The sequence below is a fragment of the Erinaceus europaeus genome, chromosome 18, assembly GCF_950295315.1.
Source record: "Erinaceus europaeus chromosome 18, mEriEur2.1, whole genome shotgun sequence".
NCBI lineage: Eukaryota > Metazoa > Chordata > Mammalia > Eulipotyphla > Erinaceidae > Erinaceus > Erinaceus europaeus.
Window position 1 is genome coordinate 18,755,951 of NC_080179.1, and position 144,179 is coordinate 18,900,129.

The 144,179-nt window shown below is 42.3% G+C and overlaps 1 protein-coding gene across 3 annotated transcripts; it reads right to left on the minus strand.

Moving 5' to 3' along the window:
• Positions 1–13,270: 13,270 nt before the first annotated feature.
• On the minus strand, positions 13,271–111,273 carry ITGA6 (integrin subunit alpha 6). Of its 3 annotated transcripts, none has more exons than XM_016190054.2 (26): positions 110,774–111,273; positions 65,500–65,624; positions 63,578–63,657; positions 61,379–61,634; positions 59,049–59,180; positions 55,803–55,919; positions 54,495–54,705; positions 53,239–53,432; positions 52,819–52,907; positions 50,596–50,714; positions 43,017–43,115; positions 42,687–42,748; positions 36,319–36,479; positions 36,054–36,197; positions 30,983–31,098; positions 30,656–30,845; positions 30,484–30,567; positions 30,311–30,390; positions 30,084–30,161; positions 29,894–29,996; positions 27,884–28,057; positions 24,840–24,938; positions 24,630–24,740; positions 24,429–24,527; positions 21,071–21,196; positions 13,271–15,434 (listed from the first exon to the last, which is right to left on the minus strand). In XM_016190054.2, exons 1-26 carry the CDS (start codon positions 110,953–110,955, stop codon positions 15,276–15,278), a joined length of 3,390 nt encoding a protein of 1,129 aa, XP_016045540.2. In that variant the 5' UTR covers positions 110,956–111,273; the 3' UTR covers positions 13,271–15,275. The 3 variants fall into 3 exon arrangements, with proteins under 3 accessions (XP_016045540.2, XP_007527270.1, XP_016045541.1); XM_016190055.2 differs by lacking the exon at positions 55,803–55,919 and adding an exon at positions 17,544–17,673 and having other exon boundaries at positions 15,348–15,434; positions 110,774–111,257; XM_007527208.3 differs by lacking the exon at positions 55,803–55,919 and having other exon boundaries at positions 110,774–111,261.
• Between the last annotated feature and the right edge of the window lie 32,906 nt (positions 111,274–144,179).

Here is a 144,179-nt window from a genome sequence, read left to right on the forward strand (position 1 = left end):
CAGCCTTAAAGTAGGAAAAGAGTTGTGTCATTGATACTGAGTCAGAATCCAGACCATTTATAAGGATGGCGTGGGGAAGATGGAGGAGGGAGGTGCAGTGTAATGAAAAAAGCCTAGGTTCAGGTTTAAAATTCAAGCTCTGCCATGTACTGGTCATGAGTCATCCTCATTCTCCTCATTGGGCCTGTTTCCACACCTAAAATGAGAGAATAAAGTCTGTCTGTAAGGGTGACTGTGACATAGTCCAGCTATGTAAGTACAATGCTTGCAACATACTACACACTCAATAAATGACTTTGAGTTTTATCACTATTGCTATTTGAATTTTTTTCTCATCAGGAATTTACTTGCCTGATGAGAATATATTGTGGCTTTTTCTTTCTAATGATTTATTTTTGATAGAGACAAAGGAACCGAGAAGGAAGGAGGAGATAAAGAAGGAAAGAATAACACCTACAGCATTGCTTCACTGCTCATGAAGCTTCCCTGGGTCCTTCTGACTGTAATATGTGCACTTAACACATGACCCCTTGTTTAATGATTTCAGTGTAATTCATCATAGCAACAAAAGGAAATATAAAAAAATACATAGTGATATCAATTGATGGAGAAGAGGCATTTGACAAGATCCAACAGCTATTTATGGTAAAGACCCTCCAGAAACAGGGAATAGAAGGACAATTACTCAACACATTAAAGACCATTTACAGCAAACTAACAGCTAACATTATTCTCTATTTATTTATTTATTTGCTTCCAGGATTATCATTGGGGCTAGATGCCTGCACTATGAACCCACTGCTCTTGGCGGCCATTTTTTTTCCATTGTTGTTGTTGGATAGAACAGAGAGAAATTGAGAGAGGAGGGGAAGATAGAGAACGGGGAGAGAAAGACAAATGTAGGGAAGTTGGGTGGTAGCACAGCGGGTTAAGTGCACATGGTGCAAAGCGCAAGGACCAGCATGAGGATCCCTGTGCTCCCCACCTGCAGGGGAGTCGCTTCACAGGCAGTGAAGCAGATCAGTGGGTGTCTATCTTTCTCTCACTCTCTCTGTCTTCCCCTCCTCTCTCCATTTCTCTCTGTCCTATCCAACAGTGACGACATCAATAACAATAACTACAACAACAATAAAAAACAAGGGCAACAAAAAGGAAATAAATATTTAAAAAAAGAAAGACAAATGCATATCTGCTTCACCACCTGTGAAGTGATCCCCCTGCAGGTGGGGATCTGGGGGCTCCAACCAGGATCCTTGCCTAGGTCCTTCAACTTCATACTCTGTGCGCTTAACCCTGTGCACCACTGCCTGTCCCCCACTAATATCATTCTCAGTGGAGAAAAGCTGAAAGCTCTCCCTCTAAATTCGGGAAGCAGATAAGGATGTCCACTATCATTCAGCATAGTCCTTGAGGTACTCGCCATTGAAATCAGATTAGAGATATCAAAGGAATACAGATGGAAAGGAAGAAAGCAAACTGTCACTATTTGCAAATGACATGGCAATGTACCTAGAGAATCCCAAAGACAAAAAAAAAAAAAAAAAACCTACTGGAAATAATAAATTCTATAAAGTAGGATACAAATTCAATACACATAAGTCTGTCATTTCTGTATACAAATAAAGAATCAGAGGAAAGAGTCAGTCCCATTTAAGGTTGAACCCAAAAAGATAAAATACCTTGTGGTGACCTCACGATGGATGTGAGGATGTTTACAATGGAAACTATCAGACATTGTTAAAATAAGCAGAGAAGAAAACTATAAGGGCAACAAAAGGGGGAAAAATAGCCTCCAGGAGCGGTGGATTCGTGCTACAGACACTGAGCCCAGCAATAACCCTGGAGGCAATAAAATAAAATAAGTAGAGAAGAACACACAGAAGTGGAATAACATTCCATGTTCCTGGATTGGAAAAATAATCATCACTATAACGGCCATTCTGCCAAAGGCAAACTACAATTTCAATGCAATCCCTATCAAAATCCCCAAAATGGCATTTTTCTTTTCTTTTTTTTTTTATATATTTATTTATTTTCTCTTTTGTTGTCCTTGTTGTTTTTCGTTGTTGTTGTAGTTATTACTGTTATTGATGTTGTCATTGTTAGATAGGACAGAGAGAAATGGAGAGAGGAAGGGAAGACAGAGAGAGGCAGAGAAAGATAGATACCTGCAGACCTGCTTCACCGCTTGTGAATCGACTCCCCTGCAGGTGGGGAGCCGGGGGCTCGAACCGGGATCCTTATGCAGACCTTGTGCTTTGCTTCACCTGCGCTTAACCCGACTCCCAAAATGGCATTTTTCAAGCAAATTGAGCAACTCAACCAAAAATGTATGTGGAACCATAGAAAAGTCACAAATAGCCAAAGCACTTCTGAGAAAATAAGAAAAGTCTGGAGATGTCACACTCCCCAACTTCAGTTTATATTACAAAACTATAGTGATCAAAACAGCACAGTACTGGAATAAAAATGGACACTTGCACCAATAACGCAATATCAAGAGCCCCAAAATGAGCCCATACATAATACAACCATCTATTACAAGACAAAGTGGCCAAAACCATTCAGTAGGGGTAAAGAAGGTCTCTTCAACAAATGGTGCTGGGAAAATTAGCCACATGTAGAAAAGCGAAATGAGACCACCATCTAACACCATACACCGAGGTCGAATCAAAATGTATCAAAGATCTGGGTATTAGATCAGAAACTCAAATTTATAGAAGAAAATGTTGGTGAAACTTTGTAGAATTTTCACATCATAGACGCATTTGGAAACTCAACCCCATGGGCATGGGAAATGAAAACAAGTGTAAATAAATGGGATCACATGAAACTAAAGAGCTTCTGTACATCAAAAGCAAACTGCATGAGGCTAATCAAGCAACCCAGTAAAGGGGAGAAAATATCTGCATATTACACATCCAGTAAGCTATTCTATCAAACCTCTATACAGAATTGGTATAGCTCTGTGGAAAAAGAAGCGAAAATGACCAAATAGAAAAGTGGGTCAAGGCGGGGCCAGGCAGTAGCACACCTGGTTAAGCACTTGTATTACAGTGTGCAAGGACCCAGGTTCAAGCCCCCAGCTGCACAGGGGGAAAGCTTCATGAGTGGGGAGGCAGGGCTGCAGGTTTCTTCCTCTCTCTATCCCTATCTTCACTCAATTTCTCTTTGTCTCTATCCAATAGTAAATAAATAAAAATATTTTTTAAAAAGGTGGTCCAAAGAACAAAACATTTTTTTCTAAAGAAGAGATAACAATGGCCCACAGATACATTCAGAAATGCTCCACTTCACTCATCATTACAGAAATGCAAATTAAAACTACACTGACATGCCATCTCAAACCTGAGAGAGTGGCTGCCACCACCAAGTCAGAAAATGGCAGGTTGAGGTTGTGAAGAAAAAGAACTCAGCTACAGTACTGTTGGGAATGCAAACTGGTGCAGCCCCTTTGGCAGACTGCATGGACAGTCCTTAAATAAACACGCAATTACCTTAAGATCCAGCTATACTACTCTTAGGCATTTATGTCCAAAAGACACTGAAACACTAACTTAAAGAGATATATGCACCCCTAAGTTTACAGCTGCATTATTCACAATAGCCAAAGAGTAGAAGCAGCCTAAATGCCCATCAACAGATGACTAGCTGAAGGAGTTAAGTTATGGAATATATGTTCCATGAATTTTACTCTGCTGCCAAAAAAGATGATATGTGTCCTTTGGACAAAATGGATGGAACTGGAGGTGAGTATGCTTAGCGAAATAAGTAGAGATGAAAGACAACTACCAGATGGTTTCACTCACGTATGGAATCTAGAGATCTGATACACATGCAAAAAAAAAAAAAAAAAAAGCGGAAACCAAACTGTTTCTAAGACTTCTGAGAAGTATAGTGATTATCTTTGGGAGGTGGGAGGTGGGAATACAGAACTATGGTGGTGGGTGTGGGTGTAGTGTGAAACTATACACTGTGATCTTACAATCTTGTAACCTACTATTAACCACAAAAAAAAAAGTGTTTAAGAATTTAAAAAAATATTCCCTTATTAATATTTTATCAGAACCATTCACATGTATGTTTTGAAGTGACCTGAAAACCAGAGGTTGAAGGTTTATCCTTAAAATGATCCCTCACCGATATTCATGATTCTATTCCAGCCTTCCCTCCCATCGCCCACTTTCTTTCTCTGTCTCTTTTTCTTTTAATATTTATTTATTTACTTAGTCCCTTTTATTGCCCTTGTTTTATTGTTGTAGTTATTGATGTTGTCGTTGTTGGACAGGACAGAGAGAAATGGAGAGAGGAAGGAGAGGCAGAGGGGGGAGAGAAAGACACTGCAGACCTGCGTCACCGCCTGTGAAGCGACTCCCCTGCAGGTGGGGAGCTGGGGACTTGAACCAGGGACTCAAACTGGGATCCTTATCCCAGTCCTTACGCCTTGCGCCATGTGCACTTAATCCGACGCGCTACCACCCGACTCCATCACTGTCTTTTTCCGTTTCACTCCCTAGGCTCCAGATTCTTCTCAGACTGTCTTCTTCTTCTTCTTTTTTTAATTTTAATGTTTATTTATTTATTTATTTACTTACTTACTATTGTACAGAGATAGAGAGAAATTGAGAGGGAAAGATAGGGAGAGAAACAGAGAGACACCTGCAGCCCTGCTTCACCACTCGTGAAGCTTTCCCCCTGTAGGTGGGGACCAGGGGCTTGAACCTGGATCCTTGCACACTGTAATGTGTGCACTTAACCAAGTGCGCCACCGCCTGGCCCCCCCAGACTGTCTTCTAAGGGATTATTCAGTTTCCACAACCTCTATTTGCAACTCTACTATTTTCTATCTGAACATGTCAAGGTGTTTAGTTGAATATTAACTTGTGTGGAAGCACAAAGGCTCAGCAGAAACTTGAGATTTATTTTAGCAAGTTGTACTTTACTAGAAGCCAGTAACATATTTGACAGCATTTCTCCTTGTCAAACAAAATTGTTTTCAATTATTTCTAAGTGAGAGAGGGAGACAGACCAGAGCACCATTGCCACATGTTGCTGGGGATCAAACTCTGGTGTACCCAGCAGGTGCCCTTCTTGCTGAGCCACTTCCATAGTTGTCAAACAAAATATTGAGCCTAGTCACATGGCAGAACAAGCATCTGATTATAGAGCAATTTGCTGTTTATTATGTGAGCGACTATCTCTCTTTATGTGTTTGCCCTCTTCTCTCCTTGAAGTTCTGGGAAGCTATGCCTGTTTGCCTTTCTTTTTTCTTTCTGACACAGAGGCAAGAGACAGAGTGAAAAAGATAATAGTACCAAAGCTTCCTTCAGTGTGGTGACCAGGTTCAAACATGGCAGAGTAGCACACTATCCTAGCAAGTTATTTTGCTGACTCTCAAACCGTTTTTTAACTCAGGGTATATAGCCCAATTTTGCCTTGCTATCGTTGGAATCCTCATCGAGTCTAATTTATAATCCTAATTATTCAATAATAATAATTGTATTTATTATTATTATTGCCTCCAGGGTTATCACTGTGGCTCCATGCTGCCACTATGAATCCACCTAGTAGCCATTTATTTTCTTTTTTGTTTTATTTGACAAGACAGAAATTGAGAGGGGATGATAGAGACAGAGACACACCTGCAGACCTGCTTCACCATTTAAGAAGTGTCCCCCTTGTAGAGGGGAGCAGGGGCTTGAACCAGGGTCCTGTGCATGGTGATATGTGCACTCCACCAGGTGCCTCACTCAACCCATACACCTTTTTATAGATGAGGAAACTAAATAAGTTTGAATTGGTTAACATTCCAAACATCACACAAACTGGAAGTGACAGAACAGAATTTAAGGAAGATAAGCTCCAGAGACACATGCTATCCCAGTGTAATCAATCGGCCAACAGTCCTGTAGCACCTAAAACTTGTTGAAAATGCAGTGTGTGGGCGGGGGGGAGGGGAGGGCGGGGCAAGCGGTAGTGCAGCGGGTTAAGCGCAGTTGGTGGGATGCATTGGATGGGTGCATCCCGTGAGTACCCATTCATTGGGGAAACTGACGATCCTTCCTAGCCGACTGAATCCACATGGATCCCAGTCACTTTCAAAGCCAGCAACAAGCAGCTCCTGACAGCTTTCAACCTGATGCTGTTGACTGGCTACGGAAGAAGGGCAAACGCTAGAAGAAGAAGCGCAGTTGGTGCAAAGCAGAAGGACCAGCAGAAGGATCCCGGTCTGGTGCCCCCTACTCCCCGCTCCCCACCTGCAGGGGAGTCGCTTCACAAGCGGTGAAGCAGGTCTGCAGGTGTCTGTCTTTCTCTCCCCCTCTGTCTTTCCGTCCTCTCTCAATTTCTCTCTGTTCTATCCAACAACATCAATGGCAACTAACAATAACGACAACAAGGGCAACAAAATGGGAAAAAATGGCCTCCAGAAGCAGTGATTTGTGATGCAGGCACCAAGTCCCAGTGATAACCCTGGAGGCAAAAAAAAAAAAAAAAAAAAAAAAGATTCAGACAGGCTCTATCCCAGGCTGCCTGGATCAGCACCTGCATTCTTTTTTTTTTTTTTTTTTTAATTTTCCCGTTTGTTGCCCTTGTTTTTTTTATTGTTATTGTAGTTATTGATGTCGTTGTTAGATAGGACAGAGAGAAATGGAGAGAGGAGGGGAAGACAGAGAGGACGAGAGAAAGATAGACACCTGTAGACCTGCTTCACTTTTTGTGAAGCGACTCCCCTGCAGGTGGAGAGTGGGCGGCTAGAATCCCGATCATTAGGCCAGTCGGTGCACTTCGCTACGTGCGCTACCACCGGACTCCCAGCATTCTAACAAGATCACTAGGCGATTTGTAGGCTCTTAACCACTCTGCTAAGATACACTAACCTAAGGGTGGCTTCCTCAAATAGGCTAGCACTTTAGCAACTTGGCGATAACCTTGGACTCAAGAAAATGACTTTTATGGGATCAGCAAGATAGCTGACCTAAGCCAGCTGCTTTGCCAGAACAAGACCTGGGCTCAGGCCCCACCCCCGCTGCACTGGGGGAAACTGTTGTGTTGTCCTTCCCCTCTCTCTCTCTGGGCTCTCGGCTCTCCCTCTCTGAGGTCTCGCTCCCTGCTCTCCCCCGTGGTCGGCCATTGCCGGCTGGCTCCACGTGGTCTGAACCAAACCTCCCCCCCATCCTATAATAAAGAATTGTGTACCCCTTTGCTCTGGACGTCCGCTCTCTTCTCCGCGGTGCAGCCCGACACCAGACCTCCGCAACAACACTTCCCTTTCTTCCTCTCTCTCTTTCTGATAAAGTTGGCTTGGAGCAGTGAATATCTGATACTGATCAAAAACAAGCTATAGCCTAGTAGGTATGATCTAATGTAAGTTCAAGGTGGACTTCCTGAGCACTTTCTCTTCTGTATAGTCGTAAAGGAGCAGAGCTGAGGCTTGCCTTCCTTTTAAAGGAAACCAAAAATGAAAGTATGTAAGAACTGAGATAAGGTCTTAAAAGTCTCTTGTCAGAAACCACCACGCAAACAAGAGAGACTCCTTACAGAATGGGAGACTAAAAAAAAAAAATTATTAGATAGGACAGAGAGAAATTTAAAGGGGAGGGGACACAGGAAGTGGGAGACGATAGACACCTGTGGACCTGCTTCACTGCTGGTGAATCAGAACCCCTGCAGGTAGGGAGTAGGGGCTCAACTTTCGTCCTTGTGCCTAACCAGGTTCACCACCGCCTAGCCCCCAAGAAGATCTTTACATGCCATACACTGGGCAAAAGACTAATAACCAAAATATACAAAGAGCTCACAAAACTCAGCAACAACAACAAATGACCTCATCCAAAAAATGAGGAAAGGATATGAATAGAACATTTACCAAAGAGATCCAAAGGCCAGCAGACATATGAAAAAAATGCTTCAAATCATTGTCAGAGAAATGCAAATAAGGACAATGAAATATCACTTCACCCCTGTATGTCATGCATCAGAAATGCCAGCAACAACAAAGGCTAAAGTGGTTGTGGGGACAAAACAACCCTCTTTCACTGCTGGTGGGAATGTAAATTGGTCTAACCCATATGGAGAGCAGTCTGGAAGCAGGCTAGAAATGGACCTCCCCTATGATCCTGCAATTCCTCTTCTAGGGATATATGCCCAAAAGATCTAAAAAGATCTGTGTATACTTATGTTCATAGCAGCACAATTTGTAATAGTCAAAACCTAGGTATCCAACAACAGATGAGTGGCTAAGAAAGTTATGGTATACACAACAGAATTCTACCAAGTTACTAAGGGTAATGAATTCACATTCTTCACTTCATCTTAGATGGAAGTTGAAGGAGTCATGTGAAGTAAGATAAGCCAGAAAAAAATATGAATATGGGATGACCTCACTCATAGGCAGAATTTAAGAAACAGAAACAGGAGAAACACAAAGCAGAACCTGAATTGGGTTTGGTGTATAGCACCAAAGTTAAGGACTGGGCATGGGGTGGGCTTTTAGGCACGATTGTGGACACTCTGGTGGGGGGGTTAGAATGTCTTGTAGAGGTTGGGGGGGGTGGAAATAGCATAATGCTTAGGCAAAGACTTTCATGCCTGAGGCTCTGAAGTCCCAGGTTCAATCCCCACCATTACTATAAGCCAAAGGGGAATAGTGCTCTAGTAAAAAAAAAAAAAGTGGTGGGGTGCAGGCAGTGGGGTAAGAGTACATAAGGACCTGCACAAGGATCCATGTTCAAGCCCCCAGCTCCTAACCTGTTGGGGAAGGCGGGGTCGCTTCACAAGTGGTGAAGCAGGTATGCAGGTGTCTTATCTTTCTCCCTATCTTCCCTCCCCTCTCAATTTATGTTCTATCAAAATTACTAAATTAATTAATTAAATAAATAAATAAATAGAAAAAATGGTCACAGGAGTAGTGGATTCATAGTGCAGGCACTAAACCCCAGTGATAACCCTGGAGGCAAAAAAAAAAAAAAAAAAAAAGAATTGCAGAAAACAGAAATTTTATACATGTACCAACAACTATACTTACTGTTTTAAAAATCATCAACCCCTCAATGAAAAGATTCTCTTTTTCTTTTTTGCACTGTTCAGCTCTGGCTTATGGTGGTTGGGGGATTGAACCTGGTACTTTGGAGCCTCAGGCATGAGAGTCTGTTTGCATAACCAATATGCTATCTACCTTCCACCCAGCTTTTTTTTTTCTTTTTTTTTTTTTTTTAATAAACCTCATTAGGAGAGTAGGGGAAAACATAAGATGAAACTTGGATTTGGTGTAATGTATGGCACCAAAGCAAAGGACTGGAAAAGAATGGGAAGGAGTGGTCCGGGAGGTGGCACAGTGGATAAAGCATCAGACTATCAAACATGAGGTCTTGAGTTCAATCCCCAGCAACACATGTACCAAAGTGGTCTGGTTCTTTCCTCCTATTTTTCTCATAAATAAATTAATTAATTAAGCAAAAAAGAATGGGAAGGGATGGGATGAAGGGACAGTGGGGTCCTGGTGTATCATGAGGAAGAGGACCTGAGGTTAAGGGAGCAAGTCTTCCAGACACCAATCAAGGGAAGATCAGAGGTTGTGCCTATGTGTCAAAGAATGTACTGTAAACCGTAATTTTCCAATTAAAAAATATTACAATCTTCCACTCCAGGGAAAAAGAAATAATTATATAATGATTTCAAGATGAGGGTTGAACCTATGTATCTGTACTATAAAAATCAATCCCTAATAAAGTATAAGTTCATAATTTCAAGATCCTTACACCTTGACTCTATGTTCCCTGCCCATACATATATTATAGTTAGACTGTAAGGTCTGAAATGGAATTTAACATAGAAACAAGTTCAGTCTAACTTGCACAACATGTTTGTTGACAAGCAGCTGTAACTTAAGAGTTAGATCTGCAGCACTTTTTAGTTACTTCTGGGTATTTTGACTTGCATATTATAGCTGTGATCACCAGTGAAACATGGGTACGATAGACATCGAAACGTAAGGAGACAAAAGGTTCTGTAACAACTGAAATAAATTATTTCCCCATCTGTGAAATGAAGAAGTGGGACTAACTTCCCATGTTCCCTTCCTATTTTAACATTGTCATTCTACATGAATAAGCACAATTATAAAAAATAACATTTAGTAAGTAATTCATGATAATCTCACTCCTTACAAGAAACTATGAGGTGAGTACTAGTATCGACCATTTGACAGACAAAAGACATTGGGCCACATACCTATCATTGACTCACCAGGGTTATGTCCCAGCAACCTGACCCAAGCCTTTTCTTACATGCCCTGCTCGAATGCCTCCTCCTTTATGGCAAATATATTACTTACTACCTTTTCAGCTCTTGCAACTGGTGCAGAGAAAACACAAGTAGAAATGAGGCAGTGGGCATAGCCCTTTCCATGAAGACTCTAGAAATGACTCAGGCCATTCAACCACCTGTAAGGCAGGTCTCAACCGTGACTCTACTTCCAGTGTAATCTTGAAAGCATTTACCAATTACATTCCTGATGCCTGGCTCCCACCCAAGATATTCTAGTGTCAACCTGGGCGTTGGGTTTTTTGTTTTGCTTCAAATCTTCCCAGGAGTTTGTTATTTATTTAATGAGAAAACCATAGTAACATTCTGGCATATTCAATGCTAGAGGTTGAATTTAGGACCTCATGCTCCTATGTCCAGAGTTCTACCACATTGCCACTTACCTCCCAAGATGAATTTCCCAGGAATTCAAATATGTAACCAGATTGAGACTGTCTAGTTCAAATTTTCTGGGACTAAAACTGATTTCAGAGAAACATTCCAACCATATAGGATTGTGTCAGCTGCTGATATGGCAAGGTCTGTGGTCTGTTCACTTAGCCTCCTCCCTGGCCATATAAAGCCATTTAAAAAAAATATTTTATTTATGTATTCCCTTTTGTTGCCCTTGTTGTTTTATTGTTGTAGTTATTATTGTTGTCGTCGTCGTTGTTGGATAGGACAGAGAGAAATGGAGAGAGGAGGGGAAGACAGAGAGGAGGAGAGAAAGATAAGAGACACCTGCAGACCTGCTTCACCACCTGTGAAGCGACTCCCCTGCAGGTGGGGAGCCGGGGTTCGAACTGGGATCCTTATGCCAGTCATTGTGCTTTGCGCCACCTGCGCTTAACCCGCTGTGCTACAGCCAGACTCCCATAAAGCCAAATTTTGAATTCTATTTACATAACATGGATTCACCTTTGCTAGCACTGTTGCCTTACATGTTTAGCTTCCCATGAAAGGCTTGACCCAGTGTTATTTGTATGTTTATTCCCATAACTCAGTAACACCCTTGAACCTTAAGGGACAATTATTAATCATATGTTTCTCCATCTCAAAATAACAGGACCTTGAATGAACTCTTGCTACCGTTTACGGTGGACTGAATACCCATCTTCTTTGCTGTCTCTAAAGCAGCACCCTCTTTCCCAAGTTTCTTGAGACATTGTAATAGCTGTTCCACAAGGAGGAAGATTGTTTGAACAATTTTATCTGATATTTGCCAACACAGGTGTGTTGCTTCCATGACCTTGGCACAGGCAGCCTGAGAGATGGCTCCAGGCCAAGGGCAAAGAAAAGATTGGGGTAAGTAAGCTTTGCTGCTACAGAAATCGGACTTGACTCCTGCAGAGCAATCACCAGCCATTCGCTGGCTAGTTTTGCCCTTGTCATTCAATGCCTGACTAGTTTATTCACTGTCACTGTGTTTTACAGTTCACTTATCTTTAGAGGATATAACCAGGAATCCCTTTATAGCTTTCCCTGTAGATGTGCCTATTGCTGGCACCTGTGCAGACCTGCCCTTAGCCATTTCTTTCCAATACTCCCCCATTCTAATACTTGAATTAGAGTCCTTTCAGAATCAGCAATACCTGTTTTTTTGCTTTTTTAAAAAAATTTATTTTCTTTTTTGTTGCCCTTTTTTTTTGTTGTTGTAGTTATTATTGTTGTTGTTGCTGATGTCATCATTGTTGGATAGGACAGAGAGAAAATGGAGAGAGGAGGGGAAGAGAGAGGGTTGGAAAGATAAACACCTGCAGACCTGCTTCACTGCCTGTGAAGCGACTCACCTGCAGGTGGGGAGCCGGGGGCTCGAACCAGGACCCTTTCACTGGTCACTACTCTTTGCGCCACCTGCGCTTAACCTTCTGCACCACTGGCCAGTGCCCTATTATAGGTATTTAAATGTATTCATGGGGCTTTGTCTTTAAAGTGTTCACAATGGTCAGTCATGAGGTATCTATCACATACTTCCTGGAGTGGTAATACCTGTCTGATTTTCAGTTCTAAGAAGACTATGGGGATACAGAACTGCTAGTACAGTAGAAAACTATCAATATCACCTAACATATAGGTAATAAGATCTTAGTGTGAAAATATACTCAACCCAGGACATGGTACACTGTGTGGCTGTATCTGTATCTTAGTTCACTAAATTGTAATAATCCAGTTAAAATCCTTTGGTGAAGAAATTACGAATTCATTCAGTTCTATTGTAACAGTTCTGGTGACTGGTGGGAGTCACAGTTGGACTGCGCTTATATATAAAAGTTTAAAAAGAAAACAACTTAGCCATAAGAACTTTTGTTCTTTATGCATGGTGTCACTGCTAAGTAATACCTTATCCTTCATGGGAATAAACCTTTATTTTTTTTAAATATTTTTTTTATTTTTCTTTTGTTGCCCTTGTTGGTTTTTATTGTTGTTGTTATTGATGTCGTCGTCATTGTTGGATAGGTCAGAGAGAAATGGAGAGAGGAGGGGAACACAGAGAGGGCGAGAGAAAGATAGACACCTGCAGACCTGCTTCACCTCCTGTGAAGCCACTCCCCTGCAGGTGGGGAACTGGGGGCTTGAATAGGGATCCTTAGGCGGGTCCTTGCGCATTGCGCCATGTGCGTTTAGCCCACTGTGCTACTGCCCGACTTCAAGGAATAAACTTTTAAAGCAGATATGCAAACAGACAATTCTTAATGTACAGGTGTCTTGAATAAGTCATCTCTGAGATCACTTTCTTTTGAGCATCAACTGTGCTGTGGGAAAGAAAGGGGGAGGATAAAAAGAAACCCGTTTTAAGTACACTGCATTTGTGGGTCACTAATACCTTTGGGTGATCTGAGATATTAGATACTAATAATAGTAAAAAAAGAAAAAAATTGGAAACGGTTTTATAAAATGGAATAGCAGCTCAGGCTACTGCTTATAATAGTTTGCTTTGCAGTTTTACTAAGCAATGAACACTTTCATAAAAAAATTTATTTCACACTTTTTATACAAATATCCACAGGCATTTTCTAATGATGGAATCATTTTACAATGCTAGTTAGTATAAAAATGTATCAAATGCAAACAGACCAGTGACTTGACTTGAGATGACATTTTTAACAACTATAAATTTAAACATTACATTCTTGCTTCTTGTTGGTAATTACTTTGTAGCCCACCCTCCCTTCCCTTTTCAGGACATTCGTTTTTTAATAACCAAGGTCTAGAAACACTTTCAAAATATCAGTTTCTTAGCAAACTATAAAGCCAATGCATAAGGTTCCAAGCTACCTAAGCAAGAAACTGAGATTTTTAAAGTTACGACCAATTTCAGCCAAGTTTTTGTAAACAAAATATCATTTGCAAAACTTTTTGGGAATGAAAATTCCAAAGTACATCTTGAATAGTGTCCTTAGTATCTTAAGGGCATGTGATTTCTGTAAGGAAAAAGAACAACCCAAACTTCAATGCAACAATGGTACACGAAGCTCTGTGATTTCCTTTTAAAAGATTGAGACACTGCTTGCACTGAATCCAAACAAATTAGCACCTGGTTTGCTATTGTCCCCATATAAGTTAACATTCTGAAGCACAATAATTAAAAACTTAGCTCTCTTATCTTCTCAGGCTCCACTGAATGGACAGAAACAATGTCTCTCTCTCCCAGCCATTTTTACAATTAAAACCACTGTAAATAAAATTCCTGTTAAGAGTAGTCTCAAAATAAGTCTGAGAATATAGAGATGGGAGGAAGCAAAGCTAAAAAACTAGGACACTGATGAAATGGTTCCAAAAAAAGTCAGAAGCTGTGATATTCGACTTATCTGACATTTGGTGTCAGCTATTCAGTAGTCTTACACTGGATCAGTTTGGAGTCACTGCAGAAACTCACTATTTCTTTAAAGTCCTGAATATACAGTATTTGCAGCAGTGACAAAACTCTATTTATGTTCAATATACAAACCCATTATTTCCAAGAGTTCCTGAAAGTTAGAGCATGAAAGTCAGAAATACCACACAGGGCTCTCAACTAAAAATATTCAGTATCTGGTCAACAGTTAAGTCTCTTTAACATTCCTATTTCTTAAACAAACCACTTGGGTTTGAAGAGAGGGGGTAAAGATGTGATAAAGGTAGATATTTCAATAACTTAAATCTATCTGTCAGTGATAATTCTCTGGTATATTTATAAAGAGTTATTTTCTTTATTTTTTTTTCAGTAACTTTGGTCAAATCAATGACCTCCCATGTTCTGATTGTTTAATCCAGCCTGGAGGGTAAAGGAGAGTCTTTGGTTTGTTAGTAACAAAACGGTTTGTAGAAAGAAAAAAAATAAATATCATACACAAATAAGTATATCATTCAAGTCTGTTGTGCCTGTGTGTATTAGTGAAAACGGACAATGAAACCTTTGTGTATCTGGTGTGAGCATGTTTCACCCATTCAGCAGATGGAGAAAGATGGCAGCATGGCAATATTACCTCCTATTGCACATTTAATTTCAGATAGCACTTTAAGTGGACACACAACTACCCGGCTGGCAAAGTCTTGTCACTTGAGACAACAAAGTGGTGTGTTCTCCGGTCCTATGGGAAGAATGTCTCCAGAGGCAGTCACGGGGTTAGGATGGTGACGGCCGGTGCCTTCTTCCAGCTATACTAGTGTAGCTGCAGGCTCGACTGGGCGGGCCCTCTGCTAGCACATGTAAGTCAGCCACACCAAAATCAAAGGCAGTTCAAGAAAAAAAAAAATCCATTTCAACAATCTTTAAATTTGGTCGTGCAAAACAGGAGCCCTAGCCTTAGGACATTTAACTATGTCCAGAGGTGAAACTGTAGGTTCGGACTATTATGTCGTTTTTCTGAAATCAACAGCCAGGTATTGAATAGGGTTTTTTTTTTTTTTTTTTTTTTAAGCCACTCGAATCTCTGAGTTAGATTTTTTTTTAAAAAAGGCAGTCTGGGTGCTGTGAAGTCTGTTCGGCTTCTCTAGGAGTAGCTTTCATTCTCATTCCACCTTGTGATCCACTGTTTTTTTTCAAGGCTATCGTATTTTTCATCTTTGATCTCTCGTTCTTCTTTCCGGATTCTGACAGCATGGTATCGGGGAACGCTGTCATCGTACCTAGAGCGTTTAAAGAATCCACACTGGGGGGGGGGTGGGGGGGAAGAGGAACAGAAACAAATTAAGTCACTGTAAGAAGAGCAAGAGCAAAATGGGAATATCTGTGCTTTGTGTTTCAGCTATGCCTACATATGGACCACGGGGAAAAAGAGTTTTAAGAAAGAACAAGTTGAGAGAAATAATAATACTCAGGAGGAACAAATGGAAGAGGAGAACAACTGTAAAACCAGAAGAAATGTACATTTTCATTCTTTTTTTTTAAATATTTTGACAGTAAAAGTGTTTGCGCTTTTAATAATCACTATACTGAGTGTAAAAGATCTGATTCTCACCTTATTGGACGATCATGTTAATGTAAAGAAAACCTATTTAAAATATCATAAACAGTTTATTTCCTGCCCCTTTCCACTAATAAAATGGAAATCAAGTCACAGCGGCTTACAAATTGCTATATAAAAATGCCAGTGTTCAAATGGTCGATTTAAGAATCTTCCATCCTCCTAAGTTCTAATACACGTATCACTTTAGCTAGAAGATAATTAAAAATGCCTGGATTTGCTGTTGTTTCCAAATCAAGCTGTCTCATTAATAAATCACATAGTAACTATGTTGTGCAATAAAATCAATCATGCGCTACATAAAGCTTGAGGAAAATACCATTAGACTTTATTTTAGAGCACCCCCCTTTCTTTTTGCAAAAGACATAAACATCTAAATGACTGACATATATATTTCAGTTTAGAAAATATTCAATCTGACTCAAAGGACATGTCTGGAAAACTTTTAAATCAGATTGCACACTTTAAATCAACGAAATACATGCACTTTGTAAAAAGAGTGCTTTCAATTTAAAGATACAGCTAGCTAGCTAGATAGATGAGGTTGAGATTTAGAATGACTGATTAATGATTTATTTTGTGACACCAGTAGGAACAAAAATATTTATGTTAAATTATCTGCTGTTGTAATAGTCATGGGCCAAAACAAACTTTTGGATGTATTTATTGCTACATCAGTAAGAAAAATGGACAGAGTGGTAGTTTTGTTTCAGGGTCATTACTACCTCATTTAATTTTTTGTGCAAAAGAAACTAAGTCAGATACCTATCCACGACAAGATGTAGCTCTTGCTTCATTTAAGCAAGGAAGCAAATCAAGGTTGTTATGTAATACTGAGATGGGAATGATGGGATTCATCCTGACAGAGCCATGAAAGGGATTATAAGAGTAATCCTCTCATGCCCACAGAAATGGAAAAAGGAATTGTAGCCAAATTCCTGTTTCCATGGATGTGCAAATAAAAGAAGCAAAACATGAATTTAAATCAACTGAGGTTGAATAAAATTTCTAGGCACATGAAACAGGTCAAATCCCATTATAACATGCTGAAATTAGAACACTCCAGAGCATTTCTGTACTAGAAATTCATAAATTAAAATTACTTTGGTAATGAACCACCTTCTGAATTTGGTCATAATATCTATGCAGTCACAGTTTGTTGTAATGGTCTTTGACCTGTAGTAGACATGCAGACATGCTTAGCTATCATGAAACAGTTTCTGAGCAACATGTAAAGCATTCCAAGCCTTCCCCATCATTTCATAGCAGAGATTAAAAAAAAAAAATGACAGTAAGAAAGCCCTCTCATGAAAAAGAAATGTTTCCAACATGCAACAGGTTAATTAGGCAGTCAACACAAGCTTCCATCTGTGGGAAATTTCAAAATGGACAAGAAATCTAGGATGGTTTCTTATGCATTTCTGAAATTCCAAGTGGGATGCTACATCCTGGATCAACAACACCTGGAAAATTGGGCTACTCCGGAGGTCTAAAGCCTCCTTGTGTGTGTATGTAGACGGAAATCTTCTTCATTGCTGTGGGTAATGTTTAAACAACAACACAGAATAACTCACCTGCATCAAAAGATTCTTTGTGTATTAAAAAAAAAAAAAAAAAAACCAGAACAAAACTGTGTTTTCAAGTGAATAAAATAAATCCAAGCAAGGCAAGCCAGTGTGGACATTTGGAAACATCTGTTAATGAGACACACACAGCAAGCTGTTGCTTTTAAAGTTAGCCACCACAACCATAGCAGGTCCCACAGCTAGCAATTAAAAAACACTGATCAATTACCAATTACAGAAGTAGATCAATATTATGCATCAGAAGTAAGCCTCTCTTTATCAGATGGCTGAGCATGGATCTCAGCCTTGTGATAGGTGGCATCATAATGATCTTTCTTATTTCTCTTGAAGAAACCACACTACAAGGAAGCAAGGTATTTAGTCAGTTTTACAGTCCTGTGTATAAGAATGAAACAAAAGAAAACCTCAGATATCAATCTGTTTTCTCCTTATAGCTTTGTGTGCAGAGAGACTGTTAATAGAACAACCAAAAATGAAGTCACTGCACTACAGTAAATTGTGTCAATAATCAACACAACTTTTATCATTGTGGGCCTCTGGCCAAATGCTTATATGGGTGACAGCTAGCTGATTTTTCTAAGAGGAATCCAGAAATCAAAATTATTCAAAGGAAAGATTCTTTAAATTGATTCTATAAGGAGGAAATTTGACTAGACATTTGATTATAACTTGGGGTATCTTCTTAGTGCATACAAATACGGATCCTGAAAGTCAAACAACTGACACCTGCAGTTGACTGAAACCTGGGTTAGAGAATAACTTCTCTAAGTAATATTTAGCATACATCCAGATAAAGTAAACAGATACAGTACTGTTGTGTCTTTCACAGTAAATTTTATGGAACAAATGCCGACTGCTTAAGGCCTTTAGGTTTATGGGGTTAATCACAATATAAACTGGAAGACTCCATCATGAAAGACTGATTGCTGTCATTCTCACAAACACTGACCCACCTTGTAACCTGGAAGTAATAGGAATCTATATGCCCTTCAGGTTAGGTCACTCTAAATGAGTATAAAAATATAATTCCACTTTCTACTATCATCTCCTCTATTTGAGGAAAACGTTTTCTATTTACTTTTGTCTGATTCATAAGGTCATGAGACTGCCCTTTGAAAAGCAACTTGATTGAATAAATCTCTACCCTCTAGAATATCCTGCTTTCTGGTATGGCAACTCAAGAAAATAAAATACCGAGTCTGCTTTGCATTGTATGATAGTCACTAACTACATATAACTTCATATTTTAAATTATTATTAATTTCAACACCTGCTAGAGCTCAACAGCCACCTGTGAACACTCACTACCGTGCTAGACAATAAAGCTTCCGAACATTTCCAATATGGCAGAAAGTCTGTGACTCTCAATTCAGTTTACAGTGAACAGACCCAGTTATCTTTCCATAATGCATGCTAGTAAAAGGGATGAACCAGGAACCAGAATCCTGGCCCATCCTCCAATGTGGAAGTATTTCATATATAAAAAATGTATAGGCATCTCTGTCTGCAAAATGAAGCTGACTAAACCAGACCGGAGATTCTTCTCCTTGATCTCCAAACAGAATTCAGTGCAAAAATTCCAAATTTTTTAAAATTTTATTTATTTATTCCCTTTTGTTGCCCTTGTTGTTTTATTGTTGTAGTTATTGTTGTTGTCGTTGTTGGATAGGACAGAGAGAAATGGAGAGAGGAGGGGAAGACAGAGAGGAGGAGAGAAAGAAAGACACCTGCAGACCTGCTTCACCGCCTGTGAAGTGACTCCCCTGCAGGTGGGGAGCCGGGGTTCGAACCGGGATCCTTATGCCAGTCCTTGTGCTTTGCACCACCTGCGCTTAACCCGCTGCGCTACAGCCCGACTCCCAAAAATCCCAAAATTTAAGACGCATAAAATGAGAAGTTCTGTGGCTGGAGTGATAATATACACTTTAACTCCACTGGCTCACCTTATTCTTGACATATACAAGGACACACAACACCCATTTAAAAGCCTCTAAGCCAGACTCCTTTCTGACCTTAAAACTCTAACTCTAACAACATATTTTTCAAAATGCAGTTTCAGAAAGAGAAATATCTAAAAATAAAAAGGATTTTCATGTGGGGATTGTAGAAGTTGTCTGATTACTTGAGAGTCCTTCTGTGTCTGGATATTTTAGAGTTTCTAAAGTAAAACGAACTAATGAAATTGTCTAATCAATTCATTAAACAGTCAAAGCAAGCTTATGGCACAGGCAATTAAAGTGGCTTGCCCAAGACTGGACACCTTATAGACTGCGCCTGCCTCCCATAAATACTGCCAATAAAGAAAGCTTTGAAAAATATGTGTATTTGTGATCAACTCCAGAAAATATAATAATACTGTTCTCAAAGGTAAAGCCTCAAAATCAGTTTTGATATTTTCAGGACATTTATACTGACTGTGCCTGCCAGAGAAACCTACTAGCTGAGGGTTTACTTCAGAAGTAAAATTGATTAATGTTCCACGAGAGGCGAATCTTGGCATGAGCAAAATAACTAACTTCCAACACATTTGGAAGGCAGAAACAATTTTTTTTTAATTTAAAAATACAAAAAAAAAAAAAGTTGGAAAAGAAAATTTCTTGGCAAAATAAAGAAAAAAGAGGTGCCCAATATGTGAAAGTAAGAACATCCCGGATCCTTGTACTATCCATTATACTCTTGGATTCAAGGGAAGATTAAGAATGTTTTCATTCTAGATACTGTTGGCTCAGGTTCCTAATTCTTTCCTGAAACCCTCTGGATCAGACATGTCTAGAGATTCAGGATTTTGGACATTTTAGAAAAATAATGCACTATAAACATAATACCATTGTAATCAAAACATTAATGTTTCTTCAGTGGAACTGGTGAAGACAAGAGATACTCTGAATAACCTTTCACCATCATCCTGAATTCTGCTGCCTAAAGAAAAAAATCACCACAAACTTTCAGTTTTTAGAATTGTTTGGGATTTGTAATTGCAGACAGAGGACAATGCTCACTTGAGAAAAATTCAAAATCTGTAGGTTCTAATCTTTGGCAACAAAAGAAAACACACTTTTTGTAAATTGGACTATTTACTGGTAATAAGCAGAGGGGGAGAGATTACATTTTATGTGAAGGCAGAGTGTTCAATTCTAACAAACATGATACTGAACCTTAAATTTGATCTCTATGATCAATTCACTGTGCTTAATTTTTTCATCATTTCATAGTTTTCTATCCCTACTCAAGCTGCAAATACAACAAACCTCAGAGTCTGAAATGAGCAGTTATTTAGCAGGGATACAGATTTAGATTAATGTGATAACCAACAATTCTGGATCCAACAATAGACCCAAAACTGAATCCTAAATGAGGAAAATGCCATTGATCTTAGATAAAGAAAATACTGAAGTAGTAAAAAATTTTTTAAAATGACTATTTGCCAAACATACTAAGCTAAAAGAAAACTACCAAACTTGAACATTTAAGAAACTTAAACAACTAATATGCCTTTAAATAAAAAGCATTAAGTTAGTATCAAGTATTCATTATAAAACTCTCAAAGTTTGCTATATATTGGAAAATTTTCATGATGGAGAAAATGAAGCAAGATATACACATTATCAGTGTTAAAAACATCAAAATATTAATTTACATTAAAATACTAATTTATATTAAAATACATTAAAATATTAATTTACATTAAAACTGGAAATATTGTGTTACAAATCTCAAATGCTAGGTGTGACTTACCTTCCATAGTAAAAACACTAATAAAGCAAGCATCAATATTCCAGCAATAACAGCCACTAAGATGATCCACCAGGGAACTCCTGAATATTGAGCTGCAGTTTTTGAAGGAAACACAGTCACACGAACCTATGTGGAAAAAGGAATTATTATCAGCTAGGGTGAGAGTTTACAGTTAAGCCAAGATTTCATAGTTCTTGGGAATGGGTGGTAATTCATCCAGTAGATGGTATAAATTACTATGCATGTGGACCTAGGCTCAAGCCCCTGGCCCCCACCTGTAACAGAGAAGCTTCACAAGTGATGAATAGTGCTCCAAGTGTCTCTCTTTTTCTTTCCCTCCCTGTCTTTGACCCTCTATAAAGAGTCCATAGTTCTAACTCAAGCTGCTGGACATAGTTTGGATAATGCAACTTATAGATTAAATGTGATGCCTTTTTGATGCAAGATTCTGTTTATTATAAAACATCATTTTCAGAGACCTTCCTTAGTGATCATTTACCAGAACCTGGAAAACGCTGGAATGAATATATATATATATCATCAACAATATATATTGTTGTTGATGTCGTCATTGCTGGATAGGACAGAGAGAAATGGAGAGAGAAGACAGAGAGGGGAAGAGAATGATAAGACACCTGCAGACCTACTTCACCGCTGTGAAGTGACTCTCCTGCAGGTGGGAAGCTGGGGACCTGAACCGGGACCCCTATGCTGGTCCTTGCACTTGGCGCCACATGCACTTAACCCGCTGTGCTACCGCCTGACTCCGAGAATCAGGTATTTTTTAAATTAGCTTCCAACAATGGAAATGAAGGGGTCAGTTTGCTCACAATTCATCTCTATTCCTCACTCAAATTTTAAAGATGTGAAATATAAAATCTGGATTGGAGCTGCAGTGACTTGCACACCATATTAATACTTATTTATTTATTTATTTATGAGATAGAGAAAAATCGGGAGGGGAAGATGGAAAGGAGAGAGAAACTCGCAGCACTGCTCCACCACTTGAGAAGCTTCCTTCTTGCAGTTGGGGGATTGAGGGATTGAACCCATGTCCTTGTGCATTGTAACATGTGCTTAAACAGGTGCACCACCGCCCAGTCCCCTTATACCATTTTTTTTTTCCCTCCTCCAGGGTTATTGCTGGGCTCAGTGCCTGCACCATGAATCCACCGCTCCTGGAGGCTATTTCCCCCCCCCCCCCTTTTGTTGCCCTTGTTGTAGCTTCGTTGTGGTTATTATTATTGCCCTTGTTGACGCAATTCGTTGTTGGATAGGATAGAGAGAAATGGAGAGAGGAGGGGAAGACAGAGAAGGGAAGAGAAAGATAGACACCTGCAGACCTGCTTCACCGCCTGTGAAGCGACTCCCCTGCAGGTGGGGAGCCGGGGGCTCGAACCGGGATCCTTACGCCGGTCCCTGAGCTTTGCGCCATATGCGCTTAACCCACTGCGCCACCGCCCGACCCCCCCCTTATACCATTTTTATCTTTTCCTTAGGATATCAAAATAAAGATCCTCATCAACAATAAAATTTCTTAAAATGACTGAGTGCTAGCTTCTGCAATGTATGGACAGACTAGAACCTCAGTTCATTCAGAAGCAATTTAGAGCTTCAAGTTACAGCTGAAGGAAATTTTAGGCTCTAAACATTTGACAGTTGGCAAATACCAATTAAGTAGAAATAGTGTTGCTTCAGAAACTTTAAAAATTCCTTATGACAATTCACAGCAACTTTATTAAGGTGGGTTTAGAAATCAGGTGGATTTCTGTGATGCCAAGAGACTGTTTTTCAAAGCACATAAAAGAATAGATGATTAATTATGATCTTATAAACTATCCTGATTAGAGATAAGCCAATTTGAAGTTTAATATTTCTGAATTAAGGAACTGTAAAGGGTGGTGGAAGGTAGATAGCATAACGGTTATGCAAAGAAGACTCTCATGCCTGAGACTCCAAAGTCCCAGGTTCAATCTCTCACACCACCATAAACTAGAGCTGAGGCGCCCTCTGGTGGAAAAAAGAAAAGGAAGAAAGAAAGAGGAATTGTAAAGGGCAAACAAAACCATTTAACTTCCAAGAAATGCTTTTAGTCAAGAACTCTAAATAGAACTGCATTTTGGAAAATTCCTAAAAATGCTTCCTTTTTTTTTTAATAAAAGAATTTTATTATTTTATTAACAAGATAGATAGAAGGAGAGAAAGAGAAGCAGAATCATTCTGGTACATGCGTTGCCAGAGACTGAACTCAGGAACTCATGTTTAGAGTCCAACAACTTTATCTACTACACCAACTCCTGGAACACTAAAAATGCTTATGTGCCCACACTGTGACATAATACTTCCCAAACTCTTTACCATGTCATTAAAGTGTCTCTTGAGTTAAATTCTAGAGAACAGCTTATCAAACTCATTAGTTGACGGTTCCATGTGATCCCCTAAGATACCATATCAAATAATGAGCTGGAATAATATGCTGAGACAATACCTTGAGGCCAAGGTAACCACAAATCCTGGTGAGTCTGGGGTACTCTGGGTTTACACCACTTGTAGCATTCTGTGAAAGTGAAGTCCCTGACTTACCCTGTCAAGTCCCCTACAAATCCCTGACACTGAAGAGGGAAAGAAGCAAAATGAACGAATACAAGACTTATTCCAGGAATCCCTGACTAAAGGTATACTACAATCTCTATTCCTTGCCCTGTTCATTTGCTTTCTTTTTCTGATTTCTAAATGAAAATCTAGACTCTCCCTCCTGCCAACATATCTTTGGTAAACAGGTTGATTCCATAGGATTTGTAAAAAAAAAAAAAAAAAAAAAAAAAAAACACTTTACTTTTTGCCTCATGTCCTTTTTGGGCTAAACTCCCCTCCATTCTGCTTTCTAAACTCCTCTGCATTAATGAAGTTACTTAAGATTATGTTTAGGGCCAGCTAAGTTCCTCTGAATTTCTGGACCTCCCCCAAGTGTACAGGAGGCCTATTTATGTGTTATTAATAAATTTCCCTTTACTTTTTGTCTCATCAATATGCCTTGTTTATTATTATTATTTTTTGTTTCTGTTGTTGTTTTGCCCAGCCTCTGAAAAACTCCTTGGGGTACAATGTGACTTCTTTCCACCCTCACTGAGCCAAAAGCTCTCAAATATACCCTGAAGATTGCTCTTTTTTATTTTTCTTGTTTCAGTGATTCTAGTAAACATGGCTTGGGGTGGTGTCACCTTAGGGCATTACCTGAAAGTCGCTCAAACACTACTAGGAGGAAATGAGTGCCAGAGAAGCATGTCAGGCCTCAGGCTTGGAGTAGAGGCAAAGTGACGTGCTGGCAACTGAGTGAAGATGGCAGGAAACCTCTCACCTGTGTGCCTGCGTTCGGCAGCTTGATGTTGTCAGTGGCAGCAATCACATCAATGGAAGCCCGGACAAGAATGTCCAGGTAGTTCATTTTGGAATATTCCTGTTTGGAGACACAAAGATAGAGAATCCATTAGGAAATGAGATATGCCTGAGCAGGTCTCCAGTGACTTCAGGGGATGACCTTGTGGGGGTGGAGGCACACCTCTAGAAATGTGCTGTTCCATAACCTGGAGCGCAGAACCACAGAGGCCTTGCTGTCCAGTCCCCTCAGCGGACATTTGATGTTCACACAGTTCACGTTTACACTGCAGTTCTGGAGAGAGAAGACGATTGGTTACGATGCCACGGTCTGGACAAGACCTTCCTCGCTCCTCTAGAAAATATTCACTAATGGTCATGAAAATATACTCACAAGGGTCTGGTACTTTCTTTCAGCAAACAAAGAAAACTTTCTGCTGTCATCTATCTGTTTTTCGGCGATTTCTCGTTTCCTTCTTGAGTTGTGAGACTCCTGAAAGGGATTATTTCCAAAATAGTTACAACTGCCATTCATTATTTGTCACCACTGTACAAACTTCCTGAGACCCTCTAAAACAGTGTCAAACTCACAGAATTGATGTTTTCCCTTCTCCAGTCAACAGAGGCAAAGAAATAGTTTAGCTTTGCTCAACAATTTGTTTGGCTTCGTATGTTAACTCTCTTTTCAGTCACCAGGTTCCAGATGTCATCAGGATGCCAGCCAGGCTTCCCTGGACTGAAGACCCCACCAATGTGTCCTGGAGCTCCGCTTCCCCAGAGACCCACCCTACTGGGGAAAGAGAGAGGCAGACTGGGAGTATGGACCGACCAGTCAACGCCCATGTTCAGCGGGGAAGCAATTACAGAAGCCAGACCTTCTACCTTCTGCAACCCACAATGACCTGGGTCCATGCTCCCAGAGGGATAGAGAGTGGGAAAGCTATCAGGGGAGGGAGTGGGATATGGAGATTGGGTGGTGGGAATTGTGTGGAATTATGCCCCTCCTACCCTATGGTTTTGTTAATTAATCCTTTCTTAAATAAAAAAGAAAAAAATAAATAAATAGTTTAGCTTTAAAATCAAGAAATGTTATTTTTAGAAATTTACTTCAAGTTTATTGACTACAGTCATTTATTCCCACTCTGACCTCAAACCTCGGGAAAAGGGAAGATGTTTTGTGTGTTCCTGTCTCCTTACCAAAAGGTGAGCGTCCTCAGACCTCAATCCTATTTCTAGTAATCAGCTCAGTAACTCACATGGAAAAATGTCAGCACACCTTGAGTACGATTAACACAGGAGAATAGAACTGAAGCAAAGAGAACTAGCACGTGGCCTATTTGAAGTAGAGTACTGAGAAATAAGTCAGGGAGAAGTTTTAAAAATGCATTTTCATTAAAAGAAGGACTAGGAATAACAGACCATGTTGTTTTTAGAGTTGAAGAATAACAGGCTTATACCATACACTAATACATGATGCCAGTCACTGTCTGAGCACTGATTATACTACTCACCTTAAATTTAAACTAATGTGGGGAGTAAGGGCTATGTACTTGTAGTTTTTAGTACAATAATATATAGGTCCTGATTATTATTATATCCCCAGCTTGAATTAAGAAATGACTTTATTGGTCTGGGAGGTGGTGCAGTAAATAAAGCACTGGATTCTCAAGCATGAGGTCCTGAGTTTGATCCCTGGCAGCACATATACCAGAGTGACATCTAGGTCTTTCTCCCTCTCTCCTCCTGTATTTCTCATAAATAAATAAATAAAATATTAAGAAAGAAAGAAAGGAAGGAAGGAAGGAAGAAAGAAAGGGGCCAGGTGGTAGCGCAGCGGGTTAAGCGCATGTGGTGCAAAGCACAAGGACCGGGGTAAGGAACCCAGTTCGAGCCCCCTGATCCCCAACTGCAGGGGAGTCGCTTCACAGGCAGTGAAGCAGGTCTGCAGGTGTCTGTCTTTCTCTCCCCCTCTCTATCTTCCCTTCCTCTCTCAATTTCTCTCTGTCCTATCCAACAACAACAATATTAACAGCAATGATAGACAATGAGGGCAACAAAAGAGAAAAAATAGCCTCCAGGAGCAGTGGATTCGTAGTGCAGGCACCGAGCCCCAGCAATAACCCTGGAGGCAAAAAAAAAGAAAGAAAGAAAGGAAGAAAGAAAGAGAGAAAGAAAGAAGTGACTTTAAAAATAGTTGCTGAATGGTAGCTACATAACTTTAAGAATAAATGAAAGGGGCCGGGTGGTGGTGCACCTGGTTGAGTGTACATGTTACAATGCGCAAGGACCCAGGTTCAAGCCCCTGGTCCCCACCTGCAGGGGGAGAGCTTCACAAGTGGTGAAGCAGGGCTGCAGGTGTCTCTCTATCCCCCTCCCTTCCCTCTCGATTTCTGACTGTCTCTATCCAATAAAGATAAAAAAAAATAAAAATAAAAATAAATGAAATAAAGCAAGAAAAAAAAGAATTTTAAATAAGAGGAACAGACATGTAGCAACAATGTAAGTTCAAGTCAAAACAGAATACAAGTGATGATAATAATAATAGACAGTGTGAGCAGTGCAGAGGAGGTAGGAGTGTGGAGTGTTTGACCTCACAGTGCTAAGTTCCAAGGCAGAACCTGCCTCTTAGCTAAGTGATTCCCCAGAAAGTTAGAATCTGAGTTTCAAATTTGTCAAGAAAAGAGGGAAAAGACAAAAATACCTTCTAGGACTATCAAGAGAATGATATAAAAATACGTCCCTGGAGTCGGGTGGTAGTGCAGCGGGTTAAGTGCATGTGGTGCAAAGCCCAAGGACCAGCTTAAGGATCCCAGTTGGAGCCCCCGGCTCCCCACCTGCAGGGGAGTCGCTTCACAGGTGTTGAAGCAGGTCTGCAGGTGTCTGTGTTTCTCTCCCCCTCTCTGTCTTCCCCTCCTCTCTCCATTTCTCTCTGTCCTATCCATCATCAACAACATCAATAACAACAATAAAAAAAAAACAAGGGCAACAAAAGGGAAAATAAATATTTTTTAAAAAGTATGTCCCTACAGTGACTGAGGGACAAGTGCTCAATAAATATTTACCATTTTAATAAACATGAATTAAAAAGGAAACTTTCCATTTCACTTGTAAGGTACTAGCACCTTCTGTAGTGAGTTTGGTTTACCCAGGGTCTTCCCACCCTAGTTAGGAATGCAGCCCAGTTCTCATTATCCTGGGTCGTAAAGTTCTGGAAAATGTCATTTCAACTAACACCGAGTAACTGAAATTTAGATGTAATATAAGCTGGCAATCAGAGTTCCTCAAGCTGATCTGGCTACTCAACCTTAAAAGACAACTTGTAACACCAAAGAGAAGGTCAACATGTCACAGTATTAGGTAAAGAAAGCAGTCAGCTAACCCACAGTTAGCTGCTCTTATTTAGACCTATGGAGACATGAGATAAGTTCATCAACATACCTTTAGGTTTAGAAGGTTTATTTCATTCTGTGGCTCACAAGCTATCTCTTCCAGTCCTTTGGATTCTACTTTTACCAAATAAAGCAACCATTTGCCATTGCTAATTTCTTTTGGCCACTGGATATTCAAGGTTGCTGTGCCGAGGTTTCTAAGAGGTTTGCCTAAGTTAATTACCTGTTAGGAAATAACACTGTTATCTCAATGTAATACTCAATATAAAATCAAAGTTGTAGCTCCTATTGTCAACAGGAAAAAAGTCAAAATATTTGGCATCATCTTACAATTAAAGCCAAGGTTTCAAAATCAAATGACAAATAAGAGTATTCAAAGTAGAGATGCATAATTAAAGATTTCTGTCAGTGGAAATAAAAGGTCAGAGAAATTACTTCAGTTCAATGCAGGAATAACTGCTGTGTGCAACTGAGTCTGTAGAAAAGACCTACAGTGCTCTCAACATGCCCAGAGAAGTGAAGTGTGTTTGTCAAGTCCTCTGTAATCACCCATTTGGCAGATGACAAAGCCTGTGCCTTGGCAGTGCGCTTATCTGCTTCTGGGAAATGCTACCCCTTCCCAACATGAAGTTGAGTTTGTCCTCAATATTCAGGTAGACTGGGGGAGCCCCTGAAAGGCTGAAGAAAACCATTACTGCAGTCAGAAATCTACACAAGGCCTCACTGAAGACAGAACCACTTGCTGCAGCTGAAGCCAGATGAGGTCATGGTACTCTTTGTCTGCACAGTGGTCTGCACTGGAATCCACAGACTTCTCCTATAACCATAAGCATCATGATGACCTGTCACTGCTGTGACTCTAATGCCAGGGAACATACAGAATTCAACTTCTTTAGTCCTGCTGAAGTCAGGGGCGGGTCCATTATGCCAATTCAGACTTTCACAACAACCAGTGGTGTGAAGCAGCCAGACGCAAGCCCACGTGTAACTTATGACCCGATTCTATGCCATGCATTTCGATTATTCAGCTAGACTGAGGAAACTCACTGTGACTGCCTACTTTGAAATGGTTCGACCCAACAAAAGTCTTCCTTGCTGGCATAGGCCAAATTTACAATCATTGTGACCTGACTGGGCTTGTGAAAGGTTAACACTGACTATACACACTAAGAGAGATGGCCTTACAATGGAGAAATAAACTGTGAACACATTGTAAAGACAAATATAAATTACTTTGAAACTTAGTTTAGTTTTGTTTTATAGGCTGGTGTGTGAATGTGTGTTCACCAAGTATTCATTTGTCTCTCTACCACACATACATTAAAACTAGTGAGAAAAAGATCCAACTGAACCGAATTCTTTTCTTGTTGCTGTTCCTTTTTAAAGTTGATTTGCCACTGGTTTACAAAATAATGTAAGTTTCAGAAGTGTGGCTTCACAACTTGATTTACTATAGTATTTTATTTATTTATTTATTATTGGAATAGAGACAGAGAAATTGAGAGGGAAGGGGGAGATAGAGAGGGAGAGGGACAGAGAGACATCTGCAGCCCTCCTTCACCACTTGTGAAGCTTTCCCCCTGCAGGTGGGGGCCAGGGGCTTGAACCCAGGTCCTTGTACACTGTAAAATGTGTGCTCAACCAGGTGCACCACCACCTGGCCCCCTTGATAACTGTATATACCACACGGTACCCAGCACAACCAAGTTCCAGTCCCTTTCACCACTATCAAATTAACTCAACACTCCTCCCTCCCATCCCTCCTGCTCTGGTAGTTACCATTTTATTGTCATTGTACCAAGAGTTACTTTCATTACTTAACTAGATTCTGAACAGTCTTAGGTTGAATGACAGTGTTGTATTCCATTTTCAAAGACAAAACTTTTATAAGCCAGTTCGTTGCTTAAAAACTGATAAAAATTCATGTTTAACTCAACATTTCCACCAAGCTTATGAATCACAATTTATTGAAGCTATTTATTAAAAGTACATATCCTAAGACTATTGTATATATTAGCTTCTGCTGTATACGATAAATGGACCAACTGCTCCAACTTACATTAAACTCATACTCTATTAAACTTCCCACTTCATCTTCCGATTTCATAGCTTGCTCACCGAGAACTGTACCTCCAAAATATACCTGGGAAGGTTTAGCAACTCTGTTAAATTGAAAAACACCATTTTTAGTGAGGATTGCTAATGGTTCTTTCAAACACTGGTCTGTTATGCTAAACACAGACACTTACCCAGAGACGGATAAAAGCAGTTCGATAACCACTTTGGCTTTCGCTGTAATTGAAGCCAAATTATCTTGATTGCTTGTCCTGAAAAGGGAAATGAAACAAAAGGGCTTTATTTTAACAGCCAGTTTTCTCATTACCATTACATTTTTTTTATGAGCTATCAGGGCCGATTCACTGACTGCCTGTGTTTTCACGAAATAATTCTGAATGGGAAGGTTGGAGTAACTCACGTTTCCAACTTCAGATTAATATCCAGATCTGTGGTGTCAAAGGTGAGCTCAGTTGTACTTAAGATCAAATAAAAAGTAACCTAGAGGACAGAAATAGCCCTTAGTCCAGATCACCCGCATGGAAACCATAATTTTTAAAACCACAAAAGACAAGACATAAAAGCATCACCTACATTGGAGTTTCTTTTAAAAGGGTTTCCAAGCTCACAGTCTGCTTGCGAGCCATTCTGGTTGGCAATACAACTCAATTGTTTTTCCTGTAACAGAAATACACACTAGATCATCATACGTTCACTAGGCACAGATGTGGTCTTTCCCTCTCAGCTGGTCCCTAAACATACTTACGGGGAAAGCCCTCACTTCTCGATATGCAGAATAAGTCAACGTATCTGGAAATGTCGCGATGAGTTTGGCTTCATGAGCGTCATCGCCATCTCTTGTGGGATCCCTTGCGCTGGAAGGGCTGTTTGTCACTGTGATTTCTAGCGCTATGTCCCTCTGGTCTTTTAGAACGAGTTCTGGTATGCCTTTCTGACTATTAAAAAACAAAAAGGAAAATGAGAAAAGTCGTCAGTACCTTAAGTCGGAACAAAAAGTCACTGCAAAGCTAGTTCTTTTTTTTTATTATTATTGATTATATTTTTTTTACTAGTTTTACAGAGAGCCTCTTACATGGGTAAATAAGAAAACTTGTCTTGATTTCCTTCTCGGGTACAGAATTTATATTCCAGTTTAAGGTTGCTGTTACATACATTGTCATCTCCACACCCCTCTTTTAGGAAGTGTACCTGCAGGAAAACAAAACCATGGTGATTCACCCTATTTAGGGTCAAGCAAGGCGTCTTAATAGAGAAATGAACTCTATGGAAACTGACAGGCAATCTAGGTGGCAACTACCAAACAGAAGTGGAACCTCAAACATACTCTGCAGTGCAATGCATCAAATGCTTGTTCTGTTCTTTAAGAAAACTATATTTGCCTGTATGTAATATGGATACCACTGTCCTACATCACAAATAGTGATGCTACTTAACATGGGGTCATATATATATATATATATATATATATATATATATATATATATATATATTTTTTTTTTTTTTTTTTTTGCCTCTAGGGTTATTGCTGGGACTCGGTGCCTGCACCATGAATCCACTGCTCCTAGAGGCTATTTTTTTCCCCCTTTTGTTGCCCTGGATGGTCTATCGTTGTTGTAGTTATTATTATTGTTTTATTGCCATTGTTGTTGTTGGATAGAACAGAGAGAAATGAAGAGAGGAGGGGAATACAGAGAGGGGGAGAGAAAGAGAGACACCTGCTTCACCACCTGTGAAGCGACTCCCCTGCAGGTGGGGAGCTGGGGGCTCGAACCGGGATCCATACACCGGTCCTTGCGCTTTGCTCCATATGCGCTTAACCCGCAGCACTACCACCTGACTCCCGGGGTTGTATGTTTTAACTGATCTTCCCAAAAGATCTATGAGAAAGATACCATAATGAGTCTCACTGTGCTAATCAATAAGCAAACAGGGATTAAGGTCAGGCACAGTGCTAAATGGACTTGGTAACTGTACAAATGATTAGGGAAAACTATTCCCTTGCTTATTGAACATGGCTGCAGAGTTGGGGATTTACACAAGAAACACCAATGTGATCACAGATAACGGAAGTGTATCAAGAAATCTAAGCAACTATTCTTAGTGATAATAAAGACTAACAGTGTGTGCAGATTTAGATTTCAGCTCCTAAGCTAACATAGCAACATTTACTTTTGAAGTTTTAGGGGCCAGGTGGTGGCATACCAGGTTAAGTGCACACAGTACTACATGCAAAGACCCAGGTTCTAGCTCCCACTCCCCACCTGCAGCAGAGACGCTTTATGAGTGGTGAAGCAGGTCTGCAGGTGTCTGTCTTTCTTGTTCCCTCTCTATCTCCCCAGGCCCTCTCAATTTCTCTCAGTTCTATGAAATAAAATGGGGGGGGGGTGGTCGCCAGAAGCAGTGGATTCCTAGTGCTAACACCAAGCCCCAGCAGCTGGAGGCAAAAAAAAAAAAAAAGTTATATCAAGGGGGTTACAGAACTAGGATTTGTAACACAAGTTAGATTCTGACAGTACATAAGTAATAGCAAATCAAGATGTCACAGCTCCCCCAACCAGATCTTGTACTGCAACAGTTCTCAAGCCTCTGAAGCCTAGCAAGTACATTCCATCTCCTTAACACTGTGTCGCAAACCCCATGTCTGATCTTTACGACTGCTTTCTACATTAGGGCACTAAGGGACTTTTTTTTTTTAACTAATACTTTTTTCCCTTGTTGAATTCTGACATTCTTTGATTAAATCTTCAGTATAAGAAGTTTGTTTTATATATTTTAATGTTCTCATTGGCAAAAATACCACATATTTTTCTTTCTATATATAGCTGTAGGAGTAACCAGGGGCCGGGTGACATACCTGGCTGAGCACACACACTACAGTGCACAAGGACCTGGGTTTAAGCCCTTGGTCTTCACCAGCAGGGAGGAAGATTCACAAGTGGTGAAGCAGGGCTGCAGGTGTCTCTTTCTCTCTCTCCCTCTTCCTCTCAATTTCTCACTGTCTCTATATAATAATAAATAAGTGAATAAATGGAAAAGGAGTAACCAGATGTGAGAACAGATAAGTTCTGCTAGTTATATTCTCAGACAGGTATCATGGCAAAACTTATGAAGAAAAATATCCTTTGGTTCAAAATTGTATTCCTAGTTCTCTGTATATATGTATGTATTTATTTACTGGATAGAGCCAGTCAGAAATTGAGAGGGAAGGGGAAGATAGAGAAGGGAAGAGACAGAGTGATACTTGCAGAACTGCTTCACCACTTGTGAAGCTTCCCCCCTGCAGCTGGGGACCAGAGGCTTGAACATTATAACACGTGCACTAAGCCAGCTGTGCCACTGCCGGGCCCCTTTCTTCATTCTTTGTATATTCACTACCAATTTGTGAAGCCAATCTTCTCTTAAAAACATGGCCCTATATTAAAGTTTAGTTAAGACAAAGGACACTTAATTTCTATCACTTTTAAAGACATTAGATTTAACATAATATCACTTCCGGAGGCAGGGCTACAGAGCAGCAGCAGCTGTGTTTCTCTCCTGTCATCTCCCCGGTCAACTAGGAATACCAAAGGAGACCACCTGGGACCGAAACAAGACAGGATTAGAATGACTTCAGGAATCCAACAAATCACCAGTGAGTGCAAACACGTGTGGTACATGGAGAGAGAGGAGCCTAGGGAGAGATTAAGTGGCTGGTAATAGTCTGGCAGATTACCAGTTGAGATACCACCTCCAGTCTGTTTCACCAACAAGGGGACAGCTGAAGGGAGGAGAGGACTCTCCTAAGACTCACCAAATGCAGCTGTGAGTCCCCATTGCTACTGCCCTCAGAATCTGGAGCAGCGGCAGGGAGGCCCTGTGCTGACACCAGGAGACAGAGAACTAACCAGGAAACTCAGGAGAAGATCTATACCTCGATGGCCTAGCAGTGGGGCTGTGAGTCTCTTTGCATAACCACTGGATTATCTCTGCCCCACCCTGCTTATCTCTTGGTCAGGAGTCAGTGATTAAGCTAAGAAGCCTACTTATAGCTTAAAAGCCCTCAGGCTCCCATAGCCTACAGGGAAGAAAAAGAACAAAGGACGTTTTTAAGCCACTGAGCTCCAACTCAGGGATTAAAATAATATTGAAACAACTGTCAATTTCCACAACAGTGAACTATTTAATTACCTTACTTAGACACAAGTCAATTCAGGCAAGAGTGATCCGTAATTTGAAAAGTACTGAGAGAGGGACCTCATAGCATAATATATAAAATGGTTAAACCAACAAGAAGAAATATTGGAGAAATGAACCAGGACAAGAGTCCTGCTAAAAGCCCCCCCACCCCAAAGGTTGAAGCACAAAATAATGAGGTCAACATCCAAACACTAGTTAAGGAAATAATCACAGGAGTGAGTATAGAGTTTGAAAGAATTGTCATCAGAAATGCAGAAACAATGAATGAGACTCAGGAAGAAAACACTAATTATCTCAAGGTTATTAGAGAGCTGAAAGGTGAAATAGCTGAGCTAAGAACACAACTAACTGAACAAACTAAAACAGTATCAGAACAAAATAGATGAACTCCAGAAAACAGTAGAGGGGAGAGAGAACAGAATAAATGAGGCTGAGGACAGAATTAGCAAGATCGAGAATGAATTAGAGACACTAAAAAAGAAGTAAGAGATCTCAAAAAGACATTAAGAGATTCTGAAAAAAACAGCAGAGACCTATGGGGTGACTTCAAAAGAAATAATATATGAATTATTGGCTTACCAGAGGAAGAAAGAGAGGGAGGAGAAGAAAGCATTCTTCAGGACATAATAGCTGAAAACTTCTCTAATCTAGACAACATCAAAGACATAAAGGTTTAAGTAGCCCAGAGGGTCCCAAACAGAATTAACCCAAACTTAAAGACACCAAGACATATCATATTTAGAATGGAAAGGAATAAGGATAAAGAAAGGATCCTGAAGGCTGCAAGAGAAAAACAGAGTCATCTACAGAGGAAAACCCATAAGATTAGCAGCAGACTTCTCCACACAAACACTACAGGCCAGAAGAGAATGACAAGATATCTATTGAGTGCAAGAATACTGTATCCTGCTAGACTGACATTCAGACTAGATGGAGGCATAAAACCTTCTCAGAAAAGCAACAGTTGAAAGAATCTACTATCACCAAGCCTGCCCTTTAAGAAGTTCTGAAAGGTCTCCTATAAACAGTCAGACCACCATAAATAAGCCATATATCAGAACACTCTAAAACTCTACAAGAATGGTGTTAAAATATCTTCAATCTTTGATATCAATAAATGTCAATGGCCTGAATTCACCTATTAAAAGGCACAGAGTAGGAAGATGGATCAGAAAACACAACCCAACATATGCTGTCTACAGGAAACCCACCTAACTCAACAAGACAAACACAGACTCAAAGTGAAAGGATGGAAAACTATCATACAAGCCAAAGTCCCACAAAAAAGGGCAGGAACAGCTATTCTCATATCTGACATGATAGACTTTAAAATAAATAAAATTTAAAAAGATAGGGATGGACACTACTTAATGCTCAGTGGATCAGTCAATCAAGAGGACCTAACAATTATTAACATCTATATACCCAAAGAGAAGCCATCTAAATACATCAAACATCTACCGAAAGAGCTACAGCAATATATTAACAGCAACACCGTCATAGAAGAGGACTTCAACACCCCACTCTCTCAACTGGACAGATCATCCAGGTAGAAAATCAATAAAGACATGAGGGAGCTAAATGAGGAGATAGATATACTAGAACTATTGAACATTTTCAGAGTCATTCATCTCAAGAAACTGTAATACACATTCTATTCAAGTACACATGGGTCATTCTCAGAAGAGAAAACACAAGTAGAACCTGAACTGGAATTGGCATATTGCACCAAAGTAAAAGACTCTGGGGTAGGGGGGTGGGGGGAGAATACAGGTCCAAAAAGGATGACAGAGGACCCAGTGGGGGTTGTATTATTATGTGGAAAACTGAGAAATGTTATGCATGTACAAACCATTGTATTTACTGTTGAATGTAAAACATTAATTCCCCAATAAAGAAATTTTTAAAAAGGTTAAAAAAAGATTTAAAATAATATAGCAAAGGGCTTTGACAAAAGTCAGACTTACATCCGTATGAGCTGTCTTGGGTTCGTTTGAGTTGAGAATTGGAAGAACTTCTGGAAGTGAATTCACCCGCCTCCGAGTGTTTGGTTCTTGAATCTCTACTGACGCAGTGATGGGAATAGGACGCAGTTTATCTCGGATATTTTCCTGGAAAGAATGCAGAGATGTGTAAAATAAACACCACTGAGGAACTCCAACACAGTGCTCTATTTTGGACAGAGTATAAACCTCATACATGTGCTTCTGGACCTTGAAAACACTGACTTACCTGCAGCCAGAGGGTCTCCTCCATGCATGTCTTCTGCTTCTGCCTGTTCAGAGTTAGTTTCTGAGTATATCTGTGCTCAGGACCTTGGTTCTGAAAATGCACTCTTGATGACAGCCCCGATTTTCTTCTTTCCTTTTCAGCCTCAAGTGTGCCCACAATGGCTAGATAAAACACAGTTGCATAAGTTTAATTCACATACAATTCAGCTACCTAGCTGAGTACCTTTTTGAACTACCGTAATTCTCATGAAGACATTTTCCCTTATTGCTATTGTTTCTCTTCATATTCCCTGGCTATGTACATTCATACCGACTTACGACGTTTCACATCAGGTTGTTCTGCCTACTACAGTTAATAATGTTTTAAAGTTAAACTTGAGAGTGGAGCACATGTTCCCATGCACAGGAGTTTGCAAGCTTGAGTGGTGAAGCAGTTCTGGAGGTGTCTCTTTCTCTGTCCCCTTTACTAATCTTCCCCTTTCTCTCAATTTTCCTCTGCCTTTATTCATTTAAAAAAGTGTGGGGGTTGGGGGGCAGCACCAGGAGCAGTGGATTCATCATGCAGGCATAAAGCCGTTGCAACAACCTGGTTCAGCAAAAATAGAAAGTTAATTTTTTTCTCCTCCACCTGGGGGAGCTCGAGAATAAGTTAAAACCCTTGAGCAAGTGTCTCAAGATTCAGTTTCTGGCTGAATGTCAAGAACTTGTAGAGCCCTAAAGGTAACAAACAGGAGGGGACCCAACACTTCTTACAGGACAAAACTGACTCTTCAACAGCCAGGTTTTATATATTTTCCTGACTTGATATTCAGAAAAGTCCCCCAGACCAGTGGCAGCCGCATGAACGTCCATCTGTTAGAAATGAGCCGTAGCCCTGGGAACTACTGAGCCCGAATCTCACATGAACAGGCTGTTCTTATACACATTCCTGTTTAGGAAGCAGCAGTAAGGACAATTATCTAAAAGGGATACTTTATCAGAGGACAAGGTTTTGACAACAGAATGAGAATTTTCACCGGAAGGTGGTGTAGTAGATAAAGTGTTGGACTCTCAAACTTGAGGTCCTCAGTTCAATCCCTGGTATCACATGTGCCAGAGCGAAGCTCTGATTCTGCCCTTCCCTCTCATAAACAAACAAACAAACAAAAACACAACTAAAAGGTAGACCTATATACCTTTTAGCAGCTAGAGAGCTCTATTTCCCAGCGATTGTAGCTCCCATATGCAAAAGTACACCCTACTAAGGCTTAAAGGCAAACCAGGGTTGGACTACTGAAATCTTGTTTCTCAGCTGCAAAATGCATTATTTGCAGGCTCCTTGGATGTAGCTACTATGCTTTTATCAGCCAATATTTAAGTGGCTTACACCCCTCAATCACTAATCAGTAGAAGGCAAACCAAACAAAGTGTGTAGGAGATGAGAGAAGGCAGCCACAAGCAAAAATAAATTTTGCTCTGGGAAACACAGAAGACACACAACCAACACTAATATTCTCTTCAGAGTCTGGAAGGGATCTTTGAAGAGCATCTCCTTTTTTGCTTTTGCTTCTATATTGCACAGTTGGAGATTAGTCTCAAGGTCTCATGCTTGCGCTCCGCTCAGCCACCTCCCTGGTGCAACCTTTCCTTACTTATTAGTGAACACAGACCTCACCCGCCAATACAGGGCCTCCCACATGCTCAATTTCATCCGCTCTGGGCTGCTTTTTCATTTAAATAGAGACAGAGAAAGAGACAAAGGCACCAGTGCACTTGAGTTTCCTCTGTGTACCAGTGCACCTCTCATGTGATGCTGGGGCTTGAACCTAGACTCCATACACGGCAAAGCATGTACTCTACCCTGGCCCAAGAGCATTAATTTTAGTAATAAACCTCTTCTTGCAGATGAAGAAGTACAGGAGGCATGAGAGACAGGTCATAAGGTCGACTGCATGACTTGCCATGAGTGGCCCAGGTTTGAGTCCTAGCACCACGGACTAGGGAAGCCACGGAACTTGGAGGGGAACCCAACTGGGGGGCTGGTTGATGCACCTGATAGAGCTTTCACATCACCATGAACAAAGACCCAGGTTTAAGCACCCAGTCCGCATCTGAGGGAGGAAGGTTCATAAGCAGTGAAGCAATACTGCAGATGTCTCTCTCTCTTTCCCTTTCTTATTTGTCTCTATCTTTAAATATGAGAGACCGAGAGAGAGACAGAAAGAGAGAGAGAAGGGAAAAATGGCTGTCAGGAATAACTAAGCTGTCCTGCAGGCACTGAGTCCCAGTAATAACTCTGGTGGCAAAAAAATAAGCAAGCAAACCATACATTCATCATAAAGCCTTTATGTCCAGGCTCCCACTTGTCTTTTGGGCTCTGGATGAGTTGCTATCTGTCTCTGCCAATTGGACCCCCTTCTTTCCCTACTGCCAGCTAATTCTACTCCTCCTTCCTGGACCTCACTTCCTCCAAAGTCTCCCTGGTCTCCCAGGGGGATCCAACAGTTTTTTATTTCTCCACTCACTTCCCTGCTCAGTGACTTCCTGGCCAGCATTCCTGGGCAAAGCTGGGGACAGGGATCACTGCAGTCTACTCACCACCTGAACCCCACGAAACACCTAGTGGCCCTAAAATCTGCTGTCCAAATGAACAGACATGGGAGTAACTAGCAAATCAACATACATACTTAAGTGTATTTGTGTGTGTGACATGTGTGTGCATAAATACACACACACACACACACACACACACACACACACACACACACACACACACACACACACACACACACGTAATGGCACTGTTGGGCTAAACTGAGTTACCCAAATGTGTAAAACCAAAATTTAGACTCACAGACAGCTTCAATCACATTTTTATTTTTTTGTCCATGTGAAAAATCCTTAAATGTCACGGCTGCCAAATGCAACATTCCTCCATTTTAGGCTCTCTGTAGCCTTGACATCATCCACTTATCAGTGACCTGCTAACTTCACAATGAGCCAGACAAAGGCTCACGTGCTGCGTGCCCCTCACAGCGAAGCACGGGAGGGCCTGGGTGCATTAAAATCGCTTATCCACCAAACCCACTCTAACCTTCCCTAACCCTCCAGACAGTCCACATCATCTTAAAATCCTTCCAGACCACCTTTGCTGACCTTTTGAGAAGCAAGCAATGCAGGATACTCATTAAGGCTCAATTATACATATCTGTATGTATGGAGTGCCACAGCTAAGGGCTGTGGAGTTAAAATGGCCCCACTCAGACAATAAACTCACATTCTCAGGCCCTGGAAACAGTTTCAGCTGCATTAACTTGCGCAGTTTTACAGAGGTTTTATTTTGTTTCAGAATTTCCCAGTATAGTGGAAGTAGAAGCAGTGGGAACAAGGTCTTTCTAGAGAAGATGAATTCTACCCAGGGCTGGCGTGACAGTTCACCGGAAATGATGCCTGCTTTGCCAGTTTTGAGCCCCTGGTGTACACACAGGCGCACTACTGCACGGGGGAAGCCAAGCTGCTGGGGTGGTGTCTCTTCTCTGTCTGTCTCTACCTGAACAAAATCCTGGAGCAATTGTACATGCAACAGCCACCAGGGAAACAAAACGTTCTATCCACAGGAGGACAGAACTAACAGTATACAGTTAACAAAATAGTTAATACTTGAATAATGTAAGTAGCTATGTAAACTAAACTAGACATAATGTAGCAGACTTGGCATTAAATCCAGAAATGTGAAATTGTGTCCATGTAAATGGCAGATCTGCAGGGAGACAAGTAATGATCGGATGAGATTTCACATCTGCAGTGACACCGAGTGGTTTGGGAAAATGGTAGATCATTAGAATAAAAATGTGTCCCCACTTTCTCTCCTCGCCTCATCTAAGAATCACTGCTTCTCCCCGTCTCTCTAGTCCACCTCCAAATACAGTGGTTAAAGGTCTGGTATCCAAGTATGGAATGATATTACATGTGGATAAAGATAACACAATGATACTGAGAGGAAGATAGCTGGAGAAATCACAGATGTGCTGTTATTGAATGCCACACAGAGAACTACTTTCTATACTCAATACAATGCTGCCGTGTCACAAAGCAAAGTGAAAGACAGCTGCTCCCTGTGCAGAGTCAGCACAATGCCAACACCAGCACACCTGAGCCAACATCTGCAGACCCAGGAGAAACACAGCAGAGCCAGCCCAGGATGAGGGCCACAAAGACCAGGAGACTGACGAAGCCACCTATGAACAGCTAGCAATCTGGAGGTGGTGTGAACTGGATAAAGGCAGACTTAATGCCAAATTCTGAGTCATGGGGGCTGGCTGGTAATGCACCGGGTTAAGCGCACACGCTACAATGAACAAGGACCAGCACAAGGATCCTGGTTTGAGCCCCCAGCTCCCCACCTGCAGGGGCAGGGGGGCCACTTTGCATGTGGTGAAACAGGTCTGTAGGTGTCTATCTTTCTCTCTCCCTTTCCCTCCTCTTTCAGTTTTTATCTGTCCTATCCAACAACAAGGGAAAAAAGATAGCTGCCAAGAGCAGTGGATTTTTAAGGCAGGCACCGAGCCCCAGTAATAAGCCTGGAGGCAAAAAAAAAAATCTGAATCATGAAAAGGGGCATCTGAGATAATAAGGAACAACTCTGGGGTTGGCAAGTTGATATAACAGAACACAGGCTTTGCACGCATGAGGCCTGAGGTTTAATCCTAGATATTATATGAAATGGCAGAGCAGTCCTCTGGTCTCTCAGTTAAAAAGTGTGTTCTCGGGGGTTGGGTGGTAGTGCAGCGGGTTAAGCGCACATGGCACGAAATGCAAGGACTGGCGTAAGGATCCCAGTTCGAGCCCCCAGCTCCCCACCTACAGGGTGGTCGCTTCGCAAGTGGTCAAGTGGGTCTTCAGGTGTTTATCTTTCCGCCTCCTTCCCCTCCTCTCTCCATTTTTTTCTGTCCTTTCCAATAACAATGACAGAAAAAATAACAATAATAACGACATAGATTAAAAAAAAAAAAGAGAGCAACAAAAGGAAAAAAAAGTGAGTTTTCCATAACGGCAGAGGAGGACCTAGAGGGGGTTGAACTGTTCTGTGGAAAACTGAGAAATGTTACACCTTCTGCACCCCATAATGACCCTGGGTCCACACTCCCAGAGGGATAAGGAATAGGAAAGCTATCAGGGGAGGGGATGGGATACAGAGTTCTGGTGGTGGCAATTACAGAAGCCCGACCTTTCACCCTCTGCATCCCACAATGACCTTGGGTCCATACTCTCAGTGGGTTAAAGAATAGGAAAGCTACCAAGGGAGGGGATGGGATACAGAGTTCTGATGATGGGAACTGTGTGGAGTTGTACCCCTCTTATCCTATAGTTTTTTGTCAATGTTTCCTTTTTATAAATATACATAAATAAATAAATAAAATCTCATTTTAGCACCACCACAATTCTGTTATGTATGTCAGAGACACTGTCTCCTTCCTTCCTGCCTGCCTCCTTTTTTGCTTGCAGGGTTATCACTGGGACTCAGTGCTCGCAGTACAAATCCATTACTCCTGTGGCCATTTTTTCCATTTTACTGGACAGGATAGAAAGAAATTGAGAGAGGAGGGGGAGATAAAGAAGGAGAGAGAAAGATGGACACCTGTAGACCTGCTCCACTGCTTGTGAAGCGTTCCCCCTGCAGGCGGGGAGCCAGGAGGCTTGGAACATGGATTCTTGCATGGGTTCTCATGCACGAAACCATGTACACTATCACCCGGCCCCCAAAGTGCTGCTTTCTTGAGCAGAAGGAAAATAAAAATACAAACATTAGAGGACTAGCTCTGTGTGGCTAGCTCAGTCAACACCAAAACTAGAGCAAGGAGCAGAGTCCAGGTCTCTGTTTCACCAAGGTCCTCCCCAGGCTCGAGCTGGGGCACACAGCTTGGGTGTTCTGGGCCCCAGAGGCCTCTCTAGGACTGGGGCCAAGGTGCAAGGAGGCTTACAAGCTGGCAGCTGTTCTGTGCGGCACCCTGGCTCCCGAAGCCACCCTGCTTCAAACCACCACCCACCACCTCACGACCACAAAACCAGTTTTCCACACTGCTTTTCAAAGACAGACATGGAGGAAATGATTGTGGTAACGAATGAGTGCTTTTCCAGGGCGTCCTGTCCTAAACCATCTGCTCTGGAAAATTCAGATGGAGACCAAATGGAGTGTTTGTAATTCCCCCTTCCTTTTTCCCTCTCATGTGTGGCACCTTCCTGATTAAAGCGACAACAAAAGATATGCTTAAGTCTTTAAATAAGAATTTATGACTATCTTGGCCACTGTAGCTTCATTTTTTGTTATTTATGCATAACTTTCAACCTGGCTGACATAATTATTATTTTTAAAATGTAGTGGGTACTTACTTATTGAAGGATTATAACCAGCAGGTTTGGCAGTATATTCAAAACAGGCCTTAACCCTGAGGCTGTATAAAAATCAAACACATATTTCTTAAAAGATACATTGTTGTAACAGAAAATAAACCGACACATTTCCCAGCTTTCAAACCCCCCCCCCACCCATCCCACCTCCCTCACGGGGCCACTGATTGAGTTAAATGCTATATATTCACTTGATCGTTTCCTTGGCCCTTTGCTCATTTCTCTCTTAATCTTTCCCTGTGCTCCCCAGGATCAGCAGCCAGCAGAGGTGTGACACTGCCAGGGTTACGTGGGCACAGCCGAAATGCTCACCAGATCCCACTCGGAGCCGCACAAGACATTTTCTGGTGGAGATCAATTCTGCTGGGTGTTACTGTGATGGTTTTCTGAATGTTAATCACTGGCCGAGATCTGAAGACAAAGGAGCAAATAAAAAGCCAAGCTCAGATATCTGGTACCTTGAACAGAAGAGACACTGCATATTGAACAGTATCCTTGGCAGAAAACATCTTAAACAACAGATGAAAAATTATTTTCCACAGGATTTCCCCCTAATTATTAAAGGAAAAACAAAAACTAGTCTACTAGACAGATGTAAGTTAATTTCTAGTTATACAACTCATACAATTTTAACTCTAGCATTTATTTAAAATTATACGTTTTGTAATTTTAACGTTAAGAGATTTACGTTAAAAAGGCAATAATACTGCAGTATGTACAAAGTTCCAGATTTTTTTCAGGCAAATACTATGTCCCTGTACCCACCCAAATCACTATAGTACCCTAGTATGTCCCTCCAGACACATAATAGACTTCTGTTAAAAATATCTAGAACTGGGAGTCGGGCGGTAGCACAGCGGGTTAAGCACACGTGGCGCAAAGTGCAAGGACTGGCATAAGGATCCCAGTTTAAGCCCCTGGCTCCCCACCTACAGGGGAGTCGCTCCACAGGTGGTGAAACAGGTCTGCAGGTGTCTGTCTTTCTCTCCCCCTCTCTGTCTTCCCCTCCTCTCTCCATTTCTCTCTGTCCTGTCTAACAACAACGACATCAATAACAACGATAATAACTACAACAACAAGGGCAACAAAAGGGAAAGTAAATAAAATTTTAAAAATATGTATCTAGAACTGGGGTCAGGCAGTAGCGCAGTGGTTAAGCGCACCTGGTGTGAAGCTCAAGGACTGGTGTAAGAATCCCAGTTCGAGCCCCCGGCTCCCCACTTGCAGGGGGGGTCGCTTCAAGCAGTGAAGCAGGTCTGCAGGTGTCTGTCTTTCTCCCTCTGCCATCCCCTCCTCTCTCCATTTCTCTCTGTCCTATCCAGTAATGACATCAATGACAACAATAATAACCACAACAATGATAAAAACAAGGGCAACAAAAGGGGAAAAAAATAGCCTCCAGGAGCAGTGGATTTGGATTCATGGTGCAGGCACGACCTGGGCAATAACCCTGGAGGCAATATACACACACACACACACACACACACACACACACACACACATATATATAACTAAATATAAGAAATGCATTTTTTAATATTTTACTTACTCATTTATTGGAGAGAGAAACTGAGAGGGAAGAGGAAGACAGACACTTGCAAGGAGGAAGTCTCTCTCTCTCTTCCTTTCTCAATTTCTTTCTGTCCTATGTGAGAGAGAGAGACAGAGAGAGACACACACACAAAGAGAGGAGAGATTGAATCCTGCAGCATGCTCTACCACTTGTGAGGCTTCCCCAGTGCAGCTAGGGACTGGGGACTTGAACCAGGGTCCTTGCACAATGTAACATGCACTGAACGAGGTGCATCACCACCCAGCCCCCCTAATTTTTCTTAACTGGAGCTTTTCATGCTTATTATCTTGTGTATTTCATTCCTTTGTTAACTTTTCAGAGGTGTTCGCAGAACCATACACATAACTTTAGTTGTTTTCTACAACTCATGGTGTTATACTGTACAACGTACAATCACATATTTAACCAATTTCTAGTCAACATATGAATGGTGGTTTTTAGGTTTCCTGCGCTGAAAAATATCCTGTGTAAAAACATCTGTTTATCTGCAGGATGAATTCCTAGCAGCAGAATTTCAGAGTCAAAGAACACATACATTTTTAACTAAGAGTAATCTTGTCAAAATACTCTCAAGAAAAGATACAGCTGTATCACTTGACATTTGGGATGCTTATATCCAGGTTTTTATATACATGTGAATTTTAAGGGGTTACTAGGGGCCTGTGGCCTACCTCTGCCATAGGCACTAGAAATGCCAAGTCTACGGTGGGGTAGGGTGGAGTGGGGTGGGGGGTGAGTGGCATGTGGAGATACGTATCTCTCATCTCTGGTGCCCGCCCCTCAGCCGGAACCTGGAGTAAGTCTCGTGGTTTCATGACCACATGGAGTCAGCCAGACTGAGTTCAGCAGGCTTGTGGTGAACCTGGCCATCCTGGAGAATAGCTTTCCTATAGGAAAATGTATTCCAAGTCTTAAACAGCCTGCTTGAACCTCTGGAATCAATCAGTGGGCTGGTGAAGGAATGAGTGTACACATGCACTTGAGGAAGTGGAGCCATTATGAGGGTGCATGCTGCCTGTCCCCCCAGTTCCTTCGTTTCCCTTTATCTCAAATGGGCTCTTTTTGATGGTTATTTTAGATTGAGACAGTTGATAGTTTCTAAGTTTCTAAAACACTAACTAGGTACATGGGGGCTTGTAGACTATATTTAAGAAGCAAAAATCCACAATTTTAAAACAACTGGTTATAGATGCTGGGATCTTTTACATATAGTAGTGTGAATGCCTCCAGGGTTGTCGCTGGGGCTCAGTACCTGTACTACAAATCCACTGCTCCTGTGGCCAATTTTTTTAAAAATATTTTTTTAAATATTTATTTATTTCCTTTTTCTGCCTTTGTTGTTTTTTTATTGTTGCAGTTATTATTGTTGTTATTGATGTTGTCATCATTGGATAGGACAGAGAGAAATGGAGAGAGGAGGGGAAGACAGAGAGGGGGAGAGAAAGACAGACACCTGCAGACCTGCTTCACCGCCTGTGAAGTGACTCCCCTGCAGGTGGGGAGCGGGGGCTTGAACGCTGATCCTTACACCAGTCCTTGCACTTTGCGCCACCTGCGTTTATCCCACTGCACTACTGCCTGACTCTCTGATTTTTTTTTTTTGATAGGACAGAGAGAAATTGACAAGGGAGGAGAAGATAGTGAGGGGGAGAGAAAGATAGACATCTGCAGACCTGCTTCACCACTTGTGAAGTGACCCCCCTGCAGGTAGGTAGCCAGGGGGCTCGAACTGGGATCCTTGCGTGGGTCCTTATGCCACCTCCTGCCCCCAGCAATATTTAATCTGTACTTCTTATTACTTAAACCCTATTTTTACTTCTGATTATTATTATTATTGTAGTTTCCTGGGCTTCACCACTCCAGGCCAACTTTTTCAGAGAGGGGAAGAGACACCACAGGACAGAAGCTTCCCCCAGAGCTGTATTACTCTTATGTGCTATACCAGGTGCTTGAACCCAAGTGGTGCCAATGGCAAAGCAGACGCCCTTCTAAGTGAGCTATCTTACCAGCCTATTGCTGATATTTACATATACAACTCACACACAAAAATTAGAGTGTCCAGTATGTATAAATTTCATAACTGTCGTATCACAAAAGGCAAATTTATTGATTCAGCTGTTTTGGACTTAACTGGTATTTATTTTTTAGGGTTCTTTTTAGGTTTTATTTATTTATTTATTTTTAATTTTTTGGCCTCCAGGGTTACTGCTGGGCTCAGTGCCTGTAGCAGGAATCCACAGCTCCTGGAGGCCATTTTTCCCATTTTATTGCCCTTGTTGCCCTTATTACTATTGTTGTCATTGCTGTTGTTGCCACTGGATAGGACAGAAAGAAATTGAGAAAGAAGACAGAGAGGGAGAGAGAAAGACAGACACCTGCAGACATGCTTCACCACCCGTGAAGCAACCCCCTGCAGGTGGGGACCCCAGGGCTCAAACCGGAATCCTTACACCAGTCCTTGCACTTTGAGCCATGTGCACTTAACCCACTGCGCTACCGCCTGACCCCCCCGATTTTATTTATTTATTAATGAGAAAGATAGAAAGAGAGAGAACCACACAGCACTCTGATACATGTGCTTCTGGGTATTTAACCTGGGATCTCATGCTTGAGAGTCCAATGCTTTATCCACTGCGCCACCTCCCGGACTACTTAACTAGCATTCATTTACCAATAATCCTGAAGTACTAGTATGATTTAATGGGAAAAACTACAAGCTAAGGCCTCCCAGGACTGCAGTTGGGATCCTGATCTTGCAGGACACAGCCTTAAAATTCCAGGCAAGTCCTGGGCCTGCATCCCGCATTTGTGAAACAAGGAAGTTGATACTCCCATTATTAAATAATTTGGAAATTAACTTTCACACTATCTGTGAGAAAAGAAAAAAAAAAGTTCCCAATCAACTTACTTATAAAAAGAGGAAAGTGAAGGCTTTAAAATACTAACAACAAAGAGCAAGAATGGAGAATAATATCTGGCCTGTGTTCCATACAACGGCCCATGAAGTCATTGGTTCCGGCCCTGCCAAGGCAACTGAAGACGGGACATAGCAATTTTAAGTGCTGATTTTTAAGGTGATAATTTTGTATAGCCTGAAAATGAAGTTATAAATATTCAAATAGCCCTTGACAGAAAAAAGGTCTGCCACAACTGACACAGAAGTAATTGACTAAACATGGGTGATCTGCTCAGAAAAACTTAGCAGCCAAATTTTGGTGCAGAAGTCAAGTCTTTTCAATGCTTGAGGATTATATTCTCAACCCATAATTGCCAAGTTCAACATTTCTTTAATGAAAACTTTGCTAAAATTGCTCTATTGTTATACTCATCTGTCCTTTAAAATGCTAAATATTTTAAGGTTAATGCCTATATGAATAGGCACATAAAAACAGTATCTGGGGAGTCGGGCTGTAGCGCAGCGGGTTAAGCGCAGGTGGCGCAAAGCACAAGGACTGGCATAAGGATCCCGGTTCGAACCCCGGCTCCCCACCTGCAGGGGAGTCGCTTCACAGGCGGTGAAGCAGGTCTGCAGGTGTCTATCTTTCTCTCCTCCTCTCTGTCTTCCCCTCCTCTCTCCATTTCTCTCTGTCCTATCCAACAAGGACGACAACAACAATAATAACTACAACAATAAAACAACAAGGGCAACAAAAGGGAATAAATAAATAAAATAAAATATTAAAAAAAAACAGTATCTGAAAGCCACCAACATAACATAAGGTGATGTTTTAGGCCCCTCAAATGTGACAGACAGTATCAGAAATGTCCAAGTGCGCTTAATCTGGTGTACTACCACCTGCACCCCCTCCCTATTTCTTTAAAGATATCCCTTGAGGTAAAAGAAAAAATTATATACATATATATATTCAAACAGTTAAGACATAACTCATTGGGCGGAGGGTAGATAGCATAATGGTTATGCAAATAGACTCTCATGCCTGAGGCTCCAAAGTCCCAGGTTCAATCCCCTGCACCACCATAAGCCAGAACTGAACAGTGCTCAGGTAAAAAAAACCAACCAAGCAAACAAACAAACAAAAAAACATAACTCTTTGTACTAGCAAGTAAAGAAATGCAAATTCAATCAAAAGGTCACATACCACACAGGCAAAATTAAACAGACTTATCAATGTCCTTTCATAGATTGTTGCAATGAACAATAATGGCTATCTATAACTTTCCTGTGGATATATGTTAATGCCAAGCACATATTCATACTAAGATAGGCTAACTTTTGTCAGAAGAATTCTACTTCTAGGGGCAGTAGCGCAGCGGCTTAAGTGCAGGTGGCGCAAAGCTCAAGGACCAGCGTAAGGATCCTGGTTCGAGCCCCCCACTCCCTACCTGCAGGGGAGTCGCTTCATAGGCGGTGAAGCAGGTCTGCAGGTGTCTATCTTTCTCTCCCCCTCTCTGTCTTCCCCTTCTCTCTCCATTTCTCTCTGTCCTATCCAACAACAATGACATCAACAACAACAATAATAAGTACAACAATAAAGCACAACAAGGACAACAAAAGGGGATAAATAAATAAATATCAAAAAAATAATTCTACTCCTAGGAGTCTTTTAAGATTCTATATAAAATTCCATCAACTAAAGATTTATTGAAAGCATATGCCAGAATTTTACTTAGCTAGTAACAAGAGTAAGAGTGATATATTTGTGTGAACAAGAACAAAACGCTAGATCAGTTTTTTAAAAAGCCTGATTAGATGATAATATGGCCTTTGGACGATGACTCTTGATATAGATATTCCAGGTCATCAAAAGTTGCTTTACAGAAGATGTGTACAGGGGAACTTTCACCTTCTGCAACTGTGCATTAATTAAAAGAAAAAAAAAGAGGGTCGGTCGGTAGTGGAGTGGATTAAGTGGCACAAAGTGCAAGGGCTGGTGGAAGGATCCCAATTTAAGCCCCTGGCTCCCCACATGCAGGGGAGTCACTTCATAGGTTGAAGCAGGTCTGCAGGTGTCTGTCTTTCTCTCCCCCTCTGTCTTCCCCTCCACCCTCCATTTCTCTCTGTCCTACCCAACAACAATGACATCAATAACAATGATAATAATAACCACAACAAGGGTAAAACAACCACAGTAACAACAGGGAAAAAATGGCCTCCAGGAGCAGTGGATTCATGGTGCAGGCACCGAGCCCCAGCAATAACCCTGGAGGCAAAAAAAAAAAAAGAGTATGCTACTTTAAAAATTAAAAAAATGAAAGGTTCTACTTTCTTTTTTATTAAGTGATACTTTATTTTTAAATTTTTTATTTGTTATTATCAGTTTGTTATGAGTTCTATTTTCAACACTGATAAGATTGAGGAAAAGGGGGGTTCAACACAGCTGGTGGGCCTTCCTGGAAATCACTTAGGTGACAAATGAACAGAAATCTTAAAACATCTATGAACATGAGCAAAAGTAAGGATGTTTACACCACAGCTCAGTGCGCCTTGGAAAACCAACCAGCCCAACCAACCAATCTGCTTAGAAATAGAAATGTCCAGCAATAGAAAGACAGTTACAGTGAACTATGACCCAGTCATGTGATGCCTCAGACAGCTATTAAGTTCATTTCAGAAAAAGCACTCAATGACAAACAGGGCACAGGCCCACTGCATTATAAATTTACATGGAAAAAGCACACTAGGTATTACAAACTGATAAAAAGCAAATTACAGGGCAATCTGTGTATTATGATCTCAGTTTTGCTCACAGAAAGTTAAAGACTAAAATATACATCCAATCTTTGAAATGGTGACATACAAGGGATTTTGATTTCCTTCCTTATAATGTTTGTACTTGTCAAATCTTCTATCCTTAACTAAAATAAAGGTAATTTGTGAAGTAAAAATATTTATCAATTGTGACCTTTCCCTCAATCAGTTCAAAATTAGCAAGATTTTATTAGATAGGTTTTTATTGCACTATTACACCACTCTCAGAAAAAAAAAAAATGTTCAGGAGTCAGGCGGTAATGAAGCGGGTAAAGCGCAGGTGGTGCAAAGCGCAAGGACCGGAGCCCCGTTCGAGTCCCCTCCCCACCTGCAGGGAGGTCGCTTCACAGGCGGTGAAGCAGGTCTGCAGGTGTCTGTCTTTCTCTCCCCCTCCTCTCTCCATTTCTCTCTGTCCTATCCAACAACGATGATAATAATAACTACAATAAAAAACAAGGGCAACAAAAGGGAATAAATAAATATTTTTTTAAAAAATGTTCAAAGTTCACATAAGCCCTTGCCTGTGCAGAACAGAAACTGCAAATCTCAAGCCAACATCTTAGTGTAATTTCACTGATGAACAGACATTAAAGCAGAAGGTAGCACACCTGAAAATGGTTACTGAATCTGAGAGGGAACCAACAGCAACATCAGGGTAGGAATTTCTATCGAGATCCATATTTCCAGCAATTGAATATCCAAAATAAGGTGTTTTACCCTCGAGAACCTGAAATAAACAGGGCATCAGAAAGGACACTGAGCAACCAAAAAATGAAACTATTCTACATATGGTTTGAAAAAGACACACAAGTCTCTTTTGACCTCAATTAACAAGTACAAGAAATTATAAACAAGTCACAAATAAATATTCATGTCATCCATTACTTCAGAGAATTTCAATTCGTAAAAGTCATCTGCTGATCTTTCTTCTTTACATTTATTTGTTTGGAGTGCTGCTCAGAGTTACCGCTCAGGCAGGCTCAGTGCCTGTGTGGAGAATCATCCACTACCGCTCCTGTCAATGTTTTTTTTTTTTTTTTTAGTATGTAAACATCAAGAAATTGAGAGAGGAGAGAAGGATAGGGAGAGAGAAAAAGAGAAACAACTGCAACACTGCCTTATCACTTGTGAAGCTTCGCCCCTATGGGTGGGGGGGCTAGGGGATTTGAACATGGGGACTGTTTATGGTAATGTGTGCAACACCACCCAGTCCCCAACCTAGTTATTTCTTAAAAGATAAAAAGAGTTGTCTTTTTGTTTGTTTGCTATACTAATCACTAAGGCATCCCCAATAAAATCTCACTACCTACCCTCCAAATATCTTTATTATTATTATTATTATTTAGAGAGGGAGATAAGAGATATGGCATATGGCAGGGCACATTATCCAAGTGAGCTATTTCACTGGCCCCCTTCAAATAGCACATTTAGTATCTAACTCTCCATGTAACCAGCTTTTATTTGCCTATTTTTTTGGTCTCTATGTGAGTATGTTATTAAAGAAAGGATACTACATTTCCACCAGTTAGTGCCATTTTCTCCATTTTGTTGCCATTGTTGTTATTATTGTTGTTGCTGGATAGGACAGAGAAAAATCGAGAGGAGGGAAGACGGAGAGGGGGAGAGAAAGACACCTGTAGATCTGCATAATTTCCCTCTTCTTTTCATAAAGAGCCTTTAAATTTGTTAAGGATGTTTTAATAATCTCTTTCATTCCCTCTCAAATATCAAAAAACATAAGACTGTGGTGAATCCATGCACTGATTAGGCACTATGTTAGCAAGAAGTGCACCTTTGTTCTCGCTCACTAGTAGAGGTGCATTTTTTTTAAATTAATAGTTTACAGTTAGGGGGGTCGGGCGGTAGTGCAGTGGGTTGAGTGCACATAGTGCAAAGTGCAAGAACTGGCATAAGGATTTCGGCTTGAGCCCCTGGCTCCCCACCTGCAGGGGGGTCACTTCACGGGCGGTGAAGCAGGTCTACAGGTGTCTATCTTTCTCTCCCCTTCTCTGTCTTCCCCATCTCTCTCCATTTCTCTCTGTCCTATCCAACAACAGCAATGGCAACAACAACAGTAATAATAATGAGGGCAACAAAATGGGTAGAATGGCCACCAGGAGCTGCGGACTCATAGTGCAGGCACTGAGCCCCAACAATAACTCTGGAGGCAAAAAAAAAAAAAAAAAAAAAAAAACACCTGAAAAAATGTTCCTAGTGGCTATTTTTCCCTTTATTTCTATTTTATTTGATAGGACAGAGAGAAATTGAGATAGCGCATGGAAGAGAAAGATAAGGCAACTGCAGATCTACTTTTCACCATTCCTGAAACATCCATCTTGTAGGTGGAGAGCAGGGACTAGAACCTGGTGCTTGGTAACATGTGCACTCATCCAGGGGCACCAGCACCTGCTCCCCACCCCAAGCTATTTTCTTTTCTTTTCTTTAATATTTTATTTATTTTCCCTTTTCTTGCCCTTGTTGTTTTTTTATTGCTGTTGTTGATGTTGTCATTGTTGGATAGGACACAGAGAAAATGGACAAAGGTGGGGAAGACAGACAGAGGGAGAGAAAGACACCTGCAGACCTGTTGCACTGCCTGTGAAGCAACTCCCCTGCAGGTGGGGGGCCGGGGGCTCGAACCCAGATCCTTAATGCTGGTCCTTGCACTTTGCCCACGTGCGCTCAACCCACTGCGTTACCACCCGACTCCCCCAAGCTATTTTCTATAGACAAATTCATATTATAGCAGATTTGTAAATAAAAAACAGTTAGTTTGAAAATGCACTTAAACCTAAATCTTCTATTACGAGACCAAGTGCTTATCTGATTACCTGTGTTGGCTTGGTGTTTATCCCATTCGCAGATCCATGATAGATAAAAACTTTTCCCATATCATCATAGGGAGCTCCTACTGCAATATCTGTGGACAATATCACATTTTAAAAGCATTCCAATATGCCTTTTTAATATTTTTATAATTTACTTATTAGATAGAGACAAAGAGAAATTGAGAGGGGGAGGTAGAAAGGGAAAGAGACTGAGAGACACCTGCAGCCCTGCTCACTATTCATAATGCTTTCCTCCTGCAGGTGGGGACCAGGGGCTTGAACCTGGGCCCTTAAGCACCGTGATGTGTGCATTTCACCAGGTACGCCACCACCTGGCCTCATCCAGTATACTTTAAATAAGATAAGTGCACCTCATAGATAGTTCATAAAAATAAAAAAAATATTTCACAGTCTATTGCCTACCTGGGTAGCCATCTTGATTAATATCTCCAATATTTTTAACTGCAATGCCAAACATAGAATCTTTGGTTCCATTAAGGCGAATTGGCTTGACATTATTCCATCTGCCTTGCTTGTTAATGTAGACATATGCTGCACCTCCGACTTCACCATCTCTGTCAAAATACTGTGGAGCTCCAATAACTATATCTTGCCACCTAAAATATGAAGGGAAAAATTATGACCCCCTCAGTTAAAATGCCAGCAAGTTCAGAAAAAAAAAAATTAGTAGCCCAAGTCTGAAATCACTATTTAATCAATTAAAACACTCATAGAAACCCAAGGTAGGCTGTAATAAATGTCCAAAGATAAATATCAAATAACTTGAAGCCAGTCTTCAAGTTAGCACTATAGTGCAGAGAGACTTCCTTTGAAGACTACCTCCCCCTTTCAAACTGGAAAACCTAATTATCGATTTAAGTTTGACAGGATATCCTGAATACTCCAACTGACCCCGAAGGAATCATAGAACAGGGCCTGACAGACAGTTCACCTAGGAAGGCACCTGATTTGTCATGCTGACAACTTAGGTCTAAGACAGGCCCGCACCACACTGGGGGAAGCTTTGGTGCCATGGTATATTTTTCTCTCTCTTTCTCTGTCTTTTCCTATCCAAAAAAAGTCTGCCTTGTAGGGCTGGGTGGTGGCACACCTGGTTGAGCGCACATGTTACAGTGTGCAAGAACCCAGGTTCAAGCCCTTAGTCCCCACCTGCAGGGGGAAAGCTTTGTGAGTGGTGAAGCAGTGACGCAGGTATCTCTCTGTCTCTCTCCCTTTCTCTCTCTCACCCCTTTCCCTCTCAATTTCTGGCTGTCTCCAATAAATAAATAAATAAATAAACAAACAAACAAACAAACATAATGAATTTGTTTTTTAAAGTCTGCCTTGCTGTGAAGTCCTGCCAGCTACAACAGGGGGAAGACCACCAGAACCATGTAAGTATCTGTTTTTCAAATCAATCCCCACCCACCATTTTAATTCACACAAATCTCTGATCTCAAGGCATGAATAAAAACTGCAAGCTAAACAAAAAATATAACCTTAAACCCTAGGGACAATAATAAATGCCTACTTCCAAAAAGGCTATTGAAGACATGATGGAAAGGGGGAAATATTCTTTGAATCAACTAATCTGAAAGGAGGGCTCTTTTCAAGACCTACAGAAGCCAAAGAAGTGATTCGATCTTTGTAAATATAAAACGGTCACCTAAGATGCTTACCCATCTTTGTTAAGGTCCACCACTGCCACATCATAGCCGAATGAAGAAGCCAGACCTTCCCCATCAAATATGTACTCGGGGACTAGATGTGCAGACTTGATATCTCTTTTAAGCAAAACCACAGCTCCACTATGATTGGCTCTTGGAGCACCAGAGACAAAAGTGATCTCATCTTTAGAAACAATGTTTTTCCCTGAGTCCAAAGAAAAGCCTAGAAAAACAAAGTGCAGTTTATATCAACCCTGCATCTCAGGAGGCATCTAATACTGGTAGCTCCATCACTACATTTCCCCTCTGGTTCCCAACTCTCTCCTTCAGATCCTTCCCACCAGCTACCATATTTGTAATATGAAAGAACACCAGCGCTATGAAATTTGATGCAAGTGCAAAGTAGCACGCTGTGTCCCTGTTTCTATGGATATTAATTTTAAAGGAAAGCATCTGTATCTCTTTGCATTTGTGTAACTTGAATCATAACGCATTCAGGCATCTTAAGAATCAGCCTGAAAGTCATCTTTATGCTGGAGTTGTGGTTAAGATCAAGCTAGATACCAAATTATGAGAACATTAGATCATATACGCAGATAAGACCTGACGTCTGAGGGCATGCTATCAGGCTCTGCTATAACATACAGGATTAGAACTGCCATACTCATCATGTTTCTCAGTAAATCAGGCAAGAACAAATGCAGACATCACTAATACACTACAGACAGCATTCGTTTGCACCAACAAATAGAAACATGCAAACAAAATCATGATTGACTGAGGTAGCACTGGAGAACCTAGCATCAACAACAGAGGTGAGCAAGCTGTCAACGACACCAACGTACGCCTGCTCAGAGAGCAGCTGAACACTGGGAGATGGAGTGATAAAGCAAGTACCAGCTAGGATGTCACATCACAAGTACCCAAGTCTGGTGATGGGTGAGCAAATGAAAACGCCACATCAAAACCATTCGAGTTAAGCAAATCTCCTATCCAAAGGTGAGGCAGACGTACAATATTAGGACATGTTCACCCTTTTCATTCAACTTTATTGATGAAAAGGCTTCACCACTATTCTCAAATTGTGACTCGAGCCGAAAAACACAATGAGCTACAAGTTTTGAACAGGGCTAGTCTCGGCGCTGGCTCTGCAAATCAACTGGCAGCAGAACCTCGCCACAGCGTGGTTTTCATGTGTGCTTCACTTGAAATGAAATAGGAAATAAAAAGATTTATGCTCTGTATGGATCAAAAAAAAAAAACAAAAAAAAACCTCTTCTTAAATGACCATGACAATCTGTCACCTCAGAGGTCACAAACCTAGGTAGCTATTCATCATCACATCAAGGGAGGTGTCGGGCTGCTTGCCGGGAGGCCGTGTTTTATAAACAAACTGATCAGGATCTGTATAGGAAGTGGTGGTCAGAAACAGCAGGCCTGTGTGCAGGCATGGGATTGAAGAAAAAACAGTTAGGCTTGGTAGGAGGCTCTCGTTATTCTGGGTGGATGATGAGGCCACCACTGCATCCAGCATGCCACCTTCTTAGCCAGTTTCCCAAATTTGAAGCAGATAATTTTGTTCCTAAAGTTCATTGATTGTTTCTTTTTTTTAAAATGACAGATCCACAGACAGCACAGACAACTGAAACATAATACCAACTTGATTTTGTTTTCCCAGCATCCACTTTTGATGAAGCCCATTCTAAAAGTGGCAAATGTGCTTCATAAAATGCTCTATGCTACCCAATGTTTCTAGAGAAACTATGTTTAGGGGACCAGGTGGTAGCACAACGGGCTAAGCGCACATGGGACCAGGTGGTAGCACAACGGGCTAAGCGCACATGGGACCAGGTGGTAGCACAACGGGCTAAGCGCACATGGGACCAGGTGGTAGCACAACGGGCTAAGCGCACATGGGACCAGGTGGTAGCACAACGGGCTAAGCGCACATGGGACCAGGTGGTAGCACAACGGGCTAAGCGCACATGGGACCAGGTGGTAGCACAACGGGCTAAGCGCACATGGGACCAGGTGGTAGCACAACGGGCTAAGCGCACATGGGACCAGGTGGTAGCACAACGGGCTAAGCGCACATGGGACCAGGTGGTAGCACAACGGGCTAAGCGCACATGGGACCAGGTGGTAGCACAACGGGCTAAGCGCACATGGGACCAGGTGGTAGCACAACGGGCTAAGCGCACATGGCGTGAAGTGCAAGGACCAGCGTAAGGATCCCAGTTTGAGCCCCCAGCTCTCCACCTGCAGGGGGGTCACTTCACAAGCGGTGAAGCAGGTCTGCAGGTGTCTTATCTTTCTCTCTCCCTCTCTGATTTCCCCTCCTCTCTATTTCTCTCTGTCCTACCCAACAACGACAGCAATAACAACAATAACAACAATAAACAACAATAACAACAATAAACAACAAGGGCAACAAAAGGGGAAAAGTAGCCGCCAGGAGCAGTGGATTCATAGTATAGGCACTGAGCCCCAGCAATAACCCTGGAGGTAAAATAAAAATTAAAAGAAAAAAAAAGAAAGAAAAGAAACTATGCTTAGAGTGGGGTAGGGGGTGGGGGTGGGGGGTGGATAGCATAATGGTTATGCAAAGAGATTCTCATGCCTGAGGCTCCCACATCCCAAGTTCAGTCTCCCTCCCACACCACCACAAGCCAGAGCTGATCAGTGCTCTGGTTGAAAAAATAAATAAAACAAAATAAACAAAGAAATTATGTTTATAAAACCCATAGGCAGAAAGACAAGAGTGTTGGTTTCTTGGCCAGAGTCAGTAAAATTAAGCACTTCTCCTCAGCAATGCATTTGGATGTGGGTTGTCTGTTAAAATATATTCAAATTAAATATAGGTTGCTGATAACATTTACCTGGAAGAGAATTTCCGCTTGAAAAATCATACTTAATAACTGAGACTGCAAATCACCAGGCCCTACATCCCACCTTGATTGGCAAGGCCACGAGCAGAATATCCACACAGCCAGCTGCTCCCACTCTGGTTCTGCTCTTTCCTTGAGAATTTCTGTATTTGGCTGGGGGGGGGGGGAGCTATTAATTATGCAACCTCTGACTAGGGAATCAATCTCCCTAAGTCACTTTCATCATTGAAAGAGGGACAATATACTTATTTTTATAGTATTTTGGGCAAGACCAAATAAGGTCTCTAAGACAACTAAGCATAGAACCTGACTTACAGAGTGTAGTAAAGGTCTAACAAGCAGAAAGTATGAATTTTCTCTTCCTTCCTCTATGCCTTCACACTAAGCTTTTAATTGGGGAAGTCTGAAAATCTTTTTTAAATCAGTAGAACTATTCATTAATGTTTATATAATCAGGAGAGGTTTTAGGGTGCTTATTCACACTGTTTAGAATTGTTCATCTATCTGTACCTGGTTTTTTTGTTTGTTTTGCCACCACGGTTATCGCTGGTGCTCGGTGCTTGCACTGCGCATCTACTGCTCCTGGAGGCTATTTTTTCCATTTTTATTGCTCTTGTTGTTTATCATTGTTGCTGTTGTGATTGTTGTTGGATGGAGAGAGGAGGGGAAGAGGAAGACAGCCACCTGTAGACCTGCTTGCCACTTGTGGAGTAATGCCCTCCCCCGCCCCACAGGCGGGGAGCTTCTTGCTCAAACCTGGACCCTTCTCCCGGTCCTTGTGTTTTCACACCACATGCACTTAACCCACTGTGCTAGCGCCCAGAGCCGCCCCCGCACCTGTGTTTTTTTTTCTTCTTTTTAATCTATTGTTCCTGTAATGTCTTCTAGCATGAGTACTTTCTCCATTTTTAATAGGTTACTACTTAGCTTTAGAAGATTTTTTTTTATGATTTTTCTAAGAAATGCACAGTAATTATTCTTATGTCAACTCACACCAAGAATTAAAGCTTTTAAAAGCCTTTGTGTAATGACCATAATGCACATGAATAATTTAGGACACCCATTAGTAATGCAAACAAGTCTTAGAAGTTAAGGAATTGGCACTTAGACACAATCTGGGTGTCCTCAAAGCTGCTTTAGCATTCTTGCTCGGCCTCAGCCAGAGAGCCCTCATGACACCCACCCAGGGCCCTGTGACACAGGGACCTCAATCCAGAAGCAAGGCCAAACCTTGAAGAATAGCAATCATAAAGAAAGATCCTGGAGGTCTTGACCTGCCACTTAAGAGTAACTTCATAAATGTGGCTCTCCAGAAAGACACTAGAGGAGAGGTATTGCTAATAGCCACACATTTCCCCAAGGCTTTGCGGATGAATGGTCTATTTTAGGTTACAGAGGCTGATATGAACTCAGGAGACAGACTTCTAAGCTGAACGGGTTTTAAAGGATAATCTATTTCCTCCCCTATGAGAGAGCCTAGGTAAGAAGAAAGAACCTGGACAAAGGGTCAGACATAGGTTACCTTGTATCTCAAGACTTAAGTCAAATCCCAGTAATGTAGTCACAAGCCCCTGGCAACACCTGAGCTATTCTCAGCCTAGAAGCCCAGGGTCCTACGAGGGCGGCGTCAAACAGAGGGATTTGGAAAGGCAGATCCATCATCTGTGCTTGTTCCTACCTAAGTAACTGTTAGCAGGAACTGGAACTAGACTTTCATCATGGTCAGTCTCTCCACCAACTTCATAAGGCCCATCTTCAAAGATGTTCATGTCAAAAAAAGTGTTATTCTTTTGTTCTACACGAACAATCCCTAAAGGGATGGAATGGTAAAAAGAAAAAGAAAAAGAAAAACTGAAACAAAATGAAGATGGACAAAATAAAATAGATAATTTCCTAATAGGCATTCCTTATGTTATTACGAAATACAAAAAGAAACATTTGGAGAAAGAAAAGGCAGAGGAAAGAGATGACTGTGAGGGTTATTGCAGTTAAAAGATCATGTTGATATACATTTTTACATAAAAGAAATTTGTTCTAGTAATTAAAAAAAATGCCCCATGCATGTTCATGCTTATCTTTAAAATGCTATGAAAACAGATTGAAAAATGGAAATGGAAGGTTGACTCAATGAAGCCTATGGAAATTAAGTTTTGTGAATGATGTAAATCTGATTATGTTATACATTCTCTGTAACCCTCAACCAATTTACTTTCTTTAACATTATATGGTAAAAAAGTAATAGTTTGCTCTTTTCTTCAAATCACTTAAAAATTGCATTTAAAATTTAAATTAATTCTTAATTATACAATTAAAAATCATTATATGACTTAAATTTTTTATTAGTAGATAGATTTTTAAACTAGATTTTAAAAATAGCAATATTTTATGTCAGGACTTATATCAAATAGGACATGTTTCCTATTAAATTAAAATATTAATTGGTATATGCTTTGTTATTTAATCTTACTGGAATCCATTACTTGCTGAGATAAAACTACTTTAAATTCAATGTGTTATGGACTCTATTCAGATATAAAATAAAGGAAATCCTACTATTGGCATTAACATTTGGTACTATGTTATACTTGAGGGCATTATTTTTAGTGAAAAGGTCAGATAATGAGAAAGAAATGCCACATGATTTCAGTCATAGATGGCACACAGTGAAAACAAAAATAATAGGTAAACTAAGCAAAAATAGAATGAACTTTTAGATTATAAATTGAAGTCATCATTACCAGGTGGAAAGAAGAGTGGGTAAATCAAGTAAAAGGAACAAATGCATGGTGAGAAGTACAATTACAAGTAAATTTAGTGTAGTGTACACACACGTGGGTTTTCAGTGACGTGCACGTGAAGCTTACATGATGTAATGCAATGCTGCTTCAGGGAGAATATTTTTAAAATAATAAATAGTGATAAATGCCATTTCAATTAGGTAAATTAACCTGGCAAATTATTTTGTGAAAGATACAGTTATGGATGGAGCTCTCAAAGGAAATGACTCCTCAATCACTATGACTAACAAACATAGAAAGGCGTTCTTAAAAATTATTCTTTAGGGAGTCGGGCTGTAGCACAGCAGGTTAAGCGCAGGTGGCGCAAAGCGCAAGGACCGGCGTAAGGATCCCGGTTCAAGCCCCCAGCTCCCCACCTGCAGGGGAGTCGCATCACAAGCAGTGAAGCAGGTCTGCAGGTGTCTGTCTTTCTCTCCCCCTCTCTGTCTTCCCCTCCTCTCTCCATTTCTCTCTGTCCTATCCAACAACAATGACATCAATGGTGACTACAACAATAAAAAATAGCAAAAGCAACAAAAGGGAATAAATAAATAATAAAAATTAAAAAAAAACATTAATTCCCCAATAAAGAAAAAAAATTTTTTTTTAATTATTCTTTAGGCTGGGGAGACAGCATACTGGTTCTACAAAAGACTTTCATGCCTGTGGTCCCAGGCTCAACCTTCAGCAACACCTTAATCCAAAATCTGGCTGGTTAATATATATATATATATATATTAAATAAAGTATTTTTTTAAAATAATCATTTAAATAGAAATTTAACTTGGGATTTTCTTTAATAAAAACAGGAAAATTTTACTGACCACAGAAAAGTGTTTTCGGCATGGAGTTTATTTTAATCAAGTTCTCCCCACAAAGTCTTTTCCTAGTCAAATACATTTTTCCTATATAGTAAGTGAGTTAGGCTAACTGTCCTTTATAATATCGTAGGTTTCTCCTATAGCTTTCCCCCTACAAGTGGGGAGCCCGGGCTTGCACCAGGATCCTTACACCAGTCCTTGCGCTTTGCGCCACCTTTGCTTAACCCGCTGCACTACAGCCAGACTACCTAGACTGTGTTTTCTATACCTCACTGATTTCTTTAGAGATGTTAAATGTTTGTTATAGAGACTGACCAGGTTCTGCCTTATAACAAACACGTTTTGATTCACTTAAAAAATACTAATTTAGATAGATGTTATAGAAATTTCTATAAATATCCATGTCATACCTTTCCAGTTATAAGTGCCCGGGGCTCCAAACGCAATGTAGTGAAAGTCCTTAGTAAAAGTAGCCGCTACACCTTGCTGGCAAGAGCCAAATTTTTCATGGCCTCTCAATCGGCCATCGCAAAAACTCCAGTCTCCTCCATCCATATCATCTTCAATTCTGAGACTCTGGCTCAAGACGTAACACCTTCCAAAGATGTCTCGGGATTCCTGCTTTGTGTTAACATGCTGCCTCTTTTCATATCGATGAGCACATGTCTACGAGCCAATGAGATAAAGTGACTGACTCATGTCGAAAAGTTTGGTGTTTTAATTACAAAATTAATAGACCAGTCAATAACAAAGAAGTGACATACATGTGTATATTACTGGGCGGACAGAGAAACTGAGGGGGAGCGGTGAGACAGAGGGAAAGAGACAGAGACATCTGGAGCCTCGCTTCCAATATGAAGCTCCCCCCGAAGGTGAGGACTAGGAGCTTGAACCTGAGTCCTTGTGCACTGCAGCGTGTGCACTTAACCAGGTGCACCGCCACCTAGCCCCAACTTCTTTAAATCTAAAAAGATGATTAATTAAGTTTATCTTCACTCTAGAATTGCATGCTAAACCAGGAAATCTTCTCTAAAGGGATACTAAGGAGATATTATCTAGAATATAGAAAGCAGGACTTCTGTATTATTCTTTGCCCAGAGAATAATGCTCTAGTCAAAATACTTAAAGACAATATGTAATCCACAGGGAATTTAACTGTAAATTTACCTGTCACACAAACAATGGGGAATACCGTATTTAACTTTCTTAATTTAATTGGCTTTTGGTGGCTGTGTAAGCCTTCACATCAATATGATTGTGAAAACAAGTGATTATGCTCTGAAAGAGAAATCACGGACATATTTTTATAGGTCAGATAAAACAGAGTCATTTTTCTTTTACTCACACCATTTCCTTGTGACCAGTCCTAACTTACACACGATGCTCTTCAATTATTTCTCTGAATATGCTTATTGAAAATAAAAAATTTTTAAAAGCAAAGACAATTATACTGCTGAAAGAGATGAAGTAATCTTTGTAATTGTTTATCATAACCATGACTACCATGACTACCTTTGAAAGAGCATGGGCTGAAAATACTTAACAGTGTCCACACCTGTTTCTCATAGTGCCTCCCTTAAATATAAAAACGTTTAATCATTATTAAACCACTAATAAAGATTATTTTAAAAAGTTTAGTAAAACTCTTACTTTTCTAAAAGTTCAATATGCATCTGTTATAGTGGCCAATTTTGGAAGAAACAGGGAAAGACCAGAGTCCAGCTTCAAAGTTACCTGAAGGCCACCTAGCACAGTTCACCTAAGGAAGTCTCTTTGCTACCACTATTTGAAGAAGTTCGGAACTGACAATGAACTTAAAACTATCCAATCTTACTACTTTCCGCAACCATTCCCTTATTATTTTAAAAAAATATTTATTTATTTCCTTTTGTTGCCCTTGTTGTTTTATTGTTGTAGTTATTATTACTGTTGTTATTTATGTTGTCATTGTTGGATAGGACAGAGAGAAATGAAGAAAGGAGGGGAAGACAGAGAGGGGGAGAGAGAGATAGACACCCGTAGACCTGCTTTACCGCTTGTGAAGTGAATCCCCTGCTGGTGGGGGGCCGGGGGCTCGAACCAGGATCCTTACACTGGTCCCTGCGCTTTGTGCCCCGTGCGCTTAATCTGCTGCGCTACCGCCTGACTCCCTCCCTTATTTTTTTATAACTCACTTGTAAAAACTATAGAGTTCTGGAACAGAAACCATGGTTAGTTTTTTGTTCAACTTTTTTTTTTTTGTTTCATTTTTTTGGTTTAAGACCACTGAGGATTTTAGGGACATTCAGTTACTCAGTAGGTTATTTGGATATGACAGTTCTGTAGAACTTTCTACAGAAAAGTAGGTTGTATGGCTATTGCAAATTTTATCAGGAAGCACAAGAAAAAAAACGCTCTGGGATTTCTTCTTGATATCAATTCTTGCCACTAAATCGTACATTTGCCAGAATTCTAGTACACTTCACGCGGGGAGGGGGACTCTGCCTGGTTTTCTTCAGTGTAAGTATGGTGCTGGCCCCTACCAGGCACTGGTTTTCTTCACTGTAAGTATGGTGCTGGCCCCTACCAGGCACATAAGCACGGTCACGGTCTTATTCCTCTATACTCACCACAACTTTGCCCCCTGGGCCTTGACTCTGTACAGTGACCCCCATCCACTGGTCTTCCTTGCTTTCTGACGTAGGGTCGGCTGTGGAAAGCAGCACAGATCACTTACACAGAGTTTGAACTTCAAGGTGAAAAGGGCTGTGAGTCACCAGATGCCACAAACATACAAGAAGCAGTGTCCACACTACTTTGACCCCAAGTCTAACTAAGTAAAAGCATTTGCTTAAGCCAGAAGTAAAATATTTCTCATCTTAAGAAAATAGAGAAGTGGTTATTGGGGGGCGGGTGGTGGCGTACCCAGTTAAGCACAGGAGGACCAGGATTCGAGCCCTCACTGCCCACCTGCAGTGGTAATGCTTCATGAGCGGTGAAGCAGGTCTGCAGGTGTTTCTCTCTCCCTTTCTGTCTTCTCCTCCCCTCTCATATTCTCTGCCCTAGTAAATAAAATAGGGGGAAAAATGAAAAAGTGGCACCGAGCCCCAGCCATAACCCCGGTGACAGAAAAAAAAAAGTTGTTTTTTTTTTTAATTATATTATGGAATGCTTCTCTACATGGTGGCTTTGCCCTGACACCTGGAGAAAGGTGTCTGAAATGACAAGACTAAGTGGCAGCCCTCCAACATATGCCCCTTAAAAGTGATAATACAAAATCCAGTTTCCAAAAGTCCAACTATCATCAAAATGACCAGAGTAAGTACTATTCTAAATACTCTCACAATTGTGATGTAATAGTATGAACTTTCCTTTACTGAGATGGGAAGACACTTGAGATCTCATAGTTGACAAGTTATATATCTGTTAATGCCAAAAAGGAAAGTGGTGTGTGTCTTTACTTAGAAACAAGGAGAAACTGTAAGTTTCACTTGGGTGTGTTAATGTTGACATCAGTTGAACCCCATGTATGTCACATTTTTGCTTCAGTGAGAAAGAAGGCAGGCATGACCTTCAATATTTAATCATGACAAACCCCCCCAAAAAAAGAAAAAAACCTCACTTAACAAATGTATACTTCTTTATAGAAAGAAAATTATCCAAATATTAAAAAGTGATTATATCTAGGTTACAGGGGCGATGATTTGTTTTTTAACAGGTATGTGCAGTTTATTAGTTCCCTACAATTACTGGTTATCAGCTTCTATTAAAAAAAGTTATTTCTAAAAGGAGGAAATCAGCAAATCAACAAAAGAACACAAATATAAACCTGCAGGTCAATGGGTGAACAGTTCTTCCCAGAAGCCTCACAAACCAAGCCTCAAGCTGAGGTCACAGGCAGGTTTTATTGGTCAGTGCTCACTCAGGGAGGCCTGGCATTTAAACAGCCGTTTGCCAGAATCTTTTATCACTTCTTGTGTGTATGGTGCACAGTTGATTTTTTTTTTCATCCTCTTGACAGCGAAAGAGGGAGAGGAGAGGCACCACAGCACTACTCTGCCATTAGGGGAGCTTCCCCTCCTGGTACAGCAGTGCTCTCGTATCTTGTATGGTGCCTGCGCTTGAACTCAGGGTGTTGTGTCAAGTGTGCCAGATCCTCTGCCATTTTTTTCTCTTATCATTTTTTCGAGGGTGGTTAATGGTTTACAATACAGTTGTTGACTCATGGGTACAATTTCTCATCATGACAAGTAATGGGAGCACACACTTCCCGGCTGCTATGAATTTGTCTCCTGTAAAGCCTCATTACGTCACTAGGTGGCAGTGTTAATACATCATATCCGTTTTAGAAACTTGGCTGGGAAAGGCAGCTACAGGATGCATCCCAATGTGATTTAGGCACTAAATGCAGAGCGAACAAAATAAAGGCAAAGCTGATCTGAGAGAGGTATTCTCTCCAAGAATAAGAGCTTGTACATCCTTTCCTTCCTCAAGGATAAGATGGGAGCAGGAAAGCTGAACAAGTGAACAAAGTGAAGGTGGAAAAACATACCTTCATTATCAAATTCAATCCGTGTGCAAGGGCTTGGGGAGGTGATGTCACAGCTGTACAAGCCGCCTGTTCTGTTGGCCCTCTGCAGTGGGAGGGCTGTTGCTCGTGGAGCCCCCACCAGCAGCCTGGTAACAAGACAGAGAATTTGGAGATTTGAATTTAGTGTGCATTTAACATTTCAGTTAATCAGATTCAAGACATATCAGAATAATAGCTCATTCTCCACCAGGTAGGCAGAAGAAGACAGAGGTAAAGCCCCCTGATTGACTCCAGCAAAAGCCCCCTGATTGACTCCAGCAAAACACAACTAGCAGCACACGCCCAAGAAGAGTGGTTGGCTAGTTAAACAAGGTGGACGATACCTTCTGCCTCCTCTCTCTCCTAGTATCTATACCCACAGCTCTCTGCTCAGTGTGGCTCTGGTGTTGCAAAGACGTACTTCTCACGAACCATGAGCCTAAACCTAAGCCAAAGTATCGTATGGAACCCCACAGACAGAACGCATTTTCACACTGAAGGGGGGAAAAATGGTTCACATAAACCTTCAGTGAGAGAAAACCTATCACTTCTAACACTGTGCCTACCTGGTGTTTCTCAAGGGTAAATTTGATATTTTAGATTTTCAGTTGATGTGCAGCTAGATAAACAAGGGGTAGACATTAGGCTGAGGTGGTTTAATGCCATGCTGGTTCCAGGATGTTGATAAGCAGAACAAAACCTAAGTCCCCCCACCTGCAGGGGGGTCGCTTCACAGGCGGTGAAGCAGGTCTGCAGGTGTCTGTCTTTCTCTCCCCCTCTCTGTCTTCCCCTCCTCTCTCCATTTCTCTCTGTCCTATCCAACAACATCAGTAGCAACAATAATAACTACAACAATAAAACAGCAAGGGCAACAAAAGGAAATAAATATTTTTAAAAAAAATCTAAGTCCATAAATGTCACAGTTACAAAATCCAACCCTATAGACAACCAATGCCGAGCAGCCAGGTAGAGTCAAGCCATTGTCAATCAAATAATCTCCGCTTTACTTTTTGTTTGTCTGTTTGTTTTGGCCTCAGCACTTGCTTTCTATGTAAATTCATCTCCTGTCTGCAGAACCCTCTTACCTACTTCCAGACTGGTACGGCCAGATTCTGCTCAACTTTTGCTCAAACTTGTATGGCTTTTAATACCTTGGCTCTGTTTATCATTTAGAGCTTAGCATTTTGCCCAAGATAACTTGACTAACTCACTTATTTCAGCCTTGGCCTCTTTCCCAGTAATTTCTTACTTCTGATCATTCTTATTAACTCCAACAAGTTCCTCCACTATCAAACCCAACTTTGCCTAAAAAAAAAAAAAAACCCTGCAGTGTCAAATAACTCTTTGCTCCCTCCCATCCCAGTGCTCTTGCTATCCCCAAGAAGACTCCTAATCCAAACCCACGAGTCTATGAAGACTGGTTTTCAGTCAGAAAGGATTTTTAGAGATCTGCTGCTACCTTCCTGCAGGGTTCCTCTGGCTAGTGTCCTGTACTCACTATATCAGCTGTACAATCTTTATGATCTGATGGACCAACTAGAAAAGAAACAAAGACAAAGCCCGGCCCCACAGATCTAGAAAAACAAGGTTGAAGCTGGGGAGTAGGGAAACAACCAATTCCAGAGCATAAAGTAAATCACCTTCCTGACCTCAGGAAACCCACAAAATCAAAGATGCAAAACCAAACAAACAGAAGCAGCCTGGATCACCTCTGTCCTTGCTATGGCCTTAATAAAAGGTATATATGTGGTTCGAGCCCCCAGCTCCCCACCTACAGGGGAGTCACTTCACAGGTGGTGAAGCACGTCTGCAGGTGTCTTTCTCTCCCCGTCTTCCCTTACTCTCTCCATTTCTCTCTGTCCTATCCAACGAAAAAAGAATAACTACAACAATAAAACAACAAGGGCAACAAAAGGGAATAAATAAAAGGTTATCTATGTGTATATATATATATGTATGTATACATAATTTAAATTTTAATATATTTATTTTCCCTTTTGTTGACCTTATTTTTATTGTTGTTGTAATTATTACTGTTATTGATGTCGTTGTTAGGATATGACAGAGAGAAATGGAGGGAGGAGGGGAAGATAGAAAGGGGGAGAGAAAGATACCTGCAGACCTGCTTCACTTGTGAAGCGACTCCCCTGGAGGTGGGGAGCTGGGGGCTCGAACTGGGATCCTTACTCTGGTCCTTGCACTTATTCTTCTTATTTTTTTTACCAAGGTACTGCAACAGTACAATGAGAAATCTGTGCTCAGGAAGCCAAGAGGGCAGCCCAGCTTTTCTCAGGAAGAGTCCCTGAAGCAGAGTGATAAAGACGTGGGGGGAGTCAGGCGGTAGCGCAGCGGGTTAGGTGCAGGTGGCGCAAAGCTCAAGGACCTGTGTAAGGATCCGGGTTTGAGCCCTCGGCTCCCCACGTGCAGGGGAGTCGCTTCACAAGTGGTGAAGCAGGTCTACAGGTGTCTTTCTCTTCTCCCTCTCTGTCTTCCCCATCTGTCTCCATTTCTCTCTGTCCTAACAACGACAAAAAAAAAAAGAAAAAGAAAGAAAGAAAGAAAGCAAGCAAGCACAGGAACAAGTGTGCCTAGCGCCATCTTCCAGGGAGAGTGGCACAGTCCCTGCACCTCCACACAAGCCCTGCATTTGAAGGGATATAGCAGTGCCCATCAAGGTACACAACTTAGCAGTCTGCTCTGCGATTCCAGGAATGTTGCCCATGGTCCCAAGAGCTCTGCAAGCATCTGAAAGGTGAACTGGCTGGCCCAGACTGTGGGAGTGAACCAATTTAGTTACTTTCAGGGATGGGAGCTTTTCCCAGGAGTTGAAGAGCATAAACAAGGTCACAGGAGTCACAGGAAGTACTACACAAGACAGCATCCCACCCTCTGTGTTTACAGAGGGGCAGCCAGGTCTGTGGAAGAAGGTTAGTTACTCTGCCTCTAAGATCTATGGGCTAGTTGGTAGCTAGGATGATAATCACCTTTGGAGCAATGCTTTCATTCTTTTAAAGCGCTTGGGAGGTGGAGTGGGGAGTGTGGATCCTAGGAATCTAAGACATTTACAAGCTGGCTGAAGGAAAAAAAAAAAAAAGTCTATTCAAATGAAATAGCAAGGCCAGAACTGCTCTATTTACTGACAGGTGTAACAGACTGGTAGTCAACTGATACATTGAAAGCTGAGGGTAGATGGCGTCAAAAGCATTATTGCCCTTGGTGGGGTGAAGACATTTCCTGTTCGTTGGGGAGAAGGTAGAAAGCAGCCCAGGAGTTCCAATGTGATTACTGTGTATCTTCTCTAACCACTTCCTCTCCTCGTCCACACCCAGGGAGTCTGGTAAGTCCGTAAGATAGGTACCGTGATTTCCTGTTGACTGTACTCATTCATTCACTCATTTATGCCACACACATTCTCCTAAAATGCATGCAGTCTTCACCCCTCCCTCCCAAACTCCAGCCCTGGGGGTAGGGGGCGGGTGGCCGTGCTGTGCTGCGCCAGGTCCAGAGGGGGGCGCCAGAGCCTGCCCCCGGGAGGAAGGGTGTGGGCAGTGGGGGAAGGGAGGATGCTGGAAGGAGGGAGCTGGGTGAGGAAGAGCAACTCAAGCACACACTAAGAAATGGGGAAGCAGCAATGGGTGAGGCAGAACAGGTCGTGGGACTCCCAAGTCCAATCCCAGGTGAAAGGTCAGAGACCTCGGAAGAAGACACCCCCGAAAAACAAACACACACACACACACACACACACACACACACACACACACACACACACACACACACACACACACACTCTCTCTCTCTCCATCCATCCATCCGCCATATCTCACTGCCCTACAGGATGTGCTGCTGCACCTCCTGCTTCAGGAGCTGCAGAGGGCCAGGGAGGTGGCTCGGCAGTAAGTACCTGCTTTGCAGATGTGCCGCCCTGGGTTTGATTTGGCACCTCATTTGAAAAAAAGAAAAACGGGGGGGGGGGGGGAGATAGCATAATGGCTATGCAAAAAAAAAAAAAAAAGGTTAATGTCTTGAGGCTTCCATGTCCCACATTCAATCCCCAACACCACTACTAGCCAGAATCTATTTTTCCCTCTGCATCTCATTGAAATGAATATTTAAAAAAAAAAAAAGTTAAAGCAAACCAGAAAGTGGTGCTATGGATAATAACATTGGACTCTAAAGCATGAGATGTTGAGTTTATCCCCATCATGGTATGTGCCCACCATCTCGCTGAGAACACAAATAAAACAAATCTTGGAAAAAAAAAAAAAAAAACCAAGACAACATAGAACATCTAATAAAAACAGAGTGGTACTTTGATCTCTCTGGAAAAAATAACTCTTTTTGAAAGGCTACAAATAAGCAGGTCTATCATTAAAACAATAGTGGTGCTCTGCTCATAAAAAAAAAAAAAAACACAAATAGGGAGTCAGGCAGTAGCGCAGTGGGTCAAGCACAATGGGTTAAGCAGACGTGAAGCAAAGCGCAAGGACCCGAGGAAGAATCCTGGTGAGTCCCCAGCTCCCCACCTGGAGGGGAGTCTCCTCACAGGCAGTGAAGCAGGTCTGCAGGTGTCTATCTTTCCCTCCCCCTCTCTGTCTTCCCCATCTCTCTCCATTTCTCTCTGTCCTATCGAACGACGACGACATCAATAATAACTACAACAATAAAACAGCCAGGGCAACAAAAGCAAATAAATATTTTTAAACGTAAATAAATTGAGATCATTCCCTTTCTGTTGACAGCCCTTCAGCACAACACTGTCTCAACCCCCATCTCCTGGTGTGTGGTGAGCTTTGGGGCCTTTAACATGCACCTGACAAAGAAGGTTCCAGTAGGGATACAGGGAGCTCACAGGAAAAGATACTAGGCTAAGAGTAATGATAGATCTGCAGAGTGGAAGCTGTCACACTGCCTTTCCATGGGCTCAGCTTGCAGAGTTCAATACTATCTTTCCCACCAGGTTCCTAAAAGATGGCGCAGTCGATCTGCTTTGGGAATCTGTCCCAGCTCGAATGGAGGGGCACTCTGGTCCTTGGCAGATGTCCTCTGTAGCCTCGTGTCCAGGTCAGCCAGAGGACAAAGAACAGAAATGGAAAGAGAGAACCCCAATAAAGAATGGGGTATGTGGAACGTCCTTCAGGCTGTAGAGTCAGAATCACAGAAAAGGTCAGGAAGCATCTTGATGGGAAAATACAGTGGCCAAGAGCTTGAAGGTTGGCAAGAGCCTTAATCCTCGCGGTAAATCTGCCCTCTCTGATTCAGGAAGTAAGCAAACTCTAATTCTGCCTGGAACCAGCCTTAATCACAGGAGGTCACAGCCAATAAGTAGAGGCTATATCTGGCAAGAACAAATAATCAAAAATAGAGATGTGTCCTGTGTCAAGGACACAGTTCCAACACAGCACACCTACTCCCTAATTTAAGTCCTTTAGGGACTGAATGTTGGTCTAAGTCATCCAGAGCACTGTCCTCTCCTGAGCTAGCAGAGTAGAGGTGGCTCCAGGAGGAACAGTCTGCAACTAGGGAAACCTCCACACGTCAGAATCGGAGTCCCAGCTTTCCTCCACCCCTCACCCCTCAACCCCCGGCCCCAGTGCTCCCTCTGTTGTTGGTTTCTATATGAGTGGCAGGTCCTCTCTGGACACTGCTGCCAAGCTATCCAGTCAACTGATTTTATATTTTGTAAGAGAGAGAAGACCAGAGCACTGCTTAGCTCTGGCATAACACAGTGCTGGGGCGGGGGGGGGGGGGGGTTCCACCTGTGGCCTCTGACAACTCATTCATTCATTGGCAGTGTGGGCTTCATCCTCCTGGGCCAGCTATTTCAATCTTTTTGTTTTTGAATATAGGAAGGGAAGACAGAGAGAGAGAAAGAGAGAAGAGAATATGAGTCACCACAACACTGCTCTCTCCACATGCCCAGAACACCCACGGTGCTCCCATGTGGTACTGGGGCTCAGACCTGATGCCTCACACAACAGAAGGCACACACGCTCTATCTACCAGGTGAGCACTACCAATTCACGTTCTCTTTAGAAGAGGCAGTTCTGGGGGTCGGGCGGTAGCGCAGCGGGTTAAGCACAAAGTGCAGGGACCAGCATAAGGATCCCAGTTAGAGCCCCCGGCTCCCCACCTGCAGGGGAGTCACTTCACGGGTGGTGGAGCAGGTGTCTATCTTTCTCTCCCCCTCTGTCTTTCCCTCCTCTCTCCATTTCTCTCTGTCCTATCCAACAATGAATGACAACAATAATAATAACCACAAAAAAGGCTACAACAACAAGGGAAACAAAAGGGGGGGAAATGGCCTCCAGGAGCAGTGGATTCAGGCACTGAGACCCAGCAATAACCCTGAAGGCAAAAACAAAACAAAACAAAAAAAAGGACAGGATCCAGGTGACTTATTCCCATCACCATATCAAAAGAGGGGAAACTATGAAGGGAGGGCAAGAATCTGGATTCCAACTAAGACTCTTTTTTTCTTTCTTTCTTTTCTTCACCAGAGCACTGCTCAGCTCTGGTTTATGCTGGGGCAAGGGATTGAACCTGGGATTTTAGAGCCTTAGGCATGACAGTCTCTTTACATAACCATTATACTATCTACCCCCAACTAAGATTCTTTTTAGACACCGAAAGAATCAAGGGGAAAAAAATTACTTTTCCCAAGGGTCAGTCACCTACAGTCTTGAAACTGCACAAAGAAAAAAAAGCACCTGGGGTCTTAACATATCAAAACCAAAATTTCCTTCAAAGGTAAGAGAATTCTAAATAGCAATGTAAACAGCTAATTACACAGGTGTGACAGTAACTGGAGATACGATAGTGGGGATATTTTTGCCCAACTACTTCAATCAAAAGGTCCAAACACTGAGACATTTTTAAAACACTAAGGACAATAGCAGCTTTGCTTCATTGTTTTTGGCAATAATTCATTTCCTCAAGGATTAAAGATTCTGCCTTTAGCTATGTAGCTTTGTCCCAGGAAGTACGAAATAAGGCTTCATTAGAACAAGGACATTATTATTGCTTAATTTATAACAGGCTTCTTAGCTTGTCCAAATTAGGCCTTTAAAAATTAAACGACGACACCACCATGGCAACTGTGTCTCTTTTACATTTAAACTACCTTCAAACCCAAGTAAATTTTTTTTTAAGTTGTTAAAGCAATAAATACAACTGACAAATCACAATGTAAGAAAGAAAATACACTGAGTAGCAACAAGATTCTAAAACTCATTTCAAGCCCTACTCTTAGGGCAACCTCTTCTTAAAGTCTAAATTTGCTTCTTTATAACTAGACTTTAGTTATGCATTTTTAAAGTTATCAGCTTTACGCAATAACTTGATCCTGCAACGCGGAAAGGGAAGAACTAAAACTACTTCCTACTTTTCCCTCCTGTTAATTATAATCCTGTCATTTTTTTATTTGCTACTTTCTCATTTTTTTTCTTTTAAAATCCCTTTTATGAGTGATTTGATAATGATTTACAAGATTCACAGGTTACAGGGGACAGTCTCCCACTGCAGTCACTGCAGGTCTGTGCTTCTCTTTAATTTTTAAATATACATTCACAGCTCTATTTTTCCTCCACTAATTTTCAACAAAGTCTTTTCCCTGGCTGGACAGATGGCATTACCAGTACACTGGCCCTTTCTTCCATACCTTCCTCTCAATTTCCACAAGCACTAACATACATCAGTTATACTTTTACACGGTTACAAAAGCTGTTGCCATTTATTTATTTTTTTAATTGCAACTGGGGTTATTGCTGGAGCTTGGTGCCAGCACTGCAAATCCCTTTTTTTTTTCCTTTCTGTTTTTTATTTGATAGGACAGAGGAAAATTGAGAGAGGAGGGGGAGACAGACAGAGTGAGAGAAAAACACCTGCAGACCTGCTTCACTGCTCCTGAAGTGGTCCCCCCAGCCCCCTGAAAGTGGGGAATAAAGGCTCAAACCCTTGCCCTCGCACATGATAGATAGCGTGTGTGTTCAACCAGGTGCACCACCAATTTGTTGTGTAATGTAGCCATAATCCAATCAGCTGTTCTATTAAGTAAACTGGTTAATATTATTCAGTGCTGAACCAAATTGTATTGAGATTATCCTCTTTTTTAATAGTACATAGACTTTTAAATATGTATTTATTACCTTTCATTGTCCTTGTTTTATTGTTGTAGTTATTACTGTTGTTGATGATGTCGTTGTTATTGGATAGGACAGAGAGAAATGGAGAGAAGAGGGGAAGAAAGAGGGGGAGAGAAAGACAGACACCTGCAGACCTGCTTCACTGCTTGTAAATCGACTCCCCTGCAGGTGGGGAGCTGGAGGCTCGAACCGGGATCCTTCTACTGGTCTTTGCACTTTGTGCCACCTCTGCTTAACCTGCTTTGCTACCACCCGACTCCTGATTATCCTCTTTCTACCTGTGACCAACATCCGAAGTCCTTGGCCTTAAAGGAAACTGTTCCTAGCAGCAAAGTCAATAATCTAACTTGCTTTCCTCACAATTTATTAATTGTCTGGTGTACTTCACATTTGGACTGTGACTTCTGCTATTCTTGGCAGTTCTTGTTGTCTTTTATTTCTCCATGTGTTTGCCTTTATTATAGTCTCAACTTCTCTAAGTTACCTGGCTATTTTTCTAAACCTGTCACACAGGCCTTTCAACACCCTTCTGAGTAGATCTGCTTTCACCTGAGAAGCCATGTTTTTCCTCTTTACCTGATTTTTCTTTTTTGTCCTTGTTGGGGCTTCACCACCCCAGGCCAACTTTTTTCAAATAGAGAAAGAGACAGAGACACACAAAGAGTTGAAAAGACACCGCAGCATTGAGCTTCTCTTACAGTGGTGGGGGCCAAGCTTGAATCTGGTGGTGCACGTGGCAAAGCAAACACCCTATACAGGCAAGCTGCCCCACAGGTCCCTCCCTGATCTTCCTAAATATTATCCTGGGAAACAGTACATGAGAGGTAAGATGTGTCCTTGCCCATCAAAAACACTATCCTGCTCTCATGCTTGACTGACTCCAGGTTGAAAACCTTTTTCGTCAGAACTCTGCTGTTCTAATGTTTCCTAGTATTCAGTGTTGTCAATGATATTTTTTTTAAATATTTATTTATTCCCTTTTGTTACCCTTGTTGTTTTATTGTTGTAGTTATTATTGTTGTCATTATTGTTGGATAGGACAGAGAGAAATGGAGAGAGGAGGGGAAGACAGAGAAGGGGAGAGAAAGATAGACACCTGCAGAACTGCTTCACCGCTTGTGAAGCGACTCTCCGGCAGGTGGGGAGCCAGGGCTTGAACCAGTATCCTTACGCCAGTCCTTGTGCTTTGTGCCACCTGCACTTAACCCTCTGTGCTACAGCCTGACTCCCGATATTTTTTATTAAACCCACTTTTATTTCTTTGAGGGCAACTTTGGGTGCTCTGAGCAGGACAATATGAACCTTCCTTTACTTCAGGCTCTGTGTGGCCTCTTTCAATCTACAGCTATGGGACACTGATCTCCAGAGAAAGAACTATCATCATGTATTGGTCAATTCTCTTCCCAAGCAGAGCACACACATTACCGTTTTTCTTTCTGGACCAGTCAGTTGTTAATTTGTCTTGGATTAATTAATGCAACCTTTTGCTCTATGTTTCTGAGTTTTCCAACTTTATTTTAGACTATTTCAAGTAAAAGTCCACATATTCCAGCAGTCACAGTTGCAAACTTCAAAAGTGTATGTTCTCTTGACGTCTTTTACACAATAGATCCTGTTCTGACTTTGTTGAATTAACATATTCTTAAAATTCTGAGTGTTTACCTAAAAGTATTTTCCCCACAAGCTCTCTTCCTGTTCCTGGATTATCTGTTTCTTCTAGTTTTTCCTCTGGTTTACTTCAGCCATTCCCCTTTCTGCACTTCGTTCTCATAACATGCTTGGTAACCCTTGGCTCTTGTTTTGCTGTTGGAAAAAAAAAAAAAGTCTACTTCTGCCTGGTTTCATCCCGAGCAGGGATTCTGAATGGGAGTTTTGAGTGGGTCTGCTGTCAGGGTAGAGGGCAAGCTGTTCCTGCCAAATAGCAAATCGCTTTACAAAGAAGAAAGGTTTAATTAAAAAAAAATTTTTTTAATATTTATTTTCCCTTTTGTTGCCTTTGTTGTTTAACATTGTTGTGGTTATTACTGTCGTTAACATCGTCGTTGTTGGATAGGACAGAGAGAAATGGAGAGAGGAGGGGAAGACAGAGAGGGGGAGAGAAAGACAGACACCTGCAGACCTGCTTCACCGCCTGGGAAGCGACTCCCCTGCAGGTGGGGACCGTGGGCTCGAACCGGATCCTTGCGCTTTGCAACAGGCGCACTTAACCCACTGCGCCACTGCCGACTCCCAGGTTTTGGCTTTTTTTTTTCACCAGAGCACTGCTCAGTTCTGGCTTATGGCGGTGTGTGGGATGAAAGGTTTTAGGTTTTAATTCTTAATTCTTGGAGTGTCGTTAGTCACACTAGAAGTCTCAGCTTTTCCTGTTTTTTAGAATGTACTTTTTCACTTTAAAATTGTGATAGATTTAAGCTTTGTAAACCATGCACACATCAACATTTTCATCCTCTCCCCAAGGAAAAGTGTTCTGGGTTTATGTTTTGTTCTTGGTGATGCCAGCAGATCACACCTGTACAAAATTGGGCAATGACGGGGTCATCTGAAACCCATTGTCCTTGGACAGACCTGCGCTTCCAGCGTCCCACAGCATCCACACTGACTACCTGATGATTTCCAGAGGCCACAGGAAGGAAGGTGTCTCTTGCTCCCCAGTCTTGATGTACTGGAAACTGTGGTTCTTTCCTCTGTGGAGACCATAGGCCAGATCCCATCTGCTTTCTGCCTTGCAGTAATTGCTCAGCCATCATGGTGCTGTAAGCAGTTTGGAAACAAACCCATACACCTAATCCACTACCTGGAGCCACAATGTACAGCCCATCACTTCTGTACGGTCTTCTTTATACCCCTGCCTAGTCTCCCTGCAGTCCGACTGATGTCTTCTGCTGTTTCTCCATCTTTCTCATCACAGTAACTCTCAGCACATCAAGAGATTCCTCTCACCCTCCCTGGGGGGGGGGGGGCCCTTCTTTTGTTAATTTGTATATTTAAACATTCACGGATGTAAATTAAATAGTCAACTGACAATTGACCGTTTATGCAAACTTTGAGACAGTATATGAAACATTCATTTAAAAAGGCTTATTCATAATTCATGAAGTAATTTCCTTCACATTCTACAGGCCCTTTGACAGTGCTTGCTGAAAGCAACATCTAGCCCTGGTTCCCAGAGCTTTTTCAGGACATTTTAAATTTTACAGCAGCATCTCAGACTTGCAATTAGGATGCCAACTACTGAAGAATCATTACTAAATAGAAGCTACATTTCTTTGCCTCTTTCTCAAAATCAATGTATCTTACTTAAAATATTTTTAAAACTTTATCTAACCTCTATCAGTACCCATGACTAAAAACTGATCGAGGTTCTTCAAGGCTAATGCGTTTACAACAAACAGAACTTTATTGTTCAAAATAATCAGCTGGGCATCTCTCACAGGAGAACCATATTGTCAGGGCTCGAATATAAAGTGAAATAATCCAGTGGATGAAAACAGACCCTGCCTCATAGTCCAAGAAGAGGACAGTTCTTCAAAACCTGCCAGAAAGAGAATGCTGACAGTTAACTGGGGCTGCTGGACTGAGTATCTGGGCTCTTCCATACAAGCACTATCTTGAACTGGGTCTCCTAATTTAGTAACCAGACTATTCAAAACATGGTCAAAGCTACAAATCCTTCTCAAGGCTGGTCATAGCTAATGCTTCTTCCAGGGAGTTCTGGCACACACCTGTATTTCCAAGCTGCCTGTTATGTCTCTCCCCACCAAAAAAAAAAAAGCAGGAATTAAAAAAGAGAGAGAAAACGGGAAAAGTGAAAGAAACACCCTAGCTTGGGAGACAAATGACATGACAGCCCAGCCTCAGACCCAAAGCTAGCAAAGCTAGTGACTGACAGAGCAGCTCGAAATACCATGCTTTAAGTATCAACTGCCTGGCTGGCTTGGGCTGCGGTTTCATAGGTGCTAGTGAGTTATTTTGGCTTGGGGGCACCCTCTGGCCAACCCCCAGTGAGCAGGCTACCTGAGGATACCTTGTCTAGTTGCCATAACTCTACTGGTCCTTATGAAGGTCCCTCTTTCCTGATCAAGTTGCCTCTCAGGGCAAAGAGGCAGTGTCCACTGACAGTATCACCGTCCAATCTCTGGCTGGAAGACAAAGTATCTGCTTTGTACTGACCAGGGAGGAACTGTCCATGCCCCTCCCATTACCTGTCCACACTCAGCATAGCTGGTAGCCTACTTACATCACTATGAAATTTTGTTCTTTACTCCCCCTCCTTTTTTTTTTCCTAATCATCCCAGGACTTCACTATTCCACCGTCAGATATGAAAGAGAGAGGGAGAGGGAAAAGGAGAGGGAGAGAGAGAAAAGAGAGAGTATAGTACTCAAGCTTCCCCTAATGTAAAAGAGGTCCTAGCGATATGCATGGCAAAAAAGCAGAGACATCAGGGCCAGGTGGTAGTGCAGCGGGTTAAGTGCACACGTCGCGAAACTCAAGGGCTGCCTTAAGGATCCTGGTTCCAGCCCCCGGTTCCCCATCTACAGCAGGGGTCACTTCACAAGCGGTGAAACATTGCTATAGGTGTCTTGTCCTTCTCTCTCCTTCTGTCTTCCCCTCCTCTCTCAGTTTCTTTCTGTCCTATCAAACAACGACAATAAAAATGGGGGAAAATGGCTCTAGGAGCAGTGGGTTTATAGTGCAGGCACCGAGTCCCAAGGATAACCTTGGAAGCAAAACAAAGGCAAAATAAAGACCTTCTCAGGTGTGCTATTACCTTGCCAGCCCTTCTGCAATTGGTGAAGAGAAGAAGAGGTGTTGAAGTTTGCTTGTGCTTTTTACCAAAACCCTGCACACCTCTGTGTCTGTCAAACTTCTCTGAGAAGAAAGAGCCTGCTTCTCTCTCCTCTGAAACTAGAAAAATTGTCGTTAGACTGACACCTCATGTTGGACCTTTCAACTAAAAGTTCTGAAATAACTATTTTCTCTATATTGGTAACTACTTATTTAGAGATTTAAAAATACATCTCAAAGAGAGAGACAGGCTGGGAGTATGGATCGACCAGTCAACGCCCATATTCAGTGGGGAAGCAATTACAGAAGCCAGACCTTCCACCTTCTGTATCCCACAATGACCTTGGGTCCATACTCCCAGAGGGATAAAAAATAGGAAAGCTATCAGGGGAGGGGATGGGATACAGAGTTCTGGTGGTGGGAATTGTGTGAAGTTGTACCCCTCTTATCCTATGGTGTAGTCAATGTTTCCTTTTTATAAATAAAAAATTAAAAAAAAAATACATCTGAGGGAGTCTGGCGGCAGTGCAGCGGGTTAAGCACATGTGGGGCAAAGCGCAAGGACTGGCGTAAGGATTCCAGTTTGAGCCCCCGGCTCTCCACCTGCAGGGGAGTCTGCAGGTGTCTATCTTTCTCTCTCTTCTATGTCTTCCCCTCCTCTCTCCACTTCTCTCTGTCCTATCTAACAACAATGACATCAACAACACTAATTACAACAACAATAAAAAACAAGGGAAAATAAATAAATATAAAAAATATTAAAAAATACATCTGAGATGCTGGGGAGACAGCATAATTGTTAAGCAAATAACTTTCATGCCCAAGGCACCAAAGGTTCCAAGTTCAATCCCCAGCACCACCATAAACCAGAGTTGAACTGTATGCTTGTAAAACAAACACACAAACATCTGAGAACCCCCACACTCACAAAAATTACATCCTACTTATAGACAGAAGTTGAAAAATATGAACAGAAGGGAAAATACAAAGCAGAACTTGGACTGGATTTGGTGTATTGCACTAAAGAAAAAGACTCTGGGGGTTGGGGGGGGACAGGTCCTGGAACATGATGGCAGAGGAGGACCTAGGTGGAGCGTTAGAGTGCTATGTGGAAAACTGAGAAATAGGGAGTCGGCGGTAGCGCAGTGGGTTAAGTGCATGTGGCGCAAAGTGCAGGGATCGGCATCGGTGTAAGGATCCCAATTCAAGCCCCGGCTCCCCACCTGCAGGGGCGTCGCTTCACAGGCGGTGAAACAGGTCTGCAGGTGTCTGTCTTTCTCTCCCCTTCTCTGTCTTCCCCTCTTCTATTTCTCTCTGTCCTGTCCAGCGACAGCAGCAACAACAATAATAATAATAACCACAACAATGATTTAAAAAAAAAAAAAGGGCAACAAAAGGGGGGAAAAATGGTCTCCAGAAGCAGTGGATTCGTGGTGTAAGCACCGAGTCCTGGCAATAACCCTGGAGGCAAAAAAAAAACAAAAACCCTGAGAAATGTTACACATGTACCAACTACTGTATTTTACTATCAACTGTAAACCATTCATCCTAATTAAAAAAAAAATTGATCCAGCAACAGTGAGCACACATTAGGAAATACTGACTGTGTCCTACAATATCAGTCCTAAAGAACATCTTAAAACAACCTGAAAATAAAAACTAAGTTCAAATATGTTGGATCATAGTCCTGTTTTATATGTACGATGATAATACTTTATAGGTAGGTAGCTGAACTAAGAAATGACCTTTTTTCAGGGTCAAGTACTATTCATCACCAGTCAGCAGAGCCCCATCTTCTGGGTGGGTGTCCAGACCTACTGTCTCCTCCCTAGCAACACATTCTGGACTTCTCCCAGGCTCCAGATTCAGCCTATTCTGGGATCCCCATTCACAGGATCACAGAGCTCCGGCGGAAGAAGGGTCATTCTCTACTGTTCTATAAACAGCAAAAAGTGCATCATAGGCCGTTATGACTAAGTGATTTAGCAGCAGAAGACATCTACACAGTGAGACTGGAGTTAGACAGGTGTATTAGTTTCCTGTGACTGTTGTAACAGGTCACACATGCTCCATAGCTTAAAATAACACAAATATCCTACAGTTCTATAGTTAAGGTCCAAAATGGGCTAAAAATCAAGGCGTCTCCTGCACCCCATAAAGAATTTTGGTCCATACTTCCCAGAAGGATAAAGAATAGGGAAACTCTGGTGGTGGGAACTGTGTGGAATTGTACTCCTGTTACAATCTTGTTAATCATTATTAAATCACTACTAAAACTTTTTTTTAATGTGGTCCATGAGGTGGTGCAGTGGGATAAAGCATTGGACTCTTGAAGCATGAGGTCCTGAGTTCAATCCCTGGTAACACATGTACCAGAATGATGTCTGGTTCCTTTTCTCTGCTTATCTTCTTCATGAATAAATAAATATATATATATTTTTTAAAAGTCTATTTTAAAAAATCAAGGTGTTGGCAGTTCCTTTTTGAAGGTTTGAGGGTAGAATCTATTCCCTGGATCTGGCCAGCTTCTAAAGCTGCCTGTTTTTTTAACTAACGGCCTTTCTTCCACCTGCAGCAAGGCTAACAGCAAAGCACCTTTAAATCTCTCCCCCACTTCTGTCTCTCTCCCACATTATAAAGATTCCCAAGAATACAATGGGCCTCCCAAGGTAACCCAGGACAATTTCTCTAATCCCAGAAACATCTGGATCTGGAAGGTGGCATGATGTCCTGAATTCCATCACTGGCTACCATGTGCCAGGGTGATGCTGTGACCCCCCCACCCCCACCCCATGGTTCTCAATAAATAAATCTTTTGTTTAAAAATATTTATTTATTTATTCCCTTTTGTTGCCCTTGCTGTTTTATTGCTGTAGTTATTATTGATGTTGTTGTTGGATATGACAGAGAGACATGGAGAAAGGAGGGGAAGACAGAGAGGGGGAGAGAAAAATAGACACTTATTGACCTGCTTCACTGCTTGTGAAGTGACTCCCCTGCAGATGGGGAGCCGGGGACTCAACCGCTTGACACTCGTACGCTAAGTATTTCTAGAGAAATACACTCTGGCTTTGCCTTCTTCTTCTCCTTTTAAAATACAACCAGGATGTCTTTAAAAAAAAAACACTTTAATTATCTTTATTTATTTATTGGATAGAGACGGTCAGAAATTGAGAGGGAAGGGGGTGATAGGGAGAGACACAGACACCTGCAGCACCACTGCACCACTTGCAAAGCTTTCCACTGCAGGTGGGGCCCGGGGGCTTGAACTTGGGTCCTTGTGTATGGTCCTTGTGTATTGTTAACATTTGCGCTTAACCAGGTACCACCCCCTCTTCACTGTTGAGGGAGGCTCCTTTTATACCCTTCCAATCACCATGCTCTTCTCTGCCTCAGGACCTTTGCACTCATTAGTCTTTCCCCAGTGCTACTCACATTTCAGAAATCTGCTTAAAAGCCTTCCTGAACTTTACAGGCTAGGTCTGTAATGCCTCCTTTACCCACCTTCCTAGCAGGAGCCTTGGTCATTTCATGACTGTGTCCTCACACTTGCACACTGTCCATCTCCTTTGCCAGATTGGCAGCCCCATCGGCACAGCAACATCTGTTGCCGGTGTCCAGCTCAGTGATGTGTGTGCTGAGCAAGTGCAGGACATTCAACAGATGGTCTTAATGAACAAACCAAGTTCATAATCAGCTTACACGCAGCTAAAAAGAAACGTGTCTTGTGAAATTCTACCCCAGCACCTTATAATTTTGTAAAATTGTTGAGGCACTAATAAAGAAGTGGGGGGCAATATTTATGTTCAATAATTTCGACACGAGAGGGTTTTAAACTGGGAAACAGGCTGTTTCTTTTTGCCTCCAAGGTTATCACTGAGGCTCCATGCCTGCACCACAAATCCACTGCCTCCAGGCTGGTTTTTTTTCCATTTTATTGGATAGGATAGAGAGAGACTGAGAGGGGAGGGAGAGGGAAGGGTGGGTGTGGGGGTGAGGAGAAACTTGCAGTCCTGCTTTAGCACTTATGAATTGACCCCCCCCTCTGCAGGTGGGGAGCTGAGGACTCAAACCAGGATCCTTGAGCAGGTCCTTGCACTTCGTATTATATGTACTTAACCCGGTGCACCACTGCCTGGCCCCACCACAGGCGGTTTCTATAAGCAATTTGCTTAAGGCCAAGGAAAACAGAATCACTGCTGAAGTCAGACAGTTCAAAGTCTCATTTGTGTTTGAAAATGCTTGTATTCTCTGTACATGATTTTTTAAAAAATATTTATTTATTTTGGATAGAGACAGAAATTGAGAGGGGACGGGGAAACAGAGTTAGAGAGACACCTGCACTTCACTGTTTGTGAAGCTTCTCTCCCTGGAGGTGGGAACTGTGGGCTTGAACCTGGGTCCTTGCATGCTGTAATGTGTGTGGCTCAACCAGGTGCGCCATCACCTGGCCCCTGCACTCTAATTTTTAAAACTGTGAAAGTCAGATTAAAATTAGGCACTGTCAGAAAGGTTTGCCAACAGATCTTTCCATAAAATGACAGGTGAGTCAACAAATAAAGAGTACAGGACTAGCCCAGCAGAGGCCCAGGGCTCACTTCCTGACAGTGACCATGTCAGAGTGGTGCTTTATTGTCTTTATCTCTTGCTGAAGAAGCAAATCTTTTCTGTTATTATTTTATTTTACCCAGAGTACTGCTCTCAATTCTGGTTACAGTGGTGTAGGGGACTGAATCAGCAACCCTGAAGCTCCAAGCATGGAATTCTTTTTGCATAACCACTATGTTATCTCCCTGGCTTAACAGATCTTTAAAAAAAAAAAAAAAAAAAGGATGGACACTGACTCCCAGTTTTAGAGCACTATCTTTCACTCATCTATTCATTCCTTAGGTAAACAGTCCCTAAACCCTGCCCTACTCTGAGTGCCCACCCTACTTAAACCTAGAGGAAAGGATTCTGACTTCCAGCAAGTCCTACTGGACTAATGCATTTGTAAGAGATGCAAACAATTCTGAATGGTTAGAAATACCTTCTACAGTGTACCTCAACTGCCCACAGCATGTTTGAGAAACCAAAGAAGGGGTTATGAGATTTCAAAGTATAGCTTTAGGCAATGTAAATGTGAAACAGTAAACATTAATTTGAGCTTATTGTGAGTTTTGACAGAAAGCTTTGGAACCTCTAAAGGCTTGGCAAACAAAGCTTAAGCTTTGTATCTAACAGTAACTAGCTAATAATGTTAGTTATAATGTTAATAATAACTACTAACAATAATAGCTTGCTTGCCTAATTTGTAGGGAGGTATATAGTTCTGTGATTTCTTGGAAAGCTATAGAAATTCAGTCCTGTGAAATTGACATTTACAGAGAAAAAAAGTCTTGGCTTCTTTTAATCACCTTTCTGCGTAAACATGAAAATCCAAGGTTAGAAAGTAAACAAATCTGTCTCACTGTGAATTTTCAGCTCGGGGTTGTCTAACTGGATCAGTCAGTTAGTGCAGTTATGTATAGTCTTCCTTTTTATTTATTTAATTTTTTTATTGGCTGAACACCCTTTAGGTTATAAAGTAAAGGGAGGACCACCACATACCAGATTCCTTCCCTCAAGGAGTAAGTATATAGCTTTAATGAAGCAGAGCTGGGAGAAATCCTTGTCTAGAAAATTTTACTTTGGAGAACAGGCAGGCAGACGATGGGGCTTTGAAGGCATATAATATGTAAGGTCTGGGGGGAGAGTCTGGAAACTGATGGCAACAGCTCTGGTGGTGCAGAAGCAGGAAGGCAGGAAATCATGAGAAAGGCACCAAGATCTCTCTCTCTCCCTCTCTCTCTCTCAGACTGGAGGAAAAGCAACTCAGGATGTACAACTAGGGTCTAGGATGAGGCCAGATGCTAGAAGGGGTTCCCGACTATAGTGGGAAGAGTAAAGTAAATGGGAAAAGTGCTGGGTCTGAAATCCTACCCATGTCAGGAAATATCTGGAACTCAGATTTTCCCCCTACATTGCTGAGACATGTTTTTTGATTTGTTTGCTTGTTTTTGTTTTTTTTCTCCATAGAGGGTGAGCAACAGAAAGGGAAAGATAAAGAGAGAAGGAAAAGTACCACTTATAAATGTGGTCCTGGAGGTGGCACAGTAGATAAAAAAAAAAAAAAAAATTAAGACTCTCGAGCATGAGGTCCTGACTTCAGTCCCCGGCAGCACATGTACTAGAGTGATGTCTGGTTCTTTCTCTCTCTCCTCCTACCATTCTTTTTTTTTCTTTTTCCTCCTACCATTCTAATAAATAAATATTCTTAAGGAAGGAAGGGAGGGATGGAGGGAGGGAGGGAGGAAAAAAAGGAGGAAAAGAAAAAGAACCACTTGCTAAGCTTCCCCATGCAGGTGCTTCCATAGTGGCTAGACACTCAAACCCAAGACCTTTGCAAATGATAAAGTGTACACTCTGCTGGGTAAGTTGCCTCCTGGTCCCTAAAGCATATTGAAATAAAAAATATGTGAGAGGCTTTGTGAAATGTCCTAGCAATGTAAGTAGTCTGCTCACTACTCAGGTTGCTGCCTCCCTCACCAAGAAAACTATGGGATACACAAGTAACATCTACCTAGGGTGACAGCGAAGCCATGCACCAAATGCCAAGAAGTGGCAGGAACTGACTGCTCTAGGCATTCATCGGGAAAGAAGAGACCCTCTGCACTCAGGGTGGAGCCGGTAGCACTGTAAGTTGACACTAGCAACTATAATTTCAGGTGCTTATTGATAAGGCCTATGAGCAATAGGAAACAGGAAAGGTAGGAACTGGCATAGGGAGAGCTTTGGCTGAGATGATCTAAGGAAGGGCCTCTCTCAAGGGATAACCGTGGAGCTGAGCCCTGGGTGATACTAAAGAGGTAATCCCTAGAGATCAAAGGCAAGAGTGTGCTAAGTCAAAAGGAGCAACTGCAAAGACCCTGCTTGGCAACCAGCCTGGTCGGTTCTAAAGACAGGTCAATGGGGCAGGAGTGTTCACTGAGGCAGGAGGGGCAGATAAAGGATGGTTCCCATAGGGCCTCACAGAACAGGGCAGGAATTTGAATTTCATTCTAGGATCCAAAGGAACCCTCTGGATAGCTATAAGCAGAGGAGCAGTGCGATGTGACTTAGAAGGATCAGTGGTTCTGTATGGAAGATGGGCTGTAGGACAAGAGTGGAAGTAGGTAGACTGGTCAGCAGAGTACTGCAGTCATCAGGTGTGGTACTCTTAAAGGAGCCACTGAGAAGTGATCAAGATGCAGAATCAAGTTTGGGGGCAGAGCCAAGAAAATGTGCTATTAGATGTGGGATGTGAAGGAAAACCAAGAATTATAGAAAACTAAGTTTCTGGTCTACAAACATGTGTAGATAGTACAGTTTACCCTGAACAATACAGATTTGAATTCCACGGGTCAGACTCAACTAATCTGGGATGTGGAACCTTTATGTGTGTGTACACACACACACACACACACACACACACACACACACAAATTACTTATTGGCCCAGGAGGAATGGAATTGCCCCGGAGCTAAAGGGAAAAAAAAGACTTTACAAGAGCATGATCAGTTTTAATTTCTAGAAAGCACTCTGAGGGGCCAGATGGTGGCACACCTGGTAGAGTACACACATTACCAAGCATAACGACCCAGGTTCAAGCCCCCAATCCCCACCTGCAGAGGGAAAGCTTCACAAGTAGTGAAGCAGTGTTGCAGGTGTCTCTTTCTCTATCTTTCTCTCCCTCCCCCCTTCCTTCTTTGTGGTGACCCCAGCAGGAGTTTGGGGCTATTAGCACACCCTTGGGAGGTGCTTCAGAGAAGGGGATGTATAAAAGCAAGGGGCTTTGAGCTCGTGAGCCTCTTTGGCTGCTGCTGCTTCTCCTGGTCAGAAGCATCTCGGGGAGGTGTGCCAGGTATCCCGGCATGGCTACTTCTCCTGGGAACTGAACACATGTGACTCCGCTAGCCAGTAAACTTTTAGACCAGAGCTGATAATTGTTTCTTATGGGACTCCATAACAAGGGCCTCTTGGATGAGATAAATGACAGACATGACACCACGCTGCTGTTCCCAGGGATCTCTAAAAAGACTGTGCACAAGTGCCTGTGCCTACACTTTATTTATTTACTTATTTAATTTTCCCTTTTGTTGCCCTTAGTTTTTTTTTATTGTTGTTGTAGTTATTATTGTTGTTATTGATGTCGTTGTTGTTAGATAGGACAGAGAGAAATGTAGAGAGAAGGGGAAGACAGAGAGGGGAAAAGAAAGATAGACACCTGCAGACCGGCTTTACTGCCTGTGAAGCGACGTCCTTGTAGGTGGGGAGCTGGGGCTCGAACCAGGATCCTTAGCCAGTCCCTGCGCTTTGCGCCACGTGCGCTTAAACTGCTGAGCTACCACCCGACTCCCTGTGCCTAGGCTTTCTCGTCTCTGTCTTTATCCTACCAAGAATGTAGATGCTGCCATCTTGGATTATGAGGTTGAGGCTGCGTATGGTGGAGCAACAAGGTGAAATGAGTTCTGGGTCCCTGACACCTCAGACCACTGGGCCAAACTTCAAAACAACAGGGAAAAAATGCAAAAAAAAAAAAAAAATCCAAAAGCAGTTTTTTCAGATTAAAGATTTATAAATAAGATAATGTGAACAAGAAAGTAAAATATAGCTTTGTCTAGGGATATAAATATTTACAGAAATTGCATTGCTAAACATTTACTACTCTTACATGTAAAGGCAACCAATATAGTTTAGGAAACAATCATGTTGAACACAGGCTGTATTTTTTGTAGCACTGGAGCTATGTTCCAGATATTAGCCCTTTAATTGCTGGCTTTGGGGGTGGGGGAGGGGTATGAGGATGAGTATGTTCTATGGAGTAGTGGGACATGAAAAAAAGGAGAAAGAAAGAAAGAAAGCTATTTATTAGCCAGAAGAGAAGAGTTTTAATAGTCTAAGAATTACTTGATAAAGACAGTGGTGAAACATCTTGGAACTCTTATTGTCAGGATGACACGGTTATATACATCAGCTACTACCTCCAGAGAGTTCACATGCCTTCATACTTGCAAGACAAAGCAGCCGGAAATACTGCAGGAGTTACCAAGAAGGCTTGGTGGACTCAAGTCCCAGCTGTAAAAAAAAAAAAAAAAAGAAAAAGAAAAAGAAAAGAAAAAAAGCCTATCAGTTTTCTTAGAAGACAGCATGAATCATGACACGTCACATAGATCTGTCAGCACTAACGCAGTGACGAAGCATTATATGCGACCTTCTCAGTATTCCATTAACATACTACAACAAGCCAGTCCAATGTTAACAAGTATACATGTACATGCAGGTGGGGCCCAGACGCTGAAGCCACAGGAATCCAACAGCGTGGGTGGAGTCTGTAACTGCCTTTGCAGAAAGGATTCTAGCAACTCCCCCAGTAGAGTGGCCGGTAACAACATCAATGATAGCGCAGGTTGTGACAGAGATGAGAAGAGCAGCCAGCCACTCCTCCAGAAGAAGTCATCGTAGCTGTTATTAAAATCTGGGCAAGTCACTACATTGGGAACTGAACTCCTGCTTAAGATAAACTAAATGAAGAATAAAGTACTCTGCCGCCCCCCCCCCAAAAAAAAAAAAGATAGTTTACCTAATGTAGTGGCTCTGCAGAAAGGCCTTCATGCCTGAGGCAGCAGAAATTCAGTTTCAAACCCCAGTCTCACCAGCAACAAGAGGTACACCCCTCTGGTTAAAAAAAAAAAAAAAAGCCTTTGACCCGGTGATGGCACATCGGGTTAAGAGCACAAAACTATATAGTCATTTAAAACTCTGAAGAAGCCCTTTATTTACAGCATCAAAAAAAGCTCTAAACACACCAAGGGGCAAAAGATGAATACATATGTGTAAAAAAAAAAAAGTATCTATATATATTTTTTTCTTATAAATGTAAAGATACTTGGGGGTCGGGCGACAGCACAAGGGGTTAAGCACACATGAGAACTGGCGAGAACCGGCTAAGGATCCCGATTCAAGCCCCTGGATCCCCACTTGCAAGGGGTTCGCTTCACAAACTATAAAATAGGTCTGTAGGTGTCTATCTTTTTCTCTCCCTGTCTTCCCCTCCTCTATTTCTCTCTGTCTGATCCAGCAACAAAGGCAATAATAGTAACAACAAGGGCAACAAAATGGAAAAGATGACCTTCAGGAGCAGTGGATTCGTAGTGCAGGCACTGAAACCCAGCGATAACCCTGAGGTTATCAAAAAAAAGTAAAGATACCTGTGAATGGTTACACAAAACGTAAAAGAATGGTTGTTTTCAGGAAGAACAGGATGAGTAGAAACAGACTGGGGGTTGGAAGGTTTTTTTTTTTTTTTGCTGTATTTGTACCGTGCGACTGCATTATGTATTCAGAACTCAATTTTTTAAATGATGCCAGTCAGTAGACACTGGATGACTGAAACTATTGCAGAGAAAATGACGTATCTATAAAATCAGTGCCCGGAGCCATGAAAAAAAAAAAGCAGACCTTATAATTGGGCAAGACAAGCTCACACACGCAATCTTTACTGTAGGCACTTACAGGCAGGCAAAAAGTCAAAGACCAATTTTCACAGGCATTCCAGAGGCGTTAACAACAAAAAATATATAATCCCATACCTACTGGGTACCTGTATTCTACCTATTCTTTGAGCCCTAAAATAAATGCATTTGAAAAAGAGGCTGAAATAAACAAAGAGGAAAATTCAAACAGCTGAGAGGACAGACCAGCTTCCTAACAGCATCAGGGTCAAGCAAGGTACAGAGCAAAATGTAATGACATCAGAAAGAAATCCTCACTTTCACTATAAAGGTCTACAGCAGTGATAGATCTTATTCAGGAAAAAAAATCAACACCAAGTTCTCCATTTAATCTCCTGTATAAGGAAATGAATCATTCTAGCTCTGGGGGATCCCAATGTGTAGTCCAAAAGCCTGGTAAGTGCCATTTAGAAATAGTCGCCAGACTCAACTACCTTAGTCTTAGGTGCACTGGACACTCACTGCCCAACCTACCTGCAGCTGCCACTTCCTGAGGGAGGGGCAGCATGAGTCAGGCACCTCACCTTTCAACTGATCTAAAGCAGGAATGGGTGGTGTAGATGCAGCCAGGACTCCTTGTTCAGAAGCATGACAGAGGGTGGGGACTGGCAGTGGGAACATACAACTGTTTCTGGATGTGTGGTCAAAGGTGGACTCCGGTTGAGTTTTTCATAGAGAATGTCTCTCTTGGGAATGCAGGGTAGCAACCCCTGTGTGGAGTTGTACCCCTTTTATCCTATGGTTTTGTCAGTGTTTCCTTTTTATAAATAAATAATAATAATAAAATTAAATTAAAAAGTAAAAATAAATAAAATGAAACATCAAGTAGTATCATGCCACAACATTCAGATTAATCCCTTAAGGTAGTCTCAGTCGGTGGTGGGAATTGTGTGGAATTGTACCCCTCTTATCGTATGGTCTTGTCAATATTTCCATTTTATAAATAAAAATTTTAAAAAAAGAGATTGTCAGACGAGACTAGTGGGACTTGGACAGCTCTGCTTAAGCTTCAAGTAACATTTATAAAAAGACCCGTTAGCTAGACAGACTTTTGCTTGGGGCTGGGAGTGGAGATGGCAAGACAGCGGGGTTCAGGTAGAAATTAAAATAGAAAGATGTCTGGACATGAGGGGTGGAGGGATAACGGAACAGCTCTGGAAGCAGTAGGCTTCCATTTCCTCCTAATCTACAAAATGAGGACGGTGATCTACTTTTCTGGAGCATTTCCTGGGTTGCTTCTTAACTTCTGTAAATGGTAAATAGTTTTCTAATGGTAAAGAAATTCACAAAACAACCAATAAGAATAAAAAGCCTATGGGGCCAAGAAGGTATACCTGGTTAAGTGCTCACACTACAGTGCACACCAGGTTCAAGCCCCTGGCCCCGACCTGCAGGAGGAAAGCTTCATGAGTGGTGAAGCAGGGCTGCAGGCGTCTCTCTCCCTCTTTACCTCCCCCTCCCTCTTGATTTCTGGCTGCCTCTATCCAATATAGATAAAAAAAATTTTTTTTTTGAAAGAGTCAGACAGTAGCACAGCAGGTTAAGCGCAGATGGTGCAAAGCGCAAGGACTGGTGTAAGGCTCCCGGTTCGAGCCCCCAGCTCCCCACCTGCAGGGGAGTCACTTCACAGGCGGTGAAGCAGGTCTGCAGGTGTCTGTCTTTCTCTCCCCCTCTCTGTCTTCCCCTCCTTTCTCCATTTCTCTCTGTCCTATCCAACAATGACAACATCAAATACAATAATAAAAACTACAGCAATAAAACAACAAGGGCAACAAAAGGGAATAAATATTAAAAAAAAATAATAAAGAGTAAAGATCCTATTAAACAACACTCCACCAAATCTGGGCAATGGGAAATTTAGTCATTAGAAAATCATAGAAGGACCAGAGGAAGAAAATGAAACTGATCCCCAGGGAGAGATTAGCATAGTTCTAAGGGGAACTGAGGTGAGAGGAGAATAAAAAAGTATTTCTAAGACAAGCTCAAGATGCCTTACTGCCAGTAACAGCTATTAGGCTAATCAGGTGTTCCATGAAAGAACACGTACTTCCTTTTGAACTTTGACCTCACACTTTATCAAACCTCATCCTCAACCTGTAACTGTGTGTACAGTTGAAATGGCTTTCACTTCCATTCTAAAGTCACCAAGAGCTAGAAATAAACAATAAGATGTAAAGAATAAAAATGTCCAGGACTTTTTTTTTTTTCATCCATTGCAACTTTCTCAACTCAGTTAAAAACGTTAAGACATTACTTAGGTTTTTCAGAGAGTGCATGAGCAACCCTGGGGTTCCACAGGTGAAGTCAAGTGCACAGCTCCTGAACTAACCAGCAATGGCCCTTAGCCCGATTAGTCATACTAAACTAGGAGGCAGAATTTTAACTTATACCCTGAGTTTGTTTTATTTTTCATTCTGTCGCCACTATTCTACATTAGAGTATCATATCTATCAGGTGATATTCTAAGTTTATCTTCTAAGTATTTTATGGACTTCTTATGAACGCCCGATTTCTAGGTATTCCCATTATAAGTTTAAGATGTATTAGAATATATTTAACACTACTGAACTGTATACCTGAAAAGTCAGAACTTTTCCTATGTGTATTTTACTAGAATTAAACAATAATAAGAGGGCCAGTTGTTGGCACACACCTGGTTAAGCATACACATTACAATGCATAAGGACCCAGGTTCAAGCCCCTGGTCCCCACCTGCAGAGGGAAAGCTTCACTAGTGGTGAAGCGGGGCTTCAGGTGTCTTTCTGTCTCTCTCCCTCTCTATCTTCCTCTCCCATGTCAATTTCTCTTTGTCTCTATCCAATAATAAATAATTTATAAAACTTCAATAATAAATGATAAAAGCACATGAATAATACTATGAAGAATACAAAGTATCATTTAAAGAATTGACTACCCATCTACTTTACTCAGCAAGTCTAATGCATTGGGTAAGTTAAATCAACCCCAAAAGCTGAACAAATCTCTACTGAATAACCATTTATTTTTTTATTCCTTTTTGCCTCCAGGGTTATCATTAGGGCTCAGTGACTGCACTAAGAAGCCACTGCTCCTTGTGTTGTTGCTATTATTGCTGGATAGGACAGAGAGAAACTGAGAGAGGAGGGGAAGACAGAGAGAGGATGAAAAAGATAGACACCTACAGACCTGCTTCATTGCTTGTGAAATGACTCCTTGCAGGTGGGGAACTGGGGGCTGGAACCGAGATCCTTGCACTGGTCCTTGCGCTTTGCACTAAGTGCGCTTAACCCAGTGTGCTTCTGCCCAGCCCCCTAAAAACCCACTTCTATACATTAAGTGCGTACCCCAAATGGACAAGCTGTCAGCTCTGAGGTCACTGTTCAACAAGGTAGGTATTAATGGAGAAGCTTCTAAATAACAGGGATTTGGTCAGGCCAAGAGGGCAGACAGGTTGGTGTCTTATGTGTAATCACCCACACATGTACCAACAGAGGCATTAGCACCAACCTAAAAAATTCTGAAACTCGGGAGTCGGGCGGTGGCGCAGCGGGTTAAGCACACGTGGCGCAAATCGCCAGGACCTGCGTAAGGATCCGAGTTCGAGCCCCCGGCTCCCCACCTGCAGGGGAGTCGCTTCACAAGCGGTGAAGCAGGTCTGCAGGTGTCTGTCTTTCTCTCCTCCTCTCTGTCTTCCCCTCCTCTCTCCATTTCTCTCTGTCCTATCCAACAACAACGACATTAATAACCACAACAATGTTAAACAAGGGCAACAAAAAGGAAAATTAAAAAAAAAAAATTCTGAAACTCAGCTGAAAAAAGTTCTGTGGTTATTGCAAATGCCCCCCCCCACCACCAATTAACAGGGAAACAATGACAGTAGCTGTAATATTTGCTATTCCCTATTCCAGGCCATTGTGTGGGGAGATGTTTAAAAACTTAAACTCAATGCCTTACATGAGCAAGTTACTGTCTGACTAAGGGGAAGAATATGTGACACAGGTTTAATCCCAAGGATGGACAAAATCACCAAAAGGTGGATGAGGGGAGCCGGTGGTCAGAGGGTTAACCACACATGGCGGGAAGCGAAAGGATGTAAGGATCCCGGTTTGAGCGCCCAGCTCCCCACCTGCAGGGGGGTCGCTTAACAAGTGGTGAAGTAGGTGAAGCATGTCTGCAAGTGTCTTTCTCCCCCCCCACTCCTGCCCCTGCTATCTTCCCCTCCTCTCTCGATTTCTCTCTGTCCTATCCAACAATAACAACAACAATGGCAACAATAACAAGGACAACAAAATGGGAAAAATGGCTTCCAGAAGCAGTGAATTTGTAGTGCAGGCAGAGCTCCAGCCAATAACCCTGGTGGCAAGAAAGAAAGAAAAAAAAAGGTGGATGAGTATGGCATGGAATTAGGTAAAATCAGGCAACTGCGTATCAGAGCCCCAGTCTCTATCACTTCATCTCTCAGCCTCTTCTGGATTCCGTCATTCCTCAGAGAAGGTTGGGATAGTTAGAGCTCCACAAGCATTTTCAAATAACTGAATGACAGAGGAAGCTCCATGTATATAGGACATAGCCTAAAGGAACCACTAAACACTAGAAACAGCTTTAAAGTCTTGTGTTTTTATATTAAAATTGATACATATTTCATTCTGCACTGTGATGAGGTGAATTCACTGAAACTAAAACCCACTAAATGAGAAAGATGCCCTGTATCCACTTTGTGGCACACCACAGGGCAACGGATGCTACCGGCCTCGTGATTCACGCTCTTGCATAATTCCAAAGATAATTTATTTCCTTTCAGATTCAGATTTACTTCAAGCATCTCTCAAGCCTATACCACTTTGATCTTGAAAGAAGAGGTTGAAAACTGACTGCATCGGAGCCAGGCAGTGGCACACCTGGTTAAGCGCACATACTACAGTGTGCAAGGATCTGAGTTCAAGCCCCTGGTCCCCACCTGCAGGGGGAAAGCTTCACAAGTGGTGAAGCAGGTATGCAGGTGTCTCTGTCTCTCTCCCACACTATTTCCCCCTCCCCTCACAATTTCTCCGTTTCTATTCAAAATAAGTAAAGAAAGATTAAAAAAAGAAGAAAAATTGACTGCATTGAAGAAGTAATTTAGCCTCATTTTCTACATATCTGACAACTCAAAGGGCCATGCGCCGTTACTATCCAACAAACAGTGAAATACTGGGTGAGCAAGGTCAACAGAAGCAGGAAAGAAAGCCTTGGTGTGAGGGCCCGGCAGTGGGGTTGAGCACACATGGCGTGAAGGGCAATGAGCCAGCATAAAGGATCCCGGTTCAAGCTCCAGACTCCCCACCTGCAGGGGAGTCGCTTCACAAGCTGTAAAGCAGATCTGCAGGTGTCTATCTTTCTCTCCTCCTCTCTATCTTCCCCTCCTCTCTCAATTTCTCTCTGTCCTATCCATCAACAATGACAGCAATAACAACAACAATAATAACAACGATAAACAAGGGCAACAAAAGGAAAGAATGGCCTCCAGGAGCAGTGGATTCGGGTGCAGGCACAGAGCCCCAACAACCCTGGAGGCAAAAAAAAAAAAGCCTTGGTGCTCTTGCCACAGCCCTCCACTCAATCTCAGCCTACATAGCACACACCCACTTGTCTGCCAAGGTGTCTGCTGGACCTCGGGGCACATGGACAGTGTGTCATCAAACACAAGAGCAGGTTCTGGAGCTGCAGATGCTCCCACACAGGAAATGCCCACTCAGCACCAATAATGAGCTTTGTAAGAGTTTAACAAAATCAAAGGCTGTAGTTCCCTGTAGCTCAAATATAGCAGAAGGAACTAAATAGGGTTAAAGGGTTTTGACATGTTGCCATTTTCTCTTCCTCTTCCAAGCTCCCTCATTTACCCTCCCTCTCTTCCCTCTAGTCTAGACAGTGTTATAGTTCCCATCTGCCTGTGAACTATCCCAACTCTGGTTAGAGTCCCCACAATGGGGCAACTTCACCTTTGACCTCACCCCCAACACCGTTATCCATTGGACTGTAAAGATAGTTACAATGCCTTCCCCTTTAAAGGAAATTGTACTTGCTTTAATCTACCCAACAGCAGTAAAGACTGAAGTTTATCAGCTGTGCCAGGCATTATACTAAGAGCTTTATAGTTGCCCACACAATCTTTACAAGCTAATGGGTAGCTACTATTAAAGTATCGATTTAAGAAAACAAAACTGAGGCCAGGAGGTGGCACACCTGGTTAAACGCTCACTTTACAATGCTCAAGGACCCATATTCAAGGCCCTGGTCCCTACCTGCAGGGGGAAAGCTTCACGAGTGGTGAAGCAGGGGGCTACAGGTATCTCTCTCCCACTCTATTTCCTCCTCCCTTCTCAATTTGTCTCTATCCAATAAAAAATACATAAAAACATAATTTTGTGTATATAATTTAAAAATAAAATAATTATATACATATATATACATATGTGTGTATATATATATATATACATATATATACAGAGAGAGAGAGAGAGAGAGAATCCAGAGCATCACTACACTCTGACAAGACAGTGCCAGAGAGGGCCGGGCGGTAGCTCAGTGGGTTAAGCGCATGTGGCGCAAAGCGCAAGGACCGCTGTAAGGATCCCTGTTTAAGACCCCGGCTCCCTACCTGCAGGGGAGTAGCTTCACAGGCAGTGAAGCAGGTCTGCAGGTGTCTGTCTTTCTCTCCCCCTCTCTGTCTTCCCCTCCTCTCTCCATTTCTCTCTGTCCTATCCAACAACAATGACAACAATAATAGCAACAGCAGCACCAATAAACAACAAGGAAGGGCAACAAAAGGGAAAAAATGGCCTCCAGGAGCAGTGGATTTGTAGTGCAGGAACTGAGCCCCAGCAATAACCCTGCAGGCAAAAAAAAAAAAAAAGAACAGTGCCACAGTGCCAGAGATCAAGCCTGGCCAGAGCCTCACAAACCCAAGTTCTACTGAACCACTCGCCCAGCTATAATAGGCCCATTTACTGAAGAGGACAAGAAACCTGCCAAAAGCCAAATCAACAGAGTATGAAGAAGTTGGAACTCCAAACCTATGTTTGGACTCCACCTCTAAAACAAGAATGGAGCCCTTTTCTTATAGGGCAAACATCTCAATATGTATCTTAGGGTTAGTGATCTATTCTTATTCACTGAGAAATTAGAAGCAGCCAGAAAAGAGCCCACATTCTCAAACCAGCAGCAACAACTGTGCCTGTGCCCCTGATTCTGTGATGAGCTGTGTGCCAATACTAGGTCAACGTCTCCCCTGGTGCATCCCTCTCACCTACTCAAACATTATGCCAGAAAGTCTTACTTCACTTTTTCCTTAAAAAAGAAAAAGAAAAAAGTCTTAAATATTTAACTTTATTGAGGAAATGTTGTTTTGCAAAACAGTTGTCTCAGAAACACACATTGTCTTTTTCCATGGCATCATTCACAGCAAACCATAGTTTCTCCCATCTTAGAAGGGGAAAAAAAAAAATCCCACCCCACCAATGTGTCCTGGAGCTCCGCTTCCCCAGAGACCCACCCTACTAGAGAAAGAGAGAGGCAGACTGGGAGTATGGACCCACCAGTCAACGCCCATGTTCAGCGGGGAAGCAATTACAGAAGCCAGACCTTCCACCTTCTGCAACCCTCAATGACCCTGGGTCCATGCTCCCAGAGGGATAGCGAATGGGAAAGCTATCGGGGGAGGGGGTGGGATATGGAGATTGGGTGGTGGGAATTGTGCGGAGTTGTACCCCTCCTACCCTATGGTTTTGTTAATTTATCCTTTCTTAAATTAAAAAAAAAAAATCCCTTGACACCATCTTCCTGTTCAGCTTTTCAATCTGACCCCACTGCTCCGATCCCTTCAGCAAAACCCAGAGTTCCTGTTCTCTGCCAACTCCAGTTCCTCTTTTATTCTCCTCATCACCCCATTCTGCCCAGGCACTGCTCCCTCTTCACTCCCGCTCCTCTACATGTGCTCTGATATGGTGACCAATGATGTCCACGTTGCTGATCTAGTGATGCAGTCACTCCCTCCCTTCTCAGACACGCCCTCATCATGTGGCTTCCAGAGCAGACCATCTCCTAGTTCTCCAATGTTTGTGTCTCCACGCCAAACCTTTCCATGTGAACTTCAGGCGTGTCTAATAGCCTACACAACTTCACTTGGTTGACTGACTATCTCAACCCTAATTCAGTCCTAATGACTCCTGCTTTTCCTCCAAAATCTATTCCTCTCACTGTCGTCTCCCTTACACCATTATAGCATAGGTAACTTAATCCTTCCAGTGGTTCTGGTCTAAAGTATAGAGATATTCTTTCTATTCTTGCACATAATATCTAGTCAATAAAGTATCTATTGGCTCTACCTTCAAAATACTCCAGAATCCACTATTTTCACTGTTACCACTCTGATCCAAACAACCCTCATCTCTTATCTGCTATTACAGGCATCTCCTAATTAATATCCCTGTATTTATCCTGGCCCTTATAGAGTCTATTTGCAATAGTTTAGTAGCCAGAGAAATCCATTAAAAATCAGAGAACATGTTGTACTCCTCTCAGAAACTTCTGGTGGCTGTCCCAATTCATTCAAGAGTAAAGATTAATGGTTTTCAATGCCCTATAAAGCTTGACACAATTTGCATCCATGACAACTACTGGCTTTCTAGCTGTCTGTGAACATGCTAGCCATGCTTCTGCCTTGGCCTATGTTCTCACTGCCAAGAGAGAACAGGCCTATGTTCTCACTGTTCAGCTGCCCCCCACCCCCACCCCATAACAGCATGATTTACAGCTTCTCCTCAATATCCAGGTCCACCACTCTCTTATTCCTGTCTCCCTCCTTGATTTCTTCTGTATCGCATATCCAATAAAACATATACATACATACATACATACATACATACATACATACATACATACATACAGAAGTGTTTATTATAATCTGTGTGACTCACACACACACACACTGAAAATAATGCAAATGAATGCCATTTTCAAAATGAAGAAACTGCAGGAACATTTATAACCTCAGCAAATCAAATGCAGACCTCAGACAAATAGGCACTACCCTGTGCTTAATTTATTCTTCATATCATTAAGCAGTGCATCCCTTGCAAACTATCCCCAAATTTGTGTTTGTTTCCGTACTACTAGGCTTAGTAGCTGCTTTTGTCTTAAAATATTATTTTTCTTACACCACATTTAAAATGGTCTTTCAAAAAGAAGTAATGTTGGATTGCACTCATCCAAAATAAATTTAAGAGCTTGGTAAGTACGTATGTGAGCTGACACCCACAGCTCCTGTCACTTGTTTTCCCCACACACACCCCATCTCCCCTAATTCAGAGCAGTCTTTTTTCCCTACATTTGGATATCTGGAATGTGTGTATTAGTGTAAGAAACATGGGGTGAGGAGGATCTGCTCAATATTCTGTGAACTGTTTAAGAAAGCCATTCTGCAAACACACCAACTGTGGAAGAGATAAACTGGTTTGCAGTTATCTAAACAGAAAGGTCAGAAGAGATGTTGATTAGGCAGGGAGGACACCGGAGAAGAGCCAATCTAACTGTCCCAGTTCAGGGTTAATTAACAATTAGCCTCCTGGTTTGATCCAAGAGATCACTGCTATCCCAGAGATCAGCTAGAGAAATTAAAATCTGCTAAAACACTATTTCCATATTTTCCATGCATCTTTCAACAGTAGGCAGCATCATCACCAACTATCAAATTTAGCTTTGTCCTACCTACCATCAGCTAAAGCTAAAGAAAGGACATCAAGGGGGTCGGGCGGTACCACAGCAGGTTAAGCGCACGTGGTGCAAAGCACAAGGACCAGCGCAAGGATCCTGGTTTGAGCCCCGACACCCCACCTGCAGGGGAGTCGCTTCACAGGCAGTGAAGCAGGTCTGTGGGTGTCTGTCTTTCCTCCTCTCTGTCTTCCCCTCCCTCTCTCTATTTCTCTCTGTCCTATCCAACAAAAATGACATCAATAACAACAATAATAACCACAACAATAAAACAACAAGAGCAACAAAAGGGAATAAATATTTTTAAAAAGTAAAAAAAAAAAAAAGAAAGAAAGAAAGAAACCATCCATCCTGCTCGGTGTGGAGTGCAAATTCTCCAGCGTTGCACAGACAGTGGTAGGAAGACACTAGAAATGTCAGAGGTCTAAGAAGGTCTGGAAATGAGGCAAGAGGTATCCCTTAGAGGAAGCGTGCCCTGTAACTGCACGATGCATCGACAGGGATCCACCCTTCACTGTATTTACCTACACCTCTACAAAAAAGACTACAGAGCATTGTTCTTCTGAAATGTACTTCCCAGACATGGTAACTATAGAGTGGATTTTTAAAAAGGAGGAGATGAATCTAGGCAGTGGCGCACCTGGTTAAGCGAACACATTACAGTGCACAATGATCCTGGTTTAAGCCTCTGTTCCTCACCTGCAGGGGAAGCTTCACAAGTGCTGAAGCAGGGTTGCAGGTGTCTCTCCCTCTTTTTAAATTTTTTTTAAATATTTGTTTCCTTTTATTGCCCTTGTTGTTTTATCGCTACGGTTATTACTGTTGTTGTTGTTGATGTCGTCATTGTTGGATAGGACAGAGAGAAATAGAGAGGAGGGGAAGACAGAGAGGGGGAGAGAGAGAGACAGACATCTGCAGACCTGCTTCACCGCCTGTGAAGCGACTCCACTGAGGTGGGGAGCCAGGGGTCCTTGCGCTTTGTGCCACCTTGTGCTTAACCTGGTGCACTTCCGCCCGACATTCTCACCTCTCCCTCTTTATCTCCTACTTCCCTCTCAATTTCTCTATCTCTATCCCATTATAAATAAATAAATAAGTAAATTTTAAAAGGGAGGAGATACACTAAATATCATTATCAAAATCAAGTTCAAAAAGGAGAATTTCTGGACATCTAATCTTTGACAAAGGTGCCCAGACTATTAAATGGGGAAAGCAGAGTCTCTTCAACAAATGGTGTTAGAAAAAAATGGGTTGAAACATACAGAAGAATGAAACCGAACCACTATATTTTACCAAACACAAAAGTAAATTCCAAGTTGATCAAGGATTTGGATGTTAGACCAGATACTATCAGAGTATTTAGAGGAAAATACTGGCAGAACTCTTTTCTGCATAAATTTTAAAGACATCTTCAATGAAATAAATCTAATTACAAAGAAGACTAAGGCAAGTATAAACCTATGGGACTACATCAAATTAAAAAGCTTCTGCACAGCAAAAGAAACCGCTACCCAAACCAAGAGACCCCTCACAGAATGGGAGAAGATCTTTACATCAGACAAGAGTTTAATAACCAAAATATATAAAGAGCTTGCCAAACTCAACAACAAGAAAACAAATGACCCCATCCCAAAATGGGGAGAGGACATGGACAGAACATTCACCATAGAAGAGATCCAAAAGGCTGAGAAACATATGAAAAAATTCTCCAAGTCAATGATGTCAGACAAATGCAAATAAAGACAACAATGAGATACCACTTCACTCCTGTGACATCAGAAAAATTAGCAGCAACAAATGCTGGAAAGGTTGTGAGGACAAAGGAACCCTCCTGCACTGCTGGTGGGAATGGAAATTGGTCCAAACCCTGTGGAGAACAGTCTGGAGAACTCTCAGAAGGTTAGAAATGGACCTACCCTATGACCCTGCAATTTCTCTCCTGAGGATCTATCCTAAGGAACCAAACACACCCACCCAAAAAGATTTGTGTATACCCATGTTGAAAGCAGCACAATTTGTAATAGCCAAAACCTGGAAGCAACCCAGGTGTCCAACAACAGATGAGTGGCTGAGCAAGCTGTGGTACATATACACAATGGAATACTACTCAGCTATTAAAAATGGTGACTTCACCAGTTTTAGCCCATCTTGAATGGATCTTGAAGAAATCATGTTAAGTGAAATAAGTCAGAAACAGAAGGATGAATATGGGATGATCTCACTCTCAGGCAGAAGTTGAAAGATCAGAAGAGAAAACACAAGTAGAACCTGAACTGGAATTGGTGTATTGCACCAAAGTAAAAGACTCTGGGGTATGTGTGGGGGGAGAATACAGGTCCTGAAAAAGGATGACAGAGGACCTAGTGGGGGTTGTACTGTTGTGTGGAAAACTGAGAAATGTTATGCATGTACAAACTATTGTATTTACTGTTGAACGTAAAACATTAATCCCCCAATAAAGGAAGAAAAAAATACTATGTTTAAAAAAAAAAAAAAAGGAGAATTTCTATCCTTAATTTGACCATAAGGATCAAGTAACAACTTGTGAAGGAGTGTGCTCAGGATTTGCTAGAGGAACCGCAACCACCTTCTTTAGGAGGTTTGCTATTATTCATTGAATAGATAATTCACTGAGCATCTACTACAGATAAGGCACTATTCTAATGCTGGAGATACACCAACAAAATCTTAGATGTGATAGAGACAGAGAAGATGCGTGTAGGGCTGGGCAGTGGTGCACCGTGCTAAGCACACGCATTACCATGCACAAGAACCCGGGTTCAAGCACCCACTTCTTGCCGGGGGTGGGGGGGAAGTTTCACGAGTGTTGAAGCAAGTTAGCAGGTGTCTAGCTCTCTCTCTCTCAATCCCACCTCCCCTCTTTTTTATATTTATTTATATTTATTTTTCCCTTTTTGTTGCCCTTTTTTTTTCTTTTTACTGTTTTGTAGTTATTATTGTTGTTGATGTCGTTGTTGTTGGATAGGACGGGGAGAAAATGGAGAGAGGAGGGGAAGACAGAGAGGGGGAGAGAAAGACACCTGCAGACCTGCTTCGTCGCCTGTGAAGTGACTCCCCTGCAGGTGAGGAGCCCGGGGCTAGAACCGGAATCCTAGTCCTTTGTGCCGCGTGCGCTTAACCCGCTGCACTACCACCCAACCTCCCCCCTTAACTTTCATCTGTCCTATCTAATAAAAATAGAAAAGGGGGGGAAATGGCTACCAGGTGCGGTGGATACTTACTGCAGGCATTGAGCCCCAGTGATAATTCTGGTGGCAAAAATAAATAAATGTTTAAAAAAATGAAATATGAAACAAAAATGGATGTATGATAGATATAGAGGAAAATAAAGTAGAGAAAAGGAATCAGGTGGGATGGGAAACACTTGAAATGTTCTAAGTGATGAGAGCAATAAAGATGTCTTGATATGTTAATAAGGTGACTTTTGGACCCCCACCTCAGGCTGGAGGTTGGTTGCCAGGAGAAGGTAGCCACTGCTAAACAGCCTGCCTCCTGCCCAAGCCACCTCCACGCCAGGGATAGCAGATAGGCTAGGAGTTGAATTTAATCACTCAATCACTGTGGATATGCAAAGAAGCCTCCACAGAGGTTTGGAGAGCTTCCGGGTTGGGGAGCAGGTCAAGCGGTTTTCTTAGAGTACTTGCAAGTTCTGTGCCCCTTCTCATGCGAGAGCCTGTATATCGCTGCCATCTGTCCATTCCTGAGTTACAGCCTTTTATAATAACCAATGATCTAGTAAATGAAATAGTACTGAGTTCTGCGAACTGGTCCAGCAAATCGACCAAACCCAAGGAGGGAGTCACTAAAAGTTTTAATCTGCAAAGCAGAAAGAGCGGCAGAAGCATCCTGGTCCCAGCCCCGGCTCCCCACCTGCTGGGGAGTCCCTTCACAGGCGGTGAAGCAGGTCTACAGGTGTCTGTCTTTCTCTCCCCCTCTCTGTCTTCCCCTCCTCTCTCCATTTCTCTCTGTCCTATCCAACAATGACACCACCAACAACAATAAAACAACAAGGACAACAAAAGGAATAAATATTAAAAATAAATAAAGCTTAAAAAAACTTTTAATTAACACTCAATTGGTAAAAGCACAGGTGACAACCTGAACTTGAATTGGCACCAGAAGGGGAAGAAGGAGGGTATTGTGTGAGTCTTGACTTAGCTTGTGAAATTGGAAGATTATCTTGTATGGAAAAGGTCAGAATGGAGGGAGCCAGGTGGTGGGACACCTGGTTAAGCGCACACAGTACAGTACACAAGAACCCAAGTCCAAGCTCCTGGTCCCCACCTGCATGAAGCCCAGCCAGTCTATCTTGGCGTTACTCTCGATCGCACTCTGTCATTTCACAAACATCTCATAAAATCTGCAGCAAAGGTGGGCGCGAGGAATCACATCATTGCAAGACTGGCCAGCTCCTCATGGGGCGCGAGCGCTTCCACACTACGATCATCCTCTCTGGCATTATGCTATTCCACTGCAGAATACTGTGCCCCAGGATGGTTCCGTAGCCCCCATGTCCACTTGGTTGATTCCAAATTATATTCCTCCATGAGGATCACTTCTGGAACCATCCGTTCCACCCCGGTTCCATGGCTGCCAGTTCTTAGCAACATCGCCCCGCCAGATATTCGTCGGGATGCGGCATCATCTAAGTTCATTTCCCACGTCTACGCTCGACCGGACCTGCCAATATACGCGGATATCTTCGCCCACCCTGTCCAACGCTTGACGTCTCGTCACCCAATCTGGTCCCCTACGCCTACACTGAACTTCTCTGTTCCAGACTCTTGGAAGCAGAGCTGGCAGTCAGCTGAGGTAAAGAACAAACACCTCATCACAGACCCCTGCAAGCGTCAACCCGGCTTTGACCTAGCACGTTATGATTGGGCCCTCCTCAATCGCTATCGAACAGGCCATGGCCGGTGCGCAGCTATGTTCCATCGCTGGGGAGCCAGAGACGACCCGAACTGCCCCTGCGGCTCCAGACAGACTATGACCCACATACTCAACGACTGCCACCTCTCCAGATTCAAAGGAGGTCTCGAAACTTTACATCAGGCTCAACCTGATGCTGTTGACTGGCTACGGAAGAAGGGCAAACGCTAGAAGAAGAAGGGGGAAAGCTTCACGAGTGGTGAAGCAGGGCTGCAGGAGTCTCTGTCTCCCTCCTTCCCTACCTCCCCCCACCCCTCCCTCTCAATTTTTGATTCTATACAACAATAAATAAGTAAATTAAAAAAATTTAAATACTTTAAAAAATAAAGAAAGAAAAGGTCAGAATGGAGTTGAATTGTAAGACATCCAGCTATCATCCAAGAATTGTTTAATAATATGTAGGGAACCGCTCCACATGTTAACACTGGGTGCAGACGTGTGTGTACCTGACACACCTGTCATAGCAGAGCCTGATCTGCCTCCAGTGAAAAAGGAAACAAAGAAAACAAAATTCAGGGGGCCAGGCAGTGACGCTCTGGTTAAGTGCACTTAATACTAAGTGCAAGGACCTCTCAAGGATCTGGGTTTGAGTCCCCAGCTCCCTGCCTGCAGCAGGAATGCTTCATGTTATGGTGAAGCAGGTCTGCTGGTGTCTATCTTTCTCTCTCCCCCTCTCATCTCAATTTCTCTCTGTCCTATCCAATAAAAAGTGCTGTCCTATCCAATAAAAAGTGCTGGCACCACGCCCCAGCAATTACCCTGGAGAGAAAAAAAGAAAGAAAGAAAGAAAGAAAGAGAAAAAGAAAATTCATCTAGCTCAAATAACAAATTCTTTTAAAAATTATTTTATTATCTTTATTTATTGGATAGAGACAGCCAGAAATCGAGAGGGAAGGGGGTGATAGAAAGGGAGAGAGGCAGAAAGATACCTGCAGCCCTGCTTCACCACTTGCAAAGCTTTCCCCCTGCAGGTGGAGAGTGGGAGCTCGAACTGGGTCCTTGCGCACTGTGGTATATGTGCTCAATCAGGTGTGCCACCACCCGCCCCCCTAATAACAGATTCTTAAAAGCACACCTATGGGTGCAATAGATCTAGTCTGCGCCTAGTTTTTTTGTTTGTTTTTGCTTTGTTTTAACCAGAGCACTGCTCAAGTCTGGCTTATGGTGGTGTGGGGGACTGAAGCTGGGACTTTGGAGCCTTAGGCATAAGAGCCACTTTGCATAAACATTATACTGTCTACCCTCACTAGCATTGTGTTTTTTTATATTGTGATTCTCCAAAAGTTACCCTGACAACTACCAGCCAGGATTGAGACTCCCTGAGGTCCCTTCTAGATATAAAGTTATTTCATTCTAAAGTTGTTCCCACACACAGAAGGGGAATAAGAGCAGTAAGGGGTTGGTCCTGCCTAGTGCCTACTACTTTAGGACCCCAATCTTTACTACTCTCCTCAGAGGGCCTTGCAACTCCCACTGTGATGCAGACAGTTACTTGCTGCAGATCACCCTGGAGGCAGTTCCCACCATTCTTCCTACAAGTCACCAAGGTTCTAGTAACTAAAGCCACAGCCACCAGGGTCAGCAGGATAGCTCAGTGGATAGTTTGCTTGCTCTGTCACGGGCACAGCCAGGGTTCAAGCCCAGTCCCTACCATACTGAAGGAAGCTTCAGTGCTGTTCAGGTACCTGTGTCTCTGTCTTTCTACCTGAAAAAATAAAAATAGCCTCAACCGTTAATTCCCAAGTGCTCTCACATGATTACTTCTACTTGACTCCCACATACATGTCAAGCTCCTTCATGATCGCCACTCTGGCCAGCCATCACTACATAGTCTCATTCTAACAGCTACCAGATCCCGCGTCTGCATGGCAGTGCAGGGCAAGCCTGCATTTCTGGGGTTAAGTTCTAGAGTCTGCCTGTAAGGCAAAAGTCAAGTATAATTAAAAATCACTCAGCTGGGACCCGGGCCCTTGAAAACTCAAAGACCAAGAATTAACATTTTCTGTGTCTCTGCACAGTAGTTATCATGTATTTCCCCCTTGGTGGGGGTGAGGAAGGCAGAGGGCAGCAAACACCAAGGCCCACTTTGAGCCAGGAAGGGCAAAGGTTATAAAGGTCTCAGGGTCTCTCTCTCTCTCTCTCTCTCTAGAGCTGAAGAGTTGATTTCACAGTTAAATTGAGTGCTAACTAACTATGACTCCATAGTTAGTCATACTATGACTCCATTGTGTCTGCAAGGCATATGCTAAGGTGCTTCTGAGCAAAACAAGAAAAGACCCCTGCCCTCAAACAACCTATAATCCAGTTGGGAGGAATTAGATCACCCTCTCATAGTAATAACAGTTAAACACAAAACCACTGCCAACTGTCGAGGCACATTACTAAGTGCTACAGACATTTAAAGGAAGAAATTGTTGTACCATAGATCTGACTCAAAAGACTTTCTATAGAGAAACTTAAATAGGTTCTTTATAATAGCCATTATATTCTTTCTTATGTTGGGATGACTCAGAACAAATCATTGTTTCATGTAAAACTGATTCTGCCATCTATGGCAGAATTTTCCTTACATGTCCACTGAGTAGTAGTAATTTCTATTATGTCTCCACCACCCCTCCTGAAAGTGCCAAATAATTCACCAACCATTCTGTCCAGAGTACTCTGCTAGACCAAGGTCCCAAGAAAACCATCTGCCATAAATATTCTGACCCTTATTTATTTTCTAGTCCTAAATCATTTTTTTTTCTTTTGATAAAGACAGAGAGAAATTGAGAGGGGAGGGAAGATAGGGAAAGAGACAGAGAGACACCTGCAGCCCTGCTTCACCACTCATGAAGTTTTCTCCCTGCAGGTGGGGGCCAGGGGCTTGAACCTGGGTTCTTGCCCAGTGTAATCTGTGCACTTATCCTGGCTCCCCTAAATCTTTACTTGATAGTCTCACAATAGCCTATGTTATAATTAAACTTATCAATTTCTTGAACAGTCTCAAAATCTCCCTTCCCAGCTTCGAATTTTCTCCACTCTGAACTCAAGGAGAGTGAGCGCGGCCGAAGATGCTGGCTCTGGGCCACAGGGCACACTAAATGAATGTGAGGAAGCAAGTACTTAGACATCCTGGACACAGCTCTGATCCTGACTACAGTCAGTCCTCACTACTCTTTGTCAGAAGCCAACTGTTTGTGAATTGGGCAAAGAAGGAACTCGGAAACCAATCCTGGCCTGGTTGGAAAGAGAGTTTAGGCACAAGTATTTATATAGATAGCCTTGCTCATATGAGGAGCAGTTTAGTGACTCAACATAGTACCGGTATATGGTACCTATTACATATTTCCAAAATTCAGACACTGCTATTTCTCCCACTCTGAAAGACATTACTGACTTTTCTTTTTTTATGTATGTATTTATTTGCCTCCAGGGTTATATTGCTGGGGCTCGGTGCCTGCACTATGAATCCACTGCTCCTGGAGGCCATTTTTCTCATTTTGTTGCCCTTGTTGCGCTTGTTGTAGTTGTTATTGTTGTCGTTGGATAGGACAAAAAGAAATCGAGAGAGGAAGACAGAAAGGGGGAAAGATAAGACACGTGCACACCTGCTTCATCAAATGTGAAGCGAACCCCCCCTTGCAGGTAGGGATCTGGGAACTCAAACCGGGATCCTCACGCCTTAACCCGCTGCGCTACCACCCAGCTCCCCATTACTGACTTTTCTTTCCAGAGATAGCAAGAACAGGAGCCACCAACAGAGTTCAAGCTCAGATTCTGTTATGATTCTGCTTCAACAGTTCCCAACTTTCAACTTGTTTCTTCATCTACTAAAGGAGTCAGTTTGCCTAGTGATCTCTCTAAGCACCATCACTTCAAAAGTGGGAGCATCACAAGTCTAAGAAAAGTCAAGTACTAACATCATAGAGTCGGAGGTGATGGCGGCTCCAGACAGTCTCTGGAAAATAGTAGCAATAAGAACACTACCAAAAAGAAACCAAGTGGGAGAAATGCAGAATGGCTGCTCCATGAGACTGCCACCTATACATCTTCTCCTCCTAGATTCCTATCTGTACTCAGACATAGGATTTTCTCTTCCCAGAAGAGCTAGTCTGACTCACGGACAGATGTCAGCCTTATTTTCTACCTAGAGGGATGGGTGGGTGTAGGTGACTCATCTCTAACGACATAAGAAAGATTAAAGAAACCAAGGCAATCAGACTTCAGTAATTCAGCCAATATTCTCATAGTCTTTTTGAGTCTAAAGGGTTTGGTTTTGTTTTTTGTCTGGGAGTGGGTGGAAGGGGTTGGTTGTTGCTGTGTATTTTAATGCACAACCTTTACCTGAGGGAAATCCTATGGTCTCTAGCTCAGCTTTATAGTCGCCAAAGTTTCAGGGAACTGCAACATGTTTTAAAGCTCTCAAGTGCGCTGTTATTGTTATAAAATCTCAAAGAGAATTTAGATGTTATTAAATATTTAAACAGCACTGTAGAAAATTTAACCCACCAGAACTGTGGCAGTTTCTATTAATAGTGCATTCATCGGAGATTCTCACACATCTGATATTTTATTTCTGCCTCAGTAAAGTACCTTGATCAGCAAACTGTTGCTATAAATCTAATTGAGACTGATTAAAGTTAAATTACTTTGAACACTGGCTTCATAAATGACAGAATTTAAAACATCAATTACTCCAACTACAGTAAGAGTTGAGTTTATCCTTTCAGTTTTAGAATCACAGAATATTTAACAGCTGTACAGCAGTTGGTATAATAGGAGTTGTCAATCATTATTAGCAGCTACAATTTGATCAACAAGTTCCCACCCCAATGCACTTTGCATGTTATCAGTTTAATCCTCACAACAATCCTATAAAGCAATAATAGCTCTATTCTACAGATAAGCAAACTATAGCTTAATGTAAATTAACAGCTGCTAAATGACCAGGAAAGAACTTGAGCTCAGGTCTCTCTCACTGGTTCTTATACATTCCCACCGAGCTTTTCCATCAGGTACAAAAAGTTTAGGAAGCTGGACCACAAATTTTAAAATCTCCCTTTGACTGGCCCTTGTTATTCACACTGCTATGTGTGCTGGCTGGTTCTCCTGGGAGACCAATGCAGCTCCTGAAGCTGAAATACTTTACAAAAAGCAGGTAAGGGGCACAACACTGGACATAAACCACAGCGCCTTTGAATGTGACTGCTGTCCCGCCCTAGGCTCTAGGGACCTACACACTTCCCTTAAAGGGGCCTCTCCCCTTGCAGGGGTCTGTCCAGCCACTCCCTCTGTCAGTCCCTTGATAGGTCATTTCCTAGAAGGCAATGGACTCCAGTCACAGGAGTCCAGTAAGTCACAGCTTACTCAGTCTCAGGAGAATGTTCAGCCACTCCAATACTTGAGAAGCCCACCAAGCAATAACAAGTTTTGGCAAGCATGCTACCTTCGAGACAGCAAAGGTTCCTGGCTAAAATCATCCCGAGAATATTTTCTTGTCCCAGTAACTCCCCCTTACAATGTCTGCTTGGATAATTATTTCAAGGAGGCCACCAGCTTCACTAAATGCCTGGTGTAGACACAGAATGCCAAGGTGAATCTATTCCCTGTGGACACTATAATTTATTTCTGTGTTAGCAAGTTCTGCTTCCGCACATGGGTACACATACATTTACACACTCCTAAAAACACTAAATGAAAGTCATAAACAACATCACTTTAGTCCACAGAAACCACCTTGCACTTCGGATTTACAACTTGACAACTAATTCTGCTAAATCAGCAAATAAGCAGCTGGCCAGGCCTGTAGACCACTAGGCAATGTCCCTTTACCCCAGATAATTCTTTGCTTCACTAGCAGGTGTTATCAGAAAAATCTTCTGACTTTAAGATTCAAGGGCCCACAAAATTCATCATCTCCAAAGTTCTTTAACTACTGAAATCAAGAAATCTCCACCTCGAAAATCCCCTGCCCCTCTCACAAAGTCCTCTTTTTACTGAGGCTGCACTTTGCTTTCTCTGGTCTGTTGGTCCTGCAAGGACCTTGGTTCAACTAACAGCCTTGGGGGGTGGCGGGCCTCTTTTGAGTTTATTTTTTGGAAGCACAGATCAAGAATGTAACCCCCACAGCGATTATAGCGACTAAGCTCTTAAATGCCCTTTCCAGTCTAAATAGTCCGATCATGTGGGGATAACTGGCCAGGCAAGAAAAGGAGAGACTGTGAGAGCCTCTCTCTCCACTTTGTCCTGGGAAGAGCACCGCTAGGGTGCCGAGTTGTCACTTCCAAACTTAGTCTGCAAAGTTCCAGCCCAGTTAGGACATTTTGCTTTAACTTCTATGCTGGTCCTACCGTGGGAGGGGCGCCTGGGGATCTGAGGTAAATGCCCGTGCCGCCTGGCGCTTTGGGGCCTAGGCAGGCAGGGCACAGGGCTCAGCGTTGTTTTCTCAGCTGACCTAGCCCTGAGAACAGGTGCTAGGTTAGTTTTATCTTTCAAAAAAAAAAAAAAGTGTAAAAGTTTCTCTGGAGCACCCACCCTGCAGAAAAGCCACACAGGACGCAATGAAAAATGACTTTCCAACTTCTCTGCGGCGAGTTTGGGGGAGGCCTGCATCTTCCTGCACCGTGCTCCCAGAGACCCTAAGACGGAGATACGGCGACCCTACACGTCTCCTCCCCCCAACCCCCCACCCCGAGCCCCAGACCCCAGCGAAAATCGGCAAAGCGTGCCACCTGCCGGGTTCCCAGCAAACATGCCCGGAGGGAAAGGTCTACCGGAAAGCACTTTGTCTAAAGGGAAGGAAAAAAAAGTAAACTCTGGGTGCGGGGGTGTGCCCCGCCTGGTACTGAGGCCGCGGTCCGCCAGGGTGGGCTCCCGATTTCCTCCTCTGCCCTCAGAGCTGGGGGAACGAGGCGCCGCACCCCGCGGGAAAGCGAGCGCGCCGGGTGTCGGAGCGCGCTCCGCCCGGGCCCGCAGAGCAGCGGGCGGGGCAGCCCCGGGGTCGCGCCCGCAGGCGGGAAGGCGGCGCGCCCGCGCCCCCGCCCCTCCCCGCGCTGGCCGGCGCCCCGGTGGGGGTGGGAAGAGTCGGGGAACTCACAGCCGCTTGTCCTCCGGCTGCAGCTGCCAGTGCATGGCCAGCGAGAAACCGAAGAGGCTCCCGGGCTCCCCAGTTTTCTGGATCACATTGTCCTCGCGGGTGTCCAAGTTGAAGGCGGCGCCGAGCCAGGGCAGGAGCCCGGCGGACAGGTAGAGCAGCCACAACTGCCCGGCGGCCGCCATCGACAAGCGCACCGGGAGGGGAGCGGGGAACTGCAGCGGCCGCCCTGCGCTCCGAGCTGGGTTCGAGGCTGCCGCGCCGCTGCTGTCGCGGCCACCACCTTCTCCTCTCGCCACCGCGCCCGGCCCCACCCCCGGGACGAGTCGCGCTCCCAGCCCGGCCTCTCCCCCTCGCCGGCAGCTCGCGATCGCTGAATGAGCCCGTTGTTCTCCGGAGACTCGCAGGCTTTTTATCAAGTGACGAGGACGCCGGCCCCGCCCCTCGCCTCCCCACCCCGCTGGCCCCTCCTCGTGCGCCCGCCGCCCCGCGGGCAGCCGGCACCTTCCCGGACGCCCAGGCTGCGGCGCGTCCCGGCGCAGCTCTGCCCGACCTCTCCCGAGGCTGCTCACCTGGCCGGGAAGCAGCGCCGTAGGACACCAGCTCCGGGCAAGCAGCCTCGGCCCCCGGGTCCACCTCGAAAGCAGCACTTGAACTGTGGTTGCCATTGGGCGCCCAACCAGAAAGGCGTTTCCTACCTGTTAAGAAAAGTACGAGGAGCGCGTGGGCCCTGCTTGGCTTGGTGCTGCACGTCCTCGCAGACCAAGGCCACTGTGCAAATGCATGTCTCACCCATCCATTCACTCATTCATTCATTTATTCCACAAGTGTTTAGGGAGAGCTTTACACGTGCCAGATATTTGGGCAATGGAGCTACCTATATTGTCCTCAAAGACCCAGCCATCAGAGGTTACAATAATACAGTAATAAATACAATAATACAATAATTTGTAGTTCACAGCTATTAACTCATTTAACTCCCCCCCCCCAAAAAAAAAAAAAAACTCATGAAATGAGTGGTTTTTGGAAATGGGTAAACTGAAGCTCTGTCTTGTTGCAAAGCCCCCAGGGCAAAGAAAACTGTGAGAGAAGGCACCACTGTTAACATTTTAAAAGTTGGTTTCTAGGTATTCCCAGGCAGTAAAAGAGAGGTTGTTTCAAATGAGCTCAGGAGCACTTATATCCAGCCTTTAACCCCCCTCGAAGAAGAAGAAGAAGAAGAAACCCTAAATAAGAGGACAACAACTTGCAAAGAGAGCGACCTCCCATAGGTGCTAGTCTTTGGGGCAATTTTACTCTTTTTTTTTTCTTTATTGGGGGAATTAATGGTTTACAGTTGACAGTAAAATACAGTAGTTTGTACATGCCTAACACTTCCCAGCTTTTCACATGGGGCAACATTATTCTACAAGCATTCTTAACCAGGGGAGAGGGAATTTGAGTGACCAGAAAAATAGATACTTAAATTTTAATTAAATAGCATGTCTTTAATTGATTTTCTTTGTAATCCTCATATTTTTTTATTTTAAATAAATCTTTTTTGTTGTTTTTTTATTATCTTTATTTATGTATTAGATAGAGACAGCCAGAAATTGAGAGGGAAGGGGGTGATAGACGGGGAGAGAGATAGAGAGACACCTGCAACACTGCTTCACCACTCATGAAGCTTCTCCCCTGCAGGTGGGGACCGGGGGCTTGAACCTGGGTCCTTGAGCACTGTAACACATGCGCTTAACCAGGTGCGCCACCACCCGGCCCCCCTCATACTTTATTTTATGAATCAAAAGCCCGAGTTTTGAAGAGGCCCATGGCCTTCAGCAGCCTGCCAAAGAGACCCTGTGGCATATGCAATTAGGTTAAGAAGTGTTAACCTGGGTCCAGGCAGTGGCACACCTGGTTAAGTGCACACACTACAGCACACAGGAACCCAGGTTCAAGCCCCAGGTCCCCACCTGCAGGGGGAAAACTTCACGAGTGGTGAAGCAGGGCTGCAGGTATCTCTCTGTCTCTCTCCCTCTCTACCTCCCTTCCCCTCTCAACTTCTCTCTATCTCTATCCAATAATAAATAAATGAAATATTAAAAAGAAGAAGAAGAAGAAGTGTTAACCTGTGGCCAGAGAGAGATCTCATGGGGTGGGGCCTTGCTATTCATTCAGCCAAGGAAACACTTCAGATTCTTTCTCTGTTCCATACTGTACAGGTAGCCTTAAATTAGCAATTTAAACCCTCTATATACCTCAGTTTTCCCATGAAATGAGAATAATAAGAATCCACCTCCACAAGAATCCTTGTCTTAAGGATTTGTAAGTTAATGTGATCCAGAGCACTTAGAATGTTGTATCAAAATTAGAACTTCAATCTGTATTCAGGCTTTTAAAATGTGTCTTAGACGAACTGCATTGACCCACAGTGGATTGGTGGGTGGATGGGCGGGTGGACAGGTAGATCAACAGCTGTAGCTGTTTCTGTATACTTTTGGTTAAAAAAAAAAAAAAAAACTACATATAGGCTGGAGAGACAGTGTAGTGATTATGCAAACGGTTTTTATGCCTGAGGCTCTAAGGTCCCAAATTCAATCTCCTATTCCATCATAAGTCAGCTGAGCAGTGCTCTGGTCTCTCTTGCTTTTTCTGTATCTCTCATTAAAATAAATAAAATATTTTTAAAACAACATATCTATTACAAATGTGGATTCTCTTATTAAATGACAGAATTTTTTTTTTTTGCTTCAGAAAAAGAAATAGTTTCACCAGAGAGAGAAAGTTTGTCTGTGTGTGCATGTGTGTACATGTGCTTTCATATGTATTCATGGCTTTTCCTTCCACAGTGAACTTTAATGATACTTGTTTTGACACTCTGACTCAAGTCATAGCACATACTAAAGGCAAATTGCCTTTAGTCCTGATTAGAATGAAAGTTGCCAGCTATACCTTATTTTAATATCCAGATTTATTTTTGCTTTATTTTCTAGCTTTATCGAGATGCAGTAACCATAGCATTGTATAAGTTTGTTACTGTTTTCCTTTTCTTTTTTTGCTACAGAATTTATCTTTGGGGCTTGATGTCTGCATGACTACTCCTCCAGTCCCAGAGGCTTTTTTTTTTCTTTTTTCTTACAGAGACAGAGACAAACAGGAAGACAAGGGAAAAGAGAAAGAGAGACACAGACAGTACTACTCCACTGCTTGTGAAGCTTCCCCACAGCATGGGCTTGCCTTTGGGTCCTTAGATAGAGTAATAACATATGCACTCTACTGCATGTACCACCACCAGGCCCCAGTATTATATAAGTTTAAGATGCACACTAACAGAGTGACATGATAACCACAGTTAAACTTAGTTAACATCTTCCCCTCATAAAAAATTTTTCTCTCATGATAAAAACTTTTAAGATCTACTCTCTTGGGGGCTAGGCAGTGGTGCACCTGGCTGAACACAATGTACAAGGAACCAGGTTCAAGCCTCCAGTCACCACCTGCAGGGGGAAGCCTCATGAGCAGAGAAGCAGAGCTGCGGATGTATCATGTATCTGTCCTCTCTATCTCCTTCTTCCTTTTTTGTTTTGTTTTGCCTCCAGGGTTATCGCTGGGGTTTGGTGCCAGCACTTCTTCTTCTAGCGTTTGCCCTTCTTCCGTAGCCAGTAAACAGCATCAGGTTGAGCCTGATGTCTGCTTGTTGCTGGCTTTGAAAGTGACTGGGATCCATGTGGATTCAGTCGGCTAGGAAGGATCGTCAGTTTCCCCAATGAATGGGTACTCACGGGATGCACCACGAGAAGGTCGATCCAATGCATCCCAGGTGCCAGCACTACGAAGATACTGCTCCTGGAGGCCATTTTTTTTTCTGCATCATATTGGATAGGACAGAGAGAAATTGAGAGAGGAGGGGGAGGTAGAGAGGGAGAAAGAAAGACCTGCTTCACCTCTCAGAAGTGTCCTCCCTGCAGGTGGGGAGCTGGGGCTGGAACCTGGATCCTTGTGCAGGTCCTTGCGCTTGCTGGCCTTTGCACTTGTACTGTGTGCACTCACCTGAGTGCCCTGCAAACCAGTTCCTCCTCCTTCCCTCTCTCTGTCATCTCTATCAAATAAATAATAAATAAATGAAATATTCCTAAAAGTATCCACTCTCAGCAATTTTCAAATATGCACTACAGTATTGTTAGATATAGTCACCATATCATGCATTAAATCCTTCAAACTTTTCTCTAAGAACTGGAAGTTTATATCTGTTAACTACTTTCACCCATTTTCCCAGCCCTCCACTCTCTGATATTTAAAAAAAATTTTTTTAATATCTTTATTTATTGGATAGAGAGCTAGAAATCAAAGAGGGGGGTGATAGAGAGGGAGAGAGACAGAGAGACACCTGCAGCCCTGCTTCACCACTCGTAAAGCTTTCTCCCTGTGGGTGGGACCAGGGGGGTCAAACCCAGGTCCTTGTGCACTGTAACATGTGCACTCAACCAGGTGCACCACCACTCAGCCCCTTCCACTCTCTACTTCTACTAAATATGCTCTTAAAAAAACTAGTATAGCCACAGGCCCTTTGGAATATAACTAAAATACGGCTACTAGCTATCTTCAAAACGGAGACCCACCTCCCAACTCTTCACCTGCACTACTCATGATTAGTCAACAACTTGTTTGGCTTTATATGTTAACTCTCTTTTCAGCCACCAGGTTCCAGATGCTAGCATGATGCCAACCAGATTTCCCTGGATAGACTACCCCACCAATATGTCCTGGAGCTCCCATTCCCCAGAACCCCACCTCACTAGGGAAAGAGAGAGGCAGACTGGGAGTATGGATCGACCTGTCAATGCCCATGTTCAGCGGGGAAGCAAAGCCAGACCTTCCACCTTCTGCATACCACAATGACCTTGGGTCCATACTCCCAGAGGGTTAAAGAATGGGAAAGCTATCAGGGGAGGGGATAGGAAATGGAGATCTGATGGCAGGAATTGTGTGGAGTTGTCTCCCTCTTATCCTATGGTTTTGTCAATGTTTCCTTTTTATAAATAAATTAAAATAAAATAATATGTTCTTGATTTCTATAAGATTGAAGTTTTTGGGCTTTTTGTTTTTTTAGCTCCACATATAAGTGGGATTATACTGTAGCTGCTTTTCTCTTCATGATTTATTTCTCTTAACATAATGCCCTCAAGGTTCACTCATGTGAAAAGTAGCAGAGTTTCCTTCTGTTTTAATGGCTGAATAATATTCCACTGAGAGACACAGGTTGTTCACTCAGGTCTATTTTATCATAAATTTTATCCAAATGGGTCTAATTCATTTACAGTGATTTCATTAAAATGTTGTAGAGTGTGTCATATTGCTATATTTGGCAAGGCTCTTTTTTGTAACTTATTTTAGAGGGAATTTTTTTTTTTTAAGTCAGGAAACCACATCTTTCTAGTTAGAAATAAATTTACACTTGAAATAAATCAAGTTAAATTTAAAACTGAGCTCCCAAGACTGAGATGACATCCCCACTGGGAACTTTTGGTTATCCACTCCTACCACCATCAGAAATAAACACGAAGCTATGTGTACCTCATTTGCCATGCCACACATAACACAATATTGAAAAGCCAAACTTGGAGGAGAATTAAAAATAAATAAATAAAGAAGGAGTGCTGGACATCAAACCCAGGATCTCATGCATGCTGCCTTCCTGGCTCAGTATTTTTCTGTTTTTAGGGCGAGGAAGAAAAAAAAAACAAACAGAAACAACAACAGAAAACCCCACTATCTCCAGGGAGTTCTCCTTGCTACTCCCATCTGGTTCTGAGGATCAAACCTAGAGCCTCTTGCGTGAAAGGCAAGAGTTCTACCATTGAGCTACTTCTGTTGCTTCAGGAAACAACTTTGAAATAATTTTACTTTTAAAATTAGTTGTCTCAAAGATTTACCTTATTACTTAAATCATATGTGAGAGAGGGGGCTGGGCGGAGGCGCACAAGGTTAAGCTCACATGGCACTAAGCACAAGGACCCACGCGAGGATCCTGGCTTAAGTCCTGGCTCCCCACCTGTGTGTGTGTGTGGGAGGTCACTTCACAAGCAGTGAAGCAGGTCTACCAGTGTCTATCCTCTCTCCCTATCTTCCCCTTCCCTCTCAATTTTTCCCTGGCCTATCCAAAAAATTTTAAAAATGCCGCCCAGGCACCTAGTCCTAGTGATAACCCTGGAGGTAAAAAACAACAAACAAACAAAAATTTTATGTGTGAAAGAGAGAGAGAAGCCAGAATACATGTGCAACGTGTTGGGGATCAAATCGGGAGCCTCATGCAAGTGAGTTCTATATTCTAACAGCTGAGTCACATATCAATGTCCTTAAAGAGAATTTTCTTGCTTTTCATAAATATATCTTCAATGGAAATGAAGACACTGATTCTGAGCTGTTTTTTTTTTTTTTGCCTCCAAAGTTATTACTGGGACTCTGTGCCTACACTATGAATCCACTGCTCACGGAGGCTGTTTTTTCCTTTTTTTTTTTTGCCCTTGTTGTTTATCATTGTTGTTATTATTGTTGTTGTTATTGTTGTCGTTGTTGTTGGATAGGACAGAGAGAAGTTGAGAGAGGAGGAGAAGACAGAGTAGGGAAGAGAAAGGCAGGCACCTGCTTCACTTTTTGTGAAGCGACCCCCCCCCCCCCCCCGTAGGTGGAGAGCTGGGGGCTCGAACCAGGATCCTTATGCCGGTCCTTCGCACCATGTGCACTTAACCCACTGCGCCACGGCCCAGCCCCCGGGGCTGAGATTTATTTTATTTTGATTTTTCATATTTTGCCTCCAGGGTTATTGCTGGGGCTCGGTGCCTGCACCACGCATCCTGGAGGCTATTTCCCCCCTTTTAGTTGCTCTTTTTGTTGTTGTGGTGGTGGTGGTGATGGTTATTATTATTATCACTGATGTTATTGTTGTTTGTGGGGCCTTTCGTACACCGAGATCTAGCTTGGCGTGGGCCATCCAGGGAGGGAATCCCTGGATGCCTGGGAGGTAAAGGCCTTCTGTCAGTCTCCCCAGGGGTTTTCACCTCTATGGGTTGAGCAAGAGGGAGCCAGCCCCCCTATGAGTCTCCTTCGTGTAAGGGCCCACATCTCTTCTGTGCTAGCTGGTGGTTTCACTTCCTCACTCTCCAAACTGGCTTGGCCACTTACCCTACGGTTACTGAGAAGACCCTCACCATTTCTCTATTCCCTGATGTCTTGACCATATAAGGTATCCCTTAACATTCCTGACCATATAAGGCTAGGCCATAGCTGCCCTGTTCTCCCCTCTACCCCAAACTATAAAAACTCTTGCTTGCCATACAATAAATGCACTATTCATAGGCAAATAGTGTCCTGGGGTGATCACTGGCTTCCTCTCTTGCCAGTATCTGCAGGGAAAGACCCCCAGCGTACTCACCCCTGCTGCCCATGATATGCCCCCTCCTCTGGTGCGCAACAGAGTGGGTCAGTCGGCTTGGTTAGATTGATAAGAGGGGTCCTCGGCAGGACAGAGGCTATGATAGAGATAAATGGAGAGAGGAGAGGAAGACAGAGAGGGGGAGAGAAAGACAGACACTTAAGACCTGCTTCACCTCCTATGAAGGGACTGCCCTGTAGGTGGGGAGCTGGGGGCTCGAACCAGGATCTTTATGCTGGTCCTTGCCTTTTGCGCCCATGTGCGCTTAACCCGCTGTGCTATCGCCCCACCCCCTGGAGCTGAGAGTTTTTAAACTAGTGATCTCCGGAGTGTATTGATCCAAGTCAAGGCCAGCCCTCAGTGGAAGGCAACCAGTTTCACCCAAATTCCAGCTGAGGAACTAAAGCAAATTCCTCTACTTCTCTAGGCCTCAGTATTCTAATCTGTCAAATGGCCAGAATACTTATTTGCCAGACTGTTGGAAGAATTAAATAGCCATGTATATGAAACAGCATATATATATATATATATATATATATATATATATATATATATATATATATATCCTCACACATATATGTGTGTAGCACAATGTCTATCACTAAATGTGTGCTTGATAAAATGGTAATTGTGTAAATGAAAGAGAAGGAAACATACTTTCAGGTAATGAGAAACAGAATATGCAAATGAGGTCACCTGCTTCCCCAAATATACTTCATTGTAGATGGTCAAGATAAACCATTATCCTTTTACAAAGAACCACATTGTTCCTCAGTGCCTGAGGTGTAGGTGAGAAAAAAAATGTGCTTTTTTTTTTTTGGGGGGGGGTGAATGGACTACATTCATATTTTACCTTGTATGCAGAAAGGCAACAATGGGCACATCCTAAGTTTAAAAGAAGAAAATCGATTCAGAGAACTAGCCAGCTACAAGATCTGGTCAAAGAGAGATGAAAGCTGAGACATTTCTCATCTTCTCTTTTTCTCAAGACCTGCTCTATTGAGGGGAAAGAGTTAGCTCTGAAGGTGAGGGTGACTCAAAGTCATGACAAACTTAAAAAAAAGTTAGCTTTTTTTGGGGGGGATATTTATTGACATCTTACAATTAGTATTAGAGTTGTTTATACAACTTAAAATAAATTAGCAGTGTAGTGTAGGGGAATGTGCTACTTACTGATAGGGAGATCAAATCCCTAACTTAAGATCTCTACAAAGATCCTGAATCTGGAAAGCAATTAGCATATGAATAATTAAGTACTTAACTAGATTTCCTGAGTACTTACTAGATTTTGCTTCTACAGGCACATTAACCAGACATATGAAGGCATTGAATAGAATAAATAACTAAGAAATGAAGAAAAAAATGAAGAAATCTGCATCACTTAATAGCTAAGAATGTTCCTTTAACAATAGCTTTGCTGTCCCAGGTCACATGACCAAAGTAAAGGGTCAAATGACTTTATATTATATAATGTATGTCCAGGCATTCCCAGGTGAAAGAGAGGAGAAAGGAAAAAAGGGAGGGAGAGAGGAAGGGAAAGGACAGAGAGACTAAAAGAGAGAGAAAGAAAGGTTGAACTGGCTGATACTTCAACCACATTTCATCTTCAAAAATAAATAGAAAATCGGAGCAACTCTACCAAACAAAACCCATTGTTCTAAGTTTACATCTAGAGACAGAGAAGCAAGCACTTTCCACCAGAAGGAATGTCATCGTCTCTGACCAAATTAAAGTTTAGGATTTCCCAACACCCTCCTTCAGCCCTGGCAGACAAGTAGCCCACGAGGACCATTTGCCTGCCTCCAAACAAGGAATTGTAGCAGTTCATAAAGTTTTACTTGATCAAAAGTGTTCTCTGGAAGGAAAAAAAAATCTCAGTAACTTACCAGTTACTGTAGGGTGTTCATACATAAACACATGCTACTTGTTCCTCCTGTTTACAAAGGATAAAAAGCACCAAAAAGCTTACTTGGGGATTTGTGCCCTATCTAGCCCAGGGAACCAGAGTGAATTGTCTCAGCCTTGGGCAGTACTAGAAAACAGTCTTCACCCTGTCACTCCTAAAGTTTCTTTCCCCAAGTAGCCAACCCACCAGGTTGCTGTTGGTTACAGAAACGGTTGGGTTGGGTGAGGGCCGCACTGGTTGAAAAGTAGGTAAGAATATAGGAGACAGTCAGCTCTTTGATTTTGAAGGGCTATTAGAATTTCCTAATTTGCACTCTGTAAATAACCAAATTGCATCTGTTTCTCTGAGACTTTCTTTATGTGCTGACTACAGTCAGCTTGCAATATTTAGTAGTCATGAACAGTTTAAATTTATACTTGTTAAAAATAATTCGAATGCAGAAAAATTGTTTTTAGTGTTATACATATTTTAAAAGTATATTCCAATGCTGAGTGAGTTTCAAATACTAATTATAAGAATATATATATGCATATGTACTCCAGCTACCAGTCATCAGGATAAATATTCAAAGAGGAAATTAAGTACTAAGTAAATACCCTGCCATCTACCTAGGCAATCTTTTCTCAGACTCAAAGCTCTGGACACACTTCTATTTCATTTTGAGCAATATTATGATGCTCTCGTACTGTCTGCTACTAAACTTCTAGTTCCTCTAATGTAAGGACATGCTTTATTAATTTTTCTATCCCCGGTATTAATAGTTAGGCCTGGCTCAAAAAAAAGGAAGACTAACGATGGTATGGTACACAAGACTCAAAAGCAGTAATAACTTTATAACTTTTCTGTCAAGTAGGCTTATTTGAAGTTGAAGGATGTTTTAGAAAAACGTGTCACCCTTGTATTCTCTGCAAAAGATGGAATACACCCAGCTATGGATAGGTTGTGTGCTATATTCAAAGGGCACATGATCTCTCCCTAGACGCCTCTGAAGAACAGTTCACACAGAAATGGAAAACCCCTGCTTCAAGTCAGTCAGTTAACAAGGTGCCATTTTGGGCTTGAGTTTTCTGTTGCTGTAATTCTGCCATCCATTCAAAGGCAGGAAGAAGTGAAAGTCGACCATATAGTTTGGAGTGGAAATGCTTGGCACAGAATTTTAGGAGGTTGGAGAGAAAGTGAGAAAGAGAAAAGTGGACAGGAGGGCAGGATGGCTGCAAATCCAAATATTCTTCAAATAAAGTATATATATTTCTAAATAAAGAAGGCGGAGGGTCCTAGGATAATAAGATTCTCTAAATCAGAAAACACGTTAGTTTCACTCTTTGGTCTCCTATCCCAAGATGCTCACATCAAAATAACTTATCCTAGGTTACCAATAAGAAAACACAGTCAAGGGTCTGGGTGGTGGCAATGCTGCAATGTGCAAAGACCCATGGCTCAATCCCCCAGCACCCACCTGCAAGGGGAACACGTCTGGAGTAGTGAAGCAGTGCTGCGGGTATCTCTATGTCTCTCTCCCTCTCTATCTCCCCCCTTGGTTTCTCTGTCTCTATCGAACAAACAAATAAATAAAAGATATTTTAAAAGAAAAAAACACAGTGAGGGAGTTGGGTGATAGCACAATGGGTTAAGCACACGTGGCACGAAGAGCAAGGACCAGTCTAAGGATCTCGGTTCCAGCCCCCGGCTCCCCACCTGCAGGGGAGTCGCTTCACAGGCGGTGAAGCAGGTCTGCAGGTGTCTCTCTTTCTCTCCCCCTCTCTCCATTTCTCTCTGTCCTATCTAACAACGACGACATCAATAACAACAACAATCACTACAACAACAATAAAAAAAAAAGAAAAAAAGCACAGTGATATGAAATAGAAAGCGTTTGATTTATTGATTTCCTCTACTTCCTTCCCTCTCCTCACCAGTGCACTCACTGGTATATACCTGAATTAGTCTGCCCTCTCCCCATTCCAGCATGGGCTACATGGCAGGAAGCTCAGTGCCATGGGGAACATCACATTAAAGTATTTCTAGGAGAAAGTATGTGTTCAGCATCATAGCAGACACAGCTGGGGTTTATCAATGTAAAGTAGTATTTTTTTTTTTAAAGATTTTATTTATTTATGAGAAAGATAGGAGGAGAGAGAAAGAACCAGATATCACTCTGGCACATGTGCTGCCGGGGATCGAACTTGGGACCTCATGCTTCAGAGTGCAAAGCTTAATCACTGCACCACCTCCCGGACCACGATGTAAAGTAGTATTAGAGATTAATCTTGCCACTGCATTGGAAAATTTGAAAGACAGGAAATAGGCTTCTGTTTGAATAAGGGTGATATGATGAGGGCTGGGCAGTGGCTCACCTAGTAGAATGCACACATTACAGTGTGCAAGGGCCTGGGTTCAAGCCCCTGGTCCCCACCTGCTAGAGAGCAGCTTCACAAGTGGTGAACAATGCTGTAGGTATCTCTCCTCCCTCTTATCCTCTCAGTTTCTGTTTGTATCCTAAATAAGTAAAAGAAAAAAACTAAGAATGACAGGATGTTGTTCAATCACAACTACAGTTTACACAGAATTCTACAGACATGGGAAGTATGTTGCCTGCACTAGGAATCCACTGCTCCTGAAGGCCATTTTCTCCATTTGTTGCCCTTGTTGTTATTGTTGTATAAGTACCGCGCGCTAACCGATTGCGCCACTGGAGCTCTTCTTGTTGTTATTGTTGCCATTGCTGTTGTTGTTGGGATAGGGCAGAGAGAAATTGAGAGGAGGAGGAAGACAGAGCAGGAGAGAAAGACAGACACCTGCAGACGTGCTTCACAGCTTGCGAAATGGGGAGCCAGGGCTAGAACCAGGATCTTTGAGACTTCACTTATCCAAGTGCGTTACTGCCCAACCCCCAAGGGTGCATTTTTAAATTATGTAAAGAGACCAGAGAAATTCTCTGTAATTTATGTTCTTATTTTTACTTTTCTTACTTTTATGTCATGCCAGGGATAAAACCCAGGACCTCACTTATTTAAGGCATATGCTCCACCCCTGAGCTGTTTTGCCAGTCCCAACATTAAATTTTTTGAGAGTTTTATATTTTATTGCTGGGGCTCAGCGCGGGCACTATAAATCCACTGCTCCTGGCATTCATTCCCCTCACTTCTTTCTTTCTTTTTTTCTTTCTTTCTTTCTTTCTTTCTTTCTATTTTCATTTGATAGGACAGAGAAATTGAAAGTGATAGAGGAAATTGAAAGGGAGAAATACATCTCCAGACCTGCTTCACTAATCATGAAGCTTCTCCCACACACACCCCACAGGTGGGGAGTGGGAGCTCAAACCCAGGTCCTCGCGCATGGTAAAGTGTGCGATCAATTAAGTGCACCACCATCTAGCCCCCAGAGAATTTTCTTCTACTTCTATTTTCCCCCTTTATTGGGCAAAGGATTTGAGAAATGTCTTCACTGACAATGCTGAATTATTTGTCTAAGGTCACATGAAAGTATTTGAGACAGATTCAAGATACCAGAAATTTTTTTGGCATTCCTCTCATTGAAAGGTAGGTTCTACTTCCTGTGCCCTGGAATTTGAACCCCAGTGAGTGTCTTTTTTGACCAATAAACATTAGCCGACAAGCAAAATAGCTCACTTGGAGAGTGTGCTGCCCTGCCATGTGCGCAACCCAGCTTTGAGCCAGGCCCCCACTGCATTCAAAGAAGCTTTGGTAATATGGTCTCTCTCACTCTCTCTCTGTCAAAATAATAGTAGCAGTAGTAGGAGGAGTAGGAGTAATAGTAATAATATTGGGTTGCTGGAAAAGTCATGACACATTTTTGTATAGAAAAACACATCATGACTTTTCTGACAACAACAATATAACAATAATAATAGGAGGATTGGGTGGTGGCACGCCTGGTTAAGCACACATAGTATGAAGCACAAGGACCCTGACAAAATTATGGGTTTGAGCCCCCGGCTCCCCACCTGTAGAGGAAGACCCTTCACAAACGGCAAAGCAGGTTTGCAGGTGTCTATCTTTCTCTCCTCCTCTCAATCCCCACCACCCTTTCAACTTCTCTCTGTCCTATCCAATTATCAAAAAAGAAAAAGAAATGGCTGCCAGGAACAGTGGATTAGTAGTGCCAGCAATAAACCTGGAGACTAAAATAAAATATAATAATAATAATAATAATAGACACAATGATCTAAAGCTCTACTGCTCATTCCTGAGACTCCTGGAAAATTCGTCCTTGGGCCCCGGAATGCCATCTAAGAAGTCTGACTTCCAAGAGGGCGCCACCATGAGACAGACTATGTGGAAAGGGAGAGGTCCAGCTAAGTCCAGTCGTGTAGCTGCCTGTGCCAAAGTGTCACATATGGAAGTGGACCCCTCTTGGATCCTACAAAAGGACTCAGCCTCCAACGGAGTACCTCCAAGCATTCTCTCCTGATAACATGTGTAACGAAAGAATCACCCAGCCAAGCTCTACCTAATTCCAGACCCACAGAATTATGAAATATTTATAAAGTGGTTGCTGCTTCCAAGCCATCGAGCTTTAGGGCAGTTTGTGATGAAGCAAAACAGATGTGGTATAAAGTTCTCATGTGAAGGGGCCAGGTGGTGGCGCACTCGGTTGAGTGCACACGTTACACACGGGGACCAGGGTTCCAGCTCCTGGCCTCTGTCTGTGGGTGGAGGTTGAGGAAGCTTCATAAACAGTGAAGCAGTGCTGCAGGACTCATTCTCCCGCTCTCCTTCTCTCCCATGTCCTCTTTCCATGCCCCTTTCATCTTCCTTTCTCTCTTTCTATTCCATAAATAAATAAATAATATGTTACCCCTTCCAAAAAAAGTTGTCTTGTGGGACACCCCTGATGGTGAGTACCAGCTTCTATTTAACTGTTCCCACCTCTGAGATCTTTCTCAGATGGAGCAAGTCCACAGCGTAATATGATTAACAACATTACTGAGTCACGCTCCTTGAGAAATGAGATTAATTATACTTGCTTAAAGGTGACCTGAAAAGGCTTGGGGTGATGACTCAGGACTCCACCACTAGTTCTCAGTCACTCAGTAATGGGTAAAAGCATGTGCAAATGAGGGTAGGCTTTACATGATTTCTCCCAACCTCTCACATGGGGGTGGGGAAGAGAATAAATAGCGGCTCTGTGTGCCATTGTGTGGTTGCTGATAGCTTCCACTGAGCCCTGTGGTGCTCCTTGACTCATGGCATCTTTATTTTAAAGAGTCTTTTTATCATTCCCAGTTTCCATTAGCATAAAACATATCCGTCATTGGGCTGGGTAGATAGCATAATGGTTATGCAAAGAGACTCATGCCTGAGGCTCAAAGGTCCCAGGTTCAATCCCCGGCACCACCATAAGCCAGAGCTGAACAGTGCTCTGGTAAAAAAAAAAAAAAAAAAAAAAAAAGCGTCATCACAACACATTTTTCAATGACACTAGTTTCTGATAAGCAGGAGGGCACATCCAAAAAAAGTTATTCCAGGGGCCAGGTGGTGGCGCACCTGGTTGAATGCACATGTTACAGTGCACAAGGATCCGGGTTCAAACCCCTGGTCCCTACCTGCAGGGGGAATGCTTTGTGAGTGGTGAAGCAGGTCTGCAAGTGTCTGTCTCTCTCCCTATCTCCCCTCCTCCTCTCAATTTCTGGCTGTCTATCCAATAAATAGATGAAGATAATAAAAAAAAATGTTTTAAGTTATTCCAACGCTGAGCATAAGGATCTTAGGATAAGAGAGGCTTTCCAGGGAGTTGGGTGGTAGCACAGCAGGTTAAGCACATCTGGTGCAAAGTGCAACCACCAGCTTAAGGATCCCGGTTTGAGCCCCCAGCTCCCCACCTGCAGGGAAGTCGCTTCACAGGAGGTGAAGCAGGTCTGCAGGTGTCTTTCTCTCCCCCTCTCTGTCTTTCCCTCCTCTTTCCATTTCTCTCTGTCCTAACAACAATGACATCAATAACAACAGCAATAATAACTACAACAACAATAAAAAAAAAGGCAACAGAAGGGAATATAAATAAATAAATATTTTTTAAAAAGGGAGGCTTTCCAGAGATTCAAGATGCCCCAGCAGAGTCACTCTGCCTCCTTCTTGATTAAAAGCTTTTTATTTTATTTTTTTAATTTCCCCTCCCCTCCAGCTCTAGTTTTATTTTGTTAAAAGGTTCACTGCCTTATGCACCAGGAGAGGACAAGCTGAACTGTAAATCTAACCAGTTTGGCACAGGGGGTTCAGTTTGGCTGGAGTTGTGTTAAGCTTCAGTGACTCCAACTGATTCCCAGTTTGGTTCATTTGTGCAGAACAGTTAGAGATACAAAGCCAAGCCCATTAATTTCCAGAGAGTGGGTTCTAACGGAAGAACAAACTGTCAATCCCCAGGAGGTTCCCAATCCAAGCTCTTAACTGCAGGCTTTTATTTATGGCACAAGGTGCATCTTTTAGTGATTTAATTTTCTTAATATTCCATAGTCCTAAGGAGATCCCAAGAAGTCTTGCTGACATGGAAGTCCCACAGAGGAATGAGCAGAGAGTGTCTCCAAGTAGTTCCCATGGTCACAACAGTGATCAAATCGTGGTCCCCCCGCCCATTTGTTTTGTATATAACATGGTTATGCCGCTGGCTACCCCTAGAAAATAGACTTGATTGGTTTCATTCAGTTATTTTTCTCATGGATACTTTTACAGCAACCTATCTATTTTTGTAATGTGAATTGCACAGTCCAGATTATAAAGTTTATGTAGTCACAGTGCTGAAATCACACCAGTTTTCAATCTCCTAAATCACGTATGCTTAGTTTCCAGATGGAAAAATGAGTATTCACCACAACCCTGTTCAGGATGCCAATTTCCCATCACTCCCTAGCACTGGGCCATGCCATTATAATACTGTGTTAATTCAAGACATTTTCTGGTCCTCTAAGCCTTGAATTTACACGCTAGCTGAAATTGCAAGTGGAAATGAATGAGGATGATGATATTTGCCTTATCCCAATTTTTCTGTGCGAAAGAGAAAAACACTTCTGCTTTCAATAAGCAGACATGAAAACACTTGTCACGAATCAAAATGTTTACCACTAGCTTAGGAAAAGCTGCCTGTTTGGAGGCAGTGAACCTGATATGTGTACTTCGCAAGACGAGTGTATCTGGTGTGGCACAGCTTCTGCAGCCTGAGTTCAAGATGAGCACTAACACAGTATTGCTGCTCAGGCTTTTGTCAGTTCATGAACTTGGATTGAAGAGTGTTGCTTGTGTCTGTTTCAGTACAGACTTCCACACTAATTTACTAACATATTCAAGTCACTATTGCCCAGTAGTAATGGGGTGGGGCAGGGTGGAGAATGCAAACACAAGAGTCAAAGGATCAGCTTTGTAAAACATTTTATAGTTAATTAAAGGATTTTGTTTCTTTACCGCCTCTAGAGTTATTGCTGGGTCTCGGAGTCTATGCAGTAACTCCACCTTTCCCCACAGCCAGTCTCCTTTTATTACTAATTCCTTCATAATGGAGACATAGAGAAATGGGGTGTGAGAGAGACACCTGTAGCACTGCTCCATTGCTTATTGATCTGCTCCCCTGCAGTTGGGATGGGGGACTTGAACCTAGGTCTTTGCCCAGGGAAAAGTGTGTGCTCCACTGGTTGTGCCATGGCCTGGCCCCCAAAAGGAATTTTAATTGGAATAAATTAAATATCTAACATTCAGGAAGACAACAAAAATTGTGCAGTTATTTTCAATCCGATGCCCAAGCAGTTGAAAATATTTTAATAGGGAACTCATGAAATAATGTAGATGAATATCACTGAGAATTAATAATGTGACTATAAAGAATTTGGCAAGATTCTAATCTATCTAATCTTCATAACCTAAAACTAATCTAATTTTCTCCTATAAAAATGGTGAAGCTGGTTAAGCACACATAGCACAAAGCGTAAGGACTGGCATAAGGATCCCGGTTCGAACACTGGGCCCCCACCTGCAGGGGGGATGGCTTCACAGGCGGTGAAGCAGGTCTGCAGGTGTCTATCTTACTCTCCCCCTCTGTCTTCCCCTCTTCTCTCCATTTCTCTCTGTCTTATCCAACAATGACGACATCAACAACAACAACAACAACAGTAATAACTACAACAATAAAACAAGGGCAACAAAAGGGAATAAATAAATCCATAAATATTTAAAAAAAATTTTTTTAATATTTATTTTATTTATTTATTCCCTTTTGTTGCCCTTGTTGTTTTATTGTTGTAGTTATTATTATTGTTGTTGTTGTTGGATAGGACAGAGAGAAATGGAGAGAGGAGGGGAAGACAGAGAGGAGGAGAGAAAGATAGACACCTGCAGACCTGCTTCACTGCCTGTGAAGCGACTCCCCTGCAGGTGGGGAGCCGGGGTTCGAACCGGGATTCTTATGCCGGTCCTTGTGCTTTGCGCCACCTGCGCTTAACCCGCTGCGCTACAGCCCGACTCCCCCATAAATATTTTTTTTAAATGGTGGATCTTGGAATATACCTAAAATAGACTTCCTAGCTTTTTCTAACACGAAGATCCCAAATCTCATCTGCTATACTCTTACTTTTAGGTTTCTGATTACAAAATGATTTGTTCTGCTTTTTATCTTAATGCTTTTCAGTCACCAACTTGCAGATCATGCCAACCTGACTTCCCTGGGCAGACGACCTCACCAGTATGTCCTGGAACCCCATCTCTCCAGAGCCCTATCCCGCTAGGGAAAGATAGAAACAGGCTGGGGGTATGGATCAACCTGCCAAGCCCATGTCCAGCAGAGAAGCAATTACAGAACTTCCAACTTCTGCACCCCTATAGAGATCTTTGGTCCATACTCCCAGTGGGATAAAGAATTGGGAAACTTCCAACAGAGGGGATGGGATACAGAACTCTTGTGATGGAAATTGTATGGAATTGTACCCGTCATATCCAACAATCTTATAAATTATTATTAAATCACTAGTAAAAATAAGAAAGCTAAGGAGTAGCTTTTAAAATAGGTTTTGTGACTATGGAAGATTTTCAATCTTATGTCTTCTATTAATAGAAATAGGAAAGGCTTCGCAAAGCATAAGGACCGGCGTAAGGATCCGGGTTCAAGCCCCCAGTTCCCCACCTATAGGGGAGTCACTTCACAGGCAGTGAAGCAGGTCTGCAGGTGTCTGTCTTTCTCTCCCCTCTCTCTGTCTTTCCCTCCTCTCTCCATTTCTCTCTGTGCTGTCTAACAACAATGACAACAATAACAACAACAATAATAACTACAACAATAATAAAAAGATAAGGGCAACAAAAAGGAAAATAAATGAATTAAAAAAAAAAGAAATAGGAATAGACTTTGGGAAAAGCCTTTCTGTCAGACATTCGGGTTTGTTAACAGGTTACAGAAGAAAGTCAAGAGCTGTGTAGTTCTGTAGATTCTCAAGAAGTTTACAAAGCACCTTGAAGACTTCGATGAGAGCAGAGGCAGAATCAGAATTGTATCAATTGTATCTCCTCTCTCCCAAATCTCACCAACTATTTTCCCCAGCAGACCAGATGAGAACAGAAATGACACATTCTTTTCCTCAAAAAACCTGGCACAATAGAATTCATGATGTTCTGCACTAGAACACAACCATGAATTTTTGTTAACCCACAAATCAAAAATCTGTCAAGAGAACACTTGGCAGAGGTTGAAATGATTTCATGGTTGTGTTCTGCATCATTCCACTGTCTTACTTAACAAAGCACAATGGTTATCGGCCACTGCAACCCAGGTTCCAAACAAAAACTTGCAATCTCCTTGGAGTTAGATTATTTATAATCTAGGAGAAAAGAAAACAAGTGAACGAATAAATACCCCTCCTGTCAAGCATACATAGTACTAAGCTCAAGGACCCATGCCAAGATCTGGGTTCAAGCTCACACTCCCCACGTGCAGGAAGGACATTTCACAAGTGGTGAAGCAGGTCTGCAGGTGTCTTTCTCTCTTCCTCTCTATTTACCCTTCCTCTCTCAATCTCTCTTTGTCCTGTTATATATTCCAATATAATGGGTGGGGGGATGGCTGTCAGGAGCAGTGAATTTGTAGTGTCATCGTTGAGCCCCATCGACAACCCTGGAGGCAAAACAAAAATAAAATCCACCCCTTGTACTCATGGAAGAGGCTCTACTCTTGGTTGTGCCTGTGAGTCTCCAAGAGTTCTTCTAAACTCAGGGGGAGAAGGGCAGAAAGTGTGCTAGGTAGAGTGTGTGCCTTGTCATGCAAGTGGCCCAGGTTCAACCCCCATGTGGGAGTGCCATGGCAATGGGGGAGGCTCTGCTAAACGATACTGGGACCTCTATGAAATCACACTCAGAGACACTAAATAAAACCACTTCATGGGGCTAACAGATAACTCAGTGGTTTATACTTCTGACCATGTTCCAGGTGCCTGGTTCTAGCCCTGGCACCACATGGGAGCAATACTCTACTACGAAGCTCTATGGACAGTTGAGTGACTCCATGGTTTCACAAACCCTCCCCTCCCCTCAAATGAACTAAAGGATTTAAAAAATCCTTTTGGGAGTAGAGGAGTTGTGCATGTTTGTGGTCCTGGCCCTGCAAAATTTATTCACTTTAAACTAAAGTAACTGTTTCTTTCCTTTCTCCTCCTCCTCCTCCTCCTCCTCCTTCCCCTCCTCCCCCTCCCCCTCCTCCCCCTCCTCCTCCTCCCCTCCCCTCCCCCTCCCCTCCTCCCCCTCCCCTTCCTCCCCCTCCCCTCCCCCTCCTCCTCCTCCTCCTCCTCCTCCTCCTCCTCCTCCTCCTCCTCCTCCTCCTCCTCCTCCTCCTCTTTCTCCTCCTCCTTCTTCTTCATGTCATTACCAGGACTTCCCCACTCTAGGTTGACTTTTTTTCAGGCATAATGAGAAAGACCACACACAGCACCAATGAAGTGTAGTGGGGTCAGGCTTGCATCCAGGTTCAAAGCTGGAGCACAAAGGGCATGGAAGAGAGCATAAGGGATATGCAAAAAGACTTTCATATCTGAGGCTCCCAAGTCCCAATTTCAATCCCCTCAATCACCATAAGTCTGAGCTGAACAACAATAAAAAAGTTGGTGTACAAGTTAGGTGAACTGTTTTGCTAGACCAACTTTTTCAAATATACCTTGAGTCTTACTTGGTCTGGATGTGAATGTGAATTCAATTTTATTTCACAAATGAACAAAATTGGGGGCCAGGAAGTGGCACACCTGGTTAAGCACACACATTACAGTGCACAAGGACCCAGGTTCAAGTCCCTAGTCTCTACCTGCAGGGAGAAAGCTTCACAAGGGGTGAAGCAGGGCTGCAGGTATCTCTCTGTATCTCTTCTTTTTTATCTCCCTCTTCCATCTCAATTTTTCTCTGTCTCTATCCAATAATAAATAATAAAAAAGAAGTATTTTTATAAAAAAATTAAAAACCAAATGAACAAAATTATTCTAAATAGAAATTACAACAAGAAGTACACACTCATTAAGTAAAGACAATAGAAGTGTGTGAAACAGAAAGTGACATTACCCACCATGTCCACCACCACTCCCCTGAGATCAGCTTTGTTGACAGTTTGGTTTACATCCTCCTTTAATGCATGTAGGAACATGTTTATAAATATTTGGCTTTCAAGCCTTGACTAATGTTAAGAACCTCCTTATAAAGATCATAGGTCAAATTTCCTTTTCAAAATGTACTAACTCCTCTGGAAAAACTTCAAAAAAAAGTTTTAAATAAGGAGGTTTGGTATTTAGTTTGCAAGTTTCTTGACTTGTAACTGTGAACCTCAGGAATTTTGATGCTCTCTTAGAGCATTTCTAATCCAAAGTCAAAAACATATCAGTTCATTTACTTCTCTCCATCTTAGGTATTTGGTGTTAGGTATAGGTCCACCTGTGCTTCATTCGAGATACAAAGTGACTTATGCTGTTTTTAGAAAACTCCATACATCCATCCAGTGACTTTGAGGTACCTCCTTTATCACTTTGTGTTTATTAGTTTCTATTTATTTTCAATGCCTCTAGATAATAATAAATAAGGTATAAATAATAATACATGTATAAATCATAATAATTGTATCAGGGGGAATGGGTGGCGCACCTGGTTGAGTGCACGTTACAATACCCAAGGACCTAAGTTCAGCCCCTGGCCCCCACCTGCAGAGGGAAAGCTTCACAAGTGGTGAAGCAGTGTTGCAGGTGTCTCTCTGTCTCTCTCCCTCTCTGTTGTTCTATGGCCTTTGGTATTTTCCTTCCATTGCAATAGTGGCTGTGGCTAGGGTAGTATTTCCCTGATATTTGGGGAGGTAGTTATAACTTGGTCTCGTTTGAAGGAATATACTCTGCAGTCTCACTAGGTCTGACTAAGGCAAGTCCACACCCACATACCTGAGGGCTGTGCCGGCACACGCTGCAGCTGAGGCAATGTAACCTCAGGCACTGTTTATCTGAAGGGCTCCCAAGCTGCTGGCAGCTGCTCTAAAGCAAGGGACATATGTATTGGGGGGGGGGGAGAACAGTAGCTCCCTCTGGGAAATATGCACCCCTTTCAGGCCTATAAATAGAAGCAGATAACACCTTGCAAGTTGACTACTGACTCTCGGGGTCTCAGACAAGCTTTCAGCTTCTAGTTCATCCCTTGTAGCTGAACAGGAAGCATGCAGTGCCGGGAACTCACATATAGTACAAGTCCTTAAAGGTTCTGCACATCTGGGCTCAGTGTTGGTTATTCAGAGGAAGAGAAAAGGTAAAACCTAAATGAGTGTGAGGCTAAGATATCTGTGTGATTAACACTTTTGTTTCTATTTGCAGTTAGGCGTAAGTTTGACTTCTCTCCAAATTTCATCACAACTTGGCACATCTAAAGCACTGTTCTCTGCCTCAATTTCTTTGTCTGCAGAACAGAGGTGGCAGTGCCTATTGCCAAAGAAGGTACATGCCCAAGATGGGTGTTGAAAACCTGGATCAACATCACAAAATTTCACTTACAACAGTCAAGAGACTGCTCAGGGCCAGCCAGCAAGATAGCTCACTTGGATAGTGCTCATGCTTTTTCATCTGCACAAGTTCTTATCCGGACGGTCCCCACTGCACTAAAAAAACTGCTCTTTGTTCCTGAATTTCTATCTGAAAAACATTGGCTTAGAGGGGAAGCTCCGGTGATGACAATAACAAACAAACAAAGATTACTCTTGAACTAAACCAAGGTAGTGCTTCCCTGACTGCATTCACAAATTTTGCACTATTTTTGAAGAAACCAAGATCTCTGTAATTTTACTTTCTCATTCAGAGAGAGACAGGAAGAGGAAGTGATATCACCATGAGGTTTCTTTTCCTTTCCTTTCTTTTCTTTTTTTTTTTAATTTTTTTAAAAATTTATTTTATTTATTTATTCCCTTTTGTTGCCCTTGTTTTTTTTATTGTTGTAGTTATTATTGTTGTTGTCGTTGTTGGATAGGACAGAGAGAAATGGAGAGAGGAGGAGAGAAAGATAGACACCTGCAGACCTGCTTCACCGCCTGTGAAGCGACTCCCCTGCAGGTGGGGAGCCGGGGTTCGAACCGGTATCCTTATGCCGGTCCTTGTGCTTTGCGCCACCTGCGCTTAACCCACTGCACTACAGCCCGACTCCCTCCTTTCTTTTCACTCATGTGTGGAATATAGAGAATTGAAACATTTTAACTTGGGAAAAAAAACAGTCTACTCATATCTAAGACATTGGGAGAACTATTGTGGTTATTGCTGGGGGTGGGGGGCAATAGAGAAACAGAACTTTGATGATGGAGTGGTGTGGAACTACATCCTATTATAATCTTGTAAAATCACTGTGAAATAATAAAATAATTTTTAAAAAGAAAAGTAATCTGAGTAGTCTGGAGCATGGAGATGATCAGCTTGTAGCCAAAGGAATTTGTGTATTCCAGAGGGCTGGTGCTAAAACCTCAGTGTTGTGTACAATACTGTGCATACACTGTACACACTGAACACAAGACAATGTTATGAACTGACTAGTCAACCACTGAATCAATGTATTAGGTCAGTGGGTAACAACACAACAATAAAAGCTAAAAATAATAGCAGTGATGACAAAGCCTTAATAATAGTCCACCACATTCCAGATAGATAAAAAAATAATTCATCAACCTACCATTAAATCCAACATTAGCAACTTCATTTTTTAATATTTATTTATTTTCCCTTTTGTTGCCCTTTTTATTGTTGTAGTTTTTGTTATTGTTATTGATGTCGTCGTTATTAGATAGGACAGAGAGAAATGGAGAGAGGAGGAGATGACAGAGGGGGAGAGAAAGATAGACACCTGCAGACCTGCTTCACCACCTGTGAAGTGACGCCCCTGCAGGTGGGAAGCTGGGAGCTCGACAGGGATCTTTGGTCAGTGGTTTTGCTTCGCGCCACGTGGGCTTAACCTGCTGTGCTAACGCCCGACTCCCAGCAACTTCATTTTATAAAATACCAAAACTGGGAGTCTGGTAGTAGTGCAGCGGGATAAGCACACATAGCACAAAGCGCAGGGACTGGCGTAAGGATCTCGGTTCGAGGCCCCGGCTCCCCACCTGCAGGGGCATCGCTTCACAGGCCGTGAAGCAGGTCTGCAGGTGTCTATCTTTCTCTCCCCCTCTATCTTCCCCTCCTCTCTACATTTCTTTCTGTCCTATCCAACAATGACGACATCAATAACAACAACAACATTAACTACAACAACAATGAAAAACAAGGGCAACAGAGAAAATAAATAAGTAAATACCAAAACCACCACTCGGAATTCCTGATTTTATAGTGATGGATGTCTAATAATTGATAAAGTATGTAGGTTCTACACTTGTTTAAGGTTAATAAGCCTAGGAATGGAGTGTCTAGTTTTGGTTTTGTCTATATTTAAGTAATGTTACTTAAAAGAGTAATTTGAGGGCTTGGGAGTGCACATTTTACTGTGTGTGAGGACCCAGGTTCAAGTCCCTGGCCCCCACCTGTAGTGGGGATGCTTTATGAGCAGTGCAGAAGTACAGCAAGTGTCAGTCTGTCTCTTCCATCCCCTCCTCTTCTACCCTCTCAATTTCTCTCTGTCTCTATCAGTAGAAAAAAAGGGGGTTGGAGGGGAAATAGCTGCCGGGAGTAGTGGAGTTTGTTATTCAAACACTAAGCCCCATTGATAACCCTGATAGTAATAAAAAAATAAAAAAGGGGGCCGGGTGATGGTTCATCTGGTTGAGCACACATGTTACAATGTGCAAGAGCCAGGTATGAGCCCCCAGCCCCCACCTTCAGGGGGAAAGTTTTGCAAGTGGTGAAGCAGTGCTATAGGTATCTCTCTTTCTTTCCCCCACCCTCTCAATTTTTAGTTGTCTTTATTCAATAAATAAATAAAGATAATAAAGTAAAAAAATATATGGGCAGGGGGAGATAGCATAATGGTTATACAAAAAGACTCTGAAGCCAGAGCCTCTAAAGACTCAGGTTCAATCCCCTGCACCACTGCAAGCCAGAGCTGAGCAATGCTCTGGTAAAAATAGAAGTAGAAATTTTTTTTTTTTCCCCTCCTCCAGGGTTATTGCTGGGCTCGGTGCCTGCACCATGAATCCACCGTTCCTGGAGGCCATTTTTCCCCCCCTTTTGTTGCCCTTGTTGTAGCTTCCTTGTGGTTATTATTATTGCCCTTGTTGACGCAATTCGTTGTTGGATAGGACAGAGAGAAATGGAGAGAGGAGGGGAAGACAGAGAGGGGGAGAGAAAGATAGACACCTGCAGACCTGCTTCACCGCCGTGAAGCGACTCCCCTGCAGGTGGGGAGCCGGGGGCTGGAACCGGGATCCTTACGCCGGTCCCTGCGCTTTGCGCCACATGCGCTTAACCCACTGCGCCACCGCCCGACCCCCAAGTAGAAAATTTTTAAAAAAAGAAAGAAGGTCTTTAAAAAATTAAAAAGAATAATGTGGGTCATCACTTGGACTAATAAGAATTCTTGTCATAACTCAAAAAGAAGTAATACAGGAGTCGGGCGGTAGCGCAGCAGGTTAAGCCCACGTGGCGCAAAGCACAAAGACCAGTATAAGGATCCTGGTTCGAGTCCCTGGCTCCCCACCTTCAGGGGAGTCGCTTCACAGGCGGTGAAGCAGGTCTGCAGGTGTCTATCTTTCTCTCCCCCTCTCTGTCTTCCCCTCCTCTCTCAATTTCTCTCTGTCCTATCCAGAGATGGCAACAACAACAGCAATGATAATAACTATAACAATGATAAAACAATAAGGGCAACAAAAGGGGAAAATGGTCTCCAGGAGCAGTGGATTTGTGGTGCAGGCACCAAGCCCTGGCAATAACCGTGGAGGCAAAAAAAAAAAAAAAAAAAAAAAGTAGGTCAGCAGATTGTGTATTTTTTGTATAGAAGGAGTAGAATGTTGAATCCCTGGCTTGTCACATGACAGAGAGGTGCTCTGATGTTTCAAATATGTGAAAAGAATTTTTTTTTTCTTTTTCAAAACTTTCTATTAGTGATTAATATTGATTTACAAAATTGTAAAACAATAGGGGTATAGTTCCATATGGTCCCCACCACCAGAGTTTTGTGTTCCCATCCCCTCCACTGGAAACTGCAGTAGTCCACCCAAGATCATTGAGATGGGCTGATTCCATAACTACTTTCTTTTTCTTCCCATCTTTTCAATGGTCCTGATTTCACTTTCTTTTTATTTTTAATTTTTTTTTATTATATTTATTTTTTTTTTGCCTCCAGGGTTACTGCTGGGACTCAGTTCCTGGACTATGAATCCACTGCTCCTGGAGGCTATTTTTCCCATTTTGTTGCCCTTGTTGTTGCACTTGTAGTTGTTATTGTTGTCATAGCTGTTGTTGTTGTTGGATAGGAGAGAGAGAAAGAGAGAGAGGAGGGGAAGACAGAGAGGAGGAGAGAAAGACACCTACAGACCAGCTTCACTGCTTGCAAAGCACCCTCCTGCAGGTGGGGAGCCGGGGATTCGAACCAGGATCCTTACTCAGGCCCTTGCACTTTGTGCCATGTGCGTTTAACCCGCTGCACTACCACCCAGCTCCCTATTATCTTTATTTATTGGATAGAGACAGCCAGAAACTGAGAGGGAAGGGGGAGACAAAGAGGGAGAGAGACAGAAAGATACCTGCAGCCTTGCTTCACCACTTGCAAAGTTTTCCCTCTGCAGGTGGGGACTGGGGACTCGAACCTGGGTCCTTGAGCCTTGTAACATGTGTGCTCAACCAGCTGCACCACCATTCAGCCCCCACTTTCTTTTTTAAGTCACTCCTATACCTACTGCTACTCCCAAGTGTCTTTCCTTTTTTCCTCTTCTCTCTCAGATAAGAGAAACAGTGCCTGGCTTCCTCTAGTATTTTCCAGATTCTCTTCCCTTTCATTGATGGTATAAAAACAAGATTCCTGGTGACAAACACTTTGGGTTCTAGTTGAATGGGGGTACAGAGTCCTCTGATTTACTTCCCCTATCATTTGTCCCTCTGGTATGGACCAAAACTGAAAAAAAATTTTTTTTTTCTCTGCAAGACAGTATACAAATTAAACTGATTTCAGCCTCAAACTTAGTCTTTATTTCCTTACAATGCTAGTTACTATTATAATGGAATTTTGTCAGTAACATTCAAGAAGAGACTTAATGGCGTTGGATTGTCCTAATATTACTCTAAGTTTCATTTCTTAATGCACATTTATTCACATACTCAGCTAGTCATCAAATACAGGCTGCCTAGCATTTTCTGGGCACTGTGCAGAAATAAGAATGAGGAACATGATAGTACTCTTATGTTCAGGATTCACATTGTTAAGAAATTCTCTTTTCTATTTACACTTTTTTTTTTTAAAACCAGAGCACTATTCAGCTCTGGCTTATGGTGGTGCAGGGAATTGAACCTGGGACTTTGGAGCCTCAGGTATGAGAGTCTGTTTGCATAACCATTATGCTATCTACCCACCACCCTTTTCTTTCTTTACAAGTTATCTTTAAAGTAAACCCCAACAGGAGTTTGAGACTATTAGCTTACGAATGATGAATGACAGCAGCCTAAGGCGGGGCACACAGAGAAGGGAAGGTATAAGGCATGGGACTTCTTCTTCTAGCGTTTGCCCTTCTTCCATAGCCAGTCAACAGCATCAAGTTGAGCCTGACGTAAAGTTCTGAGACCTCCTTTGAATCTGGAGAGGTGGCAGTCGTTGAGTATGTGGGTCATAGTCTGTCTGTAGCCGCAGGGGCAGTTCGGGTCGTCTCTGGCTCCCCAGCGATGGAACATAGCGGCGCACCGGCCATGGCCTGTTCCATAGCGATTGAGGAGGGCCCGATCATAACGTGCTAGGTCAAAGCCGGGTTGACGCTTGCAGGGGTCTGTGATGAGGTGTTTGTTCTTTACCTCAGCTGACTGCCAACTCTGTTTCCAAGAGACTGGAACAGAGAAGTTCAGTGTAGGCGTAGGGGACCAGATTGGATGAGGAGACGTCAAGCGTTGGACAGGGTGGGTGAAGATATCCGCGTATATTGGCAGGTCCGGTCGAGCGTAGACGTGGGAAATGAACTTAGATGATGCCGCATCCCGACGAATATCTGGCGGGGCGATGTTGCTAAGAACTGGCAGCCATGGAACCGGGGTAGAATGGATGGTTCCAGAAATGATCCTCATGGAGGAATATAATTTGGAATCGACCAAGTGGACATGGGGGCTACAGAACCATACTGGGGCACAGTATTCTGCAGTGGAATAGCATAATGCCAGAGATGATGATCGTAGTGTGGAAGCGCTCGCGCCCCATGAGGAGCTGGCCAGTCTTGCAATGATGTGATTCCTCGCGCCCACCTTTGCTGCAGTTTTTATGAGATGTTTGTGAAATGACAGAGTGCGATCGAGAGTAACGCCAAGATAGACAGGCTGGGCTTCATGCCGGATTCTCGTATCGCCAAGCTGCACATTAAGCTCACGCGAGGCCGAGGCATGGTGTAGATGGAAAACAGATGATACCGTTTTTGCAGTGCTAGGGATAGTCGCCATTTTTTACAGTAATCAGATATCAGAGACATGTCTTTCGTGAGTGTTTCCTCGAGGATGTCGAACTTGGATGCCTGAGTTGCACAGCAGATGTCATCGGCGTAGATGAACTTCCTTGAAGAAGTTTCTGGGAGGTCAGAGAAGGGAAGGTATAAAGCATGGGACTTGGAGCAGGTCACTCTCTATGGCTGCTGCTGCTTCTCCTGGTTAGAAGCATCTCCAGAGAGGTGTGCCAGGTATCTGTCATGGCTACTTCTCCTGGGAACTGAACACGTGTGACTCTGCTAGCCGGTAAACTTTTAGACCCCTCTACAGCCATGAGCAACCTTTACCAGAGCTGATAATTGTTTATCTTATGGACTGAACTTTTGATAACTATAGTCAGACTTTATGGACCTAGCGTATCTTAACCCTTGATGATAAGTGCTTATTTTGCCTTTGACCTGCTTCACCCTAATAAACCTCATATTGGTTAAACCTGTCCCCAGCTCCCTGCTGTGAATCCTTTTATGCGCCACAGCAGCCACACTCACCCCTTTTAAGTTAAATAACAACAAACTATTTCTTAATTTGATAGGACAGAGAGACGTTGAGAGACTAGTGGGGGTAGATAGCATAATGGCTATGCAAAGAGACTCTCATGCCTGAGGCTCCAAAGTCCCAGGTTCAATCCCCAGCATCACTATAAGCCAGAGCTGAGCAGCACTCTAGTAAAAAAAAAAAAAAAAAAAATGAAATGAAAGAAAGAAAGAAAAGAAAAATAAGTTGAGAGAGAATGGAGACAGAGATGTACCTGCAGCACTGCTTCGTCACTTGTGAAGCTTTCCATCTACAGGTGGGGACCGCGGCTTGAATCTGGATCCTTGCTCATGGAAACATGTGCACTCAACCAGGTGCGCCACCACCTGGCTCCACTGACAGATTCTAAGGACATGCCCATTAGAAATATATGTGTCGGGGGCCGGGTGGTGGCGCACCTGGTTGAGCACACATGATACAATGCATGAGGACCCAGGTTCGAGTCCCCAGTCCCCACCTGTAGAAGGAAAACTTCACGAGTGATGAAGCAGTGCTGCAGGTATCGCTCTGTCTCTCTTTCTCTCTATCCCCCCTTCCCTCTCGATTTCTGGCTGTTTCTATCCAATAAATAAATAAATAAATAAAGACAATTTAAAAAACATTTTAAAAAAATCTATGTGTCTGGAAGGTGAGAGTTAGAAGAGGAAAGAACCAATGGCATGTGTTTACTTCTGAGCATATCTGCCAAATTGGTGGAGTGATCAAATTAAGATACTTACTTATTCATGTCTTATTTACTTCTACAATAGTACCATACTGTTAAATTCAAACTAAGTTTATGGTACAAGACCAAGTTTTACATCATTATTCTATTTCTTTAGTAGTTTCTTAGATAAGTTTACATAAATTTTTAGATGAATACTATAATATTTTTGACAAGTTCTCCCTGAAATCTCACTGGTATGTTCAGGGATGTGTTAGAATTTGCATTACAAGAATGTACAAAATTAATTATAAACTAAACCTCATTTATGCTTCAAAAAGAAAGTTGATTTCTTCTGTATATTTGTCTAAAATATTTCTATTCCTAGATATGTATGTCTCTGTCTTACTGCAAATGGAATCTGTGTTTCTTTTTTTCTCTTTTATTTCTGCCTCCAGATTTATCACCGGGGCTCCATGCTGGCACTATGAATCCACTGGCACTATTAATCCACAATTTTTTTTTAAATTGGGTAGGACAGAGAGAAGTTGAGAGAGGAGCGGGAAATAGAGGGAGAAAAAAGATATCTACCTGCAGACCTGCTTGTGAAGCGTTCCCCCTGCAAGTGGGTAGCTGGGGGTTCAAACTTGGATCATAGTGCTTCGTTCTATGTGCACTTAACCAGACGGGCCACTGCCCAGCCCCAAATCTGTATTTCCATTACAGTTTCCATATATTGTTTACATGTAAGAACAGTATTGGCCTGCTTAAATTATTTGTAATTGATTCTCCTAAGAATTTATTGTTTTGATAATTAAATACTTCCAATTTTTTTTTCACCAGAATGTCCTGAACGGTAAATGCCATTTTATCTGACATTATTAACTCAAATTTTCTTTTAATCTCCTATTTTTCTATTTATACTTTATTTCTTAATATGGTGCTTACTGTAATATTAACACATTTGTTGATGCAATTTTTGCTAAAAAAAAATTCACCCGGGAGTTGGGCGGTAGCGCAGTGGGTTAACTCAAGTGGCGCAAAGTGCAAGGACTGGCTGAAGGATTCTGGTTCAACCCCCCGTCCCCCACTCCCCACCTGCAGGGGAAGTCGCTTTACAGGCAGTGGAGGAGGTCTGCAGGTGTCTCTCTTTCTCTCCCGTCTTCCGTTTCTCTCTCCATTTCTCTCTGTCCTATCCAACAATGACGGCATCAATAACAACAATAATAACTACAAAAACAATGAAAAACAACAAGGGCAACAAAAAGGAAAATAAATTTAAAAAAAGATTAAAAAATTCAGTCTTTAGGGTGGTATGACAGGCATATTTTCTCATACTCCCCTCCAATTTCATAGTTTTTTAAAAAATTTATATTTATTTATTTATTCCCTTTTGTTGTCCTTGTTGTTTTTATTATTGTAGTTATTACTGATGTTGTTGTTGTTGGATAGGATAGAGAGAAATGGAGAGAGGAAGGGAAGACAGAGAGGGGGAGAGAAAGATAGACACCTGCAGACCTGCTTCACTGCCTGTGAAGGGACTCCCCTGCAGGTGGAGAGCCGGGGGCTCGAACTAGGATCCTTATGCTGGACCTTGAGCTTTGCGCCACGTGTGCTTAACCTGCTGTGTTACCGCCCAACTCTAATTTCATAGTTTTTTTAGATGCTTCCCTTCCTTTAAGCAATCTCCTAATAAACAGTTCTATTCTAAATAAATAAGAAATTAAATTTCAATAAATATTTTGTGTCCTTTTTATCTTGTAGCTCTGGTAAAATATTCTTTTTTAAAAAAATAGCATGTAAGAAGTTCTTAAACCTTATGCTATACTTTATTCAGTCAGATGTCTTACATTAACTTAACTTAGAAGTAGCATTGAGTAAAAACACACTGCTTCATATTTTCAAACAGTGACAAGTCAGAAGCAAAAATCTAGTTGTTAATCTGCCATACTTGTGCCTTATCAAACTCTGATTTTTTTTTTTTTTTTTTTAGCAGCAGGGTTTTGGCATTTTTGTTCTGCCTGCTCACTGCTTTGGCCAAAGAAACGAGTTGGACGAGTGCCCTTCTTTTTTTATTCAGAGATGCCATAGATTAATTTTAAAGACTTCCTTTCATCTACATAACAGAATGGGTTCAGATAGCCTTTTAAGCTATTATCTGCAGTTTGGAACTTTATGCTGGAAAGTCATAGCAGTTATACAAAAGAGATCTGTTAGAAACACTGAACAATGAGAGTTTGACATTTTTCTCTTTCTGCCTCCAGAAAAGAACCAAAGCAACTATTTTATTACATTTATGTATTTCACAAAAGAATGTGGGGTTATATTTATATGCCAGCAAACTTCATGGAAATGACAAAACTGTGCTGCTTGTTTAAGGGGACACTCTCATTAATCCCTCACTCCCATTGAGCTGGTTGAAGGAAAGTGGCAGCAAATTATGTTGTGTGCTCTAAGGGGCAATCAAACTTTGCACTTGTTTAAATAAAAGAAAATAAAGAGCAGGGAGTCGGGAGGTAGCGCAGCGGATTAAACACAAACGCAAAGCGCAAGGACCAGCGTTAAGGACCCTGGTTCTAGCTCCCCACCTGAAGGGGGGTCGCTTCACAAGCGGTGAAGCAGATCTGCAGGTGTGCGTCTTTCTCTTCCACTCTGTCTTCCCCTCCTCTCTCCGTTTCTCTCTGTCCTAGCCAACAACGACGACGTCAGTAACAACAACAACAACAATAATAACTACAACAATAAAACAACAAGGGCAACAAAAGGGAATAAAAAAGAAAAAAAGAAAGCAGTGCTCATTTTGTGGGAAGAGATTAGGGAGGGTGGGGGGGCTATAATTTATATTCAATATATTTAGCAGTGGGGCTGAAGTAAAACTGTGTATCAACATTTTAAATAGAAATTAAACAACAACAAAAATAATTTTGACCCTTTACCCAAGTGCTTCTTGGTTAAATCAGATTTCTTTCTTCCTTTCTCTCTTTTTTTTTTTCCTTGTTTCCTTTCTTGACTTTATTGATTTTGTGCGGGCCCATATGTGTGCACATTCTCAGGATAGAAATTGCTTTAATTAAAAACCACCTGAGCTGGAATGCTTAGGTTGGCTCAGGAAAGTCAGTTTTCAGTCTCTCAGGGTAAAGATTTAGTAGAAAGGGTTTCGTGTCTCCTCTGCCCTTTCAAAAGAAGCTGTGATTTTCCAGGACAATCTCTTCTTTGAACCCAAGATGAAAACACATTAGTGCTCTTTCTGGAACAAAGAAATATACATAGGAAATAAAGACATTGTTTTATCAAATCTTCATCTACTCTGACGTAAGCTGGCTAAAAAAGAAAGTGACTCCTTCCAAGAGGAAAGTGGACAAAGTCTGTTTTCTCCAGACTTAATCCTGCTGAACTGAGTATTATTTAAAAAAAAAAAAAAGTAGAAGCAAAAATTTCCCATTTTTCTCTTTCTTAGAGTTTCGCTCTGGTCTTTTCTCATTTATCTGACACAGTCTTGATCCTTTTGTCATCTTGTCAGGTCTGTGCTCTGTAATCTGGACTGCTTCTCACACATTATTAAGCAAACTCGTTTAAGAGGGTCCTTCCTGCCTCATTCTCATTTGAGGAGTTTTACTGTCAGAATCTGGGCTACTCAGCTCATAGTGAAAAAGAAAGAAAGAAAGAAAGAAAGAAAGAAAGAAAGAAAGAAAGAAAGAAAGAAAGAAAGAAAGGGAGAAAGAAAGTAGAAAAGAAAAAGAACCACAGCACTATCCTACCTTTCCATGTGTCCCCTCTCATCCTGCCCACCCAGCACAGTTTTCAAAGGTAGCCTCTTCATAACCAGTTTCAGTCACCCTG

Coding starts and splice junctions, on each gene's coding strand:
- ITGA6 (XM_016190054.2), bottom strand. CDS start 110,955: ATGGCGGCCGCCGGGCAGTTGTGGCTGCTCTACCTGTCCGCCGGGCTC. Junction 61,635..63,577: donor GCCCAGGGGGCAAAGTTGTG/GTGAGTATAGAG, acceptor ATTGGCTCGTAG/ACATGTGCTCATCGATATGA. Junction 52,908..53,238: donor TAATCAAGATGGCTACCCAG/GTAGGCAATAGA, acceptor TATTGTCCACAG/ATATTGCAGTAGGAGCTCCC.